This window comes from Adiantum capillus-veneris, chromosome 22, assembly GCF_014529385.1.
Source record: "Adiantum capillus-veneris isolate H3 chromosome 22, ASM1452938v2, whole genome shotgun sequence".
Taxonomy (NCBI): domain Eukaryota; kingdom Viridiplantae; phylum Streptophyta; class Polypodiopsida; order Polypodiales; family Pteridaceae; genus Adiantum; species Adiantum capillus-veneris.
This window is the reverse complement of record NC_140952.1, coordinates 135,006,692-135,150,870: the sequence shown is the minus strand read 5'-3', so window position 1 is coordinate 135,150,870 and position 144,179 is coordinate 135,006,692. Positions and strand designations below refer to the sequence as shown.

At 43.4% G+C, this 144,179-nt stretch overlaps 1 protein-coding gene across 1 annotated transcript; it reads left to right on the top strand.

The window, feature by feature from the left end:
- Window positions 1–42,968: 42,968 nt before the first annotated feature.
- On the top strand, window positions 42,969–124,736 carry LOC147430272 (putative glycerol-3-phosphate transporter 1). Its single transcript, XM_086494764.1, has 3 exons — window positions 42,969–44,342; window positions 44,484–45,077; window positions 123,837–124,736. Exons 1-2 carry the CDS (start codon window positions 43,124–43,126, stop codon window positions 45,017–45,019), a joined length of 1,755 nt encoding a protein of 584 aa, XP_086350890.1. The 5' UTR covers window positions 42,969–43,123; the 3' UTR covers window positions 45,020–45,077; window positions 123,837–124,736.
- Window positions 124,737–144,179: the final 19,443 nt, after the last annotated feature.

Sequence of the window (144,179 nt, the reverse complement as noted above, 5' to 3'; positions counted from 1 at the left end):
ATTAGGTTATGTTATGCCAAGAGAAAGAGCATAGAGAGAGAGAGAGAGAGAGAGAGAGAGAGAGAGAGAGAGAGAGAGAGAGAGAGAGAGAGAGAGAGAGAGAGAGAGAGATAGAGAGAGAGAGAGAGAGAGAGAGAGAGAGAGAGAGAGTATAGACACAATGATAGGACTCAAAATGCAATTGACTCATTGAAAGGAGCCTCTAATATAGGCTTGTTGCTTTATAATCATTGGCTAGATGGGTTGCATCCTTTTGCTATTGGACCATGTCATCAATTATCTCTTCCTAGGTGGCTAGAGGGCATTCCCACATGGTGCCACAATTTGGGCTTACCCTTACACATGCTCCACTATATGTTGGGCATTGTGGAATTGATGCAATAGTGAAAGCACCCGAAGCATTCTTTTATTGGCTAGCCTTATGCCAAGATGTTGATACATTTGTAAGATCATGCCTAGTATTCTAGAAAGTCAAATTTGAGGTGCAAAATCAACCAAGATTGCGGCAACCATTGATGTTTTGTGATAGGCCATGGAAACATATAACCATGGACTTTATCTTCGATCTTCCAAGAATGCAAACATGCAATAATGGGATTTGGACTATAATTTGCAATAAGCAGGCTCATTTCATTCATGTCAGGAAGAAAATAAATCCAAAACATATGGTTAAGATATCTATTGGCAATATCTTTAAGTATTATGGGATGCCTCAGGCAATTGTCAATCATAAGGATCTAGATATGACAATTTTTTTTGGAAAGCATTATTTGAGAACATGGGCACAATGCTAAAGTTCTCATCTTCATGTCATCCATAACTAGATGGACAATTAGAAGAGGGAAATTATACTATCTTGGATTTTCTCAAATGCTATGTGTTACAGCACAAGGAAACTTGTGAACACCATCTACCATTGGTTGAATATGTTTAGAATAATACTTTGCGTACATCAACAAGCAAGGTGTCATTCAAGATAGTGGAAGGAGGGAAGAAAGTCCCACCCATTTTTCACACTAAGGACAAGATATTTGAGGTAGACAAGTATGTAGATATGGATGAAACATACAAGAAGATAAAGATAGCTCTTGTGAAGACTCATGCTAAGCAAAAGAAAGCTACTGATCATCATCTTTGTGTGAAATTATATTTTTGTTTGGTGATTGGGTACTTTTGCACTTTGAAAACGCCAGTTTAAGAAAAAGGAAGGGAGCTACCAAAAGGCTAGAAAATATATAATGCTTTTCATGTTAGCCTTCTAAGGACCATTGATGGTGATGTGCCAGAGAATATGCTTGACAAGGAGCAATTCAAAGTGGAAGAATTGGAGGAGATTCTTGTTCTTGAACAAATATTGGCACATATGGAAAGGACGGTTAGAGGAAAGGTTTCAAGATGATACATGGTTAAATTCAAGAACATGATCATTGGATGCCAAATAGATGGAAGAGTCTAAATTGGTTGATTCACATTAGTTATTGCAAATTTATCTTGAAGCCTTTCGAACGGAACCCATAGTGGCTTGATGTAACCCTATGGAGAAATGTGAAAACATGGTTCATGATGCTCAAAGGAGTAGTTAAGACATTGTTTTCTACTCTTTCCATACAGAATTTGTGTGCAGAAGTTTGTGCTTGGGATTGCACCTAAAGACTTCTATGTTTTATATATGTGTGGTATCTAGGTTGGTAGAATTGTTTAATCATCCATGCTACATCTATAGAAGCATGTATATCTTTTATTCCCATCATAGATTATATGTGATATCAAGAGATATTAGCATGTATCATTGGCATGCAAGCAAGGTCTCTTAGTGTATTTCAAGGGTGGTGGGGTATGTCACCAAGAGGTGTATTTTTTTGTTTCCTTCTCTAGATATGTATTACATATTTTATTTATTTTATTTTTTACTTGCTTTCCCTCAAAACCGTTAAAAGATGCAAGTGGACATTGCATCTCAATGTGAAATGGCTTCAACCAAACGAGTTTCTTACATCGAGAATCTAGGTTGGTCAATCAATGATTGGTCAGGCTAGTTAGCAGTGATTTTTTGCACGTGCGCGCCTAGGTTGGGACATTCAAACAAGTCACTGGCAACTTTATAAACTGGGAGGGACTCGAAAACTAAACTGTAAGGGGCATAGTGTACACATGTTAGTAGGAGATCAACTTGCTAGTCAAAACACACTTCAAAAGGTCTCTCCTAGCTTGGGGGTGCCCAAAGAGGGTGGGGGGCTAATTTGTATTTTGTTAGGGGATTTTTAGGTTCACATATTTAATGGAACTCTTTCCTTAGCGTGATGATTCCTCTCATGCGTCTCTCTCCCTCTTACGCATATGGTAATGCTTCACTAGTTGGGCTCCTCAGATGTTTACGTAAAATCCTTTGGAGTTTATACATGCTTGCCAAGGTAAGAACCTAATAAACAAGAACCACCTTAGCTAATTGCTAATCCCCCATAGGTATGCAGTGTTCCATCACAACAAATTGCAAAACATGAGAGTTTTTTCACATGAAACGTCATCGAAATCAAAGGAGAAGTGTCCCATTGCATGTGGGAGCTCCTAAGACACTCATAGGTGTGTTTTCTATGCTTAAAATGATTCAAAACAAATAATTGCATCTTGTTGCATATATTTGCACGTTTAGAGTTTCACACCTAAATCATAAGATAACACCTTATAGATCATCAAAAAGCTTTTTATAATGCAAGAGAATCCATCCTAGACTTGTACTTTTGACCTACAGAGATTTTGACATTTTGACATTGTTAAGCTACCAAAATTGGGTCAAAACCCTTTAATGGACATATTGGTGAGACTTTGGTCTAAGTGTCCATGTCATTTGTTTTCAATAGAAATACCAAAAGGGGTGCAAGTCTCTATAGCCTACATTCTAGTTTCTAGATGCATCTAACTTCTATGTCCTCTTCAATCCACTATGTAATATTTAGAGACGTAATTGAGTTAGTACCGCCCTCTGTGTATTGGCCGGTTATAGATAGATTTCCTTTGCCTTGCGGTATACGAGACACCATACGCTCACCTTTCACATTGATCAATAGGGCTGGCATGAATGGATCCACGCTACTAAGATAATTTGAAATATATACAAATGATTCTCAACCTTATCACCCTTCTTCCATGCTCCCTTTCGGATGTGCTCTTTGACGCACAAAATCCTTCAAAGTCTTCAAGAACCTTTCAAGAACAAACATCCCCCATGCATGCACTACACCACAAATAGCCATTTCTTCTACCAAGTGAAATACCAAATGTATTTGAGTGATAAGGATGGTTTGTGGAAATATATACTTAATCATGTACAAGGCCTTCACTATAGAAATTTGTGCTCTCTCAAGAGATGATGTATCAAACTCTTCGGAATTCACAAGTCTATACTCATAGCCACACAAGATCCCAATTATGACTACAAAAATGAAATAAACATAAAAAGAAATGCAAATCAAAAGGGATTGGAAATTAGGACTACAAACCTCACAACTTCTCTCATTTTGTAGATAGCGGCATGGACATCCTCCCCACACACTCACTAATGGAAATATGGAGAATAAACTATCCACATGCAATTAAAGTTTAGGGTTTAAACACAATACATATAATGCATACATCGATATAAACATGCTTTGCTTTTACCTACACCATTTTAATCATGCACCTTCATGCCACACAATTGGTAAAAGCCTCTCTTCTTTGTTCGAGTGAAAGTACCCTTCAAAGACTACATGTAGCTAGTTGGGGTCAAAATGATGCAATCTATCCTTTTCTCAATTTCTCCTCTTTGCCTTTTAGTATCCAAGGTTCTTTTGGCAATACCAGCTTGCTTCTTTTTCCCTCCCTTGGCCATGCAGAGGTGTGTGTGCAATGGACTGCAAGTCCTCCCTCACTTCTTTATTACCTCTATTTTTAACCAAATGATTCCAAATATTTTGTGAAATTTTTTTTAAACATGTGCATGGAGTCTAAAAGATGATTAATCTTGAGGTGAACCCAATAGGATAGTTGAAAAAATAGAGCCCCTTTGCATCTCTTAGGGTGGGAAGTGTCAACCTCATGCCAGTATGCTTCCCAATTCCCTACCTTAATTGAGTGTGAGGGGACTAGAATTGAGGATGGTTTGAATTGAGGGTGTGATGGGGATAGAAACTTGTGGTGGTCTTCATATACTCATCTCTTGAGGTGTTCTATGTAATTGACCACAAGTTAGGGGCCACACTTTGGACAAGCATGATAATTGAATGCTTTCAATCTTACAAAAAAACAATAACATGTGTATGTAAAGACAAAAACAAGCATGTAAGATAGTAAATAACAAATGTCAGCTCTTGAAAATTAAAAAACCCTCCAATGCATGTGAAATAGCCTAGATAGTCATGCATAGTCTGCATCAAAATCCCACAGATCTGCACATCCCGTCTACCAATCGACATAGACATGTCATGGATTTAAATCCCATGCCATAAAATTTTGAGTTCCTCTATTAAAGACTCAAGGTACACATCCATGTTTTTCACTTTCTGGGGTTGTGAGATTAAAAGATAAAAGAAAAACAAACCTCTTCTCAATTGTAATAAATGGTGGGATATTGTAGTTGACCAACACCACTGGCCACAAGTTGCACCTCTTCTCTTGATGCCACTTCCCAAAATTGGACTTGCTGGATTTAAAGCCCCATTCTAATCTTCCATACTTGGTAATAAGTGCCATTGATCTTTCCAATAACATAACAAGTTTTATAGGTAGGCATAGTAGTTGATGTAGAAGCAAGCTCGATCATCTTGGAAGGTTCTAGATTCCTTAAAGATAGGGAATAAGGTGGACACTTAGTTGGAGGAGAGACTCGAGAGCTTTAGGCTTCAAAACTTTGATACCATGTGAAAGCTTAACCACTTGAGTATTAGTATACTATAATTAACACTAATCACTTAATAACTTGCTACTAAAGAGTGAGAGAGAGAGAACAAAGAATAATTGAAATGCTAAGAAAACACTGCTTTAAAGTAAGTGAAGATGCTACAAATGCATGAGCATGTGAGCATACTAGATTGAGCTAAAATGCCTCTTTATATAAAGAAGAGTGGAGGAATTGTGGTTAGATTAGATCCTAGAATTTATGAATAAATTAGGGCTAAATTAAAAGCATTGATTTCTTACATTAGTGTGATAGTTTTGGCTAAATATGTGGGATATTTTACAAAGGCTATCAATGGGTGAATTCACCCATTGATATTTTACAAAGGCTATCAATGGTTGAACTCACCCTTATTGGAAAAAGTAAATAATTTTTTACCAAATTTTTTGAATAAATTTATTGGCTTGCTATGTTTGCTATATTTGTATCAAGGATGCTGCCAACAACCATGGCAACTTGTGGCAACTTTCCTAATAGATAGAGCTTTGTAATATTGGGCACATACACTACATTAGCCAAATACTTCACTTTGCAACATGCCAAAGACATTGACACATTGCATGTATGTGCAATAGTTACACATTATAAATTTTTGTTGTCTTCTTTGTGGATAGTCATGCTTGAGGTAGTCATGACTACCACATTCCCAATATCCCTAACCATTATTATTTAAATTATTTGTTAAAGAATCTCAAAGTCATCTTTGACTCCCTCTGCCTAGCTTGTATATTTTCTCTACCAATAGAATTTTACATTTGATTGGCATGCATTTATTGATTGCCTTGATTTTGGTTTCCACAACCACAACCACCTCCTTGTGAATTACACCTCGTCCTCTACCTCTACCTTGTAATTGGGTGGAAGCATAATAAAATAGTATGTATCTTTATGTTATCTTTCATATACAAAGGGGTAATATCTTTCATATCTATTCAATATATTGAATAGATTTTATGTGACAGAGAAAATTTGCAAATGGCAACAAAATCCACATGCTCACTCAAGCCTTCACACCTCATTTTAAAGCACAAAGCTTATTGATGAAGGCAAAATAGTGTCTACATGCATGGCACCATTGATCCACCTCTTTGAAGAAACGTTCTCACTAGTGTGTGGGCACCACACTCATTGTGAGTACATTGTAGAAGAATGAGGGAGAGTAGGAAAATATTGCTCCTCCAAGCAGAGCACAACTTGCTTGACATGCAAGGCACTCCACCCATGCAAGGAATCCCACAGTGATGAGGGTGAGGAATCTTTCCAAGCCACATTTCAAGCACGTCAAACATTGGAAACCAAATGGAAACTATCTAGCACCTGATATGGAAGTTGCTAAATTAGAAGCATACAAAAACTTAGTCCAAATAATACAGTCCATGTTGCAAAAATAGAAACCCTAGTTGGAACTCATAGGGAAATCAATAGAAATTGAGACTAAAACTAATAAGGAAAAAGTGCAAGAGGACAAAGAGTTGAAGAAAACTCTAGGAGAAAATGACGGACCTTCACCTAAACCGATAGTTCATGATAGTGAGGAGGGATGGAATGGAGTGCCCATAGTCAAGAAGGATTGGCCAAACCACATGTGGAAACGAGTTAGGGAAGCAAAAGATGGGAGTCTGACATTGAAATTGGCTCTAATTGAAGAAGTATGACTAGATAGACCACCTATGGAATTAGATGAACAATCTTTGTATGGAGATTGGGGACTAGAGCAATTAGGCTTATTAAAAGTGGGAACACTGCGGACACTACCTTCCTACCTAGGAGAAAATGAAGAGAAATCATTCGTCTGCAAAACGACAAAACTAAATAGACCAAAACAAATAAACCAAAAGGACAAAACCAAACAGACCAATGTTTTTTTGACGTCCAGATGAATTTGCAATCCATTATGTCAACTCCACTCCAATGCACAATCACATTGGATGAGCTACTAAAGATACGACCACACCTATGGGGAGATCTGCAATCTACTGAGGAAAAGATGGGCTTAAAGGTAGTAGCCCAAGAAAATTTAAACAGATTGCAAAACAAACAGATGAGCTAAAATTCTCAACTTTGTGCTCGTGAACAATGTAGGAGACTACTGCAAGGGGAATGAAGGAAACACAATCTTCCAGTAAAATACAATGATGTAAAAACCATGGATGTTTTGGATAGTGGGGTAGGCATAGCCATAGCAACAAGAGTTATCTGGTGACAGGTGCAAGCGTAAAACAGACCCTAGCGGCCTCTACGCCAGGCCCGTGTGCACGCAAAACTCACGGGGTGTGAACAGGGGGCACCACCTAGCTTGGAGTGGCTAGGATGCGGACAACAACAATTCAAATAACAATAACACATCACACCACAAAGAGAAAGAGAGAGAGAGAGAGAGAGAGAGAGAGAGAGAGAGAGAGAGAGAGAGAGAGAGAGAGAGAGAGAGAGAGAGAGAGAGAGACTATAGTGCATTCTCTAGGGAAATTTCATGTGTGCAGAGATCCTACTCCAGTGCGTAGTGACCCTTGGAGTCAGTGTGTTTGCATGACTTCTCTTTCAAGTGCTGACCCCCTAAGAGTGACCTCTCAGTGCTCTTTTATAGGTGCATGCGGCTTAGTTTAGTATGAACTAATTAGGTTTAGGGCCCTACGCTGGAGACACAAAGCAGGCAGTCGGGGGTCCCGGACGGCGATTGACTGGTGCTTTGTTTTGCGAGAAATAAGAAAATGATATTCTCCTAGGTGGGCCTTTGTGACCATCACCTAGAGAGAGGTGGAATATACAAAATGTTTTTTTTACAAGTTCGTCTTGGAAAACGGAAAATGAGTTACCCTACGGATGTTGCTAAGGAGGTGCATTGTGGATGAGATGTTGGCGAGTCTCAAGCTTTACTGGTGCATTGGTGTAGCACGCTCATTAATTTCGATGCCGACTGGGGCATACCTTCAGCGTCATTCTTTGATTTGCTGTCGCCATTGCGTGTTTTTGGTCCTTCATTTGTCGATGCGTTGATGTCTATTTTCTTTGCTTCTTCCTTCTTGTGCATGCCGTGTGTGTGCATTGTTGGTGCGTATGTGATTATGTGTGTGTGCTTATGCGTGTAGTGTATGTGTGTGTGTGTGTGTGTGTGTGTGTGTATGTATGTGCTTGTGAGAGTGTGTGTGTGTTTGGAAACAGAGAGAGAGAGCTGAATTTATTTTCTTCCTTGCTGTCGACACCAAAAGAGAGAGAGGGAGGGAGATAGAGAGAGAGAGCTGAACGAGATGGTGTGTGAGGGTGAGTGTGTGTGTGTGTGTATGTGTTTTTGCTGTGTGTGTGCGAGAAGAGAGAGAGAGAGAGAGAGAGAGAGAGCGAGATGGAGATAGAGACACAGAGAGATGGTGAGAGATGTGTGTCTGTGTGCATGCTATAAGAGAGAGAGAGCTGCACTTATGATAATGTATGTGTGTGTGTGTGTGTGTGTGTGAGAGAGAGAGAGAGAGAGAGAGAGAGAGAGAAAGAGAGAGATGGCGTTTTGTTGATGATGAGAGAGAGAGAGAGAGAGAGAGAGAGAGAGAGAGAGAGAGAGAGAGAGAGTGGTGCCAAGCTTCTGATAATGGAGGAGAGAGAGCGAGAGGGTGGTGCCAAGCAAGAGGGAGAGAGAGAGGTCTAGGCCTAGGGTGGTGGCCCCTCTGTGCGCCCAAGAACAAGGAGGGGGGGTGGTGGCGGCAACACGGAACAAAAAATGTTTATTTATTTATTTTTGACTTAAGAACCTTAAGAAGTACCTTTTGAGCCTCCATCCATTGACTCTTGTCTTGTGAATTCGACCATCTGCCTCCATCAATTTGTAGCTACCATTGGCATATCACCTTTTGACGATGAATGGCCCTTCCGATCTGGGCTAAAACTTCTTATCTTTCCTAGTGTCAAATCTGTTGTCGTATCTCAATACTAACATGCCTTTCTTCAGACCCTTTTCCTTAAGCACTTGATTGAATGTGAGTCGGCGTTGTTCATCTTGCATTGAATGTGAGTCGGCGTTGTTCATCTTGTATTGCAAAGTAGTTGGTCGCATCTTCCCTGTCTAGTTGAAGCCTTTCTAGATCCAAGGTATGGTTGTAGAGATGGGCAATTGGGCACTGTAACTGACTAGCCATGACTTGCAAGCTGGCTATTTGCACCTCGATGGGTAGAATGGACTCTTTCCCCTGTACCAGATGGAAAGGGGTGAAACCTAGTGATGTTCGGAATGTCGTGCGATACGCCCAAAGAGTGGCCATGAGATGCTTATCCCAATCACTGTTGTGGTTATTTACCTGCTTTGTGATGATTTTACAGATCATTCCATTTACCTTTTCCACTAGACCATTGCACTGTGGGTAGTACGGAGTTGAGTGTCGACGTGTGATGCCTAGCTTTTTCATCAGTTCTCCCACCAAGTCACCTTTGAAACCTGGCCCTCTATCAGATATTATCTTCAGAGATGTGCCAAAGCGGCAACAGATGTGCTCAAATATGAGCTTCACCACTTCTTGGGCTTTAATGCGTGTGGTGGCTGCTGCTTCCGCCCATCGGGTCATGTAGTCTACACCAACTAGAATGTATAGTTTACCCGATTGGGCCCTTGGTAAAGGACCAACTGCATCTATTCCCCACTTCTCAAATGGGCCATATGAGATCATAGGAGTCTGTGGCTCATAGGTTAGTGTTCGATCACTGGGTACTTGACAAGCTTTGCATGTTTTACACCAATGATGCACATCCCTGTTGTTCAGACTAGGCCAAGAGAATCCTGCATGTAGAATCTTTCTACTAGTAATATCTAGAGCAAAGTGGCCGCCACAAATACCATCATGGCAACTTGAGATTACCTCCGTGATCTCACTGGAGATTGGCATTCACCTGAGGATCTGGTCTTTGCCCTTGCAATACAAGGTGCTGTTTATAAGGTGGTATCTTGTTGCCTTTTGGAAAAGCCATTGTTTCTGTCCCTTGGTATACCCTTCAAGACATTCTCGTGTATCTAGGAAGCTGATGATATCAGGCATAGCATCGCTACCCTGAAAGAGGGGCAGCTTCAGTTTGATTGATCCTATGGGAACACCTTGTATTCTTTCCTTGGCTAGAGCATCTGCTTCTTGATTTTTTTTTCCTTGGGATATGAAATAACTACATTGCTTCAAACTTTTCTACTAGAAGATCCTTAACTTGGAGTAATTGGCCAAGCAAAACCCAATTTTTACAAACCCAAGTGCAATTTATATGCTTAACAAGAGCATGGCATTGCTAAACACATTTAGGCGATGAACCCCTTGCAAAACACATTGTTCTAATCCAAGAATTAGGGATGTATACTCTGCTTCATTGTTGGAGTGGGAGTGTAGTAGTTGCCCAAGAGAGAAGAACTTTTCCCTTTGCTCATTGAAAACGACAATGCCAGCTGCAGCCTCCAGCTGCAGCCTGGTCCACTGTCCTTTTGTAAGCTCCATTAAAGAAGATGGAGTGAGCTCCATCTAGCTTAGGAACTTCCACCATTGGTGTCACTCCTTTGCCTTCTGTGTTGACCTTTAGCTTCTTTTCATAGTGACGATGAGTTAGAATACTTGCTAGACTAGCTCTGGTGGAGTTCTCCAATTGCATAGTGTAATCAAACTCTTGTAATCTAGCGAGCCACTTAGAGATTCAAGATGAGACATCCATGTGTTGCATTACATATGGAAAGACTTCTTCCATTGTTAGAATTACAAAGCTCTGCTCGCTAATGTCGCAGCTTGTTCTACCTTGGGAGAGTTGCACATGGAGTAGAGAGAGATCCATCCCGTGTGTCAAGAGCAGTAGGGGAGCTGTGCTTTGATGGCAACCATGGATTAATTGAGGTGCCTAATTAAGGCAAATCCATGGAGATGCTCCAGTGGGTCGTGCAGGAGGCACATGGAAAAGAGAGAGAGAGAGAGAGAGAGAGAGAGAGAGATCGTGCCATGTGCATGAGGGGAGGCGGAGAGACGAATAGAGTTATCTCGCAGTTGTTTTTGTGGCATGCTCGATGAGAGCTCATGGACGTTGCGAGACCGACTGGCAATCTCGAAAAGGAAACATGGCGTTGCAGGAGGTCGTGCAGCAGGTAGAGAGGCCGAGAGAGACGCACCCTATCTAAGCACAAACGCGTAGAGAGAGAGAGAGAGAGAGAGAGAGAGAGAGAGAGAGAGAGAGAGAGAGAGAGAGAGAGAGAGAGAGAGAGAGAGATGGACGTAAATGTGGAGCTTGTGGGTCGATGAGAAACTGTTTGAGCGCGAAGGTCAGAGAGAGAGAGAGAGAGAGAGAGAGAGAGAGAGAGAGAGAGAGAGAGAGAGAGATGGACGCGGTCCCGCGGATGTGCAGCTTGTGGGTCGATGAGGGCTTGTCTGAGCCCGAAGGTCAGAGAGAGAGAGAGAGAGAGAGAGAGAGAGAGAGAGAGAGAGAGAGAGAGAGAGAGAGAGAGAGAGAGAGAGAGAGAGAGAGAGAGAGAGAGAGCCCTATCTGGGGCAGGGAGGGACGCGAGGGATGGTGTGTTTGAAGGCGTCCCAGACAGAGATGCAATGGAGATGGGGAAGGATGGGTGCCCTTGGGAGCGCCAAAGGGGACGGGGAGCTCAGTAGGGTAGGTGATGGCGATAGTTTTTTAGAATGTTGAGATTCCATGGAATCTCACGTTCTAATTAATGGGTTTGAGTTTTATTGGACCCAGTAGTAATCTCACGTTCTATTTTGGTTGGTTTGTTCAATATTTTCTAATCTTTATTACTTTTTGACAATTGAGGCCCGTTTTGTCACAAATTACCTAGCAGAAAAAGGCAATTGTGTCGAAAAATAATGAAGCAAATTCATCTCCAAAGCCTACATAACCAACTCAAATTCTAGTTTTAGCATCTTGGATTGATAGACAATTAGTCTTCTTATGAAACGCTACAATTTTTTTAAAAACATTGGAGAAATTTAATCTAAAACAACCAGGGGTATTTTGGGAACTTTGGAAAATTTGAAAGGCATTTTGGGAATTTATGACAAACTATTGAGGGTATTTCGAGAATTTTTAAAATTTGACAAAAATTTTGGGAATTCGATTGCGCCATGGCCCCTCTTACCCTCAAGCCCTTTGCTCCTCGCAAATAGACACACATCTGTTTATATTGTGTGTGTGTGTGTGTGTGTGTGTGTGTGTAGTCGGGTTGCTCCATGCAAGTAGGAGCACCAAGGTGGCATAGACGCACAATTGCTTATTTTGATGCATATGACATTAGTCTTGGGGAGACGCACATAGTACTTATTATGGCATAGTACTTATTATGGCCACCCCCAACATCTCTCTGCCACCTTCTCCAGCCCTGTGAGCCACACCACCTTCTCCACCCCCGAGTGCATCACCTTTGTCAATACCCAATACCCCATCGTCAACGGCATGAGCGATGATGTCGTACTTGAGCGTCGATGACATGATTGATGGCGACGTACTTGAGTGAAAACAACGTCAGCCATGATTTCAACCTCATGCTGGCAATCTGTGGCTAGGCTAGATGACAGTGCTGGAAGTTGTAGACTGCAACCTTGGGAATCTAAGGGAGCCACACTTCGACTACTGGTTGATCCTCTGCCTCACTGCCAGATTGATCCTCTCTCTCTCTCTCTCTCTCTCTCTCTCTCTCTCTCTCTCTCTCTCTCTCTCTCTCTCTCCCCCCACACATGTAGGTCGTGCAAACCGACTGGATGCTAGAGGGCGCACACAATGTCTACATACTTGTGGAGGTCAACAGCTTGCAGTTCTCTATAGAGGCTGATAGCTCTCTCTCTCTCTCTCTCTCTCTCTCTCTCTCTCTCTCTCTCTCTCTCTCTCTCCCCACACATGTAGGTCGTGCAAACCGACTGGATGCTAGAGGGCGCACACAATGTCTACATACTTGTGGAGGTCAACAGCTTGCAGTTCTCTATAGAGGGTGATAGCTCGCTCTCTCTCTCTCTCTCTCTCTCTCTCTCTCTCTCTCTCTCTCTCTCTCTCTCTCCCCGCCTGAAGATATTTCCCTCCCGCTTGGAGCCTCTCACCTATTCACCCTATGGACTACCTGACTCGAGAGTCATCCTCTACCTGGTTTGATCTCTATTTCCTTTCTTCTCTCTCCATTTCTCTCTCTATCCCTATCTCCCTTTATTTCCCTCTACCTAAATCTCTCTATTTCCTTATTTCTCTCTTTATCTCTTTATCCCTATCTCTCCATTTCTATCTCTATCTCTCCATTTCTACTCTTATCTACCTCTTCTTTCTCTAGCTTTTTTCCTCTCTCTAAAAATTCACAACAAATCCCTTGTGCCCCAAATCAACCACTCTAAGTAGCACACTTGCCCAAAAACCCATCTTAGGCTTCTCGCTAGCCTTGTTTCCATCCCAACAATTCCCTCGCGCCCCAATGAACCGCTTTGAGCAACACTCTCGCCCAAAAAATCCACGACCGTGTGGGACCTCTCTCTCTCTCTCTCTCTCTCTCTCTCTCTCTCTCTCTCTCTCTCTCTCTCTCTCTCTCTCTCTCTCTCTCTCTCTCTCTCTCTCTCTCTCTCTCTCTCTCTCTCCCCCAACATGTTGCAGGGCAGCAGCAAACACTCGCCTGCAAATAGGAGCTTGTAATACGGGTTGCAAGGGGGGGGGGGGGGGGGGGGGGGGGGGGGGGTTCCCCCTTTATATATAGTTCCGAACATGTGTAGAAATTTAGCCGTCCAAACACCAAGTTTGAAACAACGTTGATGCACTCTCCTTCAACGCATAAGAGTCTTCACGGGTCTACCTTATAGGTGGAATCTGTGCAGTGGTTTAAGCACACCGACCCACAGAGAGAGAGAGAGAGAGAGAGAGAGAGAGAGAGAGAGAGAGAGAGAGAGAGAGAGAGAGAGAGAGAGAGAGAGAGAGAGAGAGAGAGAGAGAGAGAGAGAGAATTTCACACTGAAAAGGCATGACGTTGAATCCTGTGATACTCCTTGAGTCTTGAGTTCACTCCCTTGGAGTCGCCTTGCCCCCTTCGGTACTCAATGCAAGTCGTCTTGCCTCGTTGCTGCGATAGCAATGGTCGTCGTAATGCTTGTGCGTGGGAACACAATCTCTATCATCTCTCTCTCTCTCTCTCTCTCTCTCTCTCTCTCTCTCTCTCTCTCTCTCCCTCTCTCATGCAAGCATCTTCCATTCGTCTACTTGAATGTATGTTATTTCTCTTCCCCTCCCTTGTGTAGCCTATTGGGAGGAGGGGCTTCTATTTTGCTGCTCTCTCTCTCTCTCTCTCTCTCTCTCTCTCTCTCATATACACACAAACATAGATGGACATTGGCAGGATTCTCTCTCTTTCTATCACCCAAGTGTGGTAGATTGGTTATGCCATTTCCCTCCTGAATAACAGGTCTTGAGTTCAACTCTCCTCGGCGGCTAGATCTTTAAGGTCTCTTGAGATAGTTTCCTACGACATTAAAACTCTCTTCTTCCCGGGTGTGTGTGTGCTAATAAAAAGAGGAAAATGGTATAACCTTTCTATCACCCAAGTGTGGTAGATTGGTTATGCCATTTCCCTCTTGAATAACAGGTCTCGAGTTCAACTCTCCTCGTTAAGGTCTCTTGGGATAATTTTTTACAACGTTAAAACTCTCTTCTTCTTCTTCTTCTTCTTCTTCTTCTCTCTCTCTCTCTCTCTCTCTCTCTCTCTCTCTCTCATTTTGAGCTGAATGCTGCCATAGCCGCCACAGTAATTTTGGCGCCTCCATTCCTTTACTGCTTCGGCTTTTGTGTATACCCACCATCGCGTAATCTAGAGCAGCTTCGCCCTTCCGCTTCCCCCTTTGATCTGCTAGCCACTTTGCCATGTATCTTGGCTACCTTATTGTGATAGCCCGCATCACTCCACACCATCCTTTGTGTGTTGTGGAGAGCACCCCTCAATGCCACCCCGTTCTACGTAACACCCCTCATTCACGTGTAGGCCGACACACATAGTTTGTCAACTTTTAGTCGATTGAAGGGAGGGGGAGAAGGAGAAAGTCCGCTTGGAAATTTTAAGAAAATGGAGTTAAATTGTTTAAAAATCTCTATTTTGAATTTTTTTCTCTTTGAAACTAGCCCAAAGCAGACGTTTGATTGATTTTTTTCGAGAAAATTACCAAAATACCCCTCTAATTTGTGGAAATTCCCAAAATATCCCCAAATTTCAAATGTTACCAAAATACCCTTGTCACTTTATTTTCCTAATCTTCATTCCTTTTCTATTGACAATTAAGATCCGGTTTTGAGTGCTTAGCATGTGATTAGTCACAAGTTACCTCGCACAAAAGGCCAAATATTATGTCTGAAGATTAAAAAAATGAAGCAATTCATCTCGAGAGCCTAGTTAACAAAGACTCAAATTCTAGTTTTAGCATCTTGTATTGATAGACAATCAAGTCTTCCTATGAAAAGCTACAAATTTTTTTTGTCTTTCAAGAAATTTAATTCCACGATCAGCGGTATTTTGGGAATTTTGGAAAAATTGAAGGGCATTTTGGGAATTTGTGACAAAATTGGGGGTGTTTTAAGAATTTTTCAAATTTGAGGGGTTTACCCTAGAGGAGGTGCTTTGGGGCCATGCGTGTGCATCCATGCTCAGCAGAGAGTTGCAGGTTGCAACTCGCGGAGCCCATTGAGATTCGAGGGCCGAGGCGCGAGAGAGAGAGAGAGAGAGAGAGAGAGAGAGAGAGAGAGAGAGCAACACTATTTGCGCGTGTGTGTGTGTGTGTGCGAGACAGAGAGGCCTGAGGCCCAAGGGGCTGCTAAGCTAGGGGTGGGTGAACTGGGGGTAGGGGCGCCTAAACTAGGGTATGATCATGTGCCATGCCAACATGGACAACGATGCGCGCTAGCATGGTGGTAGGGCATTCGTGTGGCAACCGAGACGTCCCAGGTTCGACCCACACCCTGCGAGGCCGGTGAACTAGGGGTGAACTAGGAGTGAACTCGAGGTGCCATTTTTGCCCCAAGTTCACCCCGAGTTCACACCCAGTTCATTGCGTGATCCGACGGCCGAGATCAAAGCCTCCTCACGCCCCCAAATTGGGGCCCTATATCCCCCCTGGCGAGCCGTGCCATATAGTGACCGGGGGGGGGGGGGGCGAGGGGGGGGGAACAATCCCAAGGAGAGGGATCAGAGAAGCATACAGTCTTCTTGCATCAAGAGCCTAGACTTACAGTAGTAATTAGACATAAGGGTATACGATTCTTGCCATCGTTCACTTTTTTGAATCAAGAAAAGAGACCCTTCATATACATCAAACATTAGCGACAGAGAGTGAGCAATACATCTTCTGATGTCAAATAAAAAGACCTATGAAGTAGAGGATTTAGAGCCTCCAAATAGAGTTGAATTTCTTTGACGCTAGTAGTGCGAGAGGTAGATGCCTCTCCAACCATTCCAAAGAGGAATGCCGATGTCATGACACTCTCGAGGAAGCAATTTCTTGACAGTGAACTTGTTGGTATGAGTAGAACTACAATAGATTTGTAGACATTGAAGAAGGAAAGTAACCTTAGGACATCCACATGATAGATGTTGGAGATCCTCAATCTGGTTTCACCTTTGACATAAGCCCTGACTAACCTTTGCTTTTCTAACCTTGCATCTAGTTCACACTCCCTGATGTAGAATTATCCAACACAATTAACTGTGTCTGATTGCTATGGGGAATGCCCAAATGCATTTAAGCATGTAAATCCATTTTTAGCACTCCACTGCAGTGATCATTTAGCATTGAGGTTTTGCTTTAGCTGCTCATCAAAGTGATAAATGAATGTGTATTTTTGGTCAGCGATAAAAGAAAAGCCTTGTGCGAGGCTATCTAGCATTTGTTTGATTATCAACTTCTTCATGCTATCCATCCTACAAAGTAGTTCAACAAGACATCACAAAGAAATTTGATAAGCATTATCAATTTGGGATGGGGACATCAATTGTTCATTCTTATACAACTGGCTCCTTGTCCTGACATTTTGTTTGAAGCATTTATGCACTTTTATGGTAGGCTTGAGACCACCACTATGTGGGATGAAGCCAGTCCATATTTCATCTTGCACTAGGAAATCCTTTGGGTAGTAAATGTCCTTAGGTACTTTCCGGTGTCTCTTGATCTCAATCCACGAGGATCAAAACCTACATATAAGGCCAGAAGAAGTGATAGACATAGGTGAAGTAACATCCCCAAGAGACATATTCGATCAAGCCTTATAATGTTGGAGGTAGAATATCTTCTTCTGACCTCGAATATGTAATCACTTTTATTTACGTGCCTGCATGTATGCTTTGACAAGCCAGCCGAAAGAATCAAAGTTTATAGCATATAACAATGGAGCAATTGGACATCCTGTCTAATTGATCTCTTTAAATGAAACAACTCGGTTAACTCTCCATTGATAGCTACTCTAGCAAAAGCAATGCCAAATAGAATATGCACAAACTTGATGAATGATCCACCAAAACCCATGTCAAACAAAGACTGAAGGACAAATTCCCATTCCAATTTTTTATAGGATCTCTCAAAATCTATTTCAAAGAAGAAAATTCTTGACCAGAATCCAATACATAGTCCATGCCTTCCCATAGAGAAATGACATCATCAAGGATAAATCTTCCTTTAATGAAACCTTATGCTCTTTGAGTATAGCATTGTCTGTCAAAAGGCTTAGTCTCCAGCCCACAGGCATATATCTTGTAAATAGAAGTCAAACATGTTACGAGTCTCTAATTACCTAGGTCCTCTTTAGTCTCCCTCTTATGAATTAGTCTCCCTCTTGTAAATAGATATATGCCTGGGCTTAGTCTCCAGCCCCAGGCATATATCTTGTAAATAGAAGTCAAACATGTTACGAGTCTCTAATTACCTAGGTCCTCTTTAGTCTCCCTCTTATGAATTAGTTTTATGACAACATTATTCACATAGGCAGAAGGAATCCTAGTCTAGTAGCTTCTTGCTAGACTCTCATGATGCAAGAAACCAAAAAATCCTAATCTAGCACATAGAATTCATTGGAAATACCATCTAAACCAAGATACTTACTATCTAGCACATAGAATTCATTGGAAATACCATTTAAACCAAGAGACTTGCTAGCTTTGAGCTTACTAATAGTTTCTTTGATCTCCCATTTAGATATGGGTTTGTCAAGGAAGTGGGCTATATGTGGGCCACAATTCCTGCTGACCTGAGCTATTTTAGCTCTTGCTCCTTGAGTCTCCCTATTTCTTTTGGGGGGATCAGATAAAATATCGGTAAAAGACTTATGAGTTGTTGAAAGATTCTTCTTATGGGATCGATCCATTTTGCCATCCCGATTTCTAAGAAAGGGCACAAAATCTTTACTTTGTGTTTTCTTTAGTAGGTCAAACATATTCTTAGTGGGCTTATCTATCTTGCCTGCCCAAAAGTCTATAGTACATACAAGGGCACTATGAGCAACTAGCATTTATTTATGCCTAAGTATCTCTCTAAGGTCAATAAGTTCCTAAAGGAGAGAATCTAGGCAAGAGTAGGAATATTCAAGCTATAGGATCCCCCTATTGGAATTAGGGTTGCAGAAATGTACACACAGCTTGGAGAAGATGAAGAAGTTCAAGGCACACAACAAAGTGTATATTGATTAATGTGAAAATAGAAAGATAAGATATCCCTAGAGTGATGGGCACATATATAGTGCATGGGGGAAAAACCTTCTAATGAGGGAAAAAGATTGACAGTCCTAAAGTGTGTTCACACACGTCACTACCACATACATGGTAATAAATCCCCATAGGGAGTGATGGGTTGAACGAGAGCTGACACATACTGCATAGGGAAGTTCCATGCCCTAAGGACATGATAAATTCATAAAGGGAATTAAGCCCAAAGCTTTGTGGAAAGCTTCAAACTTCTCATGAGGCAATCCCTTTGTGAAGAGATCTACAAAGGTATCTTATGTTGGCACATAAGCCAACCTGATCTTTCCTGTTGAGAGTCCTTCCCTGACATATTGATAATGCACCTCAATGTGCTTTGTACAAGTATGAAAAGTTGGGTTTCTCATAATTGTAAATGCACTCTAACTGTTAGTATAGACGATGTCGGCCGTGTCTTGTCCAACACCCACATCATCCATATGATGTCATACTCACTCAACCGTAGCTATGAAGACTTCCATGTACTCAACCTCACAACTGGAAGTGACTATAGCAAGTTTCTTCCTGCTCAACCACAATATACATGAACTACAAATAATGAATCAGAAATCACTTGTGGACACTTGTGTGTCATAACAACAGCCTAATCCAAGTATGAAAATGCATGCAAGTTTGGCGGCAATGATCCCCCTTGGGATAAAAATACCCATGATGTAAAGTGACATTCAAGTAGCAAAACCCCCTTCTTATAGCTTGTCAATGTTGAGACCTTGTGCTATGCATAATCTCTTGACCTGTGAGACTGCAAATTGAATATTTGGCCTAATATTGCATACATAAATAAGGCATCCAACATCCTAAGTTGCATTTTACATTATACAATGTATGCATAATACGCTTTATTTAGGTATATTATATAACAATGCAAATTACACAAACGTATTATACAATGCCACATCATCAAAAAATCCATCTCATATAATTTCCTACGATTGAACTATTTTATTTCATCAAAATATATTTGGATCAAAAATCAAAATATACACTTCCATATCAGAGGCATCTGTGAGCCTTTTACCATTGTGGACATCTTTTTAGAAAGGTTTTCGATTGAGTTCACTACAAAGGTGAACTCTAGAACTCAAAAAACAATTTCATTTATTTATAGTCATTGAGCTATAAATTAGAAATAAAGTTTTTATTTTAGCAAAAAAAAGAAAATTTCAAAGTGTGATATTTAGAAATAGTGTAGCAAATAGAAAATATGGTCAATAGATTTCATGGAGAGTTTTACTCACTTAGAAGTAAGTTAGCCAAAGTAAAGCAAATGATCGCTTACCATGTGTAGAAAAAATTCACACTTGGAAGTGATTTAAATTAACTTAAATTAGTAGTTACTTCTTTGTGTAGAGCCATGCTCACACCTAAAAGTAACTTAGATTTAGTTCGTAGTTGCCTACCAAGTGTAGAGTGATGCTCACACTGGAGGTGATTTAGGTAGGTAGAACAGCAATCTCTTGCCTTGTGTCGAGTTTGACTCACATTTGGAAGTGATTTAGGTAGGGTAACTAGAAATTATATGTCATGTGTAGAGTTTGACTCACACTTGGAGGACATTGAAGTAGATTTGAAATTGCTTGACATGTGTAGAGTTTACTCACACTTGAAGGCTATATAGATATAAAGTAGGTGATTCCTCATCATCTATAGAGTGAAAGCTTACACTCAAGATGAATTTCAAGATTTGAGTTGATATGTACGCCAATTGCCATGCCCTTGGCAAAGCACCTAAAGCTTTTGGTCTTTTTTTGAAATGCTTTTCTAGTAGGATGTTCCCAAAGTGGCCAGGATTAACACTTTGATGTGTTTAGATTGGATGCACAAAGAGGAATTCTCCTTGATTAGGGTGAGACTTTTCGGCTAATTAAAAGGATGTGGCAATATAGAAGCCATCGACTTGGGGGAATAAGCTGAATAGATTTCCAGACAAGGATTGCAAGGAAAAAATCACTACGCTTGGAAACATATTAGTTGATATGTATACCAAATATAGTGCTCTAATAAAAGCTCAACAAATATTCGAGGAACTTCCCAATTGTGATGTGGTCCCTTGGTGTGCACTAATTGCAAGGTATGTCCAACATGTCAAAGATCAAGATGCTTCGAGTTTCTATGCACAAATGCATCGTAATGGACTCCTTTAATCTAGTCACCTTTTGTCTCTATTAAAATCTTGTTTGAGCATTCAACCACTTGAAAAAGGAGAGAAAATATATGACAATATCATGAAACATGATCTGTTAGTGGATATGTATTCAAAGGTGATGCTCTAGTGAAGACATCACAAGTCCTTGATGATGGCCTGCCAGCTCGAGAGATTCTGTGTTAGTCCTCACCTAGAGCTGGTTAGGTTGACCAAGAGTAGATTCTAGATACTCTAAGTTATTTTGAGAAATTTCACTAGGAGGGTCACCCTCCACATATAGCCGCCTATACTAAAATCTTGTGGCAACTTAGAAGCAGTTGAGAAAGGTAAAAGAGAGCATATTAGCATACATATTAATGAGAGAATTACTACTTGTTGAAACACCCCAGAACTAGTTGAGCTTAACTTGCAATCAGAGTAAAAAGAAGATTTTGACTCTAGGTGATCCTAGAGAAAGTTAAAGGAAAACTTCACAAGACACTCATGTTTTTCCCTAATTTAGGTCTCTTCTCCAAGCAAGGATGATTACAAAAAGGTAGTGCAAGTTACAGCTCACCAAAAAAGTTTCCTTCCATGTGAACCCAAATCCTTCCATGTGAACCCAAAAAAGTTTCCTTCCATGTGAACCCAAATCCAATACACACAAGCTTGGTTGACTGAGTTACAAGAATGACGAAGAGCCTGTTGGCCTCAACTAAACTCAAATACACTCCTATCTAGCAAAGGGTACAACATTCAACATACATGTCCATGAGAGTATTTACTAAGCACATTCTGATGATTCAATAACTCTTGCATTGAGATCCAACCATGGAACTCACCCTCCACTGTCAATCATAACACAAAATAGGCAATCCCCACCTAGAAATCTCATCATGGATATGTATTCCCTTGTCAATGGTGTATATATCCACAAGAGCATTGCATAGACTTGAAGGCATTGCTCCAACAAGCATTAATCATTGAAAGTAGCCCATAGCTTCCTAGACATACGCTTGTTGGGCATATCTTGCAGCAGTGTGTGTAAAGAGACGGCATCCCAAAGACAAATGTACACTTTTGTGCTTTCTTGCACACCACATTTGGCATACAAGTTGTACAAGGCATTGCCAAGTAGTAGGTTTCTTTTAATAGTCCCTTATTGACTGTATCGTCTTGAATTCCAATGCCCATATCAACATCTTACCTAATCCCACATGCCATCAAGATGCAAGCATATGTGGTTGTAGTTGGAGAGACACCCTCACTTTGCATCCATTTAATGTAGCCCATAGCTTCTTGGTTGTACCGTTGTTGGCATATCTTGAAATGAGTGTGTGATGAGAGATTACATCAAGATGCAACCATGCATTCAAATACTTATCTTGCAATCATAGGTGATTGCATTTGGAGAGACGAACTTGCTTGTCACCTGCTAAAAACAACCCAAATCTTCTTGGTGTTATAGTCCTCATGCATACACCACACAAAGAACTGAAGACAAAAAACAAAGGACTCCTCATGAGCCCGAGAGAATATCTATAGTGGCTGGCAACACCCAAAATCTGGTACAAGATAATAGAGAGTGAGTGAGGGTCTGGTAACCTCAAGTCAAGGAGCCGACATAGGGCTCTATAATGAGAACGATATGGAATCAAGGGCTAACTAGCTCATACCTCCCCAACCGGCATACATATAGGGGCTCAATGCCCTGCTCAAAAGATCGCTAAAAAGACCAACAAAATCACTTCAAAACCTTAAAACCAAAAAAACACGCTCTGGCTCTGTTGAGATTGGGCGGCTTCATGGTCAAAAAGACTATTGCAGGCACATGCAAAATACCCCCACGTGTGAATAGTATTGCTCAAAACCTAGCTTGCAGCAATAGAACCTTCTTTGGGGCATGTGGCTTCTCATTTGAGTTGGGGGTTGTTCTAGACTTTTGTTTCAAGTATAGTTGCATAGTGGGGCTGAATATTATTGTTCAAAACCTAGCTAAAAATCAAGGTAAAATCAACTTCCAGATTCCCTCCCCTACAAATGAAGCCTTTGGTTTGTTGGGACATAGAACTCCATACGTTGGGGGTAATTGCTAAATTTGAGGGGAATTGATTGATTGGGCAGCTATTTTACATATTCACATGCAAGGGATGTTGGGGATGGTGATGAAGCCTTTAACACCTTCTTTAGTGAGACAAGGGTCAAAAATCATGTGGATTGGATTGATTGCAAGGTATGCCCATCAAGGGCAAGGCCAACAAGATTTGCTAAGCTAGTTCATCAAGCATGCTTGATCCTGCTTGGGTTGACATGTATGCCAAATGTGTGCAAGAAAGCACAAAAAGTGTATATCTGTCTCTCGGATTCCGTCTCTTTACACATACTGGTTGTAGGATATGCCCAACAAGGGTATGGCTAGGAAGCTATAGGATGCTTTCAATGATTAAGTCTTGTCGGAGCAATGCCCTTAACTCTGCATAATGCTCTTGTGGATGTATACATTGAGAAGGGAATGCATATCCATGATGAGATTTCTAGGTGGGGATTTCCTATTTTGTGTTGTGATTGGTAGTGGAGGGTGAGTCCCATGGTTGGATCTCAATGCAAGAGTTGATGAAAGCATCAGAATGTTCTAGGTAAATACTTGTATGTTGATTGTTGTGCCCTTTGCTAGGCAGGAGTGTATTTGAAGCTAGTTGAAGCCAACATGCTCTTTGTCATTCTTGTAAATCAGTCAACCAATGCTTGTGTGTATTGGAGTTGGGTTATTCACATGTAAGGAAAAGTTTTTGGTGAGCTGCAACTTGCCCTACCTTTGTGTATTATCCTTTCTTGGAGTGATTTGATTGCAAGTTAAGCTCAACAAGGTGTGGAGTGTTTCAGAAAGCAACAATGCTCTTGTTAGTATGTATGCTAATATTCTCTCTTTACCTTTCTCAGCTTCTTCTAAGTTGCCACAGGCTTTTAGTATAGGTGATTGTATCTGGAGGGTTATGCTCCTACTACAATTTCTCAAAATAGCTTAGAGCATTTGGAATCTAGCCTTGGTCAAATTGACCAGCTATAGGTGAGGACCAAAATAGAATCTAATATGCTCTCTTGACCTTTCTCAGCTTCTTCTAAGTTGCCACAGGCTTTTAGTATAGGTGATTGTATCTGGAGGGTTATGCTCCTACTACAATTTCTCAAAATAGCTTAGAGCATTCACAATCTAGTCTTGGTCAAATTGGCCAGCTATAGGTGAGGACCAAAATAGAATCTCAGAAGCACGCAGCTCATCATCAAGGACTTGTGTTGACTTCACTAGAGCACCACATTTGGTATGCATATCCTCTAAAATATTGCCAAGCATGGTTCCCTCCCCCACTAGATCCTATTTCATGATATCATATATTTTCTCTCGTGTTTCAAGTGGTTGAATGCTAGAAAAAGCTTTTAAAAGAGACACACAGATGACTGATTAAGTGATCCCATTGCAATGCATTTATGCATAGAAACTCAAAGCATCTGGATCTTTTCCATGCTGGGCATACCCCGCAATTAGTGCAAACCAAGGGACCACATCACAATTGAGTAGCTCCTCGAACAATTTTTTAGCTTTTATTAGAGCACCATATCTGGTATGCATATCAACTAATATGTTGCCAAGTGTAGTGATTTTCCCTTAGCAATCCTTGTATGGAATCTATTCATGAGCTTATTCCCCCAAGTTGATGGCTTCTACATTGCCACATGCTTTTAATTAGCCAACAAAAGTCCCCATGATCAAGGAGAAGTCCTCTCTCTGCATCCACTAATCTAAACACATCAAAGTGTTGATCCTAGCCACTCACATCCTGCTAGAAGTGCATCCTAAAAAAAGATTACATTTTGTCACCAAAATGTTTAGGTGCTTTGCCAAGGGCATGGAAATTGGCATATATATCAACTCACAAAAGTGCCAAGAGTACATCACTTCCAAGTAGCCCTTATGTATAGCTACCTATGCCTCTAAGACACCTCATCATGATTGGTGTAATATTTTTTTAAATGGCAAACACCATATAAGAATATCAAAGTAAAACCTTACATCACATGGCCTCCTCCCTAATTTATACACGAGCTGTGGACATGCTGCCTCTAGGGAGCTGAATATGGTTTTTGCTTTTGCTCTTCCTGGACTGCTAGGGCATATAAGACCGACAACCTCTGTAGGCAATGACCCCTTTTCCCTCCATTTGTAATGACCCCTTGCCATACCATATGGCTATCTCCAAAACATATGGTAGTTGCTCATGACATTCATCTTTCAATATACCACAATAAGAGAAATGATTTTTGTCAAACTCCCAAATGTTGTAGCTAGGAGCTTCTACTTGAAACATTTACATGCATTCATACTACCCCTTTGGAACATCTGATGCCCGTTTTACAACTTGTAGTTCACAAAAACATCCAATATTGATATTTGACCATACAGACATGAATAAAGCTGAGCTAGTGCTTCTGTGCACATTGCCCTCTTGGCCCTTATACCTCCACCTTGTGCCAGCTCTCTCCTCCCTCTTTGTTCCCGAACTCCCTTCCCCTATGACTCCAAACTCTTAGTTGACTAACATCGCCTCTTTCTGAAAAAATACTAATCATGATATTCACTCAAAATACTCGCACAACGACTCATTCCCATCAATCTCCATTTTTTTGCATTCATTCTTCTAAAGCAAATACCATAATAACCTTCATGCAAGATGACCAAGTTTGAAATGCCACACTTACACCATGTATACCGTTCATAAGCTAGAAGCTTTACTAAAGGGTATAATGCTTTTGAATAGCATGCAAATTGGCATCCATCAATGGAAAGTGTCCCAGAGAAGATCTCTTCTCCTAGCATTCCTCTATAATGCTCTAAAAACAAAGTACTCAAGCTAGGCAAGGCTGACAAGCTCTTGAGTGTTTTGAACAAATACGCCATGAGAACATTCGTTTTTGCCAACACACTAAGTTTAAGGTGAGTGTCATCAATATTATGGGCAATGATGGTCTCCTTAAATTTGAGCATGAATAGGTACATATTCTCTCTCTAGACATTTCATTTTGATGTTTTGATTTGTGTGTTTTATATACCTGGTGACCACATGACTTGGACACAACATTATGGTGGCCATGTGACTTGATTATGTGATTGGAGCCTGGAGGTTTGCTATGCGGTATGATATGCATATCATAGTGCTACTTGGAATCTAGTTTGGTTTTGAGGTTTCTTAAGTTGATTTGCTAGGTTACTTTGAAACTATGGTAGGTATGATGTTTGATATTCTTCATAATATGATGTTCAATCAAAATTAATTAGAAATGGTTCTTTTTTTAAAGTTACATTTTAGGCTACTAAGAGATGTGCACGAGCATACATTCCCACAAGCAAAGACATGCATGCATGTTACAATTTATTGTTTGGTGATTGAAGGCTTGCACAATCTAATGTAGACCTTTTTCATGCCACACTAATATTTGAAAATATCGTTAGTGTAATACAAGTATTAAAAAAGTTCAAAAATAATGTTTCAATTTCAAAAGCTCAAAAAGAAAGCTCGCAAATATGAAAACCTCTCTCTCTCTCTCTCTGACATCAAGTAATTTCTTTGATTTGGTTATTACAAAGAGCAAGATTTACAAAAAAGAACATTTATAAAAAGAGGCATTTACATCAAAAAGATCTAGCTTAGGTCTTGTGTGTAATCTCCCATGATAGGCAAAAGTCATCTATTCCCATGGACTTGCTTGCCCCTGCTTTTAATGGATCATCTTCCAAGGGACCAAAATTTGCCACGTATCTTGCAAGTTTTTGCTTCAATCTAGCATTCCCAACTTCCAATGCCTTACAACAAGCGCACAATGATTGTGCAGCCTCTTCTTGGCTGGCTAGTTCTATGTCTTGAGTAGCCAATTACTCAATTGTCTCCTCGAGGAGAAAGGTGAAGCCCTTCTTGCACGAAGGCTCTCCTTGGGTTGCCTCTTGAGTGTGAACTCATTTTGTAGGGCAACCCTTGCCAACCCCTTTGGTACTAGCAGTATCATTGCAATCTAATTTGTGTCCCAAAACATAATAATAGTAGCATTGTTGCACAAAGTAAGTGGCTATTTGGTTTTGGCTTGAGTTTTTCTTGTATACTTGTAAGAATCTCGCATGCATATGTTGCACCAATATCGTGTGTTGCAAGTCAGATAATTTTAAAGGAGGGGATCCCTTTGCACTACCAGTGACTCTGAAAAGTGTGTGCCATGCAAAACGGTTTGTACACAACTTTTTGCATTCCTTGTATCTCAATAGCTCTCCATCATTTTCTGACTCATCTTATTGGGACCTTGCCAAACCTCATAAATTTCCTTTAGCAAAACAACATTCCTTGTAGCTCAACGACTCTCCATTGTTGTGTGACTCATCATTTTGGGAGCTTGCTAGACCTCTTAAAATGCCTTTAGCAACATGAATCCCCTCCTCTTTGTAGTTTTTTTGCACTAGTTCATGGTTGAGATATGGATCTTGATTTGCATTTTAATTGTGCTAAGGTGGTATGTCATCGTGTTGAGATATGTTTTCGATTTGTACATAGCAAGAAGCACAGCTTAGCAACATAAAATGCGCATGCTCTTTAAATCTTCATTTTTTTCAAAAACTGCTTCAAAAATCATACTTTTAAAACTGACTTGAAATAATTTAAAGCTTGCGCTTAACTTTTTGTAAATATCCAACTTGAAAAGGAATTACACAGTTGAAACAATGGCACAAAACTTATGATTCATTGATCATTCAATAATCAATCGATCGCATTATGGGCTCCACTCATACAAAGCAATAAAGGGAGAAGATGTTTTCTTACCTAAACTCTGAAGTAAATCCACTTGTTCAAAAGAAACGATTATGAATTCAATGAGAAATAGAAAATGTGCACATTGAATACACACGCAAACATGCTTAAAGGGTTGCACAATTGGCTATGCAACCATTTAAACAGATGTGTGTATGTAAACATGGTAGATGTGACGATAGTGCAACTCTTCTATTTCTTATTGAGTTTGTAATGAGCTATATTGAATAAGTGATCAATTACTACACTGTAGATAAGTGTATCATTTCTTAAGATCTCTCTATAGTGCAATGTGATGGTCTATCGAGAAAGAGATAAAGTGATTATTTAAGCCTAAACCCTCTCTGCAGTGTGACACAATGGCCTCACAACTAGAGACAATGAATCTAAAACTCATTATACTCTCCTTGCAACACCACATGATGGTCTCCATAGCTAGGGACAAAGTGTTTAGTTTTCTAACCCCCTTGTAGTGTGACATGAAGGTATACACAACTAGGAAAGGGTGCCTAAGCTATAAACCCTCTCCGCAAGGTGACGACGTGTTCTACACAATCAAAGATAGGGTACTAGCCTACCAACTAACCCTGAAGTGTGAGACTATGCTCTATAACAATAGAGGTAGCAAAAAAAATTGTTAATTGTAAACAAACAAAAAAATAAATACATAAATAAATAAATTTTATTAATCACCTCAAGCAGGAGAGGAGGGGTATGGCAAGCTGACAAGTGCTTTGCAAGTACTCTAGCAAGCAAAAAAATGAGGGCCTTTGATAGTTTGTTCGAATTGTTGACACCTTCTATTATATGAAAATACGATTTTGATTGAGCTATATATCGATCAAAATATAGTTTGATCAAAATGTAGTTTGATTGAACTATACTTTATACGGATAAACGCATATAATATGGGTATACAGCATTTAATAGAATTTTATATTTACAAAAGTGATTATACGAGCGTATAAATGCAACTTAGCCAATAGAAGATTGATAAAGAGTGACATCTGCAAGATATTTAACATCATGAAGACTCACTTTCAAACTTATTCCCATAGGTTTGCAATCCTCAAGTCCAAATTTACATATGGATTTATGTATCTTTCTTGACACAAAGCAATACCTCCATCACACTTCTTAAATTGTATGCCCAAGTGTCCAAGTAATGGTACAAAACCCCAAAGTCTTTCATCTTGAAAGTAGCATTCCTTCAACCTTGAATTCAACAATGTGTGTCGTGTTTAAACCGGTAATAAAAAAATCATCTACTTATTACAAAATGATGATCAGATATACATCATCCCATGTTTGAAACACAAAGTGCTTTCATTTGGATTGTTATGATAGCCTTATTTAACCAAATGAGTGTCGCATTTCTCATACCAAGCACAATGAGACCGTTTCAACCCATATAAAGCTTTCTTGCATTTACACACTTTCTTTTCTTGTCCTTTTTTGACAAAAACACAAGGTTGTGTTACATATACTTCCTCAAATATATCACTATTCAAGAAGGAAGTACGAGTGTCTAATATATGGGTCAAGCTTGGTGAGGGCTATAGTAGGTGCTAGTGATCGAGATGAGCAAACGATGTGATAATGGTGAATGTGTTGTCTGCGAGAGGCAAATAGAGTGGTTACGGGAGGGGGTGGCGCAGTACATACTACGAGTGATAACGGTGGTGCACCTATGGCAAGAGAGTATCTACCAAGTCTAGAGGAGTTCATTTGTGCTAAGAAGGTGGTTCATCAACCAAGTAGACCCTGCATACTATATGTTAGAGAACCAATCAATCGGTTTGAGAAAGCAATCAAGATTTTGTCTTGAGGTCTGCTTGGCTATCGACCTGCAAGTTGGCTGCAAACTTACTAGCACAAATTGAAGTTATGAGTACTGATTGCGAGTGCATTGTAGAAAAAAATCCCATTTGAGGCCTTTTTTGTGCCCAATCAAGTTTTGTTGTGAACTTTAGCAAGATCTAATTTTGAATATTGTGTTGATAATACAATCAACGTACCTAAAAATCTTGTTAGATGAAAGTTTAGCTATATATAAATCTAGAACTCGAGTCTTATTGTTTGGAGCAAGGTTGCTCTTTATAATTTTAGAAAGAGAGAGAGAGAGAGAGAGAGAGAGAGAGAGAGAGAGAGAGAGAGAGAGAGAGAGAGAGAGAGAGAGAGAGAGAGAGAGAGAGAGAGAGAGAAAGAGAGAGAGAGGAGTTTGCTCGTAGGTGAAAGAGTGAGGAAAGGTAGTTGGAAAGCTCGCTTCTGTGTGTAGCGATGGTGGCCATTGTAGCAAGCTCTTCATACGTCTCTTCTTTGCACAGTGCTGCCCTGTGCTCGTCCTCTTCATCAACATCCTTTTCCTTGAAGTCTTGCCCCTCCCTCTCCTTCGCCCCCTCTAATGGCTTTTGCCTTATTTGCATGGTCACCAAGAAGGTCTCTGCTTGGTCCTCCTCCAGAAAGATGTCGTGGCTTTCTGGGGTTAGGGGAGGTGGCAATCATGTCAATCCTGAATGGCTTGATCGATCGATTCTCGGTGACTATGGCTTTGATCCCCTCCAACTTGGAAAGGATACAGCTACCAGTGTGAATCTTTGTGGGGCAAGTATGGAGCACAGTCCACTAGTTGGAGCTCAACCTAGAGCAGTTGCTCCATTCTCTTTTGGAACGTTGTTGGGTACTCAGCTATTGTTGATGCGATGGGGTTGAGATCACGAGATGGGTGACTTCTTTGGCACCATTTCCCAATCTTTGCTCAGCTTTAAGTTTGCTCGAAAAATATTTCTCGGGCTATAGAAAGACTCACTAGAAACAAACTAATTATAACAATTTGTTACATGGCAAGAACGTGAATGAGTATGACTAGACATAGGTGCGTCCAATTTATTGTCACACAAAGTATGTACCATCCATTTAGGCATACACCTAGCCTCTTCATTCTTATCTTTTTCCACATCAAGTATATCGTGTATATTTGCACCAATAAATAGACTAATCCATTACATTTTTGAAAACCCCCATAGACTTTACATTTGTATCACTGGAACTTACATTTGAGTTTCCACCACTAAAAAAAGGAAACAAAGTGTCATAAATGTCTTGTGGGCTTACATTACTATCTCTGGTACATGATAACAAGGACTGAACAAAATCCTCCACAAATATAGTATCTTGTGAAACCAAGATATGCTTTGTTTGGAAATGGTACAACCTGCAACCCTTGCTTTTAGGATCGTAACTTGCAAAAATGAATTTGACAGCCTTATCATCCAATTTTTTGAGCTTCTTTTGTGGTGCCAAAGCATAAGCTAAGCAACCAAAGACACGCATGGGATCATCAAATGGCTTCTTATCATGCCATGCTTTATAAGGAGTCTTGGACTGCAAGGCTTTGGTAGGACACCTGTTAAGTACATAAGTAGCACACATAACAACCTCCAGCCAAAAAAAATGTGGTAAAGCTTGTGTTGACCGGTGGGTCAACGCACAACATAACTCAACAAAGCCTTATTCTCTGAGAGTTATGAAATGCTACGGATTATGGCCATAAATATCATTTGTAATAAGTAGCTAGTCTAGTTGCAGAAGCCGGGGTGCAATGGCACTTCCAGATTGTAAATACCAAGCCATTTGACCCCTCAAACTCTATTTTAGGTTAACCTAAGGTGACTTTAGTATATAAGGTGCCTAGGTCATTTTTGTAAGGACAAAGAACTTTTATCATAATCAAGTTTTAAGCTACCGTCGACTGTCTGAGAGAGAGAGAGAGAGAGAGAGAGAGAGAGAGAGAGAGAGAGAGAGAGAGAGAGAGAGAGAGAGAGAGAGAGAGAGAGCGTGAGCTTCATCCTTGCGCTACTCCCTGCTCGTTCATCACATTGTAGATCCGAATGCACCATTGCGCTAGCCTCGGTAAGAGCTACACATCGACACCAAGCATTCCTCGTGGAATGGAGCATATATGCTCGCGCATCTACGAGCTATTTACGGTTGTAAATATATCAAACGATGTCTTTTTTCTGCCTGCAAGTAGTCGTTAGAATTGTAGCGACATAATCTACGCATAGGAACTCATAGATTTCAGTTTTGGACACTTTCAAAATATTGCTCTGTCTTCATACACATTTTCTACATATGGGTTTTGAGCTAGGATTTTGAGTGTAGAGGCTTAGGGATAGGTGTATCCTAGTGAGGGGATGGTGCTCCTTGAGTTTCGTACGATTTTGGTACAGTTTAGTGAGTTTCCTTTCATTTGTGTGTATGTGGCTTAGGTGGTGTAGTTGAGAGCAATTAGACTCTAGATTGTGGTTTAGTTGGTCTTCCAGAGTGTTGTATGTGTAGGATGGTCTCAGCCTGCTGACAAGCTAACGAGATTTCCTCCGTGTGCCTATCGTGTCATCTGTGTCCTCGTTGACATTATGTTGATCTAGGTTGTGTTGCATGCACTTTATAGGTGGTGTGATTTGCTTCCTCAACATTGGCGCCGCTGCCGGGGATACAAGGACTTAGGTAGGTATTCCTACTAACACTCGTGTGATGGTTGCTTGCTTTAGTTTCGGCTAAAGAAAGCATTTTTCTTAAGTGGATTCGGAAGAGGTTACTCCGAGATCAAGTGGATAGCTAGGAAGCATGTGTCTTGTCGAGGGTCTGCGACTAGGTAGATTTAGTTAGGATTTGTAGATTAGAGTAGTTGCTGATGGTCGAGTAGTTTGTGAGGTGATAAAAGCGGTTTCTAGTCCTTATGTGGCATTGAAGCGTTTTTCTACTCATAGATGCAAAACTCCATATGATTTGTAGTAGCAGCTTTAGGTAAGTAATCTAATTTTGATCTAGAGCTATTCATCATTGATCTATTTGCTAAGTGCTTGTTTGCATTCATGATCTTTGAAAAGTTTGCTTTTGAGGAAAGAATGCAATAAAAAGAGTTCTATTGATAATTTTCCACGACTGATTGATGCTGAGCATATAAAAGAGCAAGTGCAAGGGTTCTGTGAACAAAAACTGTAATTCTGTAAACTGGGACTTTATACGCATATAAAGTCTCAAGGGGCATCTGTAGATCAAATCTGAAAAATCTGACTACACCAGTGTGTTCAAAAGGTATCATTTACCCTAGTAACACCTAGAGTGGTGAGTTTTTGCATATATTTGGGGACTAAAAGCCAAAAGATAGAGTGGTTGTGACTGAAAAAGAAAAAACTTGTCTTTGTGAGCACTTTTGAGCTTTAAATTTTGCTGTAAACACATGTACATGTTACTAGTGATAAGGGAAACTTAGAATAGAAACAGATCTAAACTCTGAGATAGTAGACTTTATACGCATAAGAAGTCTCCAGCACCATCCTGAAACAAAATTTTGAAAATTTGACTGCATTAGTGTGTTCAGAAGGGGGTTTTACCGTAAGTACACATTGAAACTAGAGTTTTGACCAACTCTTGACACCCAAAAGACAAAAGATAGAGTGTTTAAAACGGAAAAAAAAGAAACTTGAGATTTTGAGCATATCTTTGCATGAGAATTGTGTTACCATATACATGTGGTAGTGATGTGTGTGAACACACTAGGACCGCCGGGGCATTTTTTCCCTCTTTAGGAGGTTTTTTCCCCCGTGCATTGTATATACGCTCATCACTCTAGGGCTATCTATCTTTCCATTGCACACTAAGTAACACACTCTCTATTGTGTGCCTTGAGCTTCCTTTGTCTTCTCCAAGCTGTGTGTGTTTCTCTGCAACCCTAATTCCAACAATTGGTATTAGAGCAGGTCACGTCCTCCCGGGCTTAGTCGCCAGCTGCTCCAGCAAATGCCTGCTCACTTTCTCCGATTTCAGTGAGCTTTGGCGAGCGTTCGCAGGTCGACAAAAATTTTGGGTGAGCTCAAAGAGCTCGGTCTGCTCAGAATTTTGATTTGGGCTCATTTCGGCCTCCGTTTCCACTACAGGCAGTACTGCACAGGCTATTTCATCATTCTGTGCAGAATTTTTGTCAGTGCCGTTTTCAGCATAACAGGTGCCTTATAGTCTTCTACGGTTTGTGCTATATAGCACAGGTTGTTCCCGCTCCGTTTCTCCTATTTTCGGCCAGTTTTCACATCAGGTGCAGCATTTACCATGGCTGACAACAACAACACAGATGTGTTCAAGATGTTTGCTGCTGAGGACAGGTTGGATGGGGACAACTACCCTATGTGGGCTTATATGATGCAACATGTTCTTGTGTCAAAGGGTGTCTGGAACATTGTGCAGGGCATTGATGTACGTCCTGGTTCTGAGGATGTAGGCGATGTTGAAGATGTTGCAGGTCTTGCTACAAGGATTGCAGCTGTTAGAGTTGTTTTGCCTACGGCAGAAAAAGCTCGTTGGGATGTTAAGGATGCGCAGGCTCATGCATTGATTGCGTTGTCTGTGAAGCGCACCATTGTTCCTCATATACGTTCAGCAATATCTGCAAAACAGGCTTGGGATATTTTAGCAGGTCTTTATGCAAGCCGCAATGAGGCTAAAATTGCTTTGCTGCGTAAAGAGCTGGAGTCAAAGATTATGCATGAGGAAGATGATATGGACACTTTCCTTGCTAGTGTCAAGGATATCAATGAGCAACTCATTTCTGCAGGTGAAGTCATTTCAGACAGTTCCCTAGTGCAGACTGTTCTTGATGCCTTACCAGATTCCTACCAGACTTTTGCTAGTACTTGGAGACCGATGACCCAAGGAAATCCTGAAGTTGTCAAGTTTGATGCATTATGCACATTGCTGTTGCAAGAGTCACTGTCCAGAAAAAATAGGACTAGACAGCGTGCAGTTGAACAGGCTTTTATTGCTACTCAAAGAAAGGGTGGTAACAGCAATGCAGGCACTTCTTATGGTTCTGCTGCGAGTGGCAAAAATTATGTTACTAATGCTTCTGCTGGCAGTACTTCGTCTAGCAATTCTGGTGATAAGGGCAAAAAGAAGATGCGTTGCCATTATTGTAAAGCCAATGATCACTTGATCAAGTCGTGTCCTAAGTTGAAGGCCAAAGAGGCTAAGAAGAAAGAGGGTGGTTCCAATGCAAATGCTGGTTCCACTACAAATGCAACCATTATTGAGTCTTCTGTGAAAGGAGACTATGTTGCTGATGTTGATGTAGAATGGGCTTTTAGCGCAGAGTGCACTTACAATCCTGCGGTCCATGATGCATGCTTGTCAGTTGCTGCAGATTCACATGTGTGGTATTTCGACAATGGTGCTACAAAGCACATTACCTCACATCGTGAATTGTTTACCTCTCTCGAGTCTGTCCCTCATGGGAATTCTGTCACCACTTGTGCCAACAATGCCTCTTATCCAGTTCAAGGAGTTGGAAAGATTGTGCTTACTACTACTAATGGCAATTCCTTCACACTTGCTGATGCACTTTATGTACCTGGGATCAAGAAGAATCTCTTATCTGTATCCGCACTTGCTAGACTTGGACTTGTAGTCAACTTTGTGGATGACAGATGTACAGTTCATGATCTCAGTTTTGGTGATGAAATTGTTGCATCTGGGCTTCTGTGCCGTGTGCTGTATAAGCTCACTTTGTATGACAAGTGTGGACAAAATTTTGCAAATGCTGTTGCAGATTCAAGGGCTATTTCAGATGCAAAACTTTGGCATGCACGTTTTGGTCATCTAAATTTTGCCAGTTTGCTGCGTTTGCAGAAATCTGATATGATTGCTTCTTTGCCGCCTCTTGAAGCACCTGTCAAACATGTTTGTGAAGGTTGTATTTTGGGTAAGATGCAGCGTTCTAAATTTCCAAAGGATGGTTCAGTTCGGGCCACATGCAGGTTGCAGCTTGTGCATAGTGATGTTTGTGGGCCCATGCAAACTCCGTCCTTGGGCAATTACCTTTACTTCGTGACTTTCATTGATGATTACTCCAGGCATGCATGGGTATTTCCGCTTAAAGCGAAGTCCAAAGTTTTTATGTGGTTCAAACAATTTCTGGCTATGGCTGAAAATGTCTCGAAATGTACTATGGGCACCCTCCGTTCCGATCGAGGAGGGGAGTATATGTCTTATGAATTTAATGCATTTCTGGCTAGTTGTGGGATAAAACACCAATGTATAGTGCCTTATACACCTCAGCAAAATGGTGTTGCTGAGAGAGGTCACCGATGGAAATGGCACGATGTATGGTCAAAAGTCAAGCTTTACCGCATTCTTTTTGGCTTGAGGCCATCATGTGTGCCACTTATGTACTTAACAGGTGTCCTATGAAAGCTTTGCAGTCTATTACTCCATATGAAGCATGGCATGATAGAAAGCCTTCTATTGAGCACATGCGTGTTTTTGGCTGTTTGGCATATGCTTTGGTGCGACAAGTGCAGCTCAGAAAATTGGATGATAAGGCTGTCAAATGTATTTTTGTTGGTTACAGTGCTGAAAGCAAAGGTTACAGGTTGTATCATCCGCAAACAAAACGTATTCTGGTTTCACGGGATGTAGTGTTTGTGGAAGATTCTGTTCAGCCCTTGCTGTCATGTACTAGGGACAGTAATGTAAGCTCACAGGACATTTATGACACTTTGTTGCCTCTTTTCAGTGGTGGAAATACGAATGTAAGTTCCAATGAGGCAAATGTACAACCTATGGGGGTTTCTGAAAATGTCGTAGATCAGCCTATTACTGATGCAGATGTACATGATGTACTTGATGAGGAAAGGGCTGAAAATGAGCAGGCTAGAGGTATGCCAAAATGGCTGGTGCACACTTTGCGTGACAGTAAATTGGATGCACCTTTGTCTTGTCGTACTCGTTCAGGCTCTCGCCATGCATCTTATGCATCAGATTGTTATGCTTTGGCTGTGTCTAGCTTACATGATGTTGAGGAGCCTCTGACTTTTGATGAAGCACAAAATTCAGAAAATTGGATTGCTGCCATGCAATCAGAATATGATGCACTTATAGAAAATGACACATGGACTTTATGTGATTTGCCTCTTGGCAAAAAGGCCATTGGTACAAAGTGGGTTTACAAGTTGAAACGCAAACCGGATGGTGTGATCGATCGCCATAAGGCTCGACTTGTTGCAAAGGGTTATGCACAACAAAAAGGCATAGATTATGAAGAGACTTTTGCTCCCACTTGTCGTATGACTACTGTGCGTTTTCTATGTGCATTAGCAGCTCATTTTGGTTGGGATGTACATCAATCAGACATTGTTACTGCTTTATTGAATGGTGATATATTTGAGGAAGTTTATGTAACGCAGCCTCACGGTTTTGTCATAAAAGGACAAGAGGACAAAGTGTGCAAATGTAACAAGGCTTTGTATGGGTTGAAGCGATCTCCTCGTGCTTGGTATGAGAAAGCTGACACTCATTTGGTCAAACAAGGCTTTCGTAACAGTCCAACAGAAAGCACATTGTATGTAAAGCGTGAGGGTGATGTATTTCTCATCGTGGTTCTTTATGTTGATGATTTGCTGATCACTGGACCAAATGAGAGACATATTGCTGAATTTAAGGCTGATCTGAATGCTACTTTCAAGATGAAATATTTGGGGCTGTTGCATCATTATTTGGGTATACAGTTTAAGCAGTGTGATGGTGGTATTGCCTTGTGTCAGAAAAGTTACATAGAGACATTGCTATGTAAGTTTGGACTTGAGGATTGCAAACCTATTGCCACTCCCATGGAAACCGGTTTGAAGTTGAGTCTACATGATGCTGGTGATCCTGCTGATGTCACTCTTTACCAAATTGTTGTTGGTTGCCTCATTTATGTATGCAACACGAGGCCGAATATTCAGTTTGTAGTCTCACAGGTCAGCAGATTTATGCATAGCCCAGGGTCTAAGCATTGGCAAGCTGTCAAGAGGATTTTCCGCTACCTTAGTGGCACTTTACATCTTGGCTTGTTTTATCCCAAGGGGGGATCATTGCTGCCAGACTTACATGCTTTTTCGGACTCAGATTGGGCTGGTTGTTTTGACACGCGAGTGTCCACAAGTGGTTTTTGTTTCATGCTTGGCAGTTCATGTATATCATGGTTGAGCAAGAAGCAACCTACTGTGGCCACTTCGAGTTGTGAGGCTGAGTACAGGGCAGTCTTCACAGCTACGGTTGAGTGTGTATGGCTTAGACGTCTTATGGCTGATTTGGGTGTTGGACAGGACACTGCCAACACTATCTACACTGACAGTCAGAGCGCATTGGCAGTTGCGAGGAACCCAGTTTTTCATGCTCGCACAAAGCACATTGAGGTGCATTACCACTATGTCAGGGAGAGCCTCTCATAAGGAGAGATCAGCTTGGCTTATGTGCCAACACAGGACAACCTTGCAGATCTTTTCACAAAGGCATTGTCTCGTGAGAAGCTTGAAGCTTTCCGCAAAGCTTTGGGCTTACTCCCCTTTGTGGACTGATCATGTCCTCAGGGCATGGCACTTCCCTTTACTCATGTGCCAACTCTCGTTCACCGCATCACTCCAGGGGGGATTTGTTACCATATACATGTGGTAGTGATGTGTGTGAACACACTAGGACTGCCGGGGCATTTTTTCCCTCTTTAGGAGGTTTTTCCCCCCGTGCATTGTATATACGCCCATCACTCTAGGGCTATCTATCTTTCCATTGCACACTAAGTAACACACTCTCTATTGTGTGCCTTGAGCTTCCTTTGTCTTCTCCAAGCTGTGTGTGTTTCTCCGCAACCCTAATTCCAACAAATTGGTAGAAGTGCTTGAAAACCTGTGCTAGACACTTGGAGATACTTGTGAAAGAATTCTGTCCAAAAATTCATTAGGAAACATCATACTCATATAAAGTCTCAAGGGTGATTTTGACAGCAATTTTGAAGTTTGACATTATACACATCTTCTGCATGTTGTGCTGAGTACATACACCAAATTTCATGTCATTTGAACATATAGATTGAAAACTGGGAGGATTTTGCTCTTTCAAGGGATTATTAAGTATGGAGCCTGATTTACCCCTTGTAATTTTTTGTGTTTAAAACTCACATTTGTAAGGCCCCCATTATGAGGAGAAGCCATCGTGAGTGAAGAAAAATAACTCGCTGAAAAATAAAATCACTCGTCGGAAATAAAAAATTTCACGGCCAATCTCGGAAAATTCTTTTTCGTCGGAATATTATGGCTTGGACAACGGTCGGAAAGTGGTCGGAAAACGATCGATCGGTCGATGGCCGGTGGTCGGAAGTCAATGGCTGGTAGCCGATGGACAAATTCAAAAGCGGACTGGTCTTCTCAAGGGCGGCCACACATGGGCGGGTTGGAGGGTCCGATTTGGACTTATCTACACAAGGGCGGCTACACATGGCTGCCTCTCATGAGAGAGGGCAACCCTTTTGGCGTATAAAAGGAGGCCATTTCTACAACCATTTCACAGTGTGAAGTTGATGCAACAAGGTAGGTGTGAGGTGGTGAGAGTGAAGCAAGGCGGGAGCTCCAAAAGGGTATAATCCCTTTGTAACCTACTTCTTGTTTTGAAGTACTAAAGCCATTGAGTGGCTGCTTTCCCGTGGACATAGCCCACATTGGGTGAACCACATACATCGTGTGTACTCTCTCTCTCTCTCTCTACTCTATAATCTCTTGTGTGTGGCAATTATCTCTCTCCATCAAGTAATCTACTCAATTATCTACTAAGCTACGCCATATTTCCTAACAGGGATTTGCTCATGAAAACCAATGATTTTGTCCAATTTTGACATCCAAAATTGTTGGGAGCACATATTCTTGTTCCACACGCTAAGGGACACCTCTCGTAGAAACAAAACTAAAATCTGAGCAAAAGACTTCATATGCGTATGAAGTCTTACAGGCTAGATCTGGGGTCAAAACTTACATCTGAGTGTACCCTTGTGATCCACAACATTTAGGAAGCACATAGGCCAAATCTCATCAAATTTGGACCACTTTTGGGCTTGCAAAGACCATAAGACGCATCTAGGCAAGTGAATGCTCCAAAGCAATCCTACACCTACACCTACATCTTCCTTTTCAACCGCCCTCTTCCCCCACCGATTAACTCTCTCGGCACTGTTTTACCATTGCCATGTTTGCACCCCCCTTCCTAACTACGTCCTTTGCCTTTCTCATCCTCGTATCCTCTTCATCCACTATCCCTACCACTTTCCTAGGTTTTGTTTCGGCTTCCGCCTTCACCAACCCCATTTGCGCTTGTCACACAAGCTAACACCCCTCTTCTCTCTTCCTCCTCAAGAAACACTAGGTTTTGTTTCGACTTCCGCCTTCACCAACCCATTTGGTTTTAGAGGTGAATTTTTTCAGTTTTCCTAAATCCAAACTTTTAGGGTATCCAAAACTAGTTTCTACATACCAAAAGAGTCACAAATTCCCGACTTCTGAGAGACCTAGCAAAGGACCAAAGGGACTTATTAAGGACTATCTTAAGAGTATTGAGTGGGTATGACATTAAGAAAGCTAATATCATCAGGATGGAAAGCCATTCTACCAATCCTTTTGTAGATATGACCAGAGGTATGGCAAGCCAAGCTAGAAGTGCCGAAATGCCAATCTATCCACATTTTGACACAAGCCCACACAATGCATAGAAAGAGGTGGACATTTGGTCAATGAAGGACCATAGATATCTCCACCAAGCATGAGAATTTTCATATGAGAATTCCAAAAAGGGAGCCACCTGAATTCCCTTCTAGAGTGATAACGAGAGATGAATTGATCACAAAGATGGCATACATGCCTCCTCAAGTGAATCTGCATAATGGACCATGGATGTACCCAGATGCAACCATAGAACATGATGTTTATAGAGGTGGAATTACGGCCAGAACATGACCATTTGCACCATCACCACCCCCTATAATTTACTCCTATCCAAATCAAAGAAGAACCTTGAGAAGATATGATATTGAGAGTGACACATCTTCTCAGAGGAGTGATTCACCAAGAACTTAACCCGCAATAAAGCCAGAGGTATCCAGTGAGCAAATGAAACATATAGAAGGATTAGCTCAGAGACTTGATCCTCTAGTCAAATCTGACCTCCAAGAACCTCTATGGTATTTTAATTTTTAGTTAACTTATTGCAATTCTTATGTGTCATGAAGCGATCCCAAAATATATGTAGTGTTGATTGTATGTTGTATGTTGTTCTCTTGGATTAGTTGGTTTCAATCGATTTTTGTCTCACTTGACAAATCTTTCTTGATTTTGTAATTGCTTTGGATGGAGGGTTATTCACACTACATACCTATCACAGGACACCTCTCCTAATTGTAAAAAGATGCTCGAGGCATATAACTAATCATGGCTAATGGAAAATTTGGCTTCACTTAAGGTAGACTACAACTCAGTCAATTCTCTTACATCCCACTACCTAGTATCATGCGACCATGCTTGCTAGAGGTTACCTTCTATATCTTGAACAAGTGGGACCTCATATTACATATACACACCATTTTTTTTGCAACCTCTCTAGTTCCCGCTCCACCATGGACTTGCCTCTACGGTTCTTTATAAAGATTATGGTGGCGAACAAAAGTAATTGGCAGCTTGAGGAGCTCTATTCAGACCATACTTCTCCAATCATGTCCTCCACTTAGGATCAGGTCTAAGTTGACATCACTGACAAGCGCTTTGTAGTGACGACACCTACAGTCCATGAATTGATTGCTAACATGTGATTTATTTCACGATGGATGCATGAACCAATTACAAAGCTTGATTAGGAGTGCACAACTTGGTGGATAATGCATGCATGCAAACCTTTAACTAGCCTATTACATAAGATTTGTATCAATTTTCACTTATTATTCATTCTAATTTCTTTGCCCAATCTTGTTCCTTATTACATGAAGTGTTTAATAATGGTGAAGCCGATCTCTCTCTCTCTCTCTCTCTCTCTCTCTCTCTCTCTCTCTCTCTCTCTCACACACACACACACACACACACACACACACACACACACACACACACACACACACACACACACACACACACACACACGCGCGCGCGCAACAAGCACATATAATTGTTGTAATTAGTGGAAGCATCATCATGGAAATCATGATGATGGTGATCAATGTCACATTCGAAGGCTCATGATTATCTCATTGATAGGCATCAAGTGTGTGTCTTGTGACTTTGATGATCTATTAGGATGTGGTCACACGAAGCATAGTTATTAGTAAGATGCTGCTAATGCAACTATTCCAAAATCGGCATATTTACAAAAGGCTTGCATAGTTGCATATAAGATATCCAACAATGACAACATTGCCTCGCGATGTCACTACTACATTTCCTATGTGAAGCAGCTGAAATCTTCATATTTGGCCCATGTCTAGGACATACTTTATTGGGCTTATAGGGTTGACACCCTCCTATGTTTTCGTTTATTTACAAAGATAGTAGTAGTTTTAAAAGAGCCATTAGCAACCTCCCCCCCCCCCCAAAAAAAAAAAAAAAAAAGAGGAAAAGAAAGAAAAAGACTAAACCTCTTACCTCGACTGCGGGTTCTTTTCCCCATCCCCTCTACGCCTGCCCCTTGCACACCACCCACCTTGCACCCCACACATCTCCTAGCAACAAGAGAATTCTTTCCCAAAATCGTGGATAAACACTTCTTCGGCTCCATTTTATGACTTACTCTAAATCCCTCATTTGAAGTTAAGGTCCCTCTTCATTCTTGTGTAGGTTAAGACTGGGTTCATACTGCCTAAACAAAGGGTGTTGGCAAGAGCATATTGGGGCGAATGGTTTTACAACATAGCTTGCAAGCCCTTCTATTGATTGGTTGCATTGAAATCTCTGTCAACTTTTCCACTCTTCCACTTTCTTTTTGGAATGGGACCGCTGAAAGGGTGCGCACATGCGTTGTGAGGCCCTGAACTTTTTCGACTTCCACCTAACCCAGACGAAGCCGCTGGAGCTCTTTTGCGCACATGAGCACAGAAAAGGATAGGAAACTGGGACTTTGTTGCGCCAACTAGCTAGGCTCATGTGGCGATGCGGCTCGCTTAGTGGCAGAGGCAGAACGAACCCCGAAAACTGTGCAGCCGCAACGTCCAACTATGTGTGTTGCCCTACTTTAACGCGAAAACCGTGGCGGCAAGGATCTAATTGCCACGTCACGAATTTTAGCCGCTACGGCTTACTGAATCATACATGTGCACACCCTTTGAAACTGCCTACGAGCTCACAGATTTCCATTGCACAACAGTCTGAACCCTCCCGAAGTGCACACCTCGCATGCTCATATTATTGAGTTGCCACGTCATCTCCACACACAAGCCACTCCTGTCTCCCGAGTCCTGGGCGTTTGGAAAGTGATTCATCGTAGAGGGCCCAGCTTTTAAATTATGGACACGAACAAAAAGCATAATTTCTAAAGCTCGCGAACTCTTCTGCTTTCTATCACTGTTGCGTCCGACACCGCATTCGGAAGCCGGAAATCACTCCCTCTGTGGCTTTCTTTGCTTTCTAATGTGTAGTTATTAGGCTCGACAATTTCTGCTTGTTTCAGCAAGTTTGGAGAAGATGGGGTGCATCTCCTTCAGCCGATCGGCAGTACCACCCGGAATTAAGCTTCTGAGGCGTCTGCGAAGCAAGGATTTTAGCTTTGAATCCTACAGAACGTCTGTGCTTCTTCTTACTTTCATGGCCTACACACTCTACCATGCCTCCAGGAAGCCCGCCAGCATCGTGAAAGATGTCCTTCAATCAGACAGCACTAGCAACTTCTTCATGCATAACTCATTCTCTACTTGGCCCCATCCTGGCTATCCCTCAAACCCCATTGAAGAGTTTCTCCATCGCCCACCACTTCTTGATGGGCGCCCACATGACGGTGAAGCCCTTTTGCAGTTCTCTGGCAGGCAAGGCAGCATTTTTATGCAACCAAGGGTGCCTTCAGATACAACACCACCTAGGTTCCTTGAGAGCCCTCAAGGTCTTGAAGGAATTACTCTCAAGAACGGAGATGTTAATACCGTCCATGTCAAGGGATGGGCACCGTTTAACACAACATCAGGTACCGCATTGCTTGGTGAGGTAGATGTTGCCTTCCTTGCATCCTATGCAATAGGCATGTACTTTGCTGGGCATCTTGGTGACCGCTTGTGCAACAGATGGTTTCTTACGGTTGGCATGATTGGGAGCGGCCTGTGCGTATCGCTTTTTGGTATGGCTTATTGGTGGAATATACATTGGCTTGGGTATTTTTTCATTGTGCAGATCATTGCTGGTTTTTTCCAGGCAACTGGTTGGCCATCAGTTGTTACTGTTGTCGCCAGATGGTTTGGGAAAAGGAAAAGAGGCCTTGTCATGGGTATCTGGAATGCCCATACGTCGGTAGGGAATATCCTAGGGTCTCTAATTGGCTCTTATATGTTGAAATATGGGTGGGGTTGGGCCTTTATCGTGCCGGGTATAAGCATAGCTTTTGGAGGGGTCTTAATTTTCTTGTTTTTGGTGGTGGATCCTGTAATAGTTGGGTTCCCTTCACCACATGAGAACAGCGAGCGAGGTAGTCGCAAACACTCAGTCCTTGAAGAGCATGCAGTTGATTCTGAGCAGGGCTTCAAATCTCAACCTCTGCTTAGCAATGGAGAAACATCTGAAACACACGAGGATGCTGTAGGTTTTTTCAAAGCTTGGACTATACCAGGAGTGGTCCCATTTGCTTTCTGTTTATTCTTCACGAAACTCGTTGCATACACGTTTCTTTACTGGTTACCGTTCTACATCAGGCACACAGGTAGCTCCTGTAATTTTTTGTTGTTCAACTACTTGTATGTAATTTATCTGAATCTTAAGAGTGACATTCGGTGATGGGGGTGATGCATTGACAGTTTTAAGGATACACAGCTAATTTTTCTTTTTCCTCTTTCTTCTGCAGCTATACAGGGCCAGTATCTCTCTGACTCAATGTCTGGAAATATGTCCACAGTATTTGATATTGGTGGTGTTTTTGGGGGAATATTGGCCGGTTACTTTTCTGACAAGATGAGAGCAAGGGCAATAACTGCAGCATCTTTTATGTATCTCTCTATACCTGCACTGCTTATATACAATACCTTTGGCTCGCTCTCACTGTGGCTTAACCTGGTCCTGATGTTTGTGGTGGGAATGCTTGTTAATGGGCCATATGCTTTAATCACAACAGCAGTATCTGCTGACCTTGGTACACACAAATCACTGAAGGGAAATTCAAAAGCTTTAGCGACAGTGACTGCTATTATAGATGGTACTGGCTCAGTGGGAGCTGCAGTGGGGCCACTACTGACGGGCTACATATCTCAGACAGGGTGGAGATCAGTGTTTTACATGCTCATGACGTCTGCTTTGTTTGCAGGGCTCTTACTATCAAAACTCGTGAGTGCAGAGGTGAGGGATTTGATGGCAAGAGCTAAGGCAGCATCTGGAGAGAACTGATAATGTAAATAAATAGCGGGTCTGTTATAAGACAGGCTACTCGCATCCTTTCAAACAGGTATCACTTTCCTGATAATCACTGTCATAATAGAGTTTGGTTTTGCTTATGCATTTTGAAAAGGCTACAATTGTAACACAAACTGCGAAGGCCGAGTATCTTGATACAGTGTTTCTATTTCTTGGAGAGAGCACACAGTTGATTTATCAAGTTAGAATGTTGCCTAGTTTTCAAGCACAGGCTCGTGGCAGCTAGGAAACGGCTATGGTTAAGTATCGGACTGCCTCGCCACTGTGTAGGATGCGGTGACAGGCTGAGCAGGTCAACGCTGATTTTAGGGTCATGCAAACACTGTGCAATCATAAATTTGTTTAAAGACAGATCATGTTAAACCAAATCGTGCAGACGAGCTGGAATGGTCATTGCCCTCGAGGTAGGAAGTCTTGAGTTTGATCAATAGCAGCCTCTGCAGCGGGTTCAATGCTCTTGTTTAAACCAAACCTTCTTTAATCATCACACTCGATTAATCACCTGTGTGTACCGGGTAACTGGATGGGCAACTGCCACGGTGTTTGCAGGTTTTAGGGTTTCTGGCAGCAGAATTAGGGTTTGCAGGTTTTAGGGTTAGGGTTTCCAGAATTAGGGTTTCAGCAGTTAGGGTTTCTGGTAGAAATTAGGGTTTACAGGTTTTAGGGTTAGGGTTTCCAAAATTAGGGTTTCAGCAGTTAGGGTTTCTGGCAGAAATTAGGGTTAGGGTTTCTGCTCTCAGGCAACCACGTCATCACTTTGTGACACTTCTTCTGTTACTTGTTCTTCTTAGGGTTTAGGCCCCTCGGCCGGCAGCTCTGTTCTTCAGTAGGTCGACACGTTAGCAGTTTGTTACAATTACGCTAAACTTGCCTTGCATATGTTAGTTCCTAGTTCTACACCCACTATTGGGCACTGACGACGTTAGTGGGGATGTAGTGGTATTTAGTCAATACTATGCATGATGGAGCTGATGGTTATATTGTCTTGTGGGTGCCTACCATGGGTCTATACCTTGCACTTTCCTTCAAGGATGAATCTGGGCTTATTTTAGATTCATCTAGGTATATTTTTTAGTTGTATAGCGGACATGCAGACTTGATATGCCAATCCATGAGTCTATCTGAATCATCAATGAGGGGACTCATTCAAAAGGATGCAACAAATTCTTTATCTAGCTCGAAACAGGTCTATGATGCATACTCAAACTAAAATGTGGACATGTTGTGTCACAAAGTGATGACGTTGTCAGGAGTTTTTTGGAGCAAGGGATTGCGCATATATACATACACATGCATGGTGCATCAAATAAAGAATTGCCCATTTTCCAAAGCCAGGTGGTTACGTGGGGCCCACGTGTGTACAGGTAGGACAGCATGTACATAGTGCATCGATTTTCACTATTACCAGTACCAGTGTGTTTTTTCTGTAATAATGAGGAGTTGGTAGCGCGTAAAACTTCTCGAGGAAGCTATCCGCGGGCCGACGACATGAGGTAAGCAGGTGCGTCAGATGGCATCTAGTGGCGTCAGGAGGCCGAATGGATCAATATATGCACGTGGATAAGTACGGACACAATGTGGGTGTTTTCTTGTGATAATTATGCAGAAAGGTCATCATGAGGAGCATATCTTTTGGGGCCACTTCACGTGGTGGTGGGATGCATTATTGAAAAAAGTTGAGGGCCAGGTGTGCGGATGATGCAAAAAGGTGACAACTATGCATTGCGAGGTCAGTTTTTGGCCTGTTCGGGGTCCGTTTGAGGTCATCTAAAAGGCCAAGGGTGCCAAAGTAATAAAGCTATGTGTGGGAACTGAAAAATCAGAGAGAAGACCAGAAGAGAAGAGGAGGAATAGTCACAACTGTGTTTTTGGGGTTTTTGGAGCCTGTTTTGGCTGTAAACTGCTCATCCGAGGTCTGATTTGAGCACTTTGACAATGTAGACTAGAGTTTTGGGCTGTTTCGGACGCGATGGCGCTGTCCATTTTTCCAAATTCCTCACTGTTTTTCTGCTGTTTTGGCTGTGTAAGTTTCTCCTATGAGCGAAGCTTCTGCTCCAATTTGTGATTGTATCTGTCATATTTTATCCATATTGTGTGAGCTTTGCCCCATTGGTGTTGGCCCAAGCTCTATTGTACCTAAACATCAGAAATTCTCCTCTTTTGAGCTGAGTTTTTTGGGTGTGTGTGTGTGTGTCTCTGTGTGGACTGGGCAAGTGGATAGTCTCTCTCCTCTCACTCCATAGGTGTGTTCCCTGTCTCGGCCAGGTGTGTTGTGTAAGCCGAGTGGTGCCCCATAGTGTGTGTGTATATCCTTCCAAGAGTGTGTGTCGGGTCATTATAGAGACGTTCTGTGTGTTTCCATCCTGCTGACATTCTTTTGGCGCCCCCACTGAGGATCTTCTTCGAGTAACTTCTGCTTCGAGCTTCAAGCTTCGAGATTCGGGATTACAGGTTGCAGACTACAGGTTACAGGGACAGGTACATGTACAGGTGATTCACACAGGTGCAGGTAGCTGGAGTACAATGATATACTAGCAGTGGTGTCACTTGCAGTTGTTGTGGGTAATAGGTATGCATCATTTGGCGTCCCCACGGAGGATCTTCTTCGAGTACCTTTTGCTTCGAGCTTCAAGCTTCGAGATTGGGGATTACAGGTTGCAGACTACAGGTTACAGGTTACAGGGAGAGGTATAGGTACAGGTGATTCACACAGGTACATGTAGCTGGAGTACAATGATATACTATTAGTGGTGTCACTTGCAGTTGTTGTGGGTATGCATCATTTGGCGCCTGTTTGAGCGCATTGTCTGCTGAATTGTACGTTACTTGTGAAAACTGCCATTGTACGCCTTTGTGGAGCCATACTTTGTTTTATTTGGCAGTCCCAGCCATTTCTGAGACTTGGTGTGAAAGATAGCCATTTCTGAGACTTGGTCTGGAAGATAGTCATTTCTGAGACTTAACTATACGCGATTTGCATTAGCCTTCGTGTGAGGGTCGATAGCGTGAGGTTTTATTGAGCTGGGATGTGGTGATTCTTTCGGTGATACAGGTAGCTGGAGCAATATAACCGGCCTATACAACGTAGAGGGCGGTACTATTTCAATTACCTGTTAACTTTACACAGAGCACTGAGAAGGGAAGAGAACACAGTTGCGTCCAGCGACTAGAATGTCACTGCGCACACGAGACCGACACCCTGTAGGCCCCAAAGATTGGCGCCCCTTTCGGTATTTCTTTATTCAAATTAAGGTAGACGATCCGACCACTTAGCACAAGCTTTCACAAAGCTGTCCAAACCTGGCGAGGGCTGAAAACGCAGGTTTTCGACCGGATTTCGACAGCATAATGGCGCAAAAACCCTTGTAGGTCAAAAACACCTGTCTAGGACGGATTCCCTCGATATCTGGAAGCTTTCTGGTGAGCTGTCACAGAAATTCAACGGGCTGTAATTCTCTATTTTTCACTGTCGGGAGCCCAAAAGCCTGTACACGCATCCCAAGGCTCTCACGAGGCTCCCCCGATGTTCCCTTGCAGTTTAGGTGCGAAACCCTAAACCTGCAGAAAAACACAGCAGGCTGTAATTCCCTGTTTCGGATCGTTTTTAGCGGAGCGAACACGCCTACGCGTGTCCCAAGGGCTCCCGCACGCAATGGGAGACAATTCCCCTGTGAATTGGACGAGTTTTCACGCGAGAAAACTCTCCAAACTCGCAACCTTTCGTGATGGAACTGTGCGTACCTGTGGGGGATTAGCAATTAGCTAATCCGGTTTTTGTTTAGAAGGCTCTTGCCTTGGGAAACGCGCATAAACCCCCAAGAACTATACATAGGTCAAATGAGAAGCCCACTAGTGGGGCATAACATACTGTACGTAGGGGAGAAAGAGAGCAGTATGTAGCGTGCGGGGCATCACTCCCGTCACCATACTGTGCATAGAGGGCAAGGTAAGCATTCCATAGCTTCTGTACCTGCTACAATCCACCTGAGGCTGAAAATGGCGCCCCCTTTGTTGATATGTAGCTCATTTTTGCCTCCCAGAGTGGCAGAATCGCTCACAGGCTGACACGTCGCCCAGTTTTCGAGTTTGGGCTTTCCCTGCTAAAAATATCTCAACTGGTGCGTCAGTTGACTTGGCAACAGAGCAATAAAATGTTTCCCTTGTCATTCCAGAGCTAATGACGCGAACACATTTTCTGGTAAAAAATAGCAGTTTCCTAAATTTTACGAGATGCTTCCATGGCGTCCCTATCGGTCTCCTGACCATGATTGAAGACTACCATTCGACCAACATCTACAATGTGGGTTAATTTACTGGCCCCTTTCAACTTATAAAGTTGCAGTGACTTGACGAGTGGCCCAAATTCCAGTTTGGCGCACACGAGCTTCCATACTCATCAGAATTCAGTGCTAACTGGCCCGGGCAGTCCCTGTCTGACCGACCTAGATCCCCGATGTGAGAAACCCATTTGGCTGCAGCCGTTTCACACTGGCCATGCAATGTCCACTTGCACCTTTTCAAGGGTTTTGGGACAAACAAGTAAAAATAAAATAAATATATCTAATACTTATTTACGGAAGGCAACAGGAAAAATACACCTCCTGGTGACACACCCCACCCTTGAAATACTGCAAGCGACCTCGCTTGCATGCCAATAATACATGCAGATATCTCCTGATATCACATATATTCTATGATGGGAATCCAAGATATACATGCTTCCGGAAATGTAGCGTTGGACGATTAAACAATCCCACCAACCTGGCGACGACACATATATCAAGCATAGAAGTCTTTTAGTGTACTCTTGAGCAGAAACTTCTCTAGCTAAATTCTGTATGGAAAGAGTAGATACAATTGCTTAACTACTCTCTTGAGCATCATGAACCATGCTCTTGCCTTACTCCAAAAAGGCTGCATCAAGTCACTGTGGGTTCCATTTGAAAGGCTTCAAGATACAATTGCAATAGCTGAGGTGAATCAAGCAATTCAGACTCTTCCATCCATTTGGCATCTAATGATGGATAGTTCTTGAACTTCACCAAATAGCGTCTTGCAACCTTTCCTCTAACCTTTCTTTCTTTATGTACCAATATGTGTTCAGGAACAAGGATTTCATCCAATTCTTCCACTTCGGGTTGTTCCTCATCAAGCATATTCTCCACCAACAAAGGGCCTTAGAAGGTTGACATGAAAAGCATTATGTATTTTCCAGCCTTCTGGTAGCTTTAACCTGTAAGCTACATCGCTGATCTTTTCTGAAATCTGAAAAGGACCATAATATCGCATACTGAGCTTAGGAAACAAGCGTTCCTTGCCTTTCCTTTTCCTTAACCTTGCCTTTTCAAAGCGCAAAAGTACCCAATCACCAAGTTAAAATACAAGTTTACGACGGTGACGATCAGCAACTTTCTTTTGCTTAGCCTGAGTCTTCTCAAGAGCAATCTTTATCTTCCTGTATGTTTCATCCATATCTTGCACATACTTGTCTGCCTCAAAAATCTTGTCCTTAGTCTGCAAATGGGCGGGACTTTCTTTCCTCCTTCCACTATCTCAAATGGTGCCTTACCTGTTGATGTATGCACAGTGTTATTGTAAGCATATTCAACCAATGGGAGATGGTGTTCCCAAGTTGCCTTGTGCTCTGAGACAACATTTGAGTAGGTCCAAGACAGTAGAATTTGCCTCTTCTGACCGTCCATTAGTTTGCGGATGAAACGAAGAAGAGAACTTGAGCGTAGTGCCCATGTTCTCAAACAATGCCTTCCAGAAAAGACTCGTCATACGTGGATCCCTGTCACTGACAATTGACTGAGACATCCCATGATATTTAAAGATATTGCTCATGAATATCTTGACCATGTGTTGTGGCTTTATCTTCTTCCTAACAGGAATGAAATGGGCCTGCTTACTGAACCTACAAATGATAGTCCAAATCCCATCATTTCCTGTTTGCGTCCTTGGAAGATCAAAGATAAAGTCCATTGCTATACTTTCCCATGGCCTATTAGGGATCGGCAATGGCTGCAACAATCCCGGTTGCTTTTGTCAGTCAAATTTGACTTTTTGGCATACTAAGCATGATCTTACAAATGTGTCAACATCTTGACGCAAAGCTGGCCAATAGAAGAATGCCTCAATCCCTTTCACTGTCGCATCAATTCCACGATGCCCAGCATAAGGTGGAGCATGACTTTCCATCAAAATCTTTGGCCGTAACTGTTTAGTAACGCATAATTTTCCATGCATCATGAGAAAGTCATTCTTAAGCATATAGTGCTCATGATGTTGCCCATCAACAAGCCGGTCATAGATCCTTGCAAAATCTGAATCTTCAGCATATTGTGTCTTCATTTCGTCTAGTTCCCAATGGTACGGAATTGACACTGCTGAAATTTGGGGCTTTCGTGACAACGCATCAGCCACCACGTTCTTTTTCCCTTGCACATGCACAATCTGAAAATGGAACATTGACAAGATGTTTGCCCATCGCATGTGCTTCTCAGACAACTTCGTCTGTGTGAGAAAATATCGCAAGGTTTGATGATCCGTTTGGACAACAAAATCAGCCCCTAGCAAATAGTGTTTCCAACTAGTGAGAGCATGAATAACTGCCAGCAATTCTTTCTCATAGACTTGCAAGTTCCTTTCAGTCTTCAAAAGAATTCTGCTCTCATATGCGACTACTCGGCCATTCTGCATTAGAACTGCACCAAGACTATGGCCACACGCATCACATTGAATCACAAAAGGTTTAGAAAGATCTGGCAAAATAATTACCGGATCTGAAGTCAGCTTCTCTTTCAAGTGTTTGAACGCTAAAATTTCCTTGGCTGTCCACTTGAAAGTAACTCCTTTTCGTTGCAGTGCATGGAGTGGAGAAGCAATCTCAGCAAAATTTCGGATGAACCTCCTGTAATAGGAACATAAGCCTAGAAAGCTTCGAATGTCATGTACGGACTTCAAGTCTGGCCATGACCTAATTGCTTCCACTTTAGCGGGATCCATGCATACCCCATCCTTTGAAACAATGTGCCCAAGGAAGTGAATCTCTTGCAAAAAGAATTCACTCTTCTTCGCATTAATGAGTAGCGTGTTCTTACGTAACTCATTGAAAACTGCAGTCAAGTGATCCCTATGCTCCTCTTCAGACTTGGAGTAGACAATCATGTTATCAAAGAAGGTACCCACGAAGTTTCTATGTGGTCTAAAAATTCTGTCCATCATTCTATTAAATGTGGCAGGAGCATTTGTGAGACCAAATGGCATGACAAGAAACTCATAGAGACCAAATGTTGTCCTGAACGCAGTCTTATGGACATCTTCTGGTCTAATGCGTATCTGATGATACCCGCTCTTTAGGTCTATTCTTGTAAACAATGACGCTCCCTCAAGCCGATCAAGAATGTCATCTATCCTCGGTATGGGGAACCTGTTCTTGATAGTATTCTTATTCAAAGCGCGATAGTCAATGCACATGCGCCATGAACCATCCTTCTTCTGCACTAAGAGTACAGGCGAACAAAATGGGGATGAACTGGGCTGAATCAGCCCCTTCTCTAAAAGCTCGTTGACCTGACCCATAATCTCTTTCTACTGGGCTGCACTAACCCTGTATGGTGGTCTATTCGGTGGACTAGAACCTGGCACAAGATCTATAGTATGATCCTCAGGTCTCTCAGGAGGTAACCCCCTTGGCAAAGAGTCCGAAAAACAATCATTGAAACCACTCAAAAAAGTTGACATGTCTTTATCTAAGGTAGACAAATTAGATACAACTTGAGGTACTTCTTTTGCAAAGATCAAGTACGCAGAAAGATGATTCTTTATTACAGATGAAATAGCAGAAGCAGAAACAACTGGAACAGACTCGCCTTTAAGCTTTACATCAAGGACATTAGTCTTTCCTCTATGTACAAGGGTAATCTTTTTGTTGTAAGTATCCACCATAGCATGCAACATGTAACACCATGGGATACCCAATAACACATCACAGCCCTCAAGCGGCATAATATGAAATTCTTCCGCATCCACATAGCTCTGAATGTGCAGACGAAGCTTTCCCAGAATGGGAGTAACAGGCTCTGAATGTCCTGGGCATGCCAAACTTGCTTTGCCTGTCATACCCATCTCCTCTGCACGAATGCCCAACTTTGATGCCAATTCTGGTGATATGAAATTTGCACGGGCTCCTGGATCAAAGAAAACCAGCACTGTCTGGTCTCTAACTTTGCCCCAAGCTCTGCACAGCTCCGTGGCATCTGTGTTTGGCTGATCTCCAACCAAATCTGGAACAAGTCCTGCACTCGGCTTTGGCTTCTTCCCTTTATGGTCTGACTTGTCATCCTTATCCTGTGACTTCTTCTGTGGGCACTCATTTGCAAAGTGTCCTTCCTGTTCACAAATGTAGCATTTCTTGGCCTCCCTAAGAGCTTTCCTTTCTTGAAAAGTTTTGCCAGAAAAATACCTTTTTTTTCCTTGTCCTCGTTCCGAAGAAGATTTAGACTGCTTCTTGGACGTATCAGCTTCTTCAGTGGAGGGCTTCTTTGTGGGAGGCTCAGAAGGCTTTGCTGCAACATTGCCCTTGGCTGAAAACTGTTTGCCCTGGGACCCTTTCTTGTGGCTATTAAATCCATCGGAATCTCCCTTCGACAGATTGCTGGCCACTCTTGCATTCTCTATCAACTGAAACATGTTCATGACAGTAGTCTTTGTGCACTAGTCCCTGATTTTCTTGGGCAATCCGCAACAATACTTCTCAATCTGTTCTGACAATGGCACAAACCTGTAAGAGGTGACTGGCAACAGTGCGGCCCAAAACTGTTTATTGTACTTTTCCAAATTCGCACACTGTTTAGCATTCAACTCGTGCCATTCTGTCATCACATCCACTTCAAAAGTGTTTGTCAACCATGCAGGCGCAAAAAGCTGTTTGAATTGGACCCACGTTGTTGGGACTTGACCCTGGTTCAACAATGCGGTCCACCATTGGAGCGCATTCCCTTTCAAGAAAGTCGCAGCCTTGCGTATCTTTGAAGATTCCGTGAAGTTGCCTCCAGCATAAGCTGCATCGAACTGCTGTATGAAGGTCAAAGCCTTTAATTGGTCCTCAGTTCCTCTAAAAGTTTCAAACTTCACTCCCTGCCCACCTTCCTTGTAATCCTTAGGCTGACTCAAAGGAGCCACATTATGATAAACTGGTGCTTGTAGCAGTGGTGCTCCATGAGTGTTCATTCTAGCTGTCACCAGCGTGTGACTACTATCTATCCTTTTTGTTGATTTCTTTCTTATTATCTATTTACTTTCACTTTTTGGAAACACCCATCGGGAAATCTAACTGCCCTGCATTGCATAGCTAGTGTGGAACTGTCCAGAGGGAGTCCAGGCCTGAGGGCAAGAGAGCACTAAGGTTGGACAAGGACTATGGTTAGCCAAGTGGGGTCATTGACTAGCCAAAGTGGAATCCTTTGCTACAGAGGCTACATTTCAGTTTTGGATGTGGCCACAGTGTACAAAGAGGGTCGGATGACCTAGAAAGATATAATGGCAGCATCTCCTAAAATTTAGGGAACTGCTATTTTGGGACCTGAAAATGTGTTGACGTCATTACCTCCGGAATGACAAAGGGAACATTTTCTTACTCTGCCGTGAAGTCAACTGGGCAACCGGTTGGGATATTTTTAGGCGGCAACCCCGAAACGGGAAAATGCTTGTAAATGTGCCAAGTGGCACATTCTGGTGCAGTTTCTAATGCAAGAGAGAGTTGGCGCTGAATTTGAAGGGAAGAAGGGCTCATTTGCTGATTTGGTCACAGGTTAAGAGCTATGGAGTGCTTGCTTTCCCTCTTATGCACAGTGCGGTGCCAGGAGTGATGCCCTGCACGCTACGCACTGCCCTCTCTCTCCCCTTTGGCAGTATGTTATGCCCCTCTAGTGGGCTCTTCATTTGACCAATGTACAGTTGTGTGGGTTCATGCGCGATTGCCGAGGCAAGAGCCTCTTGCACAGGTACTGGATTAGCTAGCGGCTAATCCCCCCGCAGGTACAGGTGAATTCGGAGAGGTTTCACGCCAGAAATCTCGTTCGATTCAAAGGGCAAGTAGCCCTACAGGTGCGGGAGCTCGAGGACTTGCTAGGGATGCGACCGGCACGCGAAACGGAGCCCGAAACAGCGAATTACAGCCTGCTGTGTATTTTTGCAGGTTTAGGGTTTTGGCCCTAAACGGACCCTAATACCCCCGGGAGGTTCGGGGACGCAAGGGGACCGCTGTACAGGCGATCTGGCGCATTTTCAGGGCTGAAAACAGAGAATTCAGCGTGCTGCAGATTCTCGCCAGGTTTTGCAAAGTGCCCGTATGCGTCGGGAAAGTCAGTCAATGCGTGGGAATACTGACCGTGAAGGGTTCTAGTACAGTTATGCTGCCGAAATCGGGCTGGAATAGAGGAAATTCAGCCGAGTTTGTGCGGGGCAGCTTGTAGGAACCACAGCGTTTATTCCCTCTTTTGAACAATAAAGAAATACCGAAAGGGGCGCCTAAGTTAGGGGCCAATCTGGTGTCCGTCTACTCATACAGGTGCAATCTAGCAGCCTGTATCCCTCTCCCCTTTGTTGTGTCTTGAAAGTACAGGTAAAATAGACGACTAATAATGGGTGAAAGCTAAATCAAGGTTTAAAGTAAAGTCTACCGCCCTTTTTGGATTGAACAGGCCGGTTTCATGGTTCCATCGACGGGATTAAATCACTTTTTCCCATAGAAGTGAGCCTTGGTCAGTTTTGGGCTTGAAGACACAAGGGATCATAGACCAGACACAGGGAATTGCAATTATGGCTGACAGACCAGATGATGTGACTGAAGAGGTTTCCTCTTCACAGGGTCAACAGACACATGAAGTGGGTGAGTCCTCAAGACCACCACAGACTGATGATGATATATTCAGGACCCAGTTGGTTACTGCTGTGGCTATGTTTACACAAGTAATGCAGAATCCGAGGTTTTTAGCCTTTCTGCAACCTCCTGTTCCGTCTCAGCAAGTTGGGTCACTGGATCATATTCAAAAGCCTGTTAAGGCTCGAACACAGGTGATTCATACCGCACAGTCAATGGAAACACCTGTACACTTGACGGAGAACATGCAGTCTCCACAACGTATGCCTAAGGTGCAAGAACAGGTGGCTGAGATGCCAGTCTTTCAAGCTGTACCAGTTCAGCCCGCCACCTTTCAACAGCCTATAGCTGGTTCTAATGGGCAGGGAAGCAACCTACAGGCTATGCAACAGGTCTTCCCACCACCTTCAGTACACCCTGGCTATTTTGGAGGTGGATCCGTATTCCAAAGCATGGCTGGTCATGCACCTGGAAATCAGTATTATACGCCAGGAACAGTGTTTGCGGGTGCTCAAACGATGATGCCTAACCCCATGTACAGTGTCATGGGTATGCAACCAGGGTTTCAAAGCACTTAGGGACAATTTGGGATGCCACAAGCAAATTTTGGTATGGCTGGAATTACAAATCAGCAGCCAAATATGGCATTTCCAGGTCAAGTTAATAGCGGCCAAGGAACACAGATGAACCCTAATAGTGTTCCCATGTTTCAGTCACTTCCATATGACAATTTAACGCCGCTGGAGAGGCCAACTCCGTACAAAGAAGGTGGCAAAGGAGTGTCATTCACGACCTTTACAGGGTTTGATGACAGGAAGAAGGCTCTTTCATTCCTCCAGCAGTTTGACAAGGCCTATGCAGGGGGAAATTTTACAGAGGCTTCAAAGGTCCGCAAGGCAGCCACTTTCTTGATAGGGAATGCGGGACAATGGTGGACAACTTTATTGCTTCAAGGGCAAACTCCGTCCACATGGATTTACTTCAAGCAGATTTTTGCAGCAGCATGGTTATCTGATGATTTCGAAGCAGATGTCATGACAGAATGGCACCAGCTTAATGCTGCCACTTGCAGAAATCTGGATGATTACAATCGGAAGTTTTGGAAAGCTCTACTTCCAGTAACTTCCTATAGGTTTGTGCCATTGACAGAACAGATTGAAAAATACTGTTGTGGCCTACCCAAAGGATTGAGAAAATACTGCACGAAGACAAAAGTCACTACTTTGACGCAGCTCATCGAGGTAGCAAACACTGGCAATGGTTTGCTCAAGGGAGAAGATTGTGAATTTAACACTGGCGTCAAGGCAGGATCAGGCAAGAAAAATTCAGCCAAGAAGCACGTTCCCAATGAGGCTCCTAAAGGGACTCAGGAGTCAGCCAACGCAGGGAAAGACAAAGCTACGGCTGAATCAGAAAAAGGACCAGCAAAGAAATGGAAAAGACGTTTTCCTCGCAAGTCAGAAGAGCAAAAGAAGGTCCTGAGGACAGAGAACAAATGCTTTATATGTGAGCAGCCTGGCCACATTGCTTACAACTGTCCTACAAAGAAAAGGCCAGCTGATTCTGAAGACAAGGAGGACACGAAAGGAAAGAAGCCCATGGCTGGTCTAGTGCCAGATATGGTGGGCGACAAGCCAAATTCAGATGCAAGTGAGCTTTGCAGAGCATGGGGAAAGGTTAGGGATCAAATAGTGCTTATCTTCTTTGATCCAGGTGCTAAAGCCAACTTTATTTCCCCAGAATTGGCTTCAAAGTTGGGAATCAGACCTGAAGAGATGGGGTATACAGCAGAGGCAGGTTTGGCATGTCCTGGCCATACAGAGGCTGTGACACCCATCATTGGAAAGTTGCGTCTACATATCCAGTCCTATGTAGATGCTGAAGAATTTTACATCATGCCACTGGACGGATGTGATGTGTTGTTCGGTATTCCTTGGTTATTTCGTGTACAGGGAATCATGGATGCCTACAACAAAAAGATCACTGTACAGAGCAGGGTAAAGACTCACATTCTGGATGTAAAGCTTAAAGGGGAGTCTATTCCTACTGTATCAGCTTCTGCTATTACTTCTGTAATGAAAAAGCATCTTTCTGCGTACTTGGTTTTTGCACGTGAAGTGTCAGATTGTGATGAATCAAATTTATCTGTGCTAGATAAAGAAAGGTCAATGTTTTTACAACAGTATAGTGACTGTTTTTCCGATTCATTACCGTCTCAATTACCGCCAGAGAGACCCGAGGACCATGCGATAGATTTGGTGCCAGGCTGTAGCCCACCAAATAAGCCTCCGTACAGGGTTAGTGCGGCTCAGCAGAAAGAGATAATGGGCCAAGTACAGGAGTTGTTAGAAAAGGGGCTGATTCAGCCCACTTCATCTCCATTCTGTTCTCCAGTGTTGTTGGTGCAGAAAAAGGATGGCTCATGGCGTATGTGCATCGACTACCGTGCACTGAACAAGAATACCATCAAGAATAGGTTTCCTATACCTAGAATTGATGATATTATGGACAAATTAGAAGGAGCAGCTATGTTTAGCAGGATAGATCTAAAGAGTGGGTACCATCAGATCCGCATTAGATCAGAGGATGTGCACAAGACTGCTTTTAGAACGACGTTTGGTCTTTACGAATTTTTAGTGATGCCCTTTGGTCTCACAAATGCTCCTGCTACGTTCAATAGGATGATGGACAGAATTTTCCGTCCACACCAGCAGTTTGTTGGTACATTCTTTGATGACATGATAGTCTACTCAAAGAATGAAGAGGAGCATAGGCATCACTTGGCCATTGTGTTCAAAGAGCTACGCAGTCATAGGTTGCTCATCAATGCAAAGAAAAGTGAGTTTTTTCTGGAAGAGATTCACTTTCTGGGACACATTGTCTCAAAGGATGGTGTCAGAATGGATCCTGCAAAAGTTGAAGCGATCAAGTCATGGCCAAATTTGAAGACGGTGCATGATGTCCGAAGCTTCTTGGGACTATGCTCCTATTACAGAAGGTTTATCCGAAATTTCGCTGAGATTGCTTCACCTTTACATGCTCTTCAAAAGAAGGCAGTCACCTTTAGATGGACACAGAAAGAGATTTCAGCTTTTAATCTCTTAAAGGAAAAGATGACTTCAGATCCAGTCATTGTGTTGCCAGATCTTAGGAAGTCATTTGTGGTCCAGTGCGACGCCTGCTATAGTAGCATTGGTGCAGTGCTAATGCAAGATGGCAGGGTAGTAGCCTATGAGAGCAGAATTTTGCAAGGGCCAGAGATGACCATGCAGGTCTATGAGAAAGAGTTACTGGCTGTGATTCATGCGCTCTTAAGTTGGAAACACTACCTGCTAGGTGCAGACTTGGTTGTCCAAACGGACCATCAGACCTTGCGATACTTCTTGACACAGACAAAGTTATCTGAGAAGCATATGCGATGGGCAAATATCTTGTCCATGTTCCATTTTCAGATTGTGCATGTGGAAGGCAAGAAGAACGTTGTGGCTGATGCCTTGTCAAGGAAGCCACAAATTTCAGCTGTGTCGATTCCTTATCATCATGAACTTGATGATATGAGAGAACAGTATGCAAATGATGAAGATTTTGCAAGGGTCTTCGAGCAACTAATGGATGGACAACGTCATGAACACTATCTTCTTAAAGATGGGTTCATGATGATGCATGGCAGATTGTGTGTCACAAAGCCATTGCGACGCAAAGTTATGGAAGAGAGTCATGTCCCACCGTATGCAGGGCATCGTGGTATCGATGCTACAGTTAAAGCGGTTGAGACATTCTTCTATTGGCCTACATTGAGAAGGGATGTGGATGCCTTTGTGCGAGAATGCCTAATATGCCAAAAGGTCAAGTTTGACAGGCAAAAGGCACCAGGGTTATTGCAACCACTACCTATTCCAGATAAACCATGGGAAAGTATTGCTATGGATTTTATCTTTGATCTTCCGAGAACGCAGACAGGAAATGATGGTATTTGGACCATTATTTGCAGATTCAGCAAACAGGCTCATTTTATTCCTGTCAGGAAGAAGATAAAGCCAGATCAGATGGCACGCTTGTTTATGAGCAATATTTTCAAGTATCATGGCATGCCACAGTCGATTATTAGCAACCGTGATCCACGCATGACAAGTTTGTTATGGAGAGGCTTGTTTGAGAATATGGGCACCACGCTCAAATTCTCTTCGTCATTTCATCCTCAAACAGATGGGCAGTCAGAAGAAGCAAATTCTACTGTCCTAGATCTGCTGAAGTGCTATGTGTCAGAGCATAAAGGAAAGTGGGAGCAGTATTTGCCATTGGTGGAGTATGCATACAATAATACAGTGCATTCATCAACTGGCAAGGCAGCCTTTGAAATAGTTGAAGGTGGCAAGAAAGTTCCTCCCATACTGGATACAAAGGACAAGATATTTGAAGCAGATAAGTATGTTCAAGACATGGATGAAATGTACAAGAAGGTCAAAGTGGCCTTAGAAAGGACTCAGGCAAAGCAAAAGAAAGCAGCTGATCGTCACCGCCGTGAAGTGGTATATTCACTTGGTGATTGGGTGCTTTTACGCTTTGAAAAGGCAAGGTTAAAGAAGATGAAGGGCAAGGAAAGACTATTTCCAAAGCTCAGCATGCGTTACTATGGGCCTTTTCAAGTATGCGACATAATCAGTGATGTTGCATATAGGCTGAAATTGCCTGACAGTTGGAAGATTCACAATGCGTTTCATGTGAGTCTTCTCAGACCCTATGTGGGTGATGTGCCAGAAGATATGCCAGCTGAAGATCAGCCGGAAGTCGAGGAACTTGACGAGATCTTGGTCCCTGAACAGATTTTGGCACACAAAGAAAGGAAAGTGAAAGGCAAGGTTGCTAGGCGTTACTTGGTAAAGTTCAGAAACTATCCACCAATGGATGCTAAGTGGATGGAAGAAGGTGAACTTGCAGAGTCACCAACTGTGTTATCACTTTACCTGGAAGCCTTCAATTTACAACCTACCTTGACCCCTTGAGTTTCAAAGCTACATGAATTGTCAGTGTGACAATGGCTTCTGAAACAAATGATGTACATGGTATTTAAAGTGAGCTCAAATCAAATACCTGTTACATGAATGTTAGAGCTGTACAGATTGTCAGTTTGGCAATTGCTCTTATGGAATGTCCAAAAGTTTGATTAGTGCTATAGAAGTGAGTATTTCTTGTCAGTTTGTCAAGGATACAGTGATTGCTTCTATTGAAGAGTACATGTGTAACTGCATTCTTAAACTGTCGGTTTGGGTATGCTCGAAAGTGTTACGGGATCCAACGTGTACTATAAGACAGTGGCAAAATGTGCAGCTACCATTTTGTCATTGGAAAGTTAGTGACTCAAAGCAATGGCAGAGTGCGAAGCTACCACTATGTCATTGGGACAGGGTTCACACGCAGGCAATACATGAGTCGACGAGGTGTTGAATACACCAGGGTTGACAATGAGCATGTATGTGTCGTATATGTGTCGACAGGTGTTGAATACATCAGTGTTGACAGTGAGCATGTACGACATAGATGCAAACGAGGATGTTTGAGATTTCAAGAGGGGGGTATGTCACCAGCGTGTGACTACTATCTATCCTTTTTGTTGATTTCTTTCTTATTATCTATTTACTTTCACTTTTTGGAAACACCCCTCGCGAAATCTAACTGCCCTGCATTGCATAGCTAGTGTGGAACTGTCCAGAGGGAGTCCAGGCCTGAGGGCAAGAGAGCACTAAGGTTGGACAAGGACTATGGTTAGCCAAGTGGGGTCATTGACTAGCCAAAGTGGAATCCTTTGCTACAGAGGCTACATTTCAGTTTTGGATGTGGCCACAGTGTACAAAGAGGGTCGGATGACCTAGAAAGATATAATGGCAGCATCTCCTAAAATTTAGGGAACTGCTATTTTGGGACCTGAAAATGTGTTGACGTCATTACCTCCGGAATGACAAAGGGAACATTTTCTTACTCTGCCGTGAAGTCAACTGGGCAACCGGTTGGGATATTTTTAGGCGGCAACCCCGAAACGGGAAAATGCTTGTAAATGTGCCAAGTGGCACATTCTGGTGCAGTTTCTAATGCAAGAGAGAGTTGGCGCTGAATTTGAAGGGAAGAAGGGCTCATTTGCTGATTTGGTCACAGGTTAAGAGCTATGGAGTGCTTGCTTTCCCTCTTATGCACAGTGCGGTGCCAGGAGTGATGCCCTGCACGCTACGCACTGCCCTCTCTCTCCCCTTTGGCAGTATGTTATGCCCCTCTAGTGGGCTCTTCATTTGACCAATGTACAGTTGTGTGGGTTCATGCGCGATTGCCGAGGCAAGAGCCTCTTGCACAGGTACTGGATTAGCTAGCGGCTAATCCCCCCGCAGGTACAGGTGAATTCGGAGAGGTTTCACGCCAGAAATCTCGTTCGATTCAAAGGGCAAGTAGCCCTACAGGTGCGGGAGCTCGAGGACTTGCTAGGGATGCGACCGGCACGCGAAACGGAGCCCGAAACAGCGAATTACAGCCTGCTGTGTATTTTTGCAGGTTTAGGGTTTTGGCCCTAAACGGACCCTAATACCCCCAGGAGGTTCGGGGATGCAAGGGGACCGCTGTACAGGCGATCTGGCGCATTTTCAGGGCTGAAAACAGAGAATTCAGCGTGCTGCAGATTCTCGCCAGGTTTTGCAAAGTGCCCGTATGCGTCGGGAAAGTCAGTCAATGCGTGGGAATACTGACCGTGAAGGGTTCTAGTACAGTTATGTTGCCGAAATCGGGCTGGAACAGAGGAAATTCAGCCGAGTTTGTGCGGGGCAGCTTGTAGGAACCACAGCGTTTATTCCCTCTTTTGAACAATAAAGAAATACCGAAAGGGGCGCCTAAGTTAGGGGCCAATCTGGTGTCCGTCTACTCATACAGGTGCAATCTAGCAGCCTGTATCCCTCTCCCCTTTGTTGTGTCTTGAAAGTACAGGTAAAATAGACGACTAATAATGGGTGAAAGCTAAATCAAGGTTTAAAGTAAAGTCTACCGCCCTTTTTGGATTGAACAGGCCGGTTTCACTAGCACTCGCATCAACTGTTTTCCCTGTCATATCTGCATTTTGTACGCATGGCTGCGAAAAACCAGGCATACCAAATTGTGTTCTAGGCACTCGAAACTGGCCGTAGGCACCCTGAAAACCTGGTTGGACACCCGTATTCGCAAACATAGGGTTACCCATGCCTGTTTGCATTGTCCCGAACACATTCCCTGGCATATAACTTGTGGAAGGTCCAGCCATAGCTTGAAACACTGAACCACCTCCAAAATAACTAGGATAAGTATTAGGTAATGGAAGGGTCTGACGCATAGCCTGTTCATTGCTCCCTTGACCATTCGCAAACGGTTCCTGTCCAGCTAAAGCAAGTTGCTTTGGATCATTGGACACCGCTAGTTGCTCAACCACATGGGCTTTCCCTCGAGCATCATGAGTCCTCTGCGCATTGGAAATCTCCTTTTCTTGCAACGGCTCAGTCATGCCCTGTGTAGGAGGCTGCAAACCCTGTGTCGGAGCCTGTAAGAATTCCTGCATCCTTGGATTGTTAGCCAACTGCTGAAACATGTCCATGCAACAACGCAGTTGAGTTCTAAACAACCTGTCCTCTTCTTGAAGAGTTGAAGGAATTTTCTCTGTGCCATGTGAGGAAGATCCCTCTTCAGGTACTTGGTCTCTCTTCTCTGCCATATCGACAAGCTCTGTGTTGCTTTCACCCACAACAATCCACGCTGCACTTTTTGAAGAAAAAGTGACTATCCCGTCGATGAACCATATAACCGACCTATACAACGTAGAGGGCGGTACTATTTCAATTACCTGTTAACTTTACACAGAGCATTGAGAAGGGAAGAGAACACAGTTGCGTCCAGCGACTAGAATGTCACTGCGCACACGAGACCGACACCCTGTAGGCCCCAAAGACTGGCGCCCCTTTCGGTATTTCTTTATTCAAATTAAGGTAGACGATCCGACCACTTAGCACAAGCTTTCACAAAGCTGTCCAAACCTGGCGAGGGCTGAAAACGCAGGTTTTCGACCGGATTTCGACAGCATAATGGCGCAAAAACCCCTGTAGGTCAAAAACACCTGTCTAGGACGGATTCCCTCGATATCTGGAAGCTTTCTGGTGAGCTGTCACAGAAATTCAGTGGGCTGTAATTCTCTGTTTTTCACTGCCGGGAGCCCAAAAGCCTGTACACGCATCCCAAGGCTCTCACGAGGCTCCCCCGATGTTCCCTTGCAGTTTAGGTGCGAAACCCTAAACCTGCAGAAAAACACAGCAGGCTGTAATTCCCTGTTTCGGATCGTTTTTAGCGGAGCGAACACTCCTATGCGTGTCCCAAGGGCTCCCGCACGCAATTGGAGACAGTTCCCCTGTGAATTGGACGAGTTTTCACGCGAGAAAACTCTCCAAACTCGCAACCTTTCGTGATGGAACTGTGCGTACCTGTGGGGGATTAGCAATTAGCTAATCCGGTTCCTGTTCAGAAGGCTCTTGCCTTGGCAAACGCGCATAAACCCCCCGAACTGTACATAGGTCAAATGAGAAGCCTACTAGTGGGACATAACATACTGTACGTAGGGGAGAAAGAGAGCAGTATGTAGCGTGCGGGGCATCACTCCCGTCACCATACTGTGCATAGAGGGCAAGGTAAGCATTCCATAGCTTCTGTACCTGCTACAATCCACCTGAGGCTGAAAATGGCGCCCCCTTTGTTGATATGCAGCTCGTTTTTGCCTCCCAGAGTGGCAGAATCGCTCACAGGCTGACACGTTGCCCAGTTTCCGAGTTTGGGCTTTCCCTGCTAAAAATATCTCAACTGGTGCGTCAGTTGACTTGGCAACAGAGCAATAAAATGTTCCCCTTGTCATTCCAGAGCTAATGACGCGAACACATTTTCTGGTCAAAAATAGCAGTTCCCTATATTTTAGGAGATGCTTCCATGGCGTCCCTATCGATCTCCTGACCATCATTGAAGACTACCATTCGACCAATATCTACAATGTGGGTTAATTTACTGGCCCCTTTCAACTTATAAAGTTGCAGTGACTTGACGAGTGGCCCAAATTCCAGTTTGGCGCACACGAGCTTCCATACTCATCAGAATTCAGTGTTAACTGGCCCGGGCAGTCCCTGTCTGACCGACCTAGATCCCCGATGTGAGAAACCCATTTGGTTGCAGCCGTTTCACACTGGCCATGCAATGTCCACGTGCACCTTTTCAAGGGTTTTGGGACAAACAAGTAAAAATAAAATAAATATATCTAATACTTATTTACGGAAGGCAACAGGAAAAATACACCTCCTGGTGACAAGCACCCTTTTCGTGACCTCGCCATAGGCTATGTACTAGTGGTTCCTACTTGATGCTCGGGTTCTATTGTTGACGGCTTATGCATACATATACAATCTATATTTTGGGTTCTCACTGCTCTACTTCTGGGGAAACTTTGCCAAATTTTTCCAAGTTGTGATGACTGGTTTTTTGTCTTTTGAGCCATTTATGTTGTTATGTTGCTGTAATTTTGGCAAAATCAGAGCATAAGACAGGTGTGCCTTCTTGGGAGCTGCATGGTTGACTTTAATGGATGATCAAAATGGCCCTCAATGGCCCTCAATTCACTTCTTTTCATTTAACTCAAAGAATCCAGATAAATGTTCATGTGTCCAGGAAGATTTTTTTCCAGCAACGTATAGTCTTTATGTTCGGGCCAAGAAGATTAAGAGAGATCCTAGAATGTCCTTTGCCTGTTGTAATTCCGATGATCAACTATGAAAACTCATTTGATGTGCATGTGTTTGTCCTTATCTAAAGTTGAGCTCCATTGAAGTTTCTGGGGATTGGGTTAGTCAAAAGTTTAGGGTTCTTGCACGTGTGTTCGAAGGGGTTCTCAAAGCATCGTAGCTTGGGTAGTCATGGCTTTCTCTTATCCGGAGTTTCATGGAAGAAGTGATGAAGATGTGGAAGACTTTTTGGAAAAGATGGAGGTTGCCTGCATTAGCAACAACCAGATTCATGACTCGGTGCAGATGTTACGCCTTCTCCAAATTTGTTTGAAGAGTGATGCACGAGTTTGGTCCAAAGCATTTGAAGAGGAGTTGCGTGGGGCTAATCCACCCGTGAGGTTGAGTTGGGACAATCTACGGCATGGGTTGGAAGTGGAGTTTGTGAAGATAGAAGATCCTGACAAAGTGTGGCAAGAAGTACAAGGTTTGGTGCAAAAGGAAGGTGAGCCAGTAGATGTGTACATACGTAAGTTCTCATTGGCATGGGAGTGAATGTGCAAGGCCTTAGCACCACAAGTACCCCCGCCTGACATGATGAAGGACAGGTTCTTGGGTGGTCTTTGGGAGAATATACGTTGGAGAGTGGAGCTAAAGAAGCGTAGGACATATGAAGATGCACTAGAGGTAGCAAGGAACAAAGAGTGGAAGCTGAGGAAAATGAGCCAGCTAGGGGTGGAGTCTTTGCCCATGAGGTCTGAATTTCAGCCTATGGACTCTTTACAAGGTCGCATGCCAGGGGTTCATCATGAACCAGTGGTTTCTGTTACTCCTCAGGTTATGCCAGCAGTGGTCACTACAAAAGTGCAAGATGATGGGCTAAGGCAAGACATGAGGCAAGTGGTAGATTTAATGAAGAATCTCAGCCTAAACATGCTAGGTCAAGTGGGAAATAATCGAGGTCGAGGGAGGTTTGCAAATCAGCCAGGAGGTGAAGAAAGACCCAAGAATGGTGTTGGACAAAGTAATGGTAGATTCTGGAGGCAGACGCCCACATGTTATAATTGTGGAGAGTTGGGATACATCAGCCCGCAATGTGATAAGCCACCAAGGATGGGTGGAGACATGTATCCATTGCCAAGACAGGTGCTAACTAGGTCAAATGATTATGACATTGAAATTAAGGGAGAAGAAGGAACCAGTGGATTAACCCAAGAGGAAAAGGAAAAGACAAAAGTGTTAAATGTAGTCACCTTGGAGAAGGCATAAAAGCTAGAGGATACATTAGTGATGCCTATTGGGAAGAGGACCACAGAGGACAAGGAAGGAAGAAGTGTCCCAGGTCCTAGTAAGAAGAAAGGAAAGAGCCATGAAGGCGAGGATGTCAAGGCCAAGAGGAAAAGAAGGGCTCGTCGCAAGTTTCATGTGTCAGATTTTCCACTAGGGGATGGGCAATTAAGCTATGACTTGAAGGAGGATCTGACGAGCAAGAAAGAAGATGTTACTTTTGGGCAGCTTATAGAGATGGTGCCTAAGCTAAAGCGACAGTGGAAGAGGATGGTTAACCCAATGGAGAAAGAGCCAGAGAGGGGTTCAGTGAAGGTGTTGGCAATGGATGAGCTACCAGACATTTGTCCAATAGTAGATGTGTGGCATAAAAGGAAAAATTTGGGACAAGGTTATGTGGATGGCGGAGCCCAAATATGTGTCATAACACACTCATCCGTTGAGAAGATGGGTCTTACAGTGTCTGGGATGTCAGGCTTCCGGATCAGATTGGCAAACCATCAGAAAGTAAAATGTTTGGGTCTTGTAAAGAGCTTAGAAGTGGAGGCGTATGATGCAAAGGCAGTGGTTGATTTTCATGTGATGCCAGCGGGGTTGGGAGCATATCCTATTATATTGGGTAGACCATGGTTACGTGCAGTGGGAGCTGTTCAAGATTGGCGACGTGGTACGATTAGCCTCTATGGCAAGAGAGGTGCCAAGAAGCTTTATAATATGGACACAAGGAAACGATTAGAAGAGCTTTATGAAGATGAGGATGAGTCTAGTGATGAAGACTATTCCACAGTGTCTAATGAGGATAGTGATAGCACTACTAGCAGTGATGAAGATGTTGATGCTGCATTTCTTTTGATGGACAAAGGAATCCAGGAGTCTGGTTTAGTCGCATTTGCAAATGAGGTTGAAGATAAAAGTGAAGGGCCTTATGAAGTGATTGAAGGGCTGATGCAAACCAAGGTTGAATTGTCAAAGAAGCAGGAGTTGATGACACAATGATCAGTGGAGACCTCTCAGCTATGGAGAAGGAGATATATTTGCACATGCAGGTCTATGTCAAATTAATCGATGGTTTTCTTGATGCAAAGTTGATATATGGCATCTCTACAAGTTTTCCTTGGGAACCAGGTGGAAGCTTGATTAAAATTTTTGATGTAGGGAATGCAACGTGTCTTTGTGTGGGATCCAGGTGGAATGAATATCTCTTTTTGCTGCTGCTGCTGAGCATGAATGCTCTAGCAGGCTAGGGGATGGGCAAATTATGTCAGGAGTTTTATGGAGCAAGGGATTGCGCATATGTACATACACATGCATGGTGCATCAAATAAAGAATTGCCCATTTTCCAAAGCCAGGTGGTTACGTGGGGCCCACGTGTGTACAGGTAGGACAGCATGTACATAGTGCATCTATTTTCACTATTACCAGTACCAATGTGTTTTTTCTGTAATAATGAGGAGTTGGTAGCGCGTAAAACTTCTCGAGGAAGCTATCGGCGGGCTGACGACATGAGGTAAGCAGGTGCGTCAGATGGCATCTAGTGGCGTCAGGAGGCCGAATGGATCAATACATGCATGTGGATAAGTACGGACACAACGTGGGTGTTTTCTTGTGATAATTATGCAGAAAGGTCATCATGAGGACCATCTTTTGGGGCCACTTCATGTGGTGGCGAGATGCATTATTGAAAAAAGCTGAGTGCCAGGTGTGCGGATAATGCAAAAAGGTGACAACTATGCACTGCGAGGTTAGTTTTTGGGCTGTCCGGGGTTCGTTTGAGGTCATCTAAAAGGCCAAGGGTGCCCAAGTAATAAAGCTATGTGTGGGAACTGAAAAATCAGAGAGAAGACTAGAAAAAAACGTGGAGAGAAAAGGAGGAACAGCCGTAACTGTATTTTTGGGGTTTTTGGAGCCTGTTTTGGCCGTAAACTGCTCATCCGAGGTCGGATTTGAGCACTTTGATGTTGTAGACTGGGGTTTTGGGCCGTTCCGGACGCGATGGCGCCATCCATTTTGCCAAATTCCTCACTGTTTTTCTGCTGTTTTGGCTGTGTAAGTTTCTCCTATGAGCGAAGCTTCTGCTCCAATTTGTGATTGTATCTGTCATATTTTACCCATATTGTGTGAGCCGTTTGCTCCATTGGTGTTGGCCCAAGCTCTATTGTACCTAAACATCATAAATTCTCCTCTTTTGAGCTGAGTTTTTTGGGGGTGTGTGTGTGTGTCTTTGTGTGGACTGGGAAAGTGGATAGTCTCTCTCCTCTCACTCCATAGGTGTGTTCCCTGTCTCGGCCAGGTGTGTTGTGTAAGCTGAGTGGTGTCCCATAGTGTGTGTGTATATCCTTCCAAGAGTGTGTGTCGGGTCATTCTGGAGGCGTTTCGTGTGTTTCCATCCTGCTCACAACGTGGCATGACCTAGAAGAGAAATGGCTGAGTGGACAAGAGAAACTGAACCAATCAACTTAACGAACTTATGGAGCACATGCCGAGAGGCCTAAAACCCAAATACTAAAAGGTTGACCTTTGGGAGAGATTTCCGTAAAATGCGCTGGCATGTTGACGTGGTAGATCGTATGGATGGTGACGTGGCAGAGCCGTACGGACTTTCAGCAATTTGTGTTGCAGGTGCCACGTGTCAAGCTGTACGGATTTTTGCAAATTATGTTGGCTGCTTTTGGGAATCTCAAGTGCTAGCTTTTGAGAGCAGATGCGTTTGGGGGGAAGTGCTTTTGAACTTGCTTGCCTTTGGGCATTTCTTGTAAGGATAAAAGAGACCCTAGGGCCTCAGTCTGCAGAGCATCTAGACGCAGAGTCTAAGAGCAGAGGTCCCTCAAGAGTCGTACTTTGCAATGATCAATGATAAAGAAATACTGAAAGGGGCACCAATCTCTTTGGGGCCAATGCTTCTGGGCTCTGAACTCTGCGTGTCGTGTCGACTTGTAATGGAGACGGGCACCTCGTGCCAACAGAAAAGAACAGATTGAACAACTTTAAGCACTTCAAATAACAACCGAACTGAAAGAGGTGCATGACACATGAGACGGGGAGTGGCGGAGTTCCATTGGCCCCAAGCCTTGCGTCCCTTTATGGTATTTCTTTATATGGCTTGAACTCAATACAATGCCGGTACTCGCGCTCTGCACCATCGCCTGGAAGCGTGCTAGAGACCAAGCCCTCTGCACATATTTAAAGGCCCTTGGTCAATGAAAAGTAGTTACATGAAAAGCTTCAAACTCAAAAGCATCTGGTCCCAAAAGCACTAGCGCCCAAAAGCTACTAGCGCATTTTGCGAAAATCTGTACAACTACCACGTGGCACTGCCAACGCGAAAGCCATGTCATTAATACTTTACACAAGAGATTTTTGTGTGGGTGTGTGGGTATTGTTTTATTTAATCTCTTTAAGTTACTTGGGCCCCATCGGATGGGGTCCCATAAGTTGGTGGGAACTCTTCTTTAAAATAGGCCACTCGGCAAGACTCTGCAAGTTGGTGAAACTTCTTCTGTTGCTTTTTCTTCTTTTGCTGCTTCTAGGGTTTAGGCTCCTCGGTCGGGATCTGTAGGTTGGTGTCATGAGGACGTGGCAACTGTTAACTATGTCACAAGGACGTGGCAAGTGCTAACCTTAGGTGTTGGTTTCTTTCCAATAATTTTTGTTTTATTTTTGAGACCCTCTTTTTGGAGTTTCAAATTGTCGGACATTGTATGGCCAATGTGAACGGTAGTTTCACTCGCAAACGGGAAGCTGGTCGGCACTAGAATTCGTATAGTAAGAGGATGTCTAGGCTCAGTTCAAGATCATGTAGGTCCCCTCGTCGCATTTAGCAAGTTGGTGGATACTAGGAAGTGAACTCAATAAAGGCATAAAGCCAAGGTGGGGTCACCAAAGGAAAGTACCCGACAGTTGGGCCACATCGCATTTTTGGATGCGGTCCCAAGGGGGATAGATGGTTAGAAGACCAATGGGAGCCCAAAGGAAGCATCTCCTAAAAATTAGGGAACTGCTATTTTGGGCCATGAAATCTGTTCGCATCATTACCTCCGGAATGACAAGGGGAACATCTTACAACTCTGCTGCCAAGTCAACTGACGTGCCGGTTGAGATATTTTTAGCGGGGAAGCCCAAACTCGGAAAGTGGGCGAGGTGTCACTCTGTGAGCGAATCTGCCACTTTTGGAGGCTGGGGCGAGCTGTTTTCAGCAAGAGGGGGTGCCATTTTCAGCTTTTGTCACAGGTTACGAGCTATGGAGTGCATGCTTTCCACACTATGTACAGTGTGGTGCTAGGAGTGATGACCTGTACACTACACATTGCTCTCTCTCCCCCCTACGTGCAGTTATGTGATGCTCCACAAGAGGGCTTTTCATTTGACTGATGTACAGTTGTGTGGTTTCATGCTTTTGTGCCGAGGCAAGAGCCTCTTTGAGCAGGAACAGAAGTAGCTAATTGCTACTCCAAAGCAGGCACCGGTGAGGGTCATAACCTCACCAAACAGGTGCATTTTCAGCGTTATGTACGCGTTGTTTTTGGATTGTTTTGCAGCCACAATGATGTTGGTTTTGTAGCTTATTCCTTGTTCCTGAAAAGTAATAAAGAAATACCAAAAGGGGCCCCAACCTTTGGGGCCTACAGGTGTCGCTGTCTGCTTGGGAGCGCTCTAGCTGCCAAGCCGTGCTATGTCTTGAAGTGTTTCTCAGTTACAGGTTCCTTTTTAAGTCTCTGCTTTGTGTCGTTAAAGTTTAAGTGTTCAAGATGTAACAGACGTGGACACTCCAAGTCAAGAAACAACCGCGACAGCACCAAATAACCACGTCAAAACAATTCACAGATCACAATAGATTTGCACTGGCCTGGCGGAATCCTAGAGATATTGGCCCCAAAGACTGGCGCCCCTTTCGGTATTTCTTTTTATATTAATCAGATCAAAGTACAAGAGAGTGGCTAGGGTTTCACTCTCAGACTCTGCGTCCAGATGCTCTGAGAAGTGAAGCCCTCAGCACTTATTTAAAGATACAAGGGATGCCCAAAAGCTTTTAAAATAAAAAGCATAAGAGCTCAAAAGCTCTTCTCTCTCAAGTTCTCCTTTTTTTTGTTAAAAAAAAGCATTCTCTTCAAAAGTGAAATTCGCGTCGCTCATTATTATTATTATTATTATTATTTTTTCAGCCTCCGCGATTTTCGAAAATTAGGGTTTTTGGCAAAAATTAAGGTTTGCAGGAATTTTAGGTTTCTGTTGTCCGCCACGTCATCACTTTGTGACATACCCCCTCTTGAAAGCATTGTAATCGACCGCGGTTACGCCTGCAAAACCGACAAAAGCCATAAACTGTCTTAGCAGACACCGACTGTTAGTACCTACGTACTAGGAACACACATCTAGCACATGTACAAAATCGATAGTCACATCACACGACATCACAGGACATCACCAGACATCACAGCACATCACATGACATTCAACATTCATTTGGATCTTAGACCATGATTTATCGGCAATGTAGCTAGCAATCACATCTAGGTCCAATCTGGACCTCAACGATGTCCGATTGACTAACCCCTATTGCAACCATCTCTATTCGAGATCAATCAGTCCAAAATGCTGCAGTCATTTCGGCTATCAGTTCCTGCACTCACAAGAAGTCAAGAACAAATCAGTATCATTATCAGGAATTCCATTTCATAAAGTCATATAGTAGAATACTGTCAACTCTCAGTATCCTTGAAGCTCAAAGAGACATCAGTGACTCTAGTATCTAAATCAAGGCATCTGTTGACAAAGGAGCGGAGTAACTCCCGTCTTGTGCATCCCACTGCACCAGATCTTCGGCCAAGCTGAATTTTTGGGTTCTGTTTGGAGTAGACTATGCTAAACCTAAACATCGAGGTAAGGTTTCACAATCCGAGGAGTATCTGCTAGGTCCTCCTCCTCCATCCACTTCGCATCAAGTGCAGGATAATTCTTGAACTTAACCAAGAACCGCCTTCGGACTTTACCCTTACTCTTCGTATCCTTATGTGCCAAAATCTGTTCAGGAACAAGGATCTCCTCGTTTTCTTTCACTTCGGGTTGCTCATCAGGCTCCCCATCATCAGGCACATCACCTTTAAAAGGTTTCAAGAGACTCACATGAAATGCATTGTGAATCCTCCAAGTATCTGGCAGTTTCAGTTGGAAGGAGACATCATTTATCTTTTCAGTAATCTGGAAAGGTCCGTAGAATGGCATACTAAGCTTTGGAAAAAGCCTCTCCTTTCCCTTTTTCTTTCGTAGGCGTGCCTTCTCAAAACGTAAGAGCACCCAATCATCCTCCTTCAATTTCAAATCGCGACGATGGCGATCCGCTGCCTTTTTCTGTCGTTCTTGAGACTCCTGCAAAGTCTCGCGAACCTTGGCAAAAGCCGTATCCAAATCTCGCGAATATTCATCCGCTTCAAATATCTAATCTTTCGTGCTCAGGAAGGATGGAACCTTCGCAGCACTTTCAACAATCTCACATGGCGTCTTCCCCATCGAAGAGTGTATCGTGTTATTGTAGGCAAATTCCACCAAAGGTAAGTTCTTTTCCCATTGAGTCTTCTTATCCGAGATACAAGACTTCAATAAATCTAAAACCACTGAATTGGCAATCTCGGATTGCCCGTCAGTCTGCGGGTGGAACGATGACGAGAACTGCAACCGCGTGCCAATGTTCTCCCAAATTGCCTTTCAAAACGAACTCGTAAATGTGGGGTCTCTGTCGGAGACAATTGTCTCAGGCATCCTATGTAATTTGAAAATCTGGGCCACAAACAATCTCGCTAAGTGATCCGGCTTGACTGTTTTCTTCACTGGAATGAAATGAGCCTGTTTGCTAAATCTGTCAATAACAGTCCAGATACCATCGTGACCACTCTGTGTTCTCGGGAGATCAAAAATGAAATCCATCGCTATCCTTTCTTAGGGGTGGGTGGGTATAGGTAAAGGCTGTAACAATCCCTGTGCTTTATGCCTGTCAAACTTGACCTTCTGGCATACCAAGCAACTGCGCACAAACTCTTCCACATCTTTCTTGAGTCTCGGCCAAAAGAAATATCTCTCCACCCCTTTCATGGTGGTAGCAATGCCGCGGTGATCCGTAAAAGGTGGACAATGGCATTCAGTCATAACCTTCTCCCTCAACGACTGTGTAACGCACAACATAGTCTTTTTCATCAAGTAGCCTTCCCGAAGGGAGTATCCAGCTACCGTCTCCCCATCCCGTAGCCGTGTGAAAATATCTGCAAAATCTGTACCTGTGGCATACTGATCGACCATATCCTCGAAGCTCCTATGATGTATCGCGGAAATAGCCAGAACCAACGGTTTCCGAGACAAAGCATCTGCCACCACATTCTTCTGTCCCTGCACATTGACAATCTGGAAGTGGAACTGTGACAAGATGTTTGCCCACCGCATCTGCTTTTCCGAAAGCTGCTTCTGTGACAAGAAGTAGCGCAAACTCTGATGGTCTGTAAAGACAGTGAAATCCGCTCCGAGTAGGTAATGCCGCCACTGAGTAAGAGCATGGATAACCGCCAAAAGCTCTTTCTCATAAATCTGTGCTGTCATCTCCGGCCTAGAGAACAAACGGCTCTCCTAAGCTATGACATGGCCTTCTTGCATCAAGACCGCACCCAGACTACGACCACAAGTATCACAATATACTTCGAATGACTTCTGCAAGTCCGGCAAAGTCAAAATAGGTCCTGTAGTCAATTTCTCTTTCAATGTCTGAAAGGCAGTCACCTCTGTGGGTCCCCACGAAAAAGGTACTCCTTTCTGTGTCAAGATATGCAAAGGGGAAGCAACCTCTGCAAACTTTCGTATGAACCGCCTGTAGTACGAACATAGTCCCAAGAAGCTTCTAACTTCATGGACATTCTTCAAGTCGGGCCAATCACGGATAGTCTCTATCTTGGCCGGATCCATTTGCACTCCTGCTGCTGACACAATGTGTCCCAAAAAGTGTATCTCTAGTAGGAAAAATTCACTTTTCTTTGCATTAATCACTAACTTGTGATCTCGTAATGCCTGAAAGACCTGAAGTAGATGATCTCTGTGTTCTGCCTCATTCTTGGAGAAACAATGATGTCGTCAAAGAAAGTGCCAACAAATAGCCTGTACTCTCGAAAAATCCTATCCATCATCCGGTTAAATGTCGCAGGAGCATTGGTTAAGCCAAAAGGCATCACCAAAAACTCAAATAACCCAAAAGTAGTCCGAAAAGCTGTCTTGTAGACGTCTCCCTGCGCTATCCTGATCTGATGATATCCACTCTTCAAGTCAATCCTGCTAAAGCACGAGGATCCTTGTAACATGTCGAGTATATCATCCATCCTAGGAATCGGAAATATTTTCTTGATGGTGATTTTGTTGAGAGTGCTATAATCGATGCACATTCTCCAAGATCCGTCTTTCTTCAAAAACCAACAACACTGGAGAGCAATACGGTGAAGTAATAGGCTGGACAAGACCCTTTCCAAGAGGTCTTTCAGTGGGTTCGTAATCTTTTCATTCTGTACTCGGCTCACACGGCAAGGTGGCTGATTCGGTGGCGTGCTTCCGGGTATCAGATCAATGGTCTGATCTTCAGGTCCTCTGAAAAGCAATCGGCATGAGTGTGGAGAAAAATCTTGGCGTTCTTTTGATCAGGTCAAAACATATTAAACCTTTATCCATCGTTCAGTTCTCTCCAAAAGAACGAGTAAGACATTGAAGTTCATCAAGTACAATCTCTAAGCCCTTCATTTATCAAAGTCGCTTTCTCGGCCCGGTAGTCAACCACGGCGTAGTTCTTGTGGTACCAAGGGATCCTGAGTAGAACGTCACTCGCGTGCCCTGAACACCCCTGTCATTGCAAACGAAGTTTGCCAATGCTCGGTGTAATGGCAACATCCCATCCGGGTGCCAGTCGAACTACCTCCGCCTGTGACGTCAGTCTGTTGGGCGTAATTCCAAATCGAGCCACCAATTCCAAGTGAAAAGAAGTTGGCCTTGGCTCCTTCAAAAGAGCTTCCTGATCCTTCACTTTGTCCCAAAAAGTGGCAAAGTTTGTACTTTCATTCATTTGATTCGGTGCAAGTCCCACGCCATGTGGTACCAGTTCTGCATTTCTATCTGCCTTTTTTGCCACGCTCCTCAGCTGCTCTCGAACTCTCAGGCCTGTCGTCGTTCTTTATCATTTTGTTCTTTTTGTGCCTTATTAGGGCACTTCGCGGAGATATGGCCCTGTTCCCCGCATCCAAAGCACTTCCCCTCTCTGATGAAGCGAGCTCTCTCGTCAGGAGTAAGCTTGGGTCGTGCATCCTTTTTCTCTGGGTTGCTCTTTTTCTTTCTACTTTCATTCCCAGAAGTCTGTTTGGCTCGTTGTGTCATGGCCTCATCTGTGGGGTAAGTCAGAATGCCAGAGTGAATGGCAAAGCCTCGCTTCGCATGACTCATCAACTCTTGAATAGAAGATGACTTCTGTTCCAAGCAGTGATCTCGGATCTCTGTAGGTAGACCCAAGGTAAACCGCTCAATCTGTTCTCTGAACGAGATCTTCTGGAATGAAGAGGCGGGTAGAAAAGAGCTCCAGAATCTTTCACAATAAGCATTGATTGTATCTTTCTTTGTCATCCGAAGATGGTTCCAAGCAGCTCGTATATCTCGTTCATATTCTTGCGTCAACCAAGAAGAAATAAAAAGCTTTTTAAATTTCAACCATGTAACTGGCGCAGTCTTGTTTAAAAGAAGCGTGGACCACCAAGTATGAGCATTCCTCTTAAAGTAAGAGGCAGCTCTCCGAATCTTGGAGTGCTCTGAATAGCGTCCTCCCGCGAAAGCGATGTCAAACTGATGTATAAAAGACAAAGCCTTCAAAGCATCGAAGTATCCCGAAAAAGTATCAAACTTAAGTGCTTGGCCACCTTCCTTAAACTCTCGGACTTTCTTGCTTTTATCTTCGAGAAAGTCATATTGGTTGGCTTTGTAAAGATTCTTCTTGTTCGCATAAAAGTTCCCGTTGTCAGAGTCTGAACTGTCCGTAGACGAGTCCTCTATAGAAGTGTCACTCACTGGGCGAGACTTAGACTTCCTTGCCTTTTTCTTGCCCTTTCCGAAGAATCGTTTCTTGCTTCGCTTTTTACTTTTTCTGTCTTCTTCGCTCGAGTCTGAAGAGCTAGAAGAACTGTCAGAAGAAGAAGAAGAACTGGGTAAGCCTTCAAACTTGACATGCTTCTTTTGTTTCTTTGCCTTGTCGAATGTCGACCGACGACCCAAATATCCCGGGAAGTCAGTGCCTTTCTTCTGCTTTTTGCCGTGCTTTTTGTCTTTCTTTTGCACGTCGAAAAGCTCAGCAATCCGTGCATCAACCACGTTCTCCAGTTCCTTCTCCGTATATTTCTTGGAGGCAGAAGGTTTCTTTAGAGCGGGTTTGAGGAGTAGTGTTGTGGTTCTCTGCCACTCCGTCTGTACCTCTTTCAAAGAGGTCTGGTTCATATATTTTGCCATCTTCGGGTCCTTGGCAAAATTGAGCATCATCTTTGTTGCATCGCCAATCAATTGACGACGCTCCATCTCTTGCTGCTCCGCCTGAGTAGGCCTAGGTGGGCCATACTCTCTGTCTGAATCTTCGTTGTGATCCTAGCCCGCATCTCCAGATGCAGAGGGAGTCGACTGATCCTTGCGTGAAGCCATAGGTACCGTGGAAAAAAAAATGGGGATCGGATTTCTCGTAGAAGAGAAATCGGTCGTGCTCTGATACCACTGTAACAGACTTGGACACTCCAAGTCAAGAATCAATCGCGACAGCACCAAATAACCACGTCAAAACAATTCACAGATCGCAATAGATTTGCACTGGCCCGGCGGAGTTCCGTGCCTAGAGATATTGGCCCCAAAGACTGGCGCCCCTTTCAGTATTTCTTTTTATATTAATCAGATCAAAGTACAAGAGAGTGGCCAGGGTTTCACTCTCAGACTCTGCGTCCAGATGCTCTGAGAAGTGAAGCCCTCACCACTTATTTAAAGATACAAGGGATGCCCAAAAGCAGAGGCCCAAAAGCTTTTAAAGTAAAAAGCATAAGAGCTCAAAAGCTCTTCTCTCTCAAGTTCTTCTTTTTTTGTTAAAAAAAAGCATTCTCTTCAAAAGCGAAATTCGCGTCGCTCATCATTTTCTTTTTAGCCTCCGCGATTTTCGAACATTAGGGTTTTTGGCACAAATTAGGGTTTCTGATGTCCGCCACGTCATCACTTTGTGACACAAGATCGGGTGAAAGCCAAAGCCTACCGCCCCACGGGTCGGTTTCATCGTTCCGTTGTTGCCGGGACATCAATCACTTTTTCCTCAAAGAGTGAGCCTGGGTTGTTTTGGGTAAAGACGCACAGTACAGGAACGCGGGATTACACTATGGCCGACAAAGGGAAGGGCATTATGGAAGAGGGTTCCTCTTCGAAGGACAGACAGGAAATTCCTACGGTGTTTGAGATTGGCGAGAGCTCACGGCCACGCCCGTCTGTACCTCCTGTTGATGTGAATGTCCCTCCAGTACAGGGCTTTATGACCGGGCAACTTGAGGATGATGTGTTCAGGACTCAGTTAGTTGCCGCGGTGAATGTGTTTTCGCAATTGGTGCAAAACCCAAGGTTTATGGAGTTCTTGCAGCGCCACCAGTGCTACAACAAAATAGGCAACCTACACCGCGAACAGAGCTTATTGAGGCTCAAGACCAAGTACTTCATGCGACTCAGCAGGATAGGGAACACTCGCATGTTGCGGAGTCGGGGGCTCTAAAATAGGTTCCTCCCGTCCTTGAACAGGTGGCTAGAATGCCTATTTCACAGGCTATGCCATTTCAGCCCGCCACCTTTGAGAGCCCGCATGCTGTCTTGAATGGATAGGGAATTGGTTACCTGGCAATGCATCCAATTTTTCCACCACCGATGGTACATCCTGGGTATTTTGGGGGTGGATCCGTGTTCCAGAGTATGGTTGGTTATGCACCTCGAAGTCAGCCGTACATGCCAGGAACAGTGTTTGGGGCTATGCAAGGCATGATGCCAAACCCCGTGTATGGTAGCATCGGCATGCAACAAGGTTTTCAGAGCAACCAGGGCCAGTTTGGTGTGCCAGAGGCTCATTTTGGCATGGCTGGTTTTTTTGGACAGCAGCCAGACATGGCACCTCTTGCCACGTGACACATCCAACCCTATGTGTCTGTGGACAAGCTACAGTATGATCAGGGTTCAGTCAGTCCAGTCAGTCTAGAATAGGAAGTGATCTGGCACTTTTGTGAGTCTATTCGTAGATCGTGCATGCCCAGTCACTTAGTGTAGATGCATATCCTCTAGTCACTTAGTGTAGATGCATATCCTCTGGTTGCACACAGCATGATCATCAGTATTCCCATCAGAATCCATTTACCTTGCACTTTCCTTCAAGGGTGAATCTGGGCTTATCCTGGATTCATCTAGGTATATTTTTAGTCGTATTGCGGACATGCAGACTTCACGTTGTGAAGTTTTCGTCCGAGTTACGACCAGTTGATATTGTGCTAATTCTTTCTATCTTTTGTGGTGCGTATGCCCTATCAACTACCTCATTTTTGTGCTAATTTTCCTATTTAATGCTTCTTTTAGTGCTAGGCTTCATTATGGCTGAGTTTGCCCTTGATCTCCGGAGTCATGACAGAAACTCAGCACGCTGAACTTTGTGTTGATGTATGCTCATATGTGTGTGCGTGTGGTGTGTGTTGTGTTGGGGAGCATATGTTAGTACCTAGTTCTACACCCTCTATTGGGCACTGACGACGTTAGTGGGGATGTCATGGTATTTAGTCAATACTATGCATGATGGAGCTGATGGTTATATTGTCTTGTGGGTGACTACCAAGGGTGTATACCTTGCACTTTCCTTCAAGGGTGAATCTGGGCTTATCCAGCAGATCCTCGCCGCAACCCTATCACAGCCACTAGCGTTTTGCATCCATATCCCATCGCCAGAAGAAGTTCTAGACTGCTAGCGTTTTTGGATCAGCTACACTAGCGTTTTTGGATTTCAGCCACATCCTTGCAGATCGGTACATGCAGTGATTTGCAGCCCTAAAAGATCAAGACCAGCCATGACGAAGTAGCAGATTCAGCCCCGTTAAGACCATCAGTTTTCGGCCTTGAAGATCCTCAATTTTCAGCCCTAAAACTGCAGATTTTCAGCGTCAAAGACCCACAGAAAACAACCCCAAAATCAGCGTTTTTGGCTCAGTCGCAGATTTTAGCCCATAGCGTTTTTGGACAAGATTTCGGCCATTAGGTTGACTTCGTCATCACTGTGGTCGTCACCGACATAGTGACAAGTTGCATCAGTTTCCATGCATCATCATTATACCAGATTGTGCAATCATAAGTAGACCACTCTCGCCGACGAGTGGGGCCTTCGGAGGAGGGTTTTACAACGTCTCTGGTATCGTATCTCTCTTCTCTTTCTATTTGTCAGTCTCATACACTTGCACGCACAATGTCCATTCACTTTGTTTGTGATCATAGCATTCTCTCATTAAGAACGGAAGGCTCTACCTTCCATAAGAACAAAAGGAACCTTGAGCACAGTTCGGAGCACTCATCTTGAGCAAAGCGCAAACATTCATTCCACTGCACCTTACATTGGTATCAGAGCTTTGGCAGTGTTCTGTATCACTCAAGGAAAGAACCACAAGAATCACAAGACTTTTTTTGCTTGTTGCGGTCGCACGAACCCAAGTTCGCTTGGGCGTGTCGATTCCTAATCGTGCTTTTAAAGAGTGACAGGAATCCCAAGAAAGAAGGGCTTGTCCAGCCTCCCCTTGTGCCTCTTTTCACTCATTGAGAGCGGACCGTGCACTTAGCGGCCGGCCAATCAACGTGAGGTGGGAAAAAGCAATCTTGGTGTGAGCGCAAGGCCGCCAAGGGGTGCGTCTGCGGAAAAGAGCAGAACTTGGATGAAGAGAAGATCCTTCTCTAACACAGATTGCTAGCGAAAGAAGAACCTCAAGAACCTCAAGACGTGCAAGAACCTCAAGAACTCAAGAATCCCAGGAACCAAGACCCCCAAGAACCCAAGTTCCTCGTGAACTTAAGAGCCCCAGATCCTCAAGAACCCAAGTTCCTCGTGAACTTAAGAACCCAAGACCACAAGAACCCACGACTTTAGAATGGTGATCACTCGAAGCGGAATGGATACTTCGCTTGGAGGTGATGAGCATGAGAGATGCAAAGAAGAATTTTCCCCACCAGGAGGTTTTTCCAACGCTCCCCCCTTCCTCATCTACGACAAAGATTGCACTAACTCCTATGGAGGCTTTAGAGCAGATGTTTCTGGAAAGGAATTTAGAACGTGAAGTAAGAAATGCAGAAAGAAAAGCAGAATTGGATCGCAGACACCAAGAAAGAATGGCAGCCGCCGTCAAAGGAAAGAGCGATCAACACATGGAAGAGTTCTTGTGACTATTTTCTCAAGCTCAGGCACATATGCAAGAGATTCGGGAAAAGGAGACTAACTCAGTCTCTTCTTCTCCCAAGCATGACACACAGGATTTGCATGATTGTGAGCAGCATGATGATTTGAATGATTTGCATGATGATGATTTGATTGACAATGATCAGCATGATAATTTGGATGAGAATGACAAGCATGATGATTTGCATGATCAAGATGTGATTTCTCACAAGCATGATGAGTTGCATGAAGATGATGTGATTGTTCATAAGGATGATGTGTTAGTGGATGCTTTTTCTAGCGAAGCTAACCTCGTTGTAGATTCGATCAATCACGAAGAACTGATCTTGGCTTTCGAATCGAGGTCCAAAGAACCCCCACAGGACTATTCAATCATTCAAGAAGAAGCGATCTTGGCTCTCGAGTCTAGGTCCAAAGACCCCTCACAGGAAGTATTACGTGTTCGCATGATTAATACGCACGCATTGTTCGAATGTTTCATTCGCGATCGTTTCCTGTATTTTAGTCAGCATCTTTATGTGATCCCTTTTCCTAGGCATGACATATTGTATGTTGAGCACGTTTCTCTCATGGATGAGCACGAATGTATGCGGATTTTTTATGAAAAGCTGAAAGGTATGTATGTAAGGAAGTCACATTCCATGTCTCTTCCTTGGCATGACACAGTTTCCGAATGAGCACATGCAATTATGAGCACCAAGCGTGGGCATTTCCATTGTGTTTTGCCACAGTTGATTGCTCTAGATCATAAGAGAAAGATTCAATCTCATTGTTTGCATGTGTTTGATGAACGGGTTGTCACTCCGTCTCTATGTTCATCTACTTGCATACACAGTCTTTAGCGAAGACAATATTTTTTTCACTCACTTTACATGGAATGGGTATGTTCATGGTTTTGTGTTGGAAATGGTTTCAGGAATTTTCACCCATGGAGATTCTTGAAGATGGAAGAAGCATGACACTTGATGAAGTTGAAGCATCGAAGGAGCCACAGAAGACTGTCGCTTTCGGCGCACCCAAAGAAGCAAGCGTTGCAGACATTTATGAAGTTCAAGTACCGCACGACTGAAATGAACGAGGAGAAAGGATCTCCCGGCCACACGGATCGCCTACAGATGCTCGTCGGACGAACCACCCGACCATAGCCACCATCCGGCAGCTCCCCCGTGCTGGGGCCAGCGTCTGAGGACGTAGGCGTGCACCTGTAAGACCGAGCGTCCCATACCACCCGGCCTCACCTCCTCGAGGTGACCTCGCGCACTCCTAGCCTCGCGGGCTAACCATTGGCACTCTGCCAGTGGGGTCGATAACTGTAAATGAGGTCTTGGCCTCCCTTTTATAATAATGGCCGGCCACACTGGCCGGGTTCACACTACGTCTGTCCGAACACTGGATGCCCATCCCAACGGCATTTGGGCTAGATCCCCTCTCCTGTGAGCGGGACATAACATACTTCCCCCCTTAAGAACCATTGATGTCCTCATCAATGAAGTGGGGATACTGAGCCTTCAAAGCTCTAACAGGTTCCCAAGTAGCAAACCTTGCAGATTGGCCCTTCCGTTTAATTAAGTACTCGTCATAAGCCTTTTTGCGAGAATGACGGGTACGATGATCTAAAACTGCTGCTGGTTCTCGAGGAATATACTCAGTTTGCATATCTTGCCATACATTTTTCTCGATAGGCAGGACAACATCAGCTTCGCCCAATTTCACTTTAAGGCGGCTGACATGAAACACTGGATGTACAGTAACATCCGAAGGAAGAGCCAATTTGTAGGCAACTTGGCTAATTTTCTTTGTGATCAAGAAGGGACCACAATATCTAGCTGAAAGCTTATAATGCTTTCCTGTTCGCATAGTCTTGGAATCCTTGGGTATCTTGAGATAGACCCATTGTCCCACATCTAGAGTCCTTGGAGATCTCTTTTGATTAGCATAAGTAGTGACTCGATCATGAGCCAAGTGCTTTAGTGTCCGAAAGCTCTCGTCGAGACGCTCATTCGAGACAATAGGGGGATTACCTTTACGACGAGGACCCGAGGTCTTCGGCCCTTTCACCCCTTCTTTTAAAAGTTGCGTAAGCGGAGCAACAACTTTAGAGTAATCCTTGATAAACTTGCGAAAGAATCCAGTAAAGCCTAAAAAGGACTTTACTTGGCGTATATTCTTCAGAATGGGCCAATTTCGCACTTTATTTAACTTTTCAGGGTCGACGGGAATTCCATCGCGAGTAATGATGTGACCCAAGTACAGAAGCTCTTTCTTAAAGAATTCACACTTCGAAGCCTTAGCGTAAAGCTTCTCAGTTCTCAGACTTCGAGAACAGTGTATATATGCACTAGGTGCTCAGACAAACTTCGGCTGTAGATCAAGATATCATCGAGAAATACAACAACGAAGTTGCCCAAAAATGGTCTCAGCAGATCATTCATCATCTGCTGGAACGTAGCTGGAGCATTGGTCAAACCAAAAGGCAAGACCAAAAACTCGTAGTGACCATAACGCGTATGGAAGCCTGTCTTAGGAATATCTTCCAGTTTGATCCGTATCTGATGATAGCCTGATCGCAGGTCTATCTTCGTAAAATACAACGCTCCATGGAGCCGATCTATCAGATCGTCCATACGCGGGAGTGGGTACTTGTTCTTGACAGTGAGTTTATTCAACCCCTTGTAATCCACGCAGAAGCGCATAGTGTTCTTCTTTCGAGAAAGTAGCACTGGCGCTCCCCACGGGGATTTGCTAGGCCGAACAAAACCCCTGTCGAGATAATCCTTCAGCTGTCGCTGAATCTCGTCCTCCTCGGTTTTACTAAACCGATAGGGTTGCTTTGAGAAGGGTTGACTACCAGCCACCAACTCAATGCCATGATCCACTCCTCTCGAAGGCGGCAAGCCAGGAGGTAGATCATCAGGAAAAACATCCTTGAAGTCAGTAATGATTTCTCGGATAAGGTTGGATTCGTCGGAATCCCCAAGTTCAACAGAAGAACATGAAACATTTTTACGAAATTTAGTGACAGAAGTACCAAGCACTAATGAATCAAACCAAGCAGATGGTACACATTGATAAAAGTCAACATCAGAAGACTTTATTTCTTTATACATTTCCAAAGCAGTAACAATTGGTATTGCAAAACCATTATTTACAGACTTCTGATTACAAAGGGACACAGATACATGAGGCATGTTCTGCTTAACAAAAACAAGAGAGTGATGTACATAGTCTATATACAATGAGTCTTGTTTATCATAAAACCATGGAATTCCTAAAATAACATCTGCTCTGTCTAGGCGCATGATGTGGAAGTCCAGGTTCTCTTTGTAATCAGCCAACTCGAGCGACAAGTCTGGAACCATCCGATTCCATACATCCGTATCGACTCCACGAGCCATCTTCACGCGATACTCATGGTCACTGTCTTGCGTCCGCAGGTTCAGTTTTTGCACCAATTTTGCATCCACAAAATTGTGTGAGCTTCCATTATCAAGGAGTACGGTCACGTCGTGACCATTGATCTTCCCTGGGAAACGGAGAAGATCGTGCCTACCAAACACTTTGGTGCTAAAAGTACAATTTGTGCATGAACTGTGCGCTAAATGATGGATTTCAACTTGAACAACATCAGACTTACCTGAGATCTCGTGAATCTGAACCGAAGGACGGCCTTGCGGTTTCTGCGTCTTTTTCTTTTTAGGGCAATCCTTGATTTGGTGACCCGTCTGGCCACATCCGAAGCAAGCTCCCTTCTTCACTGCATTAACAATTGAAGCGTTTCTGGCTTTTTTCTTTTCTTGAGAAAATCTTGGCGCTTATGCTGGAATCGGGGTCGCTTCCTCGAAGCACCCTCACCGGATTGATAGTCAGCAGTTCTTTTCTTCTCATAATTCGCTCCATTTATCAAATGGAATGTCCTAGCCTTTGCCACTGCATCCTCGACATCAGTCGGAGCTTTATCCTTAATCAAGGCCCAACGGTAATCTTCATGTAACCCCACCAAGTACATGTGCACGGCGTGTGTGGAATCCACCTTGCAGAAGGTGAGCGCCTCTTTGAAAGCTGTCGTATACTTATCAAAAGAGAGAGTTTTCATCGAAAGACTCTGCAGTTTGGCATACGCTTTCAAAGGGTCCATTTTGCGAAATTCTTCTTGAATTTCATGCAAAAATCAGCCCACGTCGTAGGCTTTTCTGTCATGTCACGCCACCAGGTAAGCGCCGTACTGCGCAGATAAAGAGGAATCGTCTAAATCCTCCGTTCATCATGCTTCCCATGGAGATCAAAGTATGTGGTCCACTGGTGCAGCCAGTTATTTACAGCCAATTCCGTACACTCCTTCTCTTCACCCGAGAAATTTGTAGTTTTATACGGAATTGTGGCAGTCGGACCACCCTGCGAACGCCCAAAAGTAGCAATTACCTCCCGGTGACAATGTGCATGTCCTATGAATGAACATTTAGAGAGGCATCAAAGTCATAAGCATCATCATCTGACAAAGTGGCACACAAGATGTCCTCTACATCTGACAGCTCCTCAATCACGACACTAGAAGCCACATTGGCCTTCTCTTTGTCCTTTGAGCTATCTTGTGTATCTACCTTGACTTCCTTCTTCTCTTTCTTTTTGTCTCCGCCATTCTTTTTCCTTTCTAACTCAGCTTTATAGTACCTGCAATCGGGTTTCTTGTGACCTTTCCTGCCACATTGATATCAAGTCACGTCACCCTTGCCTTTGCTTGCATTTCCCCTTTCTTTACTCTTATTCTTACTCCTTTGTGCATAAGCATTCTTCTTTTCTGTCCATCCTCTAACCATGTTGGCAGAGCTGTCTCCCTCTCCACTTGCTTTCCTCCTGATTTCTTCATTCAAGATAGAACCCCTAACACCATCAAAGGTCAAATTGGGGCTATTGAACAACGAAACCACCAAAGTTTCCCATGACTCAGGTAAGGTCATAAGCAAGAAGATAGCTTTTAGCTTATCATCAAAAGGGGGCAAGCCAGAATCCTGTAACTGCGACAAAGTACATGCGAACAATGATAAGTGCTCTGCCGCGCTCTTGGACACATCTAGTTGCATGCCAACAAGTTTTCGCATTAAGTGCACCTGGTTGACAGGCGTTGTATTTTCATACATTAACTTCTCCCACACATCAAAAGCAGTCGTGAGACCTTTCACATCAATGACGGTCTCATCTGTCATGGCCATTTTAATGTATGTAACGGCTTTCCTGTTCATGCTAACCCATGCTGCTTCATCTGTCATATTCTGTGGCTTCACCTGTTGAAGTGCCCCTTCGCAATTCTTAAGAAATAGGATTCCCTGAATCCTGTCTTTCCAAAGATCAAAACCTGTTCCATTGAACCTCTTAATCTCGAAGAGGTTCTTCACATCCGAAGAAGATGAGGCCATAGTTGCACGAAATAAGAGGGATAATACGCTGAATTTTTGGGCAAAATGCGCAAAAATCGGAGTATAGCCTCACAGAGATGTGCACTACAGCTCCAAATGGTCACAGGAGCAATTTGGGGCAAAATAGGACGATTTGGGCACAAAATTCAATTTCTGCAATTTATATGCAGGAAATTTTAGCGAGCGAATTTGTGATCGAAAACAACAAATTTAGTTGTTTTTAACCTCATAAGACATACATAAGGCTAATACACAGCCTTTAGAAGCATGTAAGCGCAAAAGCCCTAATTTGTAGCATCAAAATTGCATGAAATTGAGCCACAGATGGTCATACATCGACAAAATTTGTCAAATGTGCGTTTATACTACTACTACTACTCGCTCTACTTTAAAAAAATTCCATTACCCCCGGATATTCCTTCCAGCCTTCCCTCTTCCACGTTAGCTACCCCTACGTGTTCGCATACCCTCTCGTGCCTAGCGTGGACCCTGCGTACGCAGGTGTCCAACCTCGATGCATCTACCTCTGCCTTTCCTGCTTCCAGAATCCAGCGCCCCCAACCTCTACCTCTGCTGCGGATAGCTTGCAGCAAACGAGCCGTGCACGAGCGCCTCACATTCCCTCTCTTGAAACACCCCGGCTCTCTCTCGCTCTCCTCAGGTCATGCAGGGACCTGCGCACAAAGAGAGAGAGAGAGAGAGAGAGAGAGAGAGAGAGAGAGAGAGAGAGAGAGAGAGAGAGAGAGAGAGAGAGAGAGAGAGAGAGAGAGAGAGAGAGAGAGCTATTTGTTGCACACCATGTCGCATGCAGTTCTCCATGCGCACTGAGCACGACTACACTTTTGAGAGGTGTCGGCTTCTTTCCTTCAAAAAACTCTCTGCGGTTTGTTTCCTTTACACAGATCCACATGAGAATCTCCCTTGATTCTCTTGGTCTTATTCTTAAAAAAAATTGAACCGCCTACTTGCACTTTCCCCATTGTAATCGCACCATAAAAACATTTACAAAACTTGCGTAAATCTGAAATTTGCTTAAAACACCTGTTTTACGGCTTGTTTTTCGGCAATTTCAAGGTTTTCGGGTAGTAGGGACTTAGCAAAAGTATTCCCACACCTTAATACATCATTTGCAAAACCTATTTTTGCTGTCATAACCTGTAATTTCCTGTTTTTGACCTGATTTCAGCCTGTTTTAGGTCAATTTTGGTTGCCTGGAGCTTTCTAGTGTCCAAGGACGACTCCTTTCGCGACGAAATTGCAAAATCTCGCGTGAAAGTTGACCTTGTTGGCTGAAATTCAGCGTTTGCAGGTTTGGAGGCAAACCCTAATCGGGCTCTGATATCAGTTGATGAGCACGCGGCGGTGTGTGCAAGTGATAGAGCACGCGAGAAAGTGTTGTGTGTGTGCAGAGAGGGGTGGCGAAGGCCAGCAAGAGAGGAGGCGCTAGCAGAACGATAGGGAGAGAGAGTGAAACCGGCCTGTTCAATCCAAAAAGGGCGGTAGACTTTACTTCAAACCTTGATTTAGCTTTCACCCATTATTAGTCGTCTATTTTACCTGCGCTATAGTGACACAAGAGAGGGGAATGGGATACAAATGCTAGAATGCACCTGTAGGGCTACTTGCCCTTTGAATCGGACGAGATTTCTGGTGTGAAACCTCTCCGAATTCACCTGTACCTGCGGGGGGATTAGCGGCTAGCTAATCCAGTACCTGTGCAAGAGGCTCTTGCCTCGGCAATCGCGCATGAACCCACACAACTGTACATTGGTCAAATGAAGAGCCCACTAGAGGGGCATAACATACTGCCAAAGGGGAGAGAGAGGGCAGTGCGTAGCGTGCAGGGCATCACTCCTGGCACCGCACTGTGCATAAGAGGGAAAGCAAGCACTCCATAGCTCTTAACCTGTGACAAAACTGAAAATGAGGCTCTCCCCCTCCTTAATTCAGCGCCACTTCTTGTTGCATGAGGCAAGTGCACCAGAAGGTGTCACTTGGCACATTTACAAGCATTTTCCCGTTTCGGGGTTGCCGCCTAAAAATCTCCCAACCAGCTGTCCAGTTGACTTCACGACAGAGTAAGAAAATGTTCCCCTTGTCATTCCGGAGGTAATGACGCCAACACATTTTGAGGTCCCAAAATAGCAGTTCCCTAAATTTTAGGAGATGCTACCATTGTATCTTTCTAGGTCATCCGACCCTCTTTGTACACTGCGGCCACATCCAGAACTGAAATGTAGCCTTTGTAGCAAAGGATTCCACTTTGGCTAGTCAATGACCCCACTTGGCTAACCATAGTCCTTGTCCAACCTTAGTGCTCTCTTGCCCTCAGGCTTGGACTCCCTCTGGACAGTTCCACACTAGCTATGCAATGCAGGGCAGTTAGATTTCCCGAGGGGTGTTTCCAAAAAGTGAAAGTAAACAAATAATAAGAAAGAAATCAACAAAAAGGATAGATAGTAGTCACACGCTGGTGACATACCCCCCTCTTGAAATCTCAAACGTCCTCGTTTGCATCTATGTCGTACATGCTTACTGTCAACACTGATGTATTCAACACCTGTCCACACATATACGACACATACATGCTCATTGTCCATCCTGGTGTATTCAACACCTCGTCGACTCATGTATTGCCTGCGTGTGAACCCTGTCCCAATGACATAGTGGTAGCTGCGCACTTTGCCATTGCTTTGAGTCACTAACTTTCCAATGACAAAATGGTAGCTGCACATTTTGCCACTGTCTTATAGTACACGTTGGATCCCGTAACACTTTCGAGCATACCCAAACCGACAGTTTAAGAATGCAGTTACACATGTACTCTTCAATAGAAGCAATCACTGTATCCTTGACAAACTGACAAGAAATACTCACTTCTATAGCACTAATCAAACTTTTGGACATTCCATAAGAGCAATTGCCAAACTGACAATCTGTACAGCTCTAACATTCATGTAACAGGTATTTGATTTGAGCTCACTTTAAATACCATGTACATCATTTGTTTCAGAAGCCATTGTCACACTGACAATCCATTTAGCTTTGAAACTCAAGGGGTCAAGGTAGGTTGCAAATCGAAGGCTTCCAGGTAAAGTGATAACACAGTTGGTGACTCTGCAAGTTCACCTTCTTCCATCCACTTAGCATCCATTGGTGGATAGTTTCTGAACTTTACCAAGTAACGCCTAGCAACCTTGCCTTTCACTTTCCTTTCTTTGTGTGCCAAAATGTGTTCAGGGACCAAGATCTCGTCAAGTTCCTCGACTTCCGGCTGATCTTCAGCTGGCATATCTTCTGGCACATCACCCACATAGGGTCTGAGAAGACTCACATGAAATGCATTGTGAATCTTCCAACTGTCAAGCAATTTCAGCCTATATGCAACATCATTGATTATGTCGCATACTTGAAAAGGCCCATAATAACGCATGCTGAGCTTTGGAAAGAGTCTTTCCTTGCCCTTCATCTTCTTTAACCTTGCCTTTTCAAAGCGTAAAAGCACCCAATCACCAAGTGAATATACCACTTCACGACGGTGACGATCAGCTGCTTTCTTTTGCTTTGCCTGAGTCCTTTCTAAGGCCACTTTGACCTTCTTGTACATTTCATCCATGTCCTGAACATACTTATCTGCTTCAAATATCTTGTCCTTTGTATGCAGTATGGGAGGAACTTTCTTGCCACCTTCAACTATCTCAAAGGGTGCCTTGCCAGTTGATGAATGCACTGTATTATTGTATGCATACTCCACCAATGGCAAATACTGCTCCCACTTTCCTTTATGCTCTGACACATAACACTTCAGGAGATCTAGGACAGTAGAATTTGCCTCTTCTGACTGCCCATCTGTTTGAGGATGAAATGACGAAGAGAATTTGAGTGTGGTGCCCATATTCTCAAACGAGCCTCTCCAGAACAAACTTGTCATGCATAGATCACGGTCGCTAACAATCGACTGTGGCATGCCATGATACTTGAAAATATTGCTCATAAACAAGCGTGCCATCTGATCTGGCTTTATCTTCTTCCTGACAGGAATAAAATGAGCCTGTTTGCTGAATCTGCAAATAATGGTCCAAATACCATCGTTTCCTGTCTGCGTTCTCGGAAGATCAAAGATAAAATCCATAGCAATACTTTCCCATGGTTTATCTGGAATAGGTAGTGGTTGCAATAACCCTCGTGCCTTTTGGCTGTCAAACTTGACCTTTTGGCATATTAGGCATTCTCGCACAAAGGCATCCACATCTCTTCTCAATGTAGGCCAGTAGAAGAATGTCTCAACCGCTTTAACTGTAGCATCGATACCACGATGCCCTGCATACGGTGGGACATGACTCTCTTCCATAACTTTGCGTCGCAATGGCTTTGTGACACACAATCTGCCATGCATCATCATGAACCCATCTCTGAGAAGATAGTGTTCATGACGTTGTCCATCCATTAGCTGCTCGAAGACCCTTGCAAAATCTTCATCATTTGCATACTGTTCTCTCATATCATCAAGTTCATGATGATAAGGAATCGACACAGCTGAAATTTGTGGCTTCCTTGACAAGGCATCAGCCACAACGTTCTTCTTGCCTTCCACATGCACAATCTGAAAATGGAACATGGACAAGATATTTGCCCATCGCATATGCTTCTCAGATAACTTTGTCTGTGTCAAGAAGTATCGCAAGGTCTGATGGTCCGTTTGGACAACGAAATCTGCACCTAGCAGGTAGTGTTTCCAACTTAAGAGCGCATGAATCACAGCCAGTAACTCTTTCTCATAGACCTGCATGGTCATCTCTGGCCCTTGCAAAATTCTGCTCTCATAGGCTACTACCCTGCCATCTTGCATTAGCACTGCACCAATGCTACTACCGCAGGCATCACACTGGACCACAAATGACTTCCTAAGATCTGGCAACACAATGACTGGATCTGAAGTCATCTTTTCCTTTAAGAGATTAAAAGCTGAAATCTCTTTTTGTGTCCATCTAAAGGTGACTGCCTTCTTTTGAAGAGCATGTAAAGGTGAAGCAATCTCAGCGAAATTTCGGATAAACCGTCTGTAATAGGAGCATAGTCCCAAAAAGCTTCGGACATCATGCACCGTCTTCAAATTTGGCCATGACTTGATCGCTTCAACTTTTGCAGGATCCATTCTGACACCATCCTTTGAGACAATGTGTCCCAGAAAGTGAATCTCTTCCAGAAAAAACTCACTTTTCTTTGCATTGATGAGCAACCTATGACTGCGTAGCTCTTTGAACACAATGGCCAAGTGATGCCTATGCTCCTCTTCATTCTTTGAGTAGACTATCATGTCATCAAAGAATGTACCAACAAACTGCTGGTGTGGACGGAAAATTCTGTCCATCATCCTATTGAACGTAGCAGGAGCATTTGTGAGACCAAAGGGCATCACTAAAAATTCGTAAAGGCCAAACGTCGTTCTAAAAGCAGTCTTGTGCACATCCTCTGATCTAATGCGGATCTGATGGTACCCACTCTTTAGATCTATCGTGCTAAACATAGCTGCTCCTTCTAATTTGTCCATAATATCATCAATTCTAGGTATAGGGAACCTATTCTTGATGGTATTCTTGTTCAGTGCACGGTAGTCGATGCACATACGCCATGAGCCATCCTTTTTCTGCACCAACAACACTGGAGAACAAAATGGAGATGAACTGGGCTGAATCAACCCCTTTTCTAACAACTCCTGTACTTGGCCCATTATCTCTTTCTGCTGAGCCGCACTAACCCTGTACGGAGGCTTATTTGGTGGGCTACTGCCTGGCACCAAATCTATCGCATGGTCCTCGGGTCTCTCTGGCGGTAATTGAGACGGTAATGAATCAGAAAAACAGTCACTATACTGTTGTAAAAACATTGACCTTTCTTTATCTAGCATAGATAAATTTGATTCATCACAATCTGACACTTCACGTGCAAAAACCAAGTACGCAGAAAGATGCTTTTTCATTACAGAAGTAATAGCAGAAGCTGATACACTAGGAATAGACTCTCCTTTAAGCTTTACATCCAAAATGTGAGTCTTTTCCCTGCTTTGTACAGTGATCTTTTTGTTGTAGGCATCCATGATTCCCTGTACACGAAACAACCAAGGAATACCTAGCAACACATCACATCCGTCCAGTGGCATGATGTAAAATTCTTCAGCATCTACATAGGACTGGATATGTAGACGCAACTTTCCAATGATGGGTGTCACAGCCTCTGTATGGCCAGGACATGCCAAACCTGCCTCTGCTGTATACCCCATCTCTTTAGGTCTGATTCCCAACTTTGAAGCCAATTCTGGGGAAATAAAGTTGGCTTTGGCACCTGGATCAAAGAAGATAAGCACTGTTTGATCCCTGACCTTTCCCCATGCTCTGCAAAGCTCACTTGCATTTGAATTTGGCTTATCGCCCACCATATCTGGCACTAGACCAGCCATGGGCTTCTTTCCTTTCTTGTCTTCCTTGTCATCAGAATCAGCTGGCCTTTTCTTTGTAGGACAATTGTAAGCAATGTGGCCAGGCTGCTCATATATAAAGCATTTGTTCTTTGTCCTCAGGACCTTCTTTTGCTCTTCTGACTTGCGAGGAAAACGTCTTTTCCATTTCTTTGCTGGTCCTTTTTCTGATTCAGCCGTAGCTTTGTCTTTCCCTGCGTTGGCTGACTCCTGAGTCCCTTTAGGAGCCTCATTGGGAACGTGCTTCTTGGCTGAATTTTTCTTGCCTGATCCTGCCTTGACGCCAGTGTTAAATTCACAATCTTCTCCCTTGAGCAAACCATTGCCAGTGTTTGCTACCTCGATGAGCTGCGTCAAAGTAGTGACTTTAGTCTTTGTACAGTACTTTCTCAAATCCTTTAGGTAGGCCACAACAGTATTTTTCAATCTGTTCTATCAATGGCACAAACCTATAGGAAGTTACTGGAAGTAGAGCTTTCCAAAACTTCCGATTGTAATCATCCAGATTTCTGCAAGTGGCAGCATTTAGCTGGTGCCATTCTATCATGACATCTGCTTCAAAGTCATCAGATAACCATGCTGTTGCAAAAATCTGCTTGAAGTAAATCCATGTGGACGGAGCTTGCCCTTGAAGCAATAAAGTTGTCCACCATTGTCCCGCATTCCCTGTCAAGAAAGTGGCTGCCTTGCGGACCTTTGAAGCCTCTGTAAAGTTTCCCCCTGCATAGGCCTTGTCAAACTGCTGGAGGAATGAAAGAGCCTTCTTCCTGTCATCAAACCCTGTAAAGGTCGTGAATGACACACCTTTGCCACCTTCTTTGTACGGAGTTGGCCTCTCCAGCAGCGTTAAATTGTCATATGGAAGTGAATGAAACATGGGAACACTATTAGGGTTCATTTGTGTTCCTTGGCCGCTATTAAGTTGACCTGGAAATGGCATATTTGGTTGCTGATTTGTAATTCCAGCCATACCAAAATTTTGCTTGTGGCATCCCAAATTGGCCCTGAGTGCTCTGAAACCCTGGTAGCATGCCTGTGACACCATACATGGGGTTAGGCATCATTGTTTGAGCACCCCCGAACACTGTTCCTGGCGTGTAAAACTGATTTCCAGGTGCATGACCAGCCATGCTCTGGAATACGGATCCACCTCCAAAATAGCCAGGGTGTACTGAAGGTGGTGGGAAGACCTGTTGCATAGCATGTAGGTTGCTTCCCTGTCCATTAGAACCAACTATAGGCTGTTGAAAGGTGGCGGGCTGAACTGGTACAGCTTGAAAGACTGGCATCTCAGCCACCTGTTCTTGCACCTTAGGCATAGGTTGTGGAGACTGCATGTTCTCTGTCAAGTGTACAGGTGTTTCCATTGATTGTGCGGTATGAATCACCCGTTCTCGAGCCTTAATAGGCTTTTGAATATGATCCAGTGACCCAACTTGCTGAGACGGAACAGGAGGTTGCAGAAAGGCTAAAAACCTCGGGTTCTGCATTATTTGTGTGAACATAGCCACAGCAGTAGCCAACTGGGTCCTGAATATATCGTCATCATCTGTCTGTGGTGGTCTTGAGGACTCACCCACTTCATGTGTCTGTTGACCCTGTGAAGAGGAAACCTCTTCAGTCACATCATCTGGTCTGTCAGCCATAATTGCAATTCCCTGTGTCTGGTCTATGATCCCCTGTGTCTTCAAGCCCAATTTGACCAAGGCTCACTTCTATGGGAAAAAGTGATTTAATCCCGTCGATGGAACCATGAAACCGGCCTGTTCAATCCAAAAAGGGCGATAGACTTTACTTCAAACCTTGATTTAGCTTTCACCCATTATTAGTCGTCTATTTTACCTGCGCTATAGTGACACAAGAGAGGGGAATGGGATACAGATGCTAGAATGCACCTGTATGAGAAAACCGACACCAGATTGGCCCCTAACTTAGGCGCCCCTTTCGGTATTTCTTTATTCTTTAAAAGTGGGAATAAATGCTGTGGATCCCTACAAGCTGCCCCGCACAAACTTGGCTGAATTTCAATTGTTACGGCCTGATTTCGGCAGCATAACTGTACTAGGACCATTCACAGTCAGTATTCCCACGCATTGAGTGACTTTCCCGATGCATACGGGCACTTTGCAAAACCTGGCGAGAATCTGCAGCACGCTGAATTCTCTGTTTTCAGCCCTGAAAATGCACCAGATCACCGGTACAGCAGTCCCCTTGCGTCCCCAAACCTCCTGGGGGTATTAGGGTCCGTTTAGGGCCAAAACCCTAAACCTGCAAAAATACACAGCAGGCTGTAATTTACTGTCTCGGGCTCCGTTTCGCGTGCCGGTCGCATCCGTAGCAAGTCCTCGAGCTCCCGCACGTGTAGGGCTACTTGCCCTTTGAATCGGACGAGATTTCTGGTGTGAAACCTCTCCGAATTCACCTGTACCTGCGGGGGGATTAGCTGCTAGCTAATCCAGTACCTGTGCAAGAGGCTCTTGCCTCGGCAATCGCGCATGAACCCACACAACTGTACATTGGTCAAATGAAGAGCCCACTAGAGGGGCATAACATACTGCCAAAGGGGAGAGAGAGGGCAGTGCGTAGCGTGCAGGGCATCACTCCTGGCACCGCACTGTGCATAAGAGGGAAAGCAAGCACTCCATAGCTCTTAACCTGTGACAAAACTGAAAATGAGGCTCTCCCCCTCCTAAATTCAGCGCCACTTCTTGTTGCATGAGGCAAGTGCACCAGAAGGTGTCACTTGGCACATTTACAAGCATTTTCCCGTTTCGGGGTTGCCGCCTAAAAATCTCCCAACCAGCTGTCCAGTTGACTTCACGACAGAGTAAGAAAATGTTCCCCTTGTCATTCCGGAGGTAATGACGCCAACACATTTTGAGGTCCCAAATAGCAGTTCCCTAAATTTTAGGAGATGCTGCCATTGTATCTTTCTAGGTCATCCGACCCTCTTTGTACATTGCGGCCACATCCAGAACTGAAATGTAGCCTTTGTAGCAAAGGATTCCACTTTGGCTAGTCAATGACCCCACTTGGCTAACCATAGTCCTTGTCCAACCTTAGTGCTCTCTTGCCCTCAGGCTTGGACTCCCTCTGGACAGTTCCACACTAGCCATGCAATGCAGGGCAGTTAGATTTCCCGAGGGGTGTTTCCAAAAAGTGAAAGTAAATAAATAATAAGAAAGAAATCAACAAAAAGGATAGATAGTAGTCACACGCTGGTGACAGAGAGAGGGCACGCTATTGCTGCAGGGAATAAGTGAGTGAGTTTGTAAAAAACTCACTATCCCTTTTTATTGTATAAGGACCAATTTAATAAGTTAGTGGCCAAGTTCAATGTGAACTTGGCCAAAGGTTAGTACCTTTCAAATATACATTAAAAGGGGGCCATTTGGGCCTTCAGCCCAACAGTTGCCTACTGAGCTTGGCTCCTATTGCCTTTTCTGCCATTTAGTGCTAGTTTAGGTTTGCTTATATACAAACTTACTCAATTTTCCCTACCTACTTTTGTTGGAAAGTCACTTAAATTAATAAGTGAAAAATGTTGAAAATAGGGAAAATAGGCTAAAATCACTCGAAAAATCCCCTAATTGATTCTAATGGATTTTGATGGGAATACTGATGATCATGCTGTGTGCAACCAGAGGATATGCATCTACACTAAGTGACTGGGCATGTACGGTCTACGAATAGAGTCACAAAAGTGTCACATCACTTCCTATTCTAGACTGACTGGACTGATTGAACCCTGATCGTACTGTAGCTTGTCCACGGACTCATAGGGTTGGATGTGTCACGTGACATCCCCTCCTTTTCAAAGTGAGGTACTGGTACCGAACTGTATGTGAAACCGGCCCGCAGGGCGGTAGGCGTTGGCTTTCACCCGAAATTCTTTACTTTATACACACACACAGAGCACTTTGCAAAGGAGACCTATAACGGGAGTTAACACTTAAACACACACACGGCTCGGAAGCTAGAATGCTCCGAGCAGACGCCGACAACCTGTAGGCCCCAAAATTGGCGCCCCTTTCGGTATTTCTTTATTCTTTAGGAGGGTAATTACAAGGTAAGGTCCTGGGAATCCTTCACGTGTATCCACCTAGATACCATTTGATTTGGCCAAATTTCGGCAGCATAACAACCCCAAAACTTGCGCGAAACCAATTCCCCTGCTGGAACTCGCTTGCAGTATCGTATACCCTCTGATTCCTGTCCAAAAACAGTAAATTCAGCACGCTGTATTTACTGGTTTTTGCCCTATTTTCAGCCCCAAACAGTCCCCTAACTGTCCTTTGCCAGTGGGGCACGATTCCCAATGATCCTGGCGTCCGTATGGCTGAAAAACAGTAAATATACAGCGCATACACAGCGTTGATTTTGCACCTGTATGGTGAGGTTATGACCCTCACCAGTGCCTGCTTTGGAGCAGCAGCTAGCTACCCCTGTTCCTGCTCAAGGAGGCTCTTGCCTCAGCACAAAAGCATGAACCCACACAACTGTACATCAGTCAAATGAGTAGCCCTCTTGTGGGGCATCACATAACTGCACGTAGGGGAGAGAGAGCAATGTGTAGTGTGCAGGGCATCACTCCTAGCACCACACTGTACATGAGAGGGAAAGGAAGCACTCCATAGCTCTTAACCTGTGACAAAAGCTGAAATGAGGCCTCTCCCAGCATAAAATTCAGCGCCACTTCTTCTGCAAGAGGAAAGTGCATGAAAATTCGACACTTGGCGCATTTACAAGCATTTGCCCGTTTCGGGTTCGCTGCTTAAAAATATCCTGACCGGTTGCCCAGTTGACTTCACGGCAGAGTTATAAAATGTTCCCCTAGTCATACCGGAGGTAATGACGCGAACACATTTCACGGCCCAAAATAGCAGTTCCCTAAATTTTAGGAGATGCTTTCGTTGGGCTCCCACTGGTCTTCTGCCCATCTATCCTCATTGGGACCGCATCCAAAAGTGCAATGTGGCCCAACTGTCGGATACTTTTTGTTGGTAGTCCCACCTTGACTTTACGCCTTAATTGAGTTCACTTCCTAGTATCCACCAACTTGCTAAGTGCGACGGGGGGACCTATATGATCTTGCTCTGAGCGTAGACATCCTCTTACCATACGAATTCCAGTGCCGATCACTTCCCATCTGCGGGTGAATCTACCATTCACATTGGCCATACAATGTCCGACCGTTTGCTACTTCAAAAAGAGGGTCTTAAACAAATAAAATAAACCCCATTGGAAAGAAACCAACAACCAAGGTTAGCAGTTGCCACATCTCTGTGACATGGTTAATAACTGCCACGTCCTCGTGATATACCCCCCTCTTGAAATCGCAAACGTCCTCGATTGCATACCATAAATACACGCCACTGATGGTCTTGTGCTATCAACACTCTTTTATCATCGCATGTATCCGCAAGAAAGGTCGTAACATACATATATACAAATGACTTAATGAGGCCTTCATACTTTTTCCATTTCTATCTATGGCACTGAATTCATATGTACATTTGATGTACTAGCTCTATCATTACCCCTCCTTTGCACACGTTGGGTTCGGGCATAAGTAGGCTGTAACCCAAAGGCTTCAAGGTAGAGCTGCAATACATTTGGTGACTCTGACAGTTCATGCTCTTCCATCCACTTTGCATCCATAGGTGGATAGTTCTTGAACTTCACCAAATAACGTCTTGCAACTTGTCCTTTAACTTTTCTGTCCTTATGTGCCAAAACTTGCTCAGGTACCAGGATCTCATCAAGTTCCTCAACTTCTGGCTGATCCTCAACTGACATATCTTCTGGCACATCACCCACGAAGGGTCTTAGAAGACTCACGTGACATTATGAATCTTCCACGCATCAGGCAATTTCAGCCTGTAAGCCACATCGCTGATCTTGTCAAGCACTTGAAAAGGCCCATAGTAACGCATGCTGGGCTTAGGAAACAGCCGTTCGTTGCCCTTCATCTTCTTTAACCTTGCCTTTTCGAACATTAAGAGAACCCAATCACTGGGTGATAGTAACAATTCATGACGGTAACGATCAGCAGCCTTTTTCTGTTTTGCCTGAGTCTTCTCCAAGGCAACTTTAATCTTCTTATACATCTCATCCATGTTCTCAACATATCGATCTGCCTCAAAGATCTTGTCCTTTGTGTGCAAAATGGGAGGAACCTTTTTGCCGCCTTCAACAATTTCAAAAGGTGCTTTGCCAGTAGACGAATGCACTGTATTATTGTACGCATACTCAAGCATAGGCAAATACTGTTCCCACTTGCCCTTATTATCTGACACATAGCATTTCAGCAGATCTAAGAAAGTAGAATTGGCCTCTTCTGACTGTCCATCAGTTTGTGGATGAAACGAAGACGAATACTTGAGCGTAGTGCCCATGTTCTGAAACAATCCTCTCCAGAACAAACTGGTCATGCGAGGATCACGATCACTGATAATCGATTGTGGCATACCATGGTACTTAAACACATTGTACATGAACAAACGTGCCATCTGATCAGATTTTATCTTCTTCCTGACAGGGATAAAATGGGCCTGCTTGCTGAACCTGTAGATAATGGTCCATATACCATCATTCCCTGTTGGCGTCCTTGGAAGATCAAAGATAAAGTCCATAGCAATGCTTTCCCAGGGCTTATCCGGAATCGGCAGTGGTTGTAACAACCCTGGTGCCTTTTGCCTGTCAAACTTGACCTTTTGGCAAACTATGCATGCTCGCACAAAGGCATCCACATCTCTTCTCAAGGTAGGAGAAGAATGTCTCTACCACCTTAACTGTTGCATCAATGCCACGATGCCCTGCATACGGTGGGACATGACTCTCTTCCATGACCTTATGTCGCAGTGGCCTAGTGACACAAAGTCTGCCATGCATCATCATAAAACCATCTCTGAGGAGGTAGTGGTCGTGATGTTGCCCCTCTTGTAACTGTTCAAAGATCCTTGCAAAATCTTCATCAGCAGTATACTGTTCCTTCATGTCATCTAACTCATGATGATAAGGAATTGACACAGCTGAAATTTGTGGCTTTCTTGATAACGCATCAGCCACAACATTCTTCTTGCCTTCCACATGCATAATCTGGAAGTGGAACATGGAAAGAATGTTTGCCCATCGCATATGCTTTTCGGATAACTTTGACTGTGTCAAGAAGTATCGCAAGGTCTGATGATCTGTTTGGACAACAAAATCAGCACCTAAGAGGTAGTGCTTCCAGCTAGAAAGCGCATGAATAACGACCAAGAGCTCTTTCTCATAGACTTGCATAGTCCTCTCTTGCCCTTGCAAAATTCGGCTTTCATAGGCTACTACCCGTCCATCTTGCATTAGCACTGCTCCGATGCTACTGCCACACGCGTCACACTGGACCACAAATGACTTCCTGAGATCTGGCAAAACAATAACTGGATCTGAAGTCAACTTTTCCTTTAAGAGACTAAAAGCTGAAATCTCTTTTTGGGTCCATCTGAAAGTGACCTCTTTCTTTTGCAATGCGTGAAGAGGCGATGCTATCTCTGCAAAATTTCTGATAAACCTTCTATAGTAGGAACACAATCCCAAGAAGCTTCTGACATCGTGTACAGTCTTCAAGTCTGGCCATGTCTTGATAGCTTCGACCTTTGCGGGATCCATTCTAACACCATCCTTTGAGACTATGTGGCCCAGAAAGTGGATCTCTTCGAGGAAGAATTCACTTTTCTTAGGATTGACAAGTAACCTGTGACTGCACAGCTCTTCGAACACAATGGTCAAGTGACGCCTATGCTCCTCTTCATTCTTCGAATACACAATCATGTCATCGAAGAATGTTCCAACAAACTGTTGATGCGAGCGGAAAATCCGGTCCATCATTCTGTTGAACGTGGCAGGAGCATTTGTTAGCCCAAACGGCATCACTAGAAACTCATAAAGACCAAATGTCGTTCTAAACGCAGTCTTGTGCACATCCTCTGGGCTTATACGAATCTGATGGTACCCACTCTTAAGGTCTATCCTGCTGAAAATTGCAGCACCCTCTAAACGATCGAGAATATCATCAATGCGAGGAATAGGAAACCTATTCTTGATGGTATTCTTATTCAACGCACGGTAATCAATACACATGCGCCATGAGCCATCCTTCTTCTGCACTAGGAGCACTGGGGAGCAAAAAGGTGAAGAACTAGGCTGGATAAGCCCCTTCTCTAATAACTCCTCAATTTGGCCCATAATCTCTTTCTGCTGCGCCGCACTAACCCTGTAGGGAGGTTTATTTGGTGGGCTACACCCTGGCACCAAATCTATCCGATGGTCCTTAGGTCTCTCTGGCGGCAATTGCGACGGTAATGAATTAGAAAAACTGTCACTAAACTTTTGCAAAAATGCTGACCTTTCTTTATCTAACACAGATAAATTTGACTGATCCCTATCTGAGACATCACGTGCAAAAATCAAGTACACAGAAAGATGATTCTTTATTACAGAAGTGATAGCAGAAGCAGATACAATAGGGACGGACTCTCCTTTAAGCTTACATCCAAGATGTGAGTTTTGCCCCTATGCTGTACAGTGATCTTTTTGTTGTAGGCATCCAAGACTCCATGCACTCGGAACATCCACGGGATCCCCAACAAGGCGTCACAACCTTCCAGCGGCATGATGTAAAACTCTTCAGTGTCCACATACGATTGAATATGCAGACGCAGTTTTCCAATGATGGGAGTAACACACTCTGAGTGGCCAGGACATGCCAACCCTGCCTCTGCTGTGTACCCCATCTCTTCAACTTTGATGCCCAGATTCATAGCTAACTCTGGTGAGATAAAGTTGGCTTTGGCACCTGGATCAAAGAAGATGAGTGCCATCTGATCCCTAACTTTACCCCATGCCCTGCATAACTCATTGGCATCTGTGCTGGGCCTGTCACCCACCATGTCTGGCACTAAACCTGCCGTGGGTTTTGGCTTCTTGCCTTTCTGGTCTTCTTTATCCTCTGAGTCAGCTGGCCTTTTCCTTTGTGGACAATTGATAGAGAAGTGACCAGGCTGCTCGCATATAAAGCATTTGTTCTCAGCCATTAGGACCTTCTTTTCCTCGAGTGACTTGCGCACAAAAGGCTTCCTTTTCTGTTTCTTTGCCTGCGCTCCAGAAGTCCTGGCTGAATCCTTGTCTTTGGTGGCCTTTTCTGACCCCTGTGACGCATTAGGAGCCGTTTTCGCAAAGGGCTTCTTCGCTGAATTTTTCTTTTGCTGCCCTCCTTTGTCACTGCTCGGAAATCCACTGTCCTCTCCTTTCAACAAGGCAAGACCAGTGTTCGCAACTTCCATAAGCTGAGTAAGGGTAGCCACTCTGTTCTTTGTACAGTAATCGCGAAGCCCTTTAGGCAGCCCACAACAGTACTTCTCTATCTGCTCTGTCAATGGCACAAATCTGTAGGAGGTCACTGAGAGTAACGCTTTACAAAACCTCCTATTGTACTCCAGCAAGCTCTTGCACGAAGTTGAAGTAAGCTGGTGCCAATCTGTCAGGACATCGGCTTCAAATTCATTTGATAGCCAAGCAGATGCAAACATTTGCTTCAAGTAAACCCAAGTGGCGGGTGCTTGTCCTTGCATTAACAATGTCGTCCACCATGTAAGCGCATTGTCCTTTAAGAAAGTGGCAGCTTTCCTGACCTTCGAGGCCTCTGTAAAATTCCCTCCCGCATAAGCTGTATCAAATTGCTGGAGGAAAGTGAGTGCCTTTGTCTTATCCTCGAAACCACTGAAGGTACTGAACTTTACCGCTGCACCACCTTCTTTGTAAGCCTTCGGCTTCTCTAGTGGCCCCAAATTGTCATACGGAATGGTCTGCAACATGGGCACTGTAGTAGGCATGATCGGCACGTGTTGGCCATTCACATTTTGCGTCAGAGGTGCGATATCTGGCTGCTGTCCAGAAAAACCAGCCATGTCAAAATGACCCTGTGGCACCCCAAATTGGCCCTGGTTGCAGTGGAAACCTTGCTGCATGCCGATACTACCATACATGGGGTTTGGCATGATGCCTTGCATACCCCCGAACACTGTTCGTGGCATGTACGGCTGATTTCCAAACGCATAACCAGCCATACTTTGGAACACTGATCCACCCCCGAAATACCCAGGATGTACCGTGGGTGGTGGAAAAACTGAGTGCATAGCCTGGTATCCAGCTCCCTGTCTATTCAAGACAGCATGCTGGCTCTGAAAGGTGGCGGGCTGAACTGGCATAACCTGTGGTATAGGCGTTCTAGCCACTTGTTCAAGCACGGGAGGAACCTGCTTTGGAGCCCCCGACTCCGCAACATGCGAGTGTTCCCTTTCCTCTTGCGCCTCATGAAGTACCTGGGCTTGAGCTTCAACAAGCTCCGTACGCGGCGTAGGTTGCCTATTTTGCTATTGCACTGGTGGCGCTTCCAAGAATTCCATAAACCTCGGATTCTGCACCAGCTGCGAAAAGACATTTACCGCGGCAACTAACTGAGTCTTAAACGCATCATCCTAAAGTTGCCCTGTCATAAAGCCCTGTACTACTGGAGGGACATTCACGTTGACAGGAGGTACAGACTGACGTGGCCGTAAGCTCTCGCCAATCTCAAAAACCATAGGAATCTCCTGCCTGTCCTTTGGAGAGGAACCCTCTTCCATAATTCCCTTCCCCTTGTCGGCCATAGTGTAATCCCCGCGTTCTTGCACTGTGTGTCTTTACCCTGAACAATCCAGGCTCACTCTTTGAGGAAAAAGTGATTGATGTCCAGGCAACGGAACCATGAAACCGGCCCGTGGGGCGGTAGGCGTTGGCTTTCACCCGAAATTCTTTACCTTATACACACACATAGAGCACTTTGCAAAGGAGACCTGTAACGGGAGTTAACACTTAAACACACACACGGCTCGGAAGCTAGAATGCTCCGAGCAGACGCCGACAACCTGTAGGCCCCAAAATTGGCGCCCCTTTCGGTATTTCTTTATTCTTTAGGAGGGTAAATTACAAGGTAAGGTCCTGGGAATCCTTCACATGTATCCACCTAGATACCATTTGATTTGGCCAAATTTCGGCAGCATAACAGCCCCAAAACTTGCGCGAAACCAATTCCCCTGCTGGAACTCGCTTGCACTGTCGTATACCCTCTGATTCCTGTCCAAAAACAGTAAATTCAGCACGCTGTATTTACTGGTTTTTGCCCTATTTTCAGCCCCAAACAGTCCCCTAACTGTCCTTTGCCAGTGGGGCACGATTCCCAATGATCCTGGCGTCCGTATGGCTAAAAAACAGTAAATATACAGCGCATACACAGCGCTGATTTTGCACCTGTATGGTGAGGTTACGACCCTCACCAGTGCCTGCTTTGGAGCAGCAGCTAGCTATCCCTGTTCCTGCTCAAGGAGGCTCTTGCCTCAGCACAAAAGCATGAACCCACACAACTGTACATCAGTCAAATGAGTAGCCCTCTTGTTGGGGCATCACATAACTGCACGTAGGGGAGAGAGAGCAGTGTGTAGTGTGCAGGGCATAACTCCTAGCACCACACTGTACATGAGAGGGAAAGGAAGCACTCCATAGCTCTGAACCTGTGACAAAAGCTGAAATGAGGCCTCTCCCAGCATAAAATTCAGCGCCACTTCTTCTGCAAGAGGAAAGTGCATGAAAATTCGACACTTGGCGCATTTACAAGTATTTGCCCGTTTCGGGTTCGCCGCTTAAAAATATCTTGACCGGTTGCCCAATTGACTTCACGGCAGAGTTATAAAATGCCGGAGGTAATGACGCGAACACATTTCACGGCCCAAAATAGCAATTCCCTAAATTTTAGGAGATGCTTTCGTTGGGCTCCCACTGGTCTTCTGACCATCTATCCTCATTGGGACTGCATCCAAAAGTGCAATGTGGCCCAACTGTCGGATACTTTTTGTTGGTAGTCCCACCTTGACTTTACGCCTTAATTGAGTTCACTTCCTAGTATCCACCAACTTGCTAAGTGCGACGGGGGGACCTATATGATCTTGCTCTGAGCGTAGACATCCTCTTACCATACGAATTCCAGTGCCGACCACTTCCCATCTGCGGGTGAATCTACCGTTCACATTGGCCATACAATGTCCGACCGTTTGCTACTTCAAAAAGAGGGTCTTAAACAAATAAAATAAACCCCATTGGAAAGAAACCAACAACCAAGGTTAGCAATTGCCACATCTCTGTGACATGGTTAATAACTGCCACGTCCTCGTGACAGTATGGCGTCGAGGGACATCGCCAATAGCATCTGGAATCCTGGAAGGGACTCTTCACCGGCCCACTCTAATGTGTGGGTCGTTGTTATGTCCCGCTCACAGGAGAGGGGATCTAGCCCAGATGCCGTTGGGATGGGCGTTCAGTGTCCGGGCGGACGTAGTGTGAACCCGGCCAGTGTGGCCGGCCATTATTATAAAAGGGAGGCCAAGACCTCATTTACAGTGATCGACCCCACTGGCAGAGTGCCAGTGGTTAGCCCGCGAGGCTAGGAGTGCGCGAGGTCACCTCGAGGAGGTGAGGCCGGGTGGTATGGGACGCTCGGTCTTACAGGTGCACGCCTACGTCCTCGGACGCTGGCCCCGGCACGAGAGAGCTGCCGGATGGTGGCTATGGTCGGGTGGTTCGTCTGACGAGCATCTGTAGGCGGTCCGTGTGGCCGGGAGATCCTTTCTCCTCATTCGTTTCATGGTATCATAGCCGGCTTGGCTGCATGAAGGACCGTATGCACACCTACGGAACGGTTCGGGTCGGAAAACCTCGCGTTTGCATAGTTTTTAGTGATTAAATTGCTGAACTTGTTTACTTTTCTTTTCGGAAGCATGTTTGCAGGTAAATCATACAATTCGACTACTGAATTTTGATAAAAATCAGCAAATTGATAGATGGGAGTGCAAGAAATTGAAAGAATTCCGATGAATTTACTGGTTTTCGACGAAAACCAGTGTATTTTTGCATTAAATTTCAGCGTATGATATACTTTTACATCTTTCTATAAATTCCTCTCCCTCTCTGTAAGCCTCTCTGTGCGAGAGAGAGAGAGAGAGAGAGAGAGAGAGAGAGAGAGAGAGAGAGAGAGAGAGAGAGAGAGAGAGACCTCTCTCTGTAGTAGCTTTCTCTGCAGCTATCCTTCTCTGTGGCGTGGAATATCTTTTGCCCCAAACTGGTAGAAAGCTAAAATGCTTGCGTAGAGACAATGGGGGGGAGTACACAAGTGCTGAATTTAACAAGTTTTGTGAAAATTTGGGCATTAAGAGGGAGCTTATTGTGCCATACAGCCCCTCTTCTAATGGTGTGGCTGAAAGATTCAATAGGACACTTTGTGAGAGGGTGAGATGCATGGTGTCCACAACTAATCTCTCTCATGGATTTTGGGGAGAAGCTTTGAAAACTGCAATGCATATATGCAATCAATCCCCTCACATGTCTTTGAAAGGTGACATCCCTGAAGAGGTTTGGTCTGGCAAGCTTGCTTCATATGATCACTTGGTTGCGAAGCTTTTGTGCATGAGACCTGAGTTGAGGAGTAAACTAGATGCGAAGTCCATTAAAGGCCTCTTCATGGGATATGGTGAGGAAGGCGAAATGGGTTACAGGATTTGGTTACCTCAGCTCAAAAGGGTTGTACGCAGCCGGGATGTTGTTTTTAATGAGGCAAGGTTGCTTCAAAACAATTGTGCCTTAAAGCATGACCATAAAAGGGTGAAATTTCAGCATGACCAGCCACCTGTTAGGCCTATTTTTGACCCTCAGGATGCACCACAAATGGCTGAAAATGTAGATGATCCAGTGGTGAGCCAGATGATGTTGGACAGCAAATTGAGGCTCCTGAAGGGCATTTGCAGCCAAGAAACAATGTTGAAAATGGTGCTGAAAATGATGTACAGCAGTCCATTGTTGATGATTTTGTAGTGCCACGTGATGTAAACCCATTGCCGGATAATGTGGATCATTGGGTGAGGCGGTCTACTCGTCAAAGACGGCCTGTGAGTCGATATGACCCCTCTTTGCATTACATTATGTTGACAGATGAGGGAGAGCCTCTTACGTATAAAAAGGCAAAGACATATTAGGACAGCGACAAGTGGGAGCTTGCTATGCAGGAAGAGATTAAAGCTTTGCATGCTAATCATACTTGGGATTTGGTTGAATTGCCCAAAGGAAGGAAGGCTATTCCTAACAAATGGGTGTATAAAATCAAGACTGTTGATGCAAAACCCAAGTATAAGGCAAGGCTTGTTGCAAAGGGATATGTTCAAACCAAGGGCATAGACTTTGGAAGTGTTCTCTCTTGTTGTGAAGATGACCACTTTGCGTGTATTGTTTGCCATTGTGGCTGCTTTTGATTTGGAAATGGACCAAATGGACGTACATACCGCTTTCTTGCATGGTGATGTGGAAGAAGAGCTTTACATGAAGCAACCCAAGAGTTTTGTCATCCCTGGCAAGGAACATTTTGTATGTATGCTCAATAGAAGCTTGTATGGGCTGAAACAATCATGTAGACAGTGGTACAAGAAGTTTGATCGCTTCATGCTTAAACATAGTTACAAAAGAAGCCATGCAGACCATTGTTTGTATACCAAACGTGATGAGGATGGCAGCCCCATCATTCTTGTGCTCTATGTCGACGATATGTTGATAGCTGCAAAGAAAAGAAGCACTGTTGATGCTCTTAAAGGCAGTTGAAATCTGCGTTTTCAGTGAAAGACCTTGGGACAACTGAACATATACTTGGAGTGCGTGTTACACGGCAAAGAGACAAGCGTCTATTGTATTTGTCGCAAGAAAAGTACATTGAAAAGGTGCTGGACAGATTTAACATGGCTGAAGCAAAGCCTCTTGGTGTGCCATTACAGCCATATGTTAAAATCTCCAAGGATGATTGTCCCAAGTCAAAGGAAGAAGCCAATGACATGCAAAGTGTGCCTTATGCTTCAGCTTGTGGTTCACTTATGTATGCTATGGTTGCTACTAGGCCTGACATAGCCCATGCAGTGAGAGTTGTTAGCCGGTTTATGGCTAATCCAGGCAGGTTACATTGGGTGCAGTGAAGTCCATTATGAGGTACTTGAAAGGGACTAAAAACAAATGCCTCTGCTATGGTAAAGGACCAATGGAGTTGAAGGGATTTTGTGACTTTGACATGGCTGGTGATGTGGATACACGGAAATCCACAAGTGGCTATGTATTTACTCTTGCGGGAGGTGTTGTTTCACGGTGTTCTAGATTGCAAAAGATTGTTGCATTGTCTACGACAGAGGCTGAATATATTTCAGCCACTTAGGCTTCCAAAGAAGCTATTTGATTAGCACGCCTATGCAGTGAGTTTGGTTTGCCTGCCAAGGAACCTATACTTGGTTGTGATAACCAGAGTGCCATATGTCTGGCAAAGAACGCCATGTTTCATGCACGCACAAAGCATATTGATGTGCGGTATCACTTCATACGAGAAGTGCTTGAGCATGGCCTTATTACATTAGTTAAGGTCCATACATCACAAAATCCAGCCGATGCTCTCACTAAGTGCTTACCCAAAGCACAACATCATCTATGCATAGAGATGGTGGGAGTCACGTAGCTTAAAGGCGCCATTTATGCCTCTAAGTGGGAGGTTGTTGGGTTAAAGGCCCAAATGGACCCCTTTTAATGTATATTTTAAAGGTACTAACCTTTGGCCAAGTTCACATTGAACTTGGCCACGAACTTATTAAATTGGTCCTTATACAATAAGAAGGGATAGTGAGTTTTTTACAAACTCACTCACTTATTCCCTGCAGCAACAGCGTGCCCTCTCTCTCTCCCTATCGTTTTGCTAGCGCCTCCTCTCTTGTTGGCCTTCGCCACCCCTCTCTACACACACACTGCACTTCCTCGCGTGCTCTATCGCTTGCACACACCGCCGCGCGCTCATCAGCAACTTCTCCAACAAGACCTTGGTGGATTCCCGCCAAGCAAGACCCATCAGTAGCGTTTTCTCCATCAGCAGATCCTCGCCGCAACCCTATCACAGCCACTAGCGTTTTGCATTCAGATCCCATCACGAGAAGAAGTTCTAGACTGCTAGCGTTTTTGGATCAGCTACACTAGCGTTTTTGGATTTTAGCCACAGCCTTGTAGATCGGTACATGCAGTGATTTGCAGCCCTAAAAGACCATCAAGACCAGCCATGAAGAAATAGCAGATTCAGCCCCGTTAAGACCATCAGTTTTCAGCCTTGAAGATTCTCAATTTTCAGCCCTAAAACTGCAGATTTTCAGCATCAAAGACCCACAAAAAACAGCCCCAAAATCAACGTTTTTGGCTCAGTTGCAGATTTCAGCCCATAGCGTTTTTGGACAGCAGTAGAAAGATTGCAGATTTCAGCCATTAGGTCGACTTCGTCATCACCGTCGTCGTCACCGTCATAGTCACAAGTTGCATCAGTTTCCATGCATCATCATTGTACGAGATTGTGCAATCATAAGTAGACCACTCTCGCCGACGAGAGTGGGGCCTTCGGAGGAGGGTTTTACAACGTCTTGGTGTTGTATATCTCTTCTCTCTCTATCTCTTAGTCTCATACACTTGCACGCACAGTGTCCATTCACTTTGTTTGTGATCATAGCATTCTCTCATTAAGAACGGAAGGCTCTACCTTCCATAAGAACAAAAGGAACCTTGAGCACAGTTCGGAGCACTCATCTTGAGCAAAGCGCAAACATTCATTCCGCTGCACCTTACACCTCTGACGCAAACCGATGATGCCTACTATAGTGCCCATGTTGCAAACTATTCCTTATGACAATTTGAGGCATTGGAAAAGCCGAAAGCTTACAAAGAAGGTGGTGCAACTGTAAAGTTCAGCACTTTCAGTGGCTTCGAGGATAAAGCAAAGGCTCTCACTTTCCTCCATCAGTTTGATATAGCTTATGCAGGAGGAAATTTTACAGAGGCCTCTAAGGTTAGGAAAGCTGCCACTTTCTTGAAAGACAATGCGCTTACATGGTGGACGACATTGTTAATGCAAGCACAGACACCCGCCACTTGGGTTTACTTCAAACAAATGTTTGCATCTGCTTGCCTGAAAGGCAAGAAGCCTAAACCCACGGCAGGTTTGGTGCCAAATATGGTGGGTGACAGGCCCAGTACCGATGCCAGCGAGTTATGCAGAGCATGGGGTAAAGTTAAACATCAAACGGCACTCATCTTCTTTGATCCAGGTGCCAAAGCAAAGTTTATCTCACCAGAGTTAGCTATGAAGCTGGGCATCAAAGCTGAAGTGATTGGGTACACGAGAAAGGCAGGGTTGGCATGTCCTGGCCACTCAGAGTGTGTTACTCCCATTATTGGAAAGCTGCGTCTGCATGTTCAGTCATATGTAGACATAGAAGAGTTCTACATCATGCCATTGGAAGGGTGTGATGCTCTACTTGGAATTCCCTGGATGTTCAGAGTGCATGGCGTGCTGGATGCCTGTCACAAAAATACGGAAGCGTAAATTGACTTTTAATTGTACTTCAAATACTCAAGAGAATTAGAGAGAGAGAGAAAGCTTGAGACTTCATTGGGGATCAGAAGATGGGCTGGTCCCCCCCCCATAAAGAGATTATCTTTATTACTAAGGGAGAATCTTTACAAGCACAAGAACGGGGCAATAGCCTATCCTCTATTTTTTCTTTTCTGCTTCTGATTGAGAGAGTGTGAAAGCTACTCTCTGAATACTGAGAGGATTTTCCCTCTGCTATGAGATTTTGGAAAGCTCTCGAAAACGAGTCTATCTTCCACAAAACTCAACGGAAGCTCTCGAAAATGAGAGTCTACCTTCCGCTAACTGAGTCCCTTTATGCATAATTATTCCTGCAACAAAAACAAGGGAGAAACACGCAAAATGCACGCACACATGCTTGCTGAAATTTTCTGCACATAACCTGAAAATGTTACCTGAGCATCTTCTCCGCGATGTAAAGATTGTTTCGTAGATGAACTTCCAAATAAACTAGAGACCTTCTCCGCAATGGAATTGCACGAAACTTTGTGTACACGTAGTGTAGGTAAAGAAGAACTAAATTCTATATGTATTTTGCTGAAATTCACCCTAAAAGAGGTGATTAAGGGCTGAAAACAGAGAATTTACAGCCGCCACACTCTACGAAGAGAGTGCCTACTGCAACTTCTCGCGATGAAACTTCACCAAAAGCTGGCTATGGCTATGAGAACCCTTGTTTTAGACAATGGAAGCACGAGGCCACCACATATGTCGCAAGGAGCTGTTCTCAAGCTTCCATGGAGGGCTCCAATGCGTAGAGCATACTCACAATAGGGGGGGTAGGAGCACTGCCAACACTGAAAATGGGGGAGGGGGGGCTCCTAAATAGCCATCAGGGAGAGTCGGCGCTAGGAAGAGAGAGAGGGTGAGAGTGAGAGTGAGAGTGAGAGAGAGTTAGCTTGCATTGGTAAGTGTGCCACTTGGCACACTTACTTATTAATAACTTAAAAAACCCTTCAATTTTCACTTTTAAAAATCCCTAGGCTATTAATGAAATGTGCAAATTAACTCACAACTGCACACACAGATGCTACTAATGAAATTGTTAGTTGCTCCCCAATGCAATGCCGTACCGACACTGCTCTGGCATTACCTGTTTGCACTTGTCCGGTCATTTGGTCCGGCATAGACAATTTAAAAATACATTAACTGAGTTATCCTAAGGCTGTAAAATGATTCAGGCCTTAGGGTTATTATTCTAAGGACCTCATCTCATTCCTGTGCTTGCACTAGCGCGCGTTATTTTCTGAGCCTGAAATCTGAGGCCACTATCTACCCCTTCATTGAAGACCCAATTTCCCAATCACTAGGGCTTTAGGGTATGTTTCTGCTATGGTCTCCCTGAGGTGCTCTGGCCCAAACATGGGCGCACCTGAGGCCCCAGAAACTGCTAGATCTATTCTGATGTGCACACAGCTAATTAGATAATTCTTTTCTCGTAAATAAATTAATTATTTACAAAGTCTGACATCGTTACATCCCTCTTGGTTCTAAACAGTTGACCTCAACTGTAGAGCATCAACATAACTGTGCAAGATGTCTGAGTAGTCCTTAAGATTGGACTCAGTCAGCCACTGTGCATCTAAAGGGGTGTTATTCTTGAACTTGACTAAATACTTTTGATGTAGGCTCCCCGACTTGAGTTGTCTCTCCGAGTAGTGTATTATCTGTTCAGGTTGAAGGATTTCCTCAGTCTCTTCGACTTCTGGAGGATCTTCTTGTACTGGCGCCACTGGAGGAGGTCCAACATATGGTCGGAGGAGACTGACATGAAAAGCATTATGGATGTGCCAGTGAGAAGGCAAATCCAATCTGAAAGTCACGTCATTGACTTTATGTGTAATTTTGAAAGGGCCGTAAAATTTATGGGAAAGTTTGACAACTTTCCCTTTTCCGACCCGCTTTTTCAATCTAGCTTTCTCAAACCGAAGCAGGATATATTGTCCTTTTTCAAGATGAGATTCCTTCTGTGCTTGTCTGCTTTTCTCTTTTGTTGCTCTTGAGTACGAAGAATCGCTTGCTTTACTTGTTGATGGGCAATATCAATATTGCGCACAAATTCATCTGCGGCGAAGATGTTTTCTTTGGTAACCATAATAGGAAGTAAGAGTGGCTTCCCATAAATAATTTCGAAGGGAGCTTTACCAGTTGAGGAATGTATGGTATTATTATACGCAAACTCAACTATTCGTAAGTACTGCTCCCATTCGGATTGTCGTTCCGAAACATAGCACTTGAGGAGATCTAAAACAGTGGCATTAGCGATTTCGCTTTGACCATCTGTTTGAGGATGATAAGTTGATGAAAAATTAAGCTTAGTTCCCAAGTTTTCGAACAATGCCTGCCAAAATAGACTAGTCATGCGGGGATCTCTATCACTGACAATAGTCTTTGGCAATCCATGGTGTTTAAAAATCTGAGCTAGAAATATTCTAGGCATGTGATTAGCTTTGATCGTCTTCTTTACTGGAAGGAAATGTGCTTGCTTACTAAATCTGTCTACTATAGTCCAGATTGCATCAATTTCCATTCTTGGATCTAGGAAGATCCGTAATAAAATCCATGGCAATACTTTCCCATGGCGTGTCAGGCACAGGGAGCGGCTGAAGCTTGCCATAAACTTTATGTCTGTCATATTTTACTTTTTGGCAGACTAAACACTCATGTACATGTTTTTCAATGTCCGCACGAAGTGTTGCGAAATTGGCTTTATCTGACAGAAAAATAATTCTAAATGAATTATTGGATTTATAAGTGAGAGGGTTTTCTCGCTTGGAACACCAAGGAAAAATAATTCTAAATGAATTCTTGGAATTTTAAGTGAGAGGGTTTTTCACTGGAGACATCCGAGTACAGAATATTCCTAGTGCGTCATTCCGAGTAATGACGGGAGCACTGTGAAAGGGAATATCTGTAAGGCCACCAAGAACGGGTACTTCTGATGCATCACATCGGATGGGTGACAGGGAGCATCGGGAAGAAGTATCCGACCATCCGGGAACGGACATCTTTGATGCGTCATAGGATGGGTGACATAGAGCATCGTGAAGGAGATTGTACCGTAAGTTCGGTAGGAAAGGACTAGGTGATGGGTATTCCTGATGCGTCACAAGGTGGGTGACGGGTGCTTTTGAAAGGGAATATCCATAGTCGGGAGGAAATTCCGAACTGTGTTGGAATTGTGCACAAGGAAAAAGAAAGCACTTGAATGAAGATGGGTTCAGAGGAAACTTTGAGGAAAAACAAATGCTTTTTGAGAAAGCGGGATTGCCTTTCGGGAAAGCAGATGCTTTCTTGCGAGGAAGTCTATGTCTGCATTGCAAATGTGCATGTGATTGCATCCAGGGACGCTTGGGAAGTGCTGTGAAAGCATTGTTTTTAACTTATAAGGTTTTATTGAGTTTTTGGACAAATTCAGACCATTTTTAAAGGTGACCGACCGCCCACTTAATAAGTGGGCAGCCATCTGATAAATAAGGCAACAGATCAGCTAGCGTTTTCTCTCTCTTTTTCTGGCAGAGCAGCGAAAAAAAAGAACACAAATTTTTTTTTTGAAAAAAAAAAAAACCCGGCCGCGATCTCTATGCGAGCAGCTATTCGTGTCCGTGGCTAGGAGCTATAAAAGCATCACATGCCCTCACTGAGAGGGGAGGACCAATCTTTGCAAGGAGGAGATGCTGCTGCAAGTTTCAGCCATAAAGAAGACGTTGCAGGTGATGCCCATGGCTGCCCCAAGTGTACCAGATGTCGCCAAGACCCAGTGCACGAGTTCCCTCGCGAAGAAGTGCCTACGGAGCGTGTTTCCATCGCGACAAGCTGCTGTTTTTCTCTGTTTTCAGCCCCTAAACGTCGTAGACGGGGCTGATTTATGAGAAGGAACCGGAGAACACACCTCTTTTGTGTGTAGGATTGGAAGAGAGGATTTTCTATGGAGAGATCTCTTCCAGGGAATTGCTTTTCGAGAACGGGGTTGCGTTTCGAGCGTCGAGACTTTGAAGGTAACGATTTTCATGTTATGAACTCTGAGTATTTGTTTGCAGGTGTACTTCCTCTTAGTGAGGGAGTAGGAGCAGAGGAAGGTGTGAGCCTCTGCAGGAGAAAAGCACTCTGAGGAACTAGAGCCAGATCAGCCCAGGGGTTCCGTACCTGAGTTTGGGAAGTAGATCCACGGATCGGAGAGAGGTAGTCTCTCAAGTTGCGATCCGGAAGTTGGGATTCCCAAGTAAGGACTTCGTGTCCGGGAAAGCAGAGTTGTTCTGCGGGAAGAGGACTTTGGAAATAGAGTTCTAAAAGAGAGTTGCAGGGATGTCATGCCCTGAGTCTGGAAGGTGAGATCCAGAGGCGAGAACCTTGATTCTCGAGGAATTGAAATAAGGAACGGAAGTTCCTTGGAATAGGGTTTTGCCCTAGGAATCGGAAGCTGAGGCTTCCGGTAACCATCAAGTCTTATTCTAGAACGAACGTGGTAATATGTTCGGTTCAAGTGCTTGTATAGACTTCTCCTCAGTAATAAAGATACTATTACGGGGGGGGACCAGCCCATCTTCTGGTCCCCAGTACTGTGTCGATCTTCTCACTTTATCTCTCTCTCTCTCTCTCTCTCTCTCTCTCTCTCTCTATTTCTCTCTATATCCTCTGGCTTCAATATTAAGTGATAAATTTTATTTATCCGAGTATATTTTATATTGCTATGCGCTCCCGTTTGTGACACGGAGTGTTGGCCAAAAGAAATACCTTTCGAGGGCACTAGTGGTGGCAGCAATTCCCCTATGCCCGGCATAAGGAGAATTATGTGCTTCATCCATCACCTTCTGTCTTAAGGGCTGAGCTGTGCATATTGCTTGTTGACGATAGAGTGTATTATCCCTAATGGAATAAGGTGGCCTTGAGTGACCAGCTTGAAGATCTGCCCAAATTGTGGCGAAGTCCGGATCTTGAGGATACGTCTCGCTGAGAGATTCTAGTTCCTCATGATAAATTGTTGTTAGTGCATTGATCTTTGGACGCCTGGAGAGAGCATCTGCAACTACATTCTTCGTTCCAGAAGTGTGTAAAATCTGAAAATGGAACATTGAAAGAAAATTGGCCCATCTCATCTGCTTTTTTGATAACTTTCTCTGTGTGAGAAAGTAGCGAAGACTTTGATGATCTGTCTTGATAATAAAATCAGCTCCTAACAGATAGTGTTTCCAAATGGAAAGAGCATGAATTACTGCCATTAGCTCTCTCTCGTATATGAAAAAAAGCAACTCTGCATCTTTAAGGCGCTGACTTTCGTAAGCTATGGTGTGACCCTCTTGGTTCAAGACTGCTCCTACACAATCTCCAGATGCATCGCAGTATACCTTGAAAGGTTTGCGAAGATCAGGGACGGTGAGAACAGGTCCGTGACTAAGTAGATACTTAAGCTTTTCAAAAGCTTGTTTTTGTCTAGACCCCCAATGGAATGGAATCCGCTTCTTTGTCAGGTCATGAAGGGGACTTGCTATAGCGGAAAAGGCTCGAATGAAACGCCGATAATAAGAACAGAGGCCAAGGAAACTTCGTACATCATGTACTGTAGTTGGCGTTGGCCATTCTACAACTGCTTGAATCTTATCAGGGTCTATTCTCACCTAGTTGTGAGATACTATATGGCCCAAATAGTGGATTTCTTTTAGAAAGAACTCACTCTTCTTAGCATTCACAAATAATTTGTGTTTGCGTAATTCTTCAAACACTAAGGCGAGATGCTTTTAGTGTTTGTCTTCCGTCTTTGAGAAGATTAAGACGTCATTAAAGAAAACGCCTGTGAAGCTTCTATATGAGTGGAAGATTCTATCCATCATTCTGTTGAATGTGGCTGGTGCATTAGCGAGTCCAAAAGGCATCACTAGAAATTCATACAACCCGAAGGTTGTTTTAAATGAAGTCTTATGCACATCCTGAGGAGCTATGCGGATTTGATGATAACCGCTTTTCAAGTCTATACGACTAAAGATACTTGCTCCTTGTAACTTGTCAAGAATGTCGTCAATCCGAGGGATTGGAAATCGATTCTTGATTGTGATCTTGTTTAGAGATCTATAGTCTATGCACATGCGGAATGTGCCATCCTTTTTCTGTACTAGTAAGACAGGTGAACAATATGGAGGAGGACTAGGCCTTATTAAGCCCTTCTCCAAAAGCTCGTTAACCTGTTTGAGAATTTCCTCTTGCTGCATTAGACTAACTCGATAAGGGGGCTGATTTGGAGGAGAACTCTCTGGGATCAAATCAATTGTATGATCCTCAGGTCGAGGAGGTGGGAGTTTATTTGGAAGTTCATCTGCGAAACAATCTTTAAAACTTTCTAATAACTTATGTCGTTTTTGCTCTAAAGAGGAAGAAAGTTGTGAAGCAGACACACATCTCTCTCTTGCAAAAATCAAGTATGTTGAAACACACTTTTTCATTACTTTCTTGATGGCAATGTGATTGGCGATAGGGATACGCCAATCACGTGCATCTGCAAGTACAAGATACTCCTTTTCTTTATGAGCAAAGGATAAGGTTTTCTGAACATAGTCAGAAATGGGATGCATCTTGTAGTGCCAAGGCATTCCCAAGATAACATCGCATCCTTCAAGTGAAGCTAGTAAGAAAGACTCTTGATCTTTGTAGTTGTCGACCTTTAGATTCAACTTCCCTATGATTGGAGTAGAGTTTGAGTTCTGCCCTTTGAAAGCAGATTGTGCTCGAATAGAAACTCCAAAACGATTGGTCATCAGCTAGCTTGGTAGAGATGAAGTTGTCTGTACTGCCAGGGTCAAACAGAATAAGAGCCCGTTGGTTGTTGATGCTACCCCATGCTTTGAGAAGAGCTTTTTCTTTTCCATCCTTGGTTGTATTTCCCTGTACATCTGGGACTGCATTGGAAGAGGGTGGTTGTGGAGGTTTGGTAGGACAATCACCTTTCATATGACTAACTTGTCCACACTTGAAGCATCTTCCTTCACTAATGTAGGTTCGCAACTCAGCAGGAGAGAGATATCCCCCTTTCTTGGGCTGATTTGGCTTTGCTTCTGCTTCAGAGGCGGTTCTTTTCTTCTTCTGCGAAGAAGAAGTAGAGGTAGGCTGCTCATGGAGAGCCTTCTGCTTGGCATGGTAAGTGCTTTGCTCCATCTTCCTGGGAGTACCCTTGTTATGTATTCCATCAGCTATGCGGGTTGATTCCATAAGTATCTGCAAGTTACCCCTAGGGTAAAGCTTCATAGCCTTTTGCAAGGCTTCATGCAATCCTGCTTCAAACTTGCGCATCTTTTCCGAATCGTTAATCTTCTTGAATGGAGTGACTTTCAAGAGAACGTCCCAAAACCTATCCACATAGCGTGGAACAGTTTCGTTCTCCGATTGTGAAAGTAGATCCCATTCTTTCTTTACCTCTTCCTCATAGTCTGGAGGAAGGAACTGTGCGTAGAACTCCTTCTTGAAAGCAGTCCAATCTTGGGGTTTGCGATCTTCCAGGATAAGGGTTAACCACCAACTGTTGGCGGTGCCTTTCAGGTACATACTGACATGGCAAAGCTTGGATCTTTCTTTAAAATTCCCTTCAGCAAATGCAACTTCGAATTGGCGGATGAAAGCCAAAGCTTTGTCATTATCACGCCGTCCATTGTAGGTGTCGAATATTACATCCTTGTCTCTCGACTTGAATGTTTTCTGCCAGTGGTGCTTCTTCTTATGGTGTTCCTTCTTTCTATGCTTAGACTCCTTGAGTACAGGAGTCCTTTCCCTTGAATGCACTTCTTGCTGCAACGTGTAGTCCAGAAACATGTCCTCTAGAGCGACGATGTCATCCAGATCCTTCATGAAAGAGAACTGAGGGGAATCAGGGGGATCCTGCTCGTGAACCTTTGGATTAAACCGCACATGACGTTCTGAAGGTTTCCTCTGCCTCTCGTGCATGCGGGAGGTTCCAATCAAAGGATCTTTCCTTGGTTCTGGCGCCTTTGGGTTCTGCGGGATTTCTCCCAACCCCATCGGCACTTTCTCCTTCCCTTTCTCAAGAGTATGGAGAATCTTTTGGACTTCTGGATGGGAGAGAGCTTTTTGCAACTCTTCTACCTGCTGTTGAAGGAGAGAGAACTCTATCTCGCGTCCTCCCATTTTTGCAGTCTACCAAGAGTCGTCAATTCCTTAAGGAAGAGAGAGATGACCTTGCTCTGATACCACTATCACAAAAATACGGAAGCGTAAAATGACTTTTAATTGTACTTAAAATACTCAAGAGAATGAGAGAGAGAGAGAGAGAGAGAGAGAGAGAGAGAGAGAGAGAGAGCAAGCTTGAGACTTCATTGGGGACCAGAAGATGGGCTGGTCTCCCCCCATAAAGAGATTATCTTTATTTCTAAGGGAGAATCTTTACAAGCACAAGAACGGGGCAATAGCCCGTCCTCTATTCTTTCTTTTCTGCTTCTGACTGAGAGAGTGTGAAAGCTACTCTCTGAATACTGAGAGGATTTTCCCTCTGCCATGAGATTTTGGGAAGCTCTCGAAAACGAGAGTCTATCTTCCACAAAACTCAACAGAAGCTCTCGAAAATGAGAGTCTACCTTCCGCTAACTGAGTCTCTTTATGCATAATTATTCCTGCAACAAAAACAAGGGAGAAACACGCAAAATGCATGCACACATGCTTGCTGTAATTTTCTGCACATAACCTGAAAATGTTACCTGAGCACCTTCTAAAGCCGAAATAGAGACCTTTTCCGCGATGGAATTGCACGAAACTTTGTGTACATGTAGTGTAGGTAAAGAAGAACTAGATTCTATATGTATTTTGCTGAAATTCACCCTAAAGGAGGTGATTAAGGGCTGAAAACAGAGAATTTACAGCCGCCACACTCTACGAAGAGAGTGCCTACTGCAACTTCTCGCGATGAAACTTCACCAAAAGCTGGCTATGGCTATGAGAACCCTTGTTCTAGACAATGGAAGCACGAGGCCACCACATATGTCGCAAGGAGCTGTTCTCAAGCTTCCATGGAGGGCTCCAATGCGTAGAGTATACTCACAATAGGGGGGGTAGGAGCACTGCCAACACTGAAAATGGGGGAGGGGGGGCTCCTAAATAGCCATCAGGGAGAGTGGGCGCTAGGAAGAGAGAGAGGGTGAGAGTGAGAGTGAGAGTGAGAGTGAGAGAGAGTTAGCTTGCATTGGTAAGTGTGCCACTTGGCACACTTACTTATTAATAACTTAAAAAACCCTTCAATTTTCACTTTTAAAAATCCCTAGGCTATTAATGAAATGTGCAAATTAACTCACAACTGCACACACAGATGCTACTAATGAAATTGTTAGTTGCTCCCCAATGCAATGCCGTACCGACACTGCTCTGGCATTACCTGTTTGCACTTGTCCGGTCATTTGGTCCGGCATAGACAATTTAAAAATACATTAACTGAGTTATCCTAAGGCTGTAAAATGATTCAGGCCTTAGGGTTATTATTCTAAGGACCTCATCTCATTCCTGTGCTTGCACTAGCGCGCGTTATTTTCTGAGCCTGAAATCTGAGGCCACTATCTACCCCTTCATTGAAGACCCGATTTCCCAATCACTAGGGCTTTAGGGTATGTTTCTGCTATGGTCTCCCTGAGGTGCTCTGGCCCAAACATGGGCGCACCTGAGGCCCCAGAAACGGCTAGATCTATTTTGATGTGCACACAACTAATTAGATAATTCTTTTCTCGTAAATAAATTAATTATTTACAAAGTCTGACATAGTTACAATGCCTTCGGCAAGACGATCACCCTTCAGCATAGGGGCAAAACTCATGTTTTGGATGTAAAGCTCAAAGGGGAGTCTGTCCCTATTGTATCTACTTCGGCTATCACTTCTGTAATAAAGAATCATCTTTCTGTGTACTTGATTTTTGCATGTGATGTCTCAGATAATTGTCAGTCAAATTTATTTGTGTTAGACAGAGAAAGGTCAGCATTTTTGCACAAGTTTAGTGACTGTTTTTCTGATATATTACCGTCACAATTGCCGCCAGAGAGACCTGAGGACCATCGGATAGATTTGGTGCCATGGTGGAGCCCACCAAATAGACCTTCCTACAGGGTTAGTGCGGCGCAACAGAAAGAGATTATGGGCCAGGTTGAGGAGTTATTAGAGAAGGGGCTGATCCAGCCTAGTTCTTCACCCTTTTGCTCCCCAAAGCTCCTAGTGCAGAAAAAGGATGGCTCATGGCGCATGTGTATTGATAATCGTGCGTTGAATAAGAATACCATCAATAATAGGTTTCCTATTCCTAGGATTGATGGTATTCTCGATCGTTTAGGGAGTGCTGTAATTTTCAGCAGGATAGACCTTAAAGAGTGGGTAGACCTTAAAGAGTGGGTACCATCAGATTCATATGAGGCTAGAGGATGTGCACAAGACTGCGTTCAGAACGACATTTGGTCTTTATGAGTTTCTAGTGATGCCGTTTGGGCTAACAAATGCTTCTGCCACGTTGAACAGAATGATGGACCGGATTTTCTGCTCGCATCAACAGTGTTGGGACGTTCTTCGATGACATGATAGTCTATTCGAAGAATGAAGAGGGGCATAGGCGTCACTTGTGTCACAAACTGTTGACGTGTCAAAGCCTAAAGAATGGAGTCAACTTACAGATGCCGGCCGGGGGGTCTATGTAACAGACTTGGACAGTCCAAGTCAAGAATCAATCGCGACAGCACCAAATAACCACTTCAAAACAATTCACAGATCACAATAGATTTGCACTGGCCCGGCGGAGTTACGTGCCTAGAGATATTGGCCCCAAAGACTAGCGCCCATTTCGGTATTTCTTTATGTATTAATCACTGTCAAAGTACAAAGAGCGGTTAGGGTTTCACTCTTAGACTCCGCGTCCACATGCTCTGAGAAGTGAGCCCTAATCCGCGTATTTAAATGTTACAAGGGATGCCCAAAAGCAGAGCCCCAAAAGCTTGAAAGCAAAAGCAGATTCTCTCTCTCTCTCTCTCTCAATGAGAGCAAAAATAAAGCAAGTTCTCTATCTTTCTCTCAAAGTGTAGCCACAAAAAAAAAAAAGCCCAAAAGCTGGATTTGCGTCGCCCTTGCAGCTTTTTTTCAGCTCCGCTTTTTTCTGCCGCAAATTCCGGAATCTTCCGTACACTGTTGCCACGTGGCATTGGCGCCAAAATTAGGGTTTTCAGCCACTTAGGGTTTCAGCCAGCAGTGAGGGTTAGGGTTTCCAGAAATTAGGGTTTTTGTAAAATTAGGGTTTTCGGCAAAAATTAGGGTTTGCAGGATTTTTAGGGTTTCTGCTGTCGGTAGCCACGTCATCACTTTGTGACATACCCCCCTCTTGAAAGCATTGTAATCGACCGCGATTACGCCAAATCGACAGTCACATCACCAGACATCACAAGACATCACCAGACATCACAGGACATAGAGAAAGGGGACTATCCTTTGGGTGCTGCATAAACTGATGTACTCGGGGGAAAGTAGCAAATAGCTAGATAGAGGTATCTGCCTGTCTCTGCTTTCAGTCTCACCCACATGTACCTAGCCTGCTCGTCCCTACGGGCTATGTGTATTAGTGGCTGCAGAGATCCTCTCTAAATAACACTGCCACTCCCCCCGAGCCCCGCCCTTTGTGCTCTGAGCGTGTCTCCTGTCTGTAGGCTGTCTCCCACCTGTATCCACTGATGTGAGGCATGGATTGCCCAGGGGCCTGGTGTGTCTCAGAGTAAAAGATGATGTCTCTTCCAGTAAAGCTATCCTCAAAAGCTCCCACATCAAGATGCATAGATCCATTGCAGTTCCAGGCAGCTACTTTGAGTGTGGTCCCATAAGTCTCGCATCGTCATGTGGAGCGTCGCTCTAGTATTACCACTTTTCTGTCTCGGTAAAAAGCGATCTTGCCTTTTCCCCTTGCCGCTCTAATCTCCGGCATTACTTCCTGCATATGAGCGATCTGCGAGAGGGTGAGATCATCCCCGAGAAAGATGCAAGTCTCTTTAAGAGTTGGTCTTTTCTTCAAGAAGGACTTCTTCGCTTCCATGGAGGGAAAACGGAGGATGAGTGCTCTTTCTTTTGAGGTTTCTCCACTGCTTGCATTTTTCTTTATGTTGCCCACTCTCCATGCCCTTGTGTGCGTCGGTTCATGAATCCCCATCAAGGCTGTGAGTTATTTTACTTCTTCGTCCACATTGCCTTTGTCTTTAAGACCGCAAATTCTCACATGTAAAGCGCGCACCCTTCTTCTCTGTTCCTCCTCTAGTGTCTGATTAATGATGTTGTTGGGTGTGGACGTGGGCGTTATCTCCTTGCCTTTTCCTTTCTTGGCCACCTTGATTCATTTCTCGGCTTCGTCCGCCTTCTGTTGAGTTTTGGTAAGAACATCCACCCAAGAAGTCGTCATTTCTTTGTGCTGCTCTTCTCCCTCTTTGATGGCCCGCACTTGCTCCTTGATCGTGTTAATTTCTTCGATTACTGAGGGTTGCAGTTCGCCCTCTTCCAGTGTGTTTCTTGATCGTGCTTCGGCGAGATCTTTCTTGAGTGACGCGATCTCTTCCTCTTGGGTTGTCACTCGGTCTTCCAGCGTGCTTATCTTGCTCTCTTGGATCAGCACGCGTCCTTGGAGTATGTTTATTGTACCCCAGAGATTGCGGTTCATCTTGGTAATGATCTCCGTCATTTCCTCTTTGCATTTTTGAATGGCATCCTCTAGGGGGTCGGCTTTATCGTTCATCTTCCTCATGCTTGATCGCCGTCCGCAAGGGGGTGGCGGGGGGGAGAGAGAGGGGGGGGAGGGGGTGGCGGGGGGGGGGGGGAGAGGGGGGAGGGGGGAGGGGGGGGCGGCGGGTGGGGTAGAGAGAGAGAGAGAGAGAGAGAGAGAGAGAGAGAGAGATTTTTCGTTTTCCAGATTATGAAATGAGAGAGAGACCTTTTGTTTTCCAGATTATGAAATGGGACATGAGCAGAACTTTGGAGAATACATTATGTCAAAACCAGGGTTTTACTTTACAGCTTTAAATGAAAGAATGTTCCCAGGAGGAGCTCCATTGATTGCCATGAATTGTCTCAATTGGAAGTGTGATTGCGTCAGATGTAACATAACAGAAGCAAGCTAATCAGCTTTGAGTTTTGTCCTGTTCCATGCATCTGCTGTCATTTAATACTCACCAGGCGAGTGTTCTTTATTCATACAGAAGTTCAGAGAAATCTTGCTCTTGATAGGTGGACCACACATAGGAAATGCACTTTCCTTTTATTTATCCACTCAATTATACCTGTGGAGGTTTCGCAACCCTGCTTGACGCCAGTGAAATATGACTGTTATTTCGAATTGTAATTCTGGTTTTTAACAGTGAGCCTCCAAAGCAGGTCATTTGAGTAATGCCTCCTCAGTATACATCATTCATCTAGTATGCAATCTCAGTGTAGGAAATTTTTTGTAGGCCATGAACACAGCAGTTGAAGGGTATTGACACGGTGATACAGAACGAATACATTGTAAGGTTCTCATTGTTTTCGTGCCTTCATGGCATTTACAGTCTTTGAGCAATTATCATCCATATTGTGAAGGAGCTGACAAGGGGGTGCACAGCTTTTTCCATCCTTTGCCATTTTTGTTACAGTAGAAAATTGTTGGATATTCCCAGAATGGAGAAAGCTCAGAGGGTTCAGCACAAAGCTGTTGCCTTGAATGGCAGTGCTTGTGCCATTGACAGCAGAACATTTACTCCTTTGCTTTCCAGAGGAGCTGAAGATATAAGTATAGCTTGCAGGAATATACTTGAATTTCTTTCCTTGTGTAACATGTAGCTTGCTGATGAAAATTTGTTCGTCGCTTTTTTCTGTGTTACGTGCCCACATTATGTTTTTTTTTGTTTCTTTGCGTTTGGGAGCACATGAAGGGGACCACTCAAGTGGGCTGGTGGATTTTCCATCATGGTGTCTTCATTTTGGGAGCACACACTCAAGTGGGTCGGGCGGGGGTCACATATCATGCAAACTGGGATAGCATGATATAGTGTGTGTTTGAATAGTGGTAGGAACATGGCAGGGTTCTCTTCCTTGCAATGTAAGCAAATTAAACGAACCTGAGGTCAGAGAGACAATGCACAATGGGGTACCTCATTGCTGGGACGTACTGCGAGCCAAATGTGGCCATGGTCATCGTCAAAGATTGTGTGAATGTGTGTGCCAGCTATCGGTGCGTGGACGAGATCTAAGGGTGTCTATGGGCCATGTACACGTGTGTACTGGCATATGATGGTGGATGTAAGCAACTATGGGCTGTATGTGTGCATGTGTCATATGTGTGTGTACGGGTGTATGATGGGGTGTAAGGGCGTGTCCGCACGGCCAGGGTTGCACCCCCACCTGTAACGTCAGCGAATGTTGCCCATGAAACTCAACTCTGCCAAAATTGGCAGAGTTGAGAGATGCCCTGTTCTACTCCTGGCCTCTTCGAAACAGGGTTGCACGATCCAACAGCTCCTTGACAAAATTGCTGATGCACGGCAGGGATAGAACCCCCCCGCTGTGCGAATCCACCCTAAGCAACTATGGGGTGTATGTGTGCAGGGGGAGAGAGTGAACGGCCAACAACCTTCAAGCGATTAGGGGGCTCAATTATTGGCGTGAAAAGCTGTTTGGACCATGTTAGGTTGAAGGGGCCAGTAGTGGGCCACGTAAGAAGAGGCACATGTAGCTCTCCTCTCCAAGCTCAATTTTCAGCGATGGAAAGCTCATTAGATGCGCAATGTCGAGAGTTTTAAGATGATTATAAATTTTGTATCTGAAGAATGTGTGCGCTAAAAAAATATTTTTTTATCAATCATGTGTAACAAAAAAGGGGCCCAAAGGAGAGATTGATCTACCCCCCAAACGAGAGAAAAAGGAGCAAACAAGGATTGAAACCAAGTGCTAACCAATAGCATCACAAATGATGTAAACGCTAGACCTCCACTTTTTTGTCTCTCTATTGGGTGAGGTTGTTTCTTATATTGGTGAAAGTTTATCTTTGGGGGCCGTCCACCTATTGGCCCCTTTATCCTAGAGACCTTCTCTCTCTCTCTCTCTCTCTCTCTCTCTCTCTCTCTCTCTCTTACTCTTACAACGTCCATGTGTGCAAGATTAGGAATTGTGCTAGTTACTCCTTGATCATTTCTTCATCAATTGGGTTGCATGCGCATCTTAAGAGAGAGAGAGAGAGAGATGTGAGGTATTTTTGTTTTGGAATAGAGGTGTGTGTGTGTGTGAGAGAGAGAGAGAGAGAGAGAGAGAGAGAGAGAGAGAGAGAGAGAGTGGATCCATGACACTATCTAACATGAGTCTCAATGACTTGGTGGCGGTGGGATCGACGACGAACGCTATTGTGCATGAATCTTGAGGAAGCGACACAATTGCCACAAAGTCAACGCGATGGCTTGTCCGGCTCAGGCCCACCCAGGACGTCGCACACGGTACCACAATGGCCTAACCACGGGCTCGCGTGGGGTTTCTTGTCCCCAAGGCCATTCCATTCCTTTATAAAGTAAACTAGAACAATGGGAAAAGTAAACACAAACAAAAGAAAGTAAACATGGATAAAAAAAGTAGACACGAACAAATTGGACGATGTTCGAGCTTCACGAAATGAGTTTCACTTCAATGCCGTTGATCCCATCGCTTGCACTTCATTCAATATCCCGTGTCAAATAGTGCCGAGGGTAGTGGATGAGAGAGAAACGAGTTTTTTTAATAAAATTGAGTAAAGAGTGAGTGAGAAGGAGATAAGAGAGGTGTGCGTGTGGTGTGAGTGGTGGGTGTGAGGTATGGAATGTTTTTTTTCTTGCCTTCTTTTTAATTTCTTTTAAAAATCCAATTATTAAAAGAACTGACTCGGTTTGAAATTTTTACCCAAAAAAATGTCCGAAGGCTTTCTAAAAAACCGTGATCACTAGGGAGGCCATCTAGCACCATCACTCATCTAAAATTATGCAAAATCTTGCAAATTAATTAAATTAATTAGTAATTGGTGTGATTCATAACCAATTATTTGTACTAGCTAATTAATTAGTAATAATTTGTAATTTTTTTGTCATTATATTGGCGTGAAATTGAAAATTTTGAATTCATTATCAACAACTTAATTGCCTATTTGATTGATTAAAAGCTCTCACATGGAGATAAAAATTTCCATCTTCTCAATTCCAATTAGCCACATGCATGTGTATGCCCTCATGTACTCAAAACACAGCTCCACCTAGAAGCCACAAATCCAAATCACATGATCAGAAAGATGTTTACATAAACTAAGCACACGATTATGTTAACCATACCTCTAGATCTTCAAGTTATATGCGCACATGATTAGTGTAATTAGTGAGAAAGAAGAGAAAAAATCAAGAAATTTACAAACTCATCAAGCATTCTACTCCTAATCATGCATTCCTAATCACTATCAACCCTACTAATTAATGATTAATAACCCTTCTACTCATTAATGTCTCCTTTTGCTTAGGCACTCAATCCCTCGCAACGGTGCCATTGTTAGGGGTCACACATAGTGCACAATCCACTAACATAACGTCAATTCGTGGATTGAAACTTGGCTAGAGCATGGAGGCGTGGCATCACATGATATGCAAGAAGAGGACTCTCAAGAGAAAAAAATGGAGATTAGAGAAGAGGAAAAGGCCAACGAGAGAAGCCTACACGCATGCCGCGCGCGTGCGCACACACACACACACACACTTCAATCTACCACTCAACCCTTCTGATCACATGGACAATGACTCTAATCTCTCACTAATCACTAATCACCCTTTAATCATGCACACTCATGCGTATGGAAACCTAGATTAGAGAAATGCAATTGTCCTAATGTTGCATAATCCTATTCTATTCACACACTCCAACCATGCAAGACTCAACACATATATTGTAATCAAGCACACATAAAGAGGAAAGAGCATGGTCCGTGAGTAATTAGAGAGAAAATGATTAATGCTAATTAGATACTAATTAGTCACAAATAAAAGAGTCATTAACACATAGAGAAAGAAGAGGAAAGTGAAGAGAGACTTAGCTTTGCATTCGGCCTTCAATGTTTGCTACACAATGTGAGGAAAGCTCCAGCCATCTTCTTCTCTACTCTCTATCTTCTCTAGCTCTTCAAAGATGATCAAAAGTAAGCATGTTTTTAATTATATACCTAGGGTCTCTAAACATGGGAGTGAAATCTACACACCTAGACTCATCAGGCTCATCTAATGGACTCATCGGGTGGTGAAAATACAACTTGAAACACATGTGAGCTCGACACAATACACATAATGATCCAAAAAATTATGGAGATGCTTGGGAACATAGAGTGCATGCACACATACATGATTTTTTCAGTCGATATCATCCCCTGACTCTTTGGTCTAAAGACCCACTCTGACTCCTTGTCTTGGGTCCTCAACAAAGGCTCCACTACAATCCTATAGACCAAAGGGTTTTTTTTCCAATGTGCTTCACTCCGTAGGCCAACGGCTTGAGCTCCTTGTGATGGGCATGGACTTAGACATAGGACACGGCTCCAATTTGGTTGTTTGACTAGCTCTATCTTGGGCCCCTTGGTCTCAAAGTTTCACCTCTCTTATGCTCAAGGCAATGCTGAGGTCTGTTTATTAAGGTGCCACCCTGGCTCTTATGGTGTACATTGTTGTGCTGCTATCAAAAGCACCACACTGCCTTGATGCTTTGTGAGGGCTCTACCTTGATTATGTTATGCTCTGCATCACTCTGGCCATTTGGTTTGCACCAATGCACTCTTTTGGCTACACATTGCCCCAATGCAGTGCCTCCATGGCACTACCCTCTTGTGATGGTTATTGACTTGGTATGCTCCAAATTGATGTCTTTTTTATGGTCTTTGGTGGTACCCTGTTCCCTTTTTCTTTGTGACCAATGGTGCCATCCTGGTTTGTTTAAAGTGTCACCCAGACCCTTTTTTGTGGAAGCTCCATGCCTTATGAAAATGACACTTGTGGATCCTTGGAAAATAGCACCGAAATCATGTGGTGCCTTCGATGTGCCGTCAGTGCTATCTTGAATTGCCATCCCATTGGTCTGCACATAGGGCTCCACCCCAATTTGCATTCAAAGCGGCACCACTCTGACCCCACTCCAAAATCTCCACCTGATATGTTCCGCTTCGGCCTCGCTTGTGATGTCATCGGATCGATGGCTTTGATGTGGTGCACTTTGAACCAGCTTCAATGTTAGGCTCTACTTGATGTGGCTCCTTCTCTCAAGCTCCATTGCCTTGTCACCAAAGACCACATCTTAGCTCTCTCAAAAGCATCATCTGACACTGAGTTGAGATATGCCCCATTGCATTCTATGGGCTATAGCACTGCTCATCAGGCTCTCTACAAGTACCACTCTAGTGATGTTTTAAAAATCTAACCCTAAGCACTACCAGTCACCTGGCAGGCAAGATCTCTGCTCGACCTCAATGATGTGTGAGCACCACTCCGATGTGTACTTTCCGACACTTGAGAAAAAGGAAGAGAGGAAGAGAGACAGAGGGAGAAAGAGAATTACCTGGATGCACTCAATTCTCCAAATTTCTTCTCCAAGAGACTACTTGCTCTTGTTTAGGTGTAGAAGAGTGAAAAATCACCTTCTTAAAAGTTATCTTAGCAAATTTTGGCATTTGCAAAAGCCTCATTATGCTCTAGATGTGCCGACTCATGGTATGCTTGTATCAACCACTTTGAACCTTTTAAGACGACACTAGGCTTATATGCATGATGCACAAACTTAGTGATTTTTGGATATACCACAACATTCCTATAATGTGAATTGCAACTAAGAGCATGTATGCAGATGCTTTAGATGAATCTAATGAGATGCATGCATGAACCTAGCCAAGATTATGCGTGTAAATATGTTGCTCTTACAATAGATGCTCTAATGTGGAATATTGGCGTCTCTCATATTTCTGCCTAAAATGATCATGTGTAACTAGATGCATAATCTACAAGATGGTTATTCTCATGCCAGTTATACTAATTTGTGTGTGATCCAAAGTCAATGATAGGATGCAAGCTCTTCTCTAGAATCCCAAAATTCTCCAAAACCCCAAAAAAGTATGCAAAAACTCCAACTCTTCATTCAAGCACTTGATGACTCTTAAATGCAATTCCATGCACTTGCCATGCACAACAATTGATATTCACAACTTCAAACCTGCAATATGATCCCTATCTAGCCTATGGCTAGATTATTTCAAAAAGTTTTTTTAAAAAAAGAAACAAATACATAAACAAAAAATGAAATCAAATAGATTCCCAAGCTAGATTCTAACTACAAAACCCAAGCATCTCATGTGGACACAACCTTGCAAACATAGGTCATAACTAAGTTGTGATCGTTGCTCATGTTAAGTATGGAGCCTGATTTACCCTTGTAATTTTCTGTGGTAAAAACGCACATTTGTAAGGCCCCCATTATGAGGAGAAGCCATCGTGCGTGAAGGAAAATCACTCACCGGAAACCAAAATTTTCACAGTTAAAAATTACGGGCAACTTTAGGGGCCGCCCCCGAGACTTTTTTTTTCCCTCACCGGAATATTATGGCCGGACGGTGCGGCCGGGAAACAACTGTCGGTTGGCCGGTGGCCAGTAGTCAATGGCCGGTGGCCGGTGGCCGAATTCAAAAGCGGACTTGTCTTCTCAAGGGCGGCCACACATGGGCGGATTGGGGGGTCCGATTTGGACTTATCTACACAAGGGCGGCTACACATGGCTGCCTCTCATGAGAGAGGGCAACCCTTTTGGCCTATAAAAAGAGTCCATTTCTACACACATTTCATAGTGTGACATTGATGCAACAAGGTGAGTGTGAGGTGGTGAGAGTGAAGCAAGGCGAGAGCTCCATTAAGGGTATAATCCCTTTGCAAACTACTTCTTCTTTTGAAGTACTAAAGCCATTGAGTGGCTGCTTTCCCGTGGACGTAGCCCACATTGGGTGAACCACGTATATCGTGTGTACTCTCTCTCTCTCTCTCTCTCTATACTCTATAATTTCGTGTATGTAAATCTGACTCTCTCCATTAAGTAATCTACTCAATTATCTATTTAGCTACGTCTTATTTCCTAACAACTGGTATCAGAGCAAGGTTTGCTCGTAGCTAAATTATCTCAAGGAAAGGATTCCTTGAATTGAGTGGGAGTTATGGCGGAGGAAGGGAAGCTTAAGATTGAGAAGTTTAACGGCAAAAAATACCAACATTGGAAGATGCAGATTGAAGACTATCTCTACCAAAAGGACCTCTATTTGCCACTAGGCGGTCTTGTGAAGAAGCCCGCAACAATGGCAGATGAAGCATGGATTGTCCTTGATCGAAAGGCACTGGGAACAATCCGGTTAAGCTGAAGACCACGGAGGACTTAATGAAGTCACTTGACGACTTCTACGAGAAACCATCGGCATCCAATAAGGTATTTCTTATGAAGTGATTGTTCAATCTAAAGATGGCAGAGAATGGTTCAGTTGCAGAACACCTAAATGAATTTAACACAAACATAAGTCAACTTCGATCGGTGAAAATCAATTTCGATGACGAAGTGCGAGCTCTCCTTATACTATCATCTCTACCGAATAGTTGGGACAACCTTGTGATGGCTGTAAGTAATTCTATTTCTGGCACAAATACTCTTAAGTTTGATGATGTTATGGGTGTTCTCCTAAGCGAGGAAATACGAAGGAGAAGCACAAGAGAATCATCAAGTGCTGGACTGTCAGTGAAAACAAGAGGAAGGCCTAAGGAGAGGTTCAAAAACCAAAAGGTCGTGATCGCTCAAGGCGGAGCAAGTCACGCACAAAGTCAGTTCTTGAATGTTGGAATTGCGGCAAGAAGGGCCACATCGAGAAGGATTGTTGGTCCAAGAAGAAGAAGGAGACAGAGTCTCAAGACAACAAGCCAACATCGGAGGCCAATGTGGCAGGTAAAGTAGAGCAAGATGCTCTAATTCTCTCATTAGACAATGTGTCTAATTCCTGGATAGTAGATTTCGGGGCTTCATTCCATGCGACACCACACAAGCAACATTTCCAAGACTACACCAAAGGTAATTTTGGGTATGTATACTTGGGAGATGATGAAGCTTGTGAGATTGTCGGCAAAGGTACAGTTTCTGTCAAAACTGCTAACGGAAATGAATGGAATCTTAAAGATGTTAGGCATGTTCCTTCTCTTCGCAAAAATTTAATCTCTACAGGACAATTGGACGATGAAGGTCACAACATTGCATTCGGAAACAAACGGTGGAAGATCTCAAAGGGATCTTTGGTGGTTGCCAAGGGAGAAAAGGTCGATACACTTTACTTGTGTACTGTTAGCACACAACCTTCAGCTTGTGCAACAACTACAGAAGTTGACAGTGCAGTGTGGCACTACCGGCTTGGGTATATGAGTGCCAAAGGAATGCAAATCCTTCAAACAAAGAAGTTTCTACCAGGTTTGAAAGAAGTGGACTTAGAGTTCTATGAAGATTGTGTTTATGGTAAACAAAAGAGGGTAAAATTTCAAAAATCAAGAAATGAAAGAAAAAATTAAAAAACTTGAGTTGGTTCATTCTGATGTTTGGGGTCTTGCAAGTACACCATCACTTGGTGGCTCATTGTACTATGTAACATTCATAGACGATGCGACTAGAAAAACATGGGTTTATGTCATGAAGAATAAATCCGATGTATTTTCCATATTTCAAAGGTGGAAAGCCTTTGTGGAGAATGAAACAGGTACCAAGGTTAAATGCCTCAGATCCGACAATGGAGGTGAATATTGCAGCCAAGCTTTTGAAAGCTTTTGTGTAGCAATGGCATTCTGAGGCAAAGGAAAACCCCAAGGACACCTCAACAAAATGGTATTTTGGAAAGGATGAACATGACAATCATGGAGCGAGCACGAAGCATGCGGCTACATGCAGGCCTACCGCTTGAGCTTTGGGCGGAAGCTGTAAGTACGTCTGTGTACTTAATCAATCGGTCACCCTCAACGGCATTGGATGGGGGAGTTCCAGAAGAGGCATGGACAGGTAAACTGGTGAATTATGCATTTCTCAAAGTGTTTGGGTGTGAGCCTTTCATGCACATAGATAGAAGCCTAAGATCAAATCTAGATGCAAAGTCCAAAAAGTGTTTCTTCATTGGCTATGGAGAAGGAGACTTTGGGTATCGCCTATGGAATCCTGAAGATGGTAAAATCTTAAGGAGTAGGCAAAGGAAAACCCCAAGGACACCTCAACAAAATGGTATTTCGGAAAGGATGAACATGACAATCATGGAGCGAGCACGAAGCATGCGGCTACAAGCAGGCCTACCGCTTGAGCTTTGGGCGGTGAGCTTTGGGCGGAAGCTGTAAGTACGTTTGTGTACTTAATCAATCGGTCACCCTCAACGGCATTGGATGGGGGAGTTCCAGAAGAGGCATGGACAGGTAAACTGGTGAATTATGCATTTCTCAAAGTGTTTGGGTGTGAGGCTTTCATGCACATAGATAGAAGCCTAAGATCAAATCTAGATGCAAAGTCCAAAAAGTGTTTCTTCATTGGCTATGGAGAAGGAGACTTTAGGTATCGCCTATGGAATCCTGAAGATGGTAAAATCTTAAGGAGTAGGGATGTAATTTTTAACGAACAAAATATGTACAAAGATTACTTGGAAAGAAAACAAACAAAAGAAACAGGTGATGAGTACATGGAGCTTGAGGATGGTGAAGACTCAAGGACTGCAAATGGTGACAATGTGCAACAACGTCAACCAAATGAGGAGCTTCAATCTATTCCCCGAAGATCTACAAGAGCAAGTAGACCTCCAGAAAGGTTTGTTCCTTCCTTCAACCATCTCTTGATCTCAGATTCTGGAGAGCCGGAATCATACGAAGAAGCTATGCAACATGAATCCAAAGAAGAATGGACGAAGAGCATGCAAGTGGAGATGGACTCACTACATCGCAACCAAACATGGGAGTTGGTTGAGTTGCCTAAAGGTAAGCGGGTACTTCAAAACAAATGGGTGTACAAGCTCAAGGAAGAAGAAGGTGGGAAGAAAAGGTACAAGTCTAAGCTTGTGGTAAAAGGTTTTTCTCAAAAGAAAGGTATTGACTTCAATGAAATATTTTCTCATGTTGTAAAAATGAACTCAATTAGGCTTGTCTTAAGCCTTGTGGCTGCTCATGATCTAAATCTCGAACAAATCGATGTAAATACGGCATTCCCTCACGGTGACTTAGAGGAGGAAATCTACATGCTTCAACCAAAGGGGTATGAAGTAAAAGGTAAGGAGAAAATGGTTTGCAGATTAAAGAAGAGCTTGTATGGTTTAAAGCAAGCATAAAGACAATGGTACTTGAAGTTTGATCGATGGATGTTGGATCATGGATTCACAAGATGCAACTCGGATCACTGCGTCTACACGAAGAATTTGGGAGATGGGAAATTCATCATCCTAATGTTGTATGTTGATGACATGTTGATTGCAAGTGCTAACATGCAGGACATCAAAGACCTAAAAGAGGAGCTGTCTAAATCTTTTTCAATGAAAGATTTAGGTGCTGCAAAGAGGATACTTGGTATGAAAATATCAAGGGACAGGACGAAGAAGACAATAAAGCTATCTCAAGCAGATTACATCAAGAAGGGACTAGAAAGGTTTGCAATGCAAAATGCAAAACCAGTTTCTACACCTTTGGTTGGTCATTTTAAACTAAGGAAGGATATGTGTCTAAAGACACAAGAGGAGATAGCCTATATGTCTAAAGTTCCATATGCTGCAGCGGTAGGTTCTCTAATGTATGCTATGGTCTGGACAAGGCCTGACATTGCGGGAGTTGTGAGTGGGTTCATGGACAACCCAGGTAAAGAGCATTGGCAAGCTGTGAAGTGGATACTTAGGTATCTAAAAGGGACAACAACAAATGCTTTGTGTTTTGGAGGAACTGATATTTTTCTAGAAGGGTATGCTGATGCAGATATGGCAGGTGACAAAGATACTCGAAGGAGCACTACTGGCTATGTGTTCACGGTTGGAGGCACAACAGTAAGATGGGCTTCAAAGCTGCAGAAAGTGGTTTTACTTTCTACCACAGAAGCAGAGTATGTAGCAATGACGGAGGCAAGCAAAGAAATTATGTGGCTTCACAGATGATTAGAAGAGCTTGGATTCAAACAAGACAATTGTGTCTTGTACAGTGATAGCCAAAGCACTATCCATCTTGCGAAGAACTCAGCCTTTCATTCAAGGACAAAGCACATTGAGGTGAGATATCACTTCATACGCACTCTTTTGGAAGAGGGACAACTAAAGCTAGGAAAGGTGCATACAAGTGAAAATCCTGCAGACATGTTTACAAAGGTGGTCAACAAGGAGAAATTGAGCTTTTGCTCATCTTCAATCGGCATTCAAGGATAAGAATCCAGAATGGAAAGCAGTCACAGATTTGGTTTGGAGATCAGTCTCCAAGTGGGAGATTGTTAAGTATGGAGCCTGATTTACCCTTGTAATTTTCTGTGGTAAAAACGCACATTTGTAAGGCCCCCATTATGAGGAGAAGCCATCGTGCGTGAAGGAAAATCACTCACCGGAAACCAAAATTTTCACAGTCAAAAATTAGGGGCAACTTTAGGGGTCTCGGGGGCGGAAGCCCCCGAGACTTTTTTTCCCCTCTCCGGAATATTCCTTTTCGCCGGAATATTATGGCCGGCCGGCGGCCGGCCGGAAAGTGGTTGGGAAACAACCGTCGGTTGGCCGGTGGCTGGTGGTTGGAAGTCAATGGCCGGTGGCCGAATTCAATGGCTGGTGGCCGAATTCAAAAGCGGACTTGTCTTCTCAAGGGTGGCCACACATGGGCGGATTGGAGGGTCTGATTTGGACTTATCTACACAAGGGCGGCTACACATGGTTGCCTATAAAAGGAGGCCATTTCTACACACATTTCATAGTGTGAAGTTGATGCAACAAGGTGAGTGTGAGGTGGTGAGAGTGAAGCAAGGCGGGAGCTCCATTAAAGGTATAATCCCTTTGTAAACTACTTCTTCTTTTGAAGTACTAAAGCCATTGAGTGGCTGCTTTCCAGTGGACGTAGCCCACATTGGGTGAACCACGAATATCATGTGTACTCTCTCTCTCTCTATATATATATATACTCTATAATCTCGTGTATGTAAATCTGTCTCTCTCCATTAAGTAATCTACTTAATTATCTATTTAGCTACGTCTTATTTCCTAACAGCTCAATATTTTTTTCTCGATAAGAGTTTTTTGATAGAGACCAAGTTATTTGTAATGGTAGGAATATAAAGTACATCAACCAAGTACTTCACTTGCCATCTTTCATAGCCAATGGAACATTGCCATTATGTGTGATATGGTGCATGTTATCATTTTGCATATGAAAAAACCACATCTTCAAAGGGTGTGTTTCCTTAGAACTATCTTCATGATTGGTCATGTGATTTGAGTAACTTGAATCCACATACCACACATTATTACCATCATGTCTAAATTTGCAAACATTATCAAACATTTGTACGAATAAAAACATAGTGTTATTGTGATTTGCATGACAAATAATCTTTTTGTATCATGTATCTTTTTGTCAGACAATGCATAATTATTTTGGTGCCTTTTGGTATTATATAAACATCCACACTCAAAGTGACCAGGCTTGTCACAAATTTATTATTTCCTAGTACTATTATCATAACTATTCTTGATCTTATTTTGCAACCTTTATGGGTCCCTTGCCTCAATATTGTCCTCATCTACCTGTATTTTGTCTCTTTTGAAATTAATAGAATTTTCAATTAAATGAAGATTTTATTGGACATTATATGTATTATACAATGCACATAATGGACATGTTCAAGGATTGAGCAAAGATCTATCCTCAGTCTTGTTTTTTGATTTATTATCTATATGTAATATGGGCAACTATTTCTCAACTAGAGAGAGGTTTGTGTATTTCAAGATCTTTGATATTGCTACATGTTTTGAACTTAGCATGATTGTTTGATCTAATTTGTAGAGGGTGGTTGAACACTTTTGCATCGTTTTTCTCTCATCCAAGATTGAAACAACAATTTAAAAATGCACAAGATCTATGCTATTATGATGTAGTAGAAGTAACACTAAAGATTATTTGATGTCTTTTTTTAATTCTTTTTATGGGTAGAAAATGCCCCAACAACCAAATGGATTTGATTGTGGGTGTTATATTAGACAATCTACGAGATATGTGCTATTATGATCTAGTAGACGTAACACTATTATAAATTGCATATACTTTTTGATGTCTTTATATACTTCTTCTTATGGGTATCAAATGCCCCAACAACCAAATGGATTTGATTGTGGGTTATATTTTATGACATTGATGAGGCTTCTAATTAAGGGCACATTAAAACATAAGTGTTCTCAAAAATGGGTATACTACTTCATTCCTTCCTCACATTCATTTGGATCTCTTTAGGTCTCATAAAAAATCTATAGTTAATGTGATCAGCTATGCATGCCTTTGTCATAATCATTTTCTCCTTAGACACTGACATTTGAGCAACATGATGAGAGATTTCAACATCAAACAAGTCCTCTATACAACACTTGACAATGGATGGGTTGGTAAATGGTTTAAGGCTATCCTTGCCCCATCAATATGCCCTTCATGAATTGGATTCATGATATGTGCGGCATCATTGCTCCCTTCTTGGAACTCTACTTGCACTTTGAATGGATAGTCACATTTTTTGGATGTACATAGTCTCTTGTTTGCACCTCCATGATTACATTTACAGTCAACGTCACCTTTGAAAGTGTATGCTTCTTTGAGAATCGTGTCATTGTCAATCTCACCTTATATTCATCTTTGAAAGTGTATGCTTCTTTGAGAATCGTGTCATTGTCAATCTCACCTTATATTCATCTTTGAAAGTGTATGCTTCTTTGAGAATTGTGTCATTGTCAATCTCACCTTATATTCTATCATTAGATTTGAGAGATCTATGTACCATTACTTCTCTTTGTGGTTACTATCAAGGAAAATGGCTTGTTAATATAAGATTAAGGACAAATATTCAAGAGGATTTGGAAGATTGACATAATTATTTGGAGTTTCAGTCTTGTCAATATCTTCTTGACTACTACTATCGCGGGATGCTTGATTGGATTTCTTAGAAGGTTTCACAAATATTTTTGGCTTCCTGTTTATAAAGCAATAATTTTGCTTTTTTGAAATAGGCTCTACCAAACGAGTTGATTCAATGCATGTATCTTGCAACTCATCCATAGCATATAAATCCTCATATCACAACAATTCTTTTCCATCCATAGTTTTCACTCTGTTGATAGGCCAACATACTACATTGATGCTACATACATCAGATTCAACAGAAATAGTAGCCTCACCAGCATATGATGTTTCAATACCAATATCGATGTTATCTTCACCTAGCTGGCCAAATGGACAAACATACGTGACAACCCCTTCAACTACTACATTTTTTTGCTTTCATCCCTTAGTTGAACCCTCTTATCCTTCCAAACCTCCCTGTAGCTCATCCCATCATATTGTGCCTCCAATGCTCCCATTGGTTTGATAGAATCATGCGTAGGAACCTCTTGGTACTGCATCTCATTCATATTCTGCAACAACCCTCTACTCCATTTCACAATACTCTGAAAAGCATCTCCCACTGTCAATGCATCCATTGTTGGAAATGGAATGAGTGCTTTTTTTTCAAAACACAAATCAATTGACACTGATACATTGCCTTCCCCAATAAGCATGCCAGAACAATATGCATTTGGGTCTACTTCTCATACACTCCCAATGGCAACCTTTTGCGTGGCTACAAACATGCACACTCTATCACCATTTTTGAAAACCATGTTTGCAAGAAGGTTCACGTAAATATTTGTTAAACAAACAAGCACAAGTATCTAGAAATTTACATGTAATTTAACGTTGTTTATGTCACTGATGAAGAAGAAACTCAAAGCAACTCGTGTGCATTCTATGGCCCTAGGGACAAAGGGTTCTACATCTAGTTGTGAGAAGAGTCCAACATAGCCAAAGAGGTCTATGTCGGTGCGTGGAAGGATACCTGTAAGACCAAGAAGAATCACAAAGGAACAGCTTATGGCCTAAGGGCCATAGTTTGAATTTTCTAGGTGTTTCATGAAGAGTACATATCGACTCCTCAAGGTCACCTCACGGTGAGTACACATGTATGGTTTTCATGATGAGTATATATACATCCTATGGCCTTGGGGCCGTAGGGTACTATATATAGGTGTTTCATGATACACCCTATGGCCTTAGGGCCACAAAATGCTATGTAGGTATTTTGTGATGAATTTGTATACACCCTATGGCCCCCGGGCCATAGGATGCTACATGTTGGCGTTTCATGATGATGAGTATGTATATATCCTATGGACTTATGGCCTTATGTTACTATGTGGATGTTTTGTGATGCGTATGCATACAACCTATGGCCAAAGGATGCCGTATGTAGATATTTGTAATGAGTATGTGTACATCCTATGGCCTTGGGGCCATAGGGTGCTTGCTACAAGTGTTTTGTGGAAGGTATATGTACATCCTATGGCCTTGGGGCCATAGGGTGCTTGCTACAGGTGTTTTGTGGCAGGTATATGTACATCCTATGGCCTTGGGGCTATAGGGTGCTCAATAGAGGTGTTTTTTGGCAGGTATATGTACATCCTATGCCCTTGGGGCCATAGGGTGCTAGCTACATATGTGTTGTGGCGGTATGTGTACATCCTATGGCCTTGGGTCCATAGGGTGCTTGCTATAGGTGTTTTGTGGCAGGTATATGTACATCCTATGTCCTTGGAGCCATAGGGTGCTAGCTACATATGTGTTGTGGTAGTATGTGTACATCCTATGACCTTGGGGCCATAGGGTGCTCACTACATGTGTTTTGTGGCGGGTATGTGTACATCCCATGGCCTTGGAGCCATAGGGTGCTCGTTGCAGGTGTTTTGTAGCGGGTATATGTACATCCTACCATAGGGTGCTAGCTATAGGTGTTTTGTGGCGGGTATATGCACATCCTATGGCCTTGGTACCATAGGGTGATAGCAATAGGTGTTGTGTATATGCACATCCTACCATAGGGTGCTAGCTACATGTGTTTTGTGGTGGGTATATGCACATCCTATGGCCTTGGGACCATAGGGTGCTAGCAATAGGTGTTGTGTGGTGGGTATATGTACATCCTACCATAGGGTGCTAGCTACACGTGTTTTTGTGGTGGGTATATGCACATCCTATGGCCTTGAGACCATAGGGTCCTAGCAATAAGTATTGTGTGGCAGGTATATGTACATCCTACCATAGGGTGCTAGCTACAGGTGTTTTGTGGAGGGTATATGCACATCCTACCATAGGGTGCTAGCTACAGGTGTTTTGTGGAGGGTATATGCACATCCTATGGCCTTGGGACCATAAAGTGCTAGAAATAGGTGCTGTGTGGCGGGTATATGTACATCCTACCATAGGGTGCTAGCTACAGATGTTTTGTGGTGGGTATATGCACATCCTATGCCCGGGGCAGTCACTTATCAAAAGATCCCTATATCACGTGCATTCAAGAGGTAATTAATAATATCCCAATATACATACTATACTTACACTGTGAGCCTATTTAAAAAACCCCCACCCCCCTCTAATGTATACATAAAAGTATACATTTTGGTCGTTTAATAATCCTCTTCGGTTAACTCACGTGATATCATACATATTCTAAAAAGTGACCGCCCCGGGATCCTATGGCCTTGGGACCATAAGGTTCTAGAAATAGGTGTTGTGTGGCGGGTATATGTACATGGGGCCATAGGGTGCTAGCTACATGTGTTTTTTTGGCAGGTATATGCACATCCTATGGCCTTGGGACCATAGGGTGCTAGCAATAGGTGTTGTGTGGTGGGTATATGTACATCCTACCATAGGGTGCTAGCTACATGTGTTTTGTGGTGGGTATATGCACATCCTATGGCCTTGGACCATAGGGTTCTAGCAATAGGTGTTGTGTGGCGGGTATATGTACATGGGGCCATAGGGTGCTAGCTACAAGTGTTTTGTGGTGGGAATATGCACATCCTATGGCCTTGGGATTCTATTCTGTCGTCTACTTCTCCCTTCTTCCGTGCTTTTTTGAGCCTCATCTCTCTCCATCGGTCATCCGTTTTCAATCGGCACACTCAAGATCATAGGTAATTGCATTCTAGTTTTTACTGTCTAATTACCTTTTGATTGCATCTTAATTCACTTTTAATTAATCTCTAATTAGATTCAAGTCATCCTCACTCTAGTTACATTATGATCGCATCTTAATTCACTTCTAATTAATCTCTAATTAGATTCAGGGCATCCTCACTCTTCACATTCAAATCTAAAGGAAAACCCAAAAGATCAATTTTTTTTTTCAAAAATCAGGGCTCCCCAAAACTTTGCTATAATGGATTTTCAAGTCTCATGGTTAGTATCGGACAAAAAAGTAGCGCACATTTTTGAGGTAAAAATTATCAATTTTGGCTATTTTTAGTGCTTTTTCATTATGCAAATTTTGGGTCCGGGGTCGGAATTTGCTTCATGAGTGTCGTTCCACTTGCAGTGTCAAGATATGGTTGCTGTTGAGATATGGACTTTTTTTTTTTTGAGTATGTGAGTTTTGATCCCAAGATACAAAAATAAATCGTGGGTATCATTTAATTCATAGCGTTAAAAAATAAATACCTTCAAAACATTTCCTAGATGCATTCTAGAACTCCCTAAGCACAATGGAACACAAAAAAATAGCAGTTTGTGCCGCGCGTTTTCTTTCAAATTTTGCTAGTGGGGTCAAGGGTTGCAGGGCAGGGTCAAGGGACACTGTCCCTGTGGGGTCAGGAGGCAGCACCCCTCGGTTTTAAAAAAAAAGAAGGTAAAATGCTTTATGGAAAACCAATGACCTACGTCCCATAGTGAGAAAATACTTGGATTTAGGGGGCCCTAAAGTGTGTGAACAACCTTTATATTCAAAATTTGAATTTTAATGCCAATTTCTCTCCTCCTCTCTCCAAAAACATGTTGATCATTACCTCCCTCTCTCTCTACTGTACCATCTTTCACTTCTCTTCACTTCGCCTTGCAAGTTGCTTCTCTTTCCTTCCTTTCAATTTTCCCTCCCAAAAGCTCTGCAGCAGAAGTTTTAACCTCCTTTTCCTCCTCAAGCTTAGTGCATTCTTGAGGGCTGCATTCTCCTCAAGCTGAAGTTCTCTATTTCTTCATAGGCCTCACTAAACACCTCTACCTAGAGCTAAAGATTTTCACCATATCCTTCTGCATAATAAGAAATGGGTTTCATGCGTAAAAATGGTTCAAGACGTTTCATAAATTTTGAACGCATATCAGAGAAATAAAATTAAGGTGAGGGGTATCTCATTCACAAACTTGACAAGTTGACATCATCAAAATTCCAACAATAGACCATGAACCATAGTAGGCAGTCCTTCAATGTGCTACTGCCAAAAAGCAGATTGTACTCAAACACCAATAGGTGTAACCGGCTGGCAATTCAAACACCGATGGTAGACATACTTAGAAGACGTGAAGCACAACTTAAACCGCAAAAATTTGGTACAAAAGGACACCTACAAGATACAAGAGAGGCGCTATCCCCTAATAGGAATCCCCTAGAGGCTGGCAGTAGTTCTATATTATTTTGAAAAAGGAAGATTATACAACTGGCTCTCTTCTTGGAGAAACCACTCTCGGAGTATGAGTACAACTAGCTTGACCTTTGATTTATAGCTCTTGTTGCTATTACATCATAATAAGAACGTAATTAGACAAAAACAGGCTACAAATGTTACCTGGGAGCAACCCTAAATTTTGTTCCTGAATAGCTCTTTATCCATAGGAAATATCATGCATGCTATTGTAGCTATGAGGCCAGACAATGCATTTGCAGTGGGAGTGGTTAATTGATATATGGCTAATCTTGGCTATGAGCGGTTTGTACGTTGGAGTTAATGGTGCAGGGTGAACATAGTTGTTGCTCTTGTTGCTATTACATCATAATAAGAACGTAATTAGAGAAAAACAGGCTACAAATGTTACCTGGGAGCAACCCTAAATTTTGTTCCTGAATAGCTCTTTATCCATAGGAAATATCATGCATGCTATTGTAGCTATGAGGCCAGACAATGCATTTGCAGTGGGAGTGGTTAATTGATATATGGCTAATCTTGGCTATGAGCGGTTTGTACGTTGGAGTTAATGGTGCAGGGTGAACATAGTTGTTTAGGGGTGAATCTATCATGCTTCACGATCATATACTAGCTTCAAATATAGACACATAATGCCACATTGGTCTTTAAGTGGGAGATTGTTGGGGTAAAGGCCTGTGGTCACCCGCTAGTGACTAAACTTCACAGTAACTCACTAACTATTTTACCTTCAAATATATACACAATAAAAACAACAACACACACATCTCCTTCTTGTTTGTTGTTTCCCCATCTTGGTGTGTGGTCTCTCTTGTTCTTCTTTTTCTTCCCCTTTCCGTAAGCATGCACGATCACACCGCCCCTTCAACTTATTGTTGTTGGCAGTGTAAAGGCCTCTGTTCGTCTGCCCATAACTACACAATAGCTCACTAACTATTTTACCTTCAAGTATATACACAATGAAGGCAACACACACATCTCCTTCTTGTGTGCTATTTACCCATCTTGGTGTGGTCCTCTCTTCTTCTTCTTCTCATTCCCACATGCATGTATGTGCACACCAGCTCTTCATCCATCACTAATAATCCAAAGCTTCCTCAGCTAGCTATGACGCATGATCCTACATGTTCCAAAAACAAGAGGGAATTTTGTGCAATCAATGCATTTGAAGGGAATGAATGCATGGTTGCTCGAACACAAAGTTTTCCGTTGATAACACCTGCTTAATAATCTCATTGCTAAATTTGGCACTAATTGGGGCTCAATTTGTGTACCAAAAGCTCTCATTCACTAGATTTGACTAGCTATATGCATTAAAAAAGTGATTAAAGTTTGGGGTTTTTTCTTCAGTTGCATTCCACCAAAAATGGTCCATAGCTTTGGTCCATAGCTTTCCTCGTCAAGCCTTGCTCATCATATACTATGAAAGATGTAGTTCAAGTTTCTAAGCCTAGAGATGCTTGTGTGATCCCCAAGCTGTACGTGGTGTGGCAATCGGTGAAGTATCTACTGAAGAGAGT

Coding starts and splice junctions, on each gene's coding strand:
- LOC147430272 (XM_086494764.1), top strand. CDS start 43,124: ATGGGGTGCATCTCCTTCAGCCGATCGGCAGTACCACCCGGAATTAAG. Junction 44,343..44,483: donor GTTCTACATCAGGCACACAG/GTAGCTCCTGTA, acceptor TTTCTTCTGCAG/CTATACAGGGCCAGTATCTC.